This window comes from Monodelphis domestica, chromosome 2, assembly GCF_027887165.1.
Source record: "Monodelphis domestica isolate mMonDom1 chromosome 2, mMonDom1.pri, whole genome shotgun sequence".
Taxonomy (NCBI): Eukaryota; Metazoa; Chordata; class Mammalia; order Didelphimorphia; family Didelphidae; genus Monodelphis; species Monodelphis domestica.
Genome location: NC_077228.1, coordinates 76,412,253 through 76,535,822, shown reverse-complemented (window position 1 = coordinate 76,535,822; position 123,570 = coordinate 76,412,253). Strand labels below are relative to the sequence as shown.

The 123,570-nt window shown below is 37.9% G+C and overlaps 3 protein-coding genes and 1 non-coding gene across 11 annotated transcripts in view; 3 read left to right on the top strand and 1 right to left on the bottom strand.

Annotated features, from left to right (window-relative positions):
* Positions 1 to 9,679: 9,679 nt before the first annotated feature.
* On the bottom strand, positions 9,680 to 45,300 carry TOR1AIP1 (torsin 1A interacting protein 1). Of its 2 annotated transcripts, none has more exons than XM_007480890.3 (11): positions 44,056 to 45,300; positions 38,837 to 38,914; positions 34,356 to 34,421; positions 33,731 to 33,778; positions 27,716 to 27,754; positions 26,427 to 26,519; positions 19,641 to 19,682; positions 18,039 to 18,107; positions 15,467 to 15,514; positions 13,517 to 13,573; positions 9,680 to 12,070 (listed from the first exon to the last, which is right to left on the bottom strand). In XM_007480890.3, exons 1-11 carry the CDS (start codon positions 44,522 to 44,524, stop codon positions 11,289 to 11,291), a joined length of 1,791 nt encoding a protein of 596 aa, XP_007480952.2. In that variant the 5' UTR covers positions 44,525 to 45,300; the 3' UTR covers positions 9,680 to 11,288. The 2 variants fall into 2 exon arrangements, with proteins under 2 accessions (XP_007480952.2, XP_007480953.2); XM_007480891.3 differs by having other exon boundaries at positions 34,356 to 34,394.
* Positions 44,074 to 66,906, top strand: TOR1AIP2 (torsin 1A interacting protein 2). Of its 7 annotated transcripts, XM_016429984.2 has the most exons (7): positions 44,074 to 44,212; positions 52,020 to 52,256; positions 55,443 to 55,534; positions 59,363 to 59,552; positions 61,322 to 61,849; positions 63,555 to 63,665; positions 64,098 to 66,906. In XM_016429984.2, exons 4-7 carry the CDS (start codon positions 59,519 to 59,521, stop codon positions 64,850 to 64,852), a joined length of 1,428 nt encoding a protein of 475 aa, XP_016285470.2. In that variant the 5' UTR covers positions 44,074 to 44,212; positions 52,020 to 52,256; positions 55,443 to 55,534; positions 59,363 to 59,518; the 3' UTR covers positions 64,853 to 66,906. The 7 variants fall into 7 exon arrangements, with proteins under 7 accessions (XP_016285470.2, XP_007480955.2, XP_056671574.1 ...); XM_007480893.3 differs by lacking the exon at positions 55,443 to 55,534 and having other exon boundaries at positions 44,076 to 44,212; XM_056815596.1 differs by lacking the exons at positions 44,074 to 44,212; positions 55,443 to 55,534 and adding an exon at positions 49,479 to 49,607.
* Positions 53,951 to 54,054, top strand: LOC130457711 (U6 spliceosomal RNA). Its single transcript, XR_008916997.1, has one exon. It is a non-coding gene; the product is annotated as a U6 spliceosomal RNA (small nuclear RNA).
* A 27,504-nt stretch (positions 66,907 to 94,410) lies between the features above and the next one.
* LOC100022437 (uncharacterized) overlaps positions 94,411 to 123,570 on the top strand; it is a 39,599-nt gene continuing 10,439 nt past the window's right edge. Inside the window, 13 exon segments of the mRNA XM_001374249.4 lie at positions 94,411 to 94,886; positions 103,459 to 103,601; positions 108,988 to 109,063; positions 110,576 to 110,678; positions 111,760 to 111,905; positions 115,326 to 115,449; positions 116,652 to 116,732; positions 117,242 to 117,417; positions 118,681 to 119,035; positions 119,038 to 119,094; positions 119,928 to 120,366; positions 121,386 to 121,492; positions 121,855 to 121,981. Of these exon segments, the coding sequence (XP_001374286.2) occupies positions 94,773 to 94,886; positions 103,459 to 103,601; positions 108,988 to 109,063; positions 110,576 to 110,678; positions 111,760 to 111,905; positions 115,326 to 115,449; positions 116,652 to 116,732; positions 117,242 to 117,417; positions 118,681 to 119,035; positions 119,038 to 119,094; positions 119,928 to 120,366; positions 121,386 to 121,492; positions 121,855 to 121,981 (2,048 nt within the window). The 5' untranslated portion in view covers positions 94,411 to 94,772.

Below are 123,570 nucleotides of genomic sequence, written 5' to 3'. Positions count from 1 at the left end.
GACAATTGTTTTCTGATATTTTTGTGCTCCAGATTCTCTCTCTGTCTCCCACCTCCCCTTCCCACTTCCCAAGATGGCAAATAATCTGATATAGGTTATACCAGTGCCTCAGTCTCCTCATCTGTAAAACAAGGAAATTAGACTATGATTTTTAAGGTTCTTCCCAAATCTAAATATAATTCTGAGATTCCCTGCCGGCATTTTCTTTAGATCACATAAACAATAAATATGATGGTTCACCAAACTATAAACTGAGTAAATGTTTTATAGAAAATGAGTTCATGAACGTTTCAGGGCTGCCTACATAAACCAGTGGTAAAAATGTAATATGCTATGGAAAATCTTTTAGCAAAGACAGCTGCAATTCTAAAGAAACAAAACGTTTAATGATATGAAACTGCCAGGGGCCATGTGTAACGAGACCAGGCCATATTTTGCAGGATGATCTTTCTCCACTTCAACAGGCAGTGGGAAGTTAGTTGTCCACTCTTGGCAGGCGATCTATGTTACCCTTCTAAAAATAGAAAGAGGCAGCTGGGTGCCAGTCCTGAAAGAAGACCCACAGGTTTTAATGAGGCGTATCAGTCACTGAAAATGCTCCTGGAATTCTGAGACTGGTTGCCTCCACCTGTCCAGTGAGAACACTTGAGCATCTAGTTGCAAATCCAACTCCATTATCTAACAGAAATTCTGGGAAACATAACAAGGGAGCAGAGGAGCCCCAGATCAGACCAAGAATGGGGTGGTAATGCAGCAAGAGTGCAATTTTTTTAATGTATGTATGGTTTTATGTATGAGCTAGATCATGAATTGAGGTCTGCACAAAATAAATACTATTTTATTCTAACAAGACACTATTCTAACAAGCCAGATGATTCAAATAACAACTAAAAGAGGCAACTGTGATGTAATGAATAGGGAGCCTTCCTCAGAGTAGGTTAGACCTCTGGCTGTAGGACTCTGGCTAAATCACTTAAACTCTCAGAGCCTGAGGCAACTCTCTAAAATTATAAATTTGTTAATTTGCATTATTAAAGGAGTTCCCTCACCAGGAGCTACCACATCAATGAAATCCCAGATCTATAAAATATATATATATTTTAAGTGACTGCTCTGAGAGCAGTGAGGTGGCTCAATAGATAGAACACCAGCCTGGAATCAGGAGGACCTGGGTTCAAATGGGACCTCAGACCTAAACTATGTGACCCTGGGCAAGTCACTTAACCCCATTTTCCTAGTCCTTGCCCTTCTGTCATTGTAGTTCTTAATAAGACAGAAAGTAAGGATTTAAAAAGAAAAGACAAGTACTCTAACTTCAATTCTCTGTACTATGAGGGAGTCAGAATAGGTGATCTCTAAGGTGCCTTCCAACCTAAACTCTCTTAAGAGGATCAGCATTTTATAGTGGAAAGATGAAAGGTCTGAGAATCATAAGACCTGAATTTAAATTCCTACTCCTACTAGAAACCCATGCCCCCCTGTACCAATTATTCAATTTCTCTAAGCTTCAGCCTCTGCATTTGTAAAACAAGATGGTTAGGTGATGGTGGCTGGATGGCAGGAGCTCTCTCTATCTCTCAGAAAAGAGAGGCAATTTAAATATAGGGCTGGACTTGGAGTCAGGAAGATGTGAATTAAAGGCAGGTTACAATCTGCTTTGTATTCTCAAACTGACAAAAGCATAGCTTATTAATGTTTGAACACTCAAGGCATTTTGCATCATGTACTTAAACATTTTTATTGATTTATTTTGTTTTTACATTACTTGTACTTCCAAATATATCCTCCTTTCCCTCCTCAGCAAGCACTATCACATATAGCAAAGAATAAAAATCAGAAAAAAAGAGTAATTAGGACTAAGGCAAAAATTTGGATACATACATCTGTTTATATATATTTTCTTACTAGATTGTAAGATCCTTGATGTCAGAAACTATGTTTTGATATCTCATAATGATATCTGATATTTATGTAGTGCTTTAAAGTTTTCAAAGTTTTGCCAACTGTTTAAAGTCTGCAAGATGTTATGTTGCCTCATTTGCCTCTAGCCAATGGCAGAAGTCCTAAAATATTTCAAATCGATTGAAGACTTATCATATATTATGTGAAAATTCCTTACCTTTTATTTTATATTTTGTGATACGAAATCATATCATCGCTCCCTTACATTTACCATTTGGTATTACATTTTCGATTTAATTACTGTAACAGGGTAGGGTAGAACACTTTCCCTTACACACACATTATCTTACTTAAATCTCATTGTATTACTATGCTAGACCGTTTAATCCATGTTAAATTGAATTGGAACGGTATGTGCACAATTTCATCATCACATATACAGCATTGATCCATGCCAGAGTGTTTTAGGTCCAAAATGTTTGAGGGCAGCATGTATGTGGATTTCACTGCTAATAAGCAGTGACCAGAAAAAGATGCCAGTTATTGGGATGCTGTGGTGTTGGAAGAAAAGCCTTTCTGTTTATTGAGCTTCTTCCCTTGCTGTCTATCCATCTGCTAATCTCTTTGTACACGAGAGGGAAAAATAAAAGACCACAATATTAGAAATGACTGTACAAAGAAAACATCTGGAAATCAGTATTTCTATACGTGTACATCCAGAGTTAAGAATGCCGCATTTAGATTGCTTACCCTCTCAGGAAGAGGAGGAGGGGAGAGAGGAAGAGAATTTGGAACTCGAAATTAAAAAAAAACACACAAATGTAAAAAATTGTTTTTACATGTAATTGTGGGAAATTGTTTTTAAATGTTGCATTTACTCCCTAATAACACCAAAGATTTGAAAAGGGTAATTAAGTGTGCTGAAAAGGATTTGGATCATTTATCCAGAGACGTGAATATATAATTCCTTGCATTGGTTTAGGACCTGTTGCTGTCAGTGGCTGCTAAAAAAGAAACCTTTAATCCTCTCTCCTCAGGCCTTAGCAAAGAAGGAATTCATTTTTGGATTCTCCATCTAAAAATACACTTAGAGTTCACATTTAATTACATATGATACCACAAGTACTTCATTTTTATCCTGTTTTTCCAGTTTAACATTAGCCCAAGAATTTGGTACAAAGATCACTTAAACTATATGTCTGCTCATGATTTTTTTTTTTCCACAAAGCAGTATTAGTAAGTGAATATGGAAACTTTTTTCCAAGACAATGAAAAAACACCTATAGTAAATTCCTTACTAAAGAGAGATGATGAATAGACTTTTTGAAGCAGTAACAAGTAAGGGTTTTTCCTCCTAACCTCTGCCAGGACAGAATATGAGTGCCTCTTAGTTTCACGACACTTGTAGGATCCAGTCAGAATTTGGAAAGGATGCTAAGTATTGGACAATTTCTAGGTATTTTTCTCCCAGAAAATAGTATTGGAAACATTGAAGATAAAAAAACAACCTTATGTAGGAGATTCCATCATCAATAATGAATTCCTCTAATGATCTCCTTCTCACAAGGAGCAACTAAGACTGGCAAAAGGTGTGCTAAATTTAATTACAGTAGAATGTATTGGGTTTTTTTAATCAGGTTTTTTTAAATTAATGTAAATAATTTTTTTTCTATTTTGAGAGTTTGGGAAAGTGACCCTAGTGATTACATCATAGATGAAAGAACCTGAAATCCTGGATGACATTATATCCAGCTTGACTACTGACTCATTCTATCTTCTTAGGCAAGTCTTTTAATCTCCTGGTATCTCAGCTTATCCACCTATAAAATGTGAGTAATAACATTTGCTAAGAGATAATGTCAGTGAAGTGCCTAGAAATCCTTAGATGAACGGCGCCAGAAGTATTTTGTTATCTGAAGTATGACTTCACATTGCATGAGAAATGGAATATGCAGGGCTTCCCAATTTACCCAATACTTTACTTAATAAACACTCTTTCTTGTTAAGGATGGAAGATTACGTTTTTTTTTTTTCCGCATACTTCTCAACTTCACTCATGTCTATTTGCACACTTGGTAATGTTTTTGCAGAGTGGATTGCTTTGGGAAAAACTTGAAAAACAACTTTTTGCATTTTTCTTTTTGTAGAAGTCACATTCTGGAATTTAAGGTTTCTAAACAGCTTTCAAATAAGAGGAAATGGCTTTCTAGAAGAGTTATAATCAGATTTATCAATCAAAGAATTACATAATTTTTAAGGTAAAAAGAACCACAGAATATAATCCTACCAATTTTTCTAATTTAGTTATTTTTGCTGTGTTTAACTATCTGTAGGATATGCTTTGGAGTTACTCTCCTAATGCCCACTCACACTGAATTGTTGCGTCCCTCTAGTATGGATATTACAACCCATGAAGGATCTTAGAACTTGGGAAACATTTTCCTGGAACTCAAGGGATGACTTCGGTACAGAGACCCCTGGAGGGAAACCAGGTATGCCTGGTTATTGAAAGGGATACCTAGAAATGTTTTCTGAACTGAGAAACCTAAAGAAAAGAGAGTGTCAAGAAGGGAAAGAACAGTATCAAAAGTTGTACAGAAGTCAGGAAAATTGAGAAAAGGTCATTAATTTGACAATTAAGAGTTCACTAATTTTGGAGACCAGTTTCAATTGAATGTTGAGATCAGAAGTCAATCTAGGGCAAACAAGTGAAAGAATATCAATTGCAGATGGTTTTTGCAGTTTTAACCACAAAAGGGAGCAGAGATATGGGATGATACCGTAGTAGGGATGAATCAAATGAGGGAAGACCTTGGCATGTTTGTAAGCAACAGGGAAAAAGCCAATAGAGATGAAGAAAAAGGAGAGAATGTGGCCTGAGAGAGGGGACAATTTGATAGAGAAAATGCAATGAAATGAGATCACTTGTGCAGGTAGAGAGACCTTAGCAAGAGAAGGGATATCTCTTCATTTGAGACAAAGCTGAAGGAGATCCTGGCGAGGGCTCTGAGTAAGAGAGCAGACCCAGAATGGGGGCTTAACTTTATAATTTGAAGAATATGAAGATATTTAAAAGAATGAAAGCTTTGAAAAGACAAGTTAATGGATTGCACACAGTAATATTTAACCTTTAAATTGTAGTCTACTATGCAAAGTGTTACTATCTAAAAACTGGAATTTGAGGTGAGAAATTGAAAACCTTTTAGAAATAGAAAGTGGGGGGGTTGTTTTTTTTTTCTTATTAACAATGGTACAGAGTATAAGATTCAAGCAAAGTTAGAGATGAGTGAGGAGTTGAATTTTCCTGTAACTAAAGCACTTCACACCTTCTCTTGGGTTTAAAGAGATTTGACAATTACAAACTGGTTTATCCTGAGAGAGAAGAAGTATTTCACAGGGAACAAAACTTTGGCCTTTGGAACACACCAATTTATGACACACGGCATCTTTTTGGAAATCTCATCATTGTGTGCTATTTCTGCCACCTAGATTTTCTTACAAATCCAGCTCTTCCAGATTATCAAATTCAAACACTATGAATCATCAATGAAATCACAAAGCCACAGGGTGTGAAGGGTCATGAAGTTGCCAGAGGGGCCTTTCAAGTGAGCTAGTTAGTTACCCACAGACCAAATACTTCCTGACTCATGGATTTCCCAGACTGGATAGCCCCACCTGGTTCCCAACTCAGGAAACAACACTCACTTCTCTTAAATTTCCAGCCTTTTTTTTGCTGCCAGTGGATTTATAGGCACCCAAATAATTATTGAACTGTTATTCCTGCTCTTGGCTTTTTTCCACTGATTGTTACATTTCTGACACAGAAGTCAGCTAAATGTTTACCAGGAAGTTAATTCTATTTTGATGTTTTTGCTCTTTGAGAAGTTGAAACTATTGTGTTAATAGTGATGGTGATGATACATATTTTCCTTAGGTTTGCAGATGACACCAAGATTTTTCTAAAGGCCTTTGCAAATGTGTCCTTTTATTTTTAGTGGAGAAAGCTTAGAGACAAGGAAAATGGAAATCCTAATTCTAGTTGAGTTGTGATAAGTTATACTTCTTAAACTTCTGGTCTTTGGTTGTTGAGTTTGAATATTTTGGTTCTAATTATTGTTCTATTACCTATTTGAAATACCATTATATACACACACACACACACACACATACATATATATACATACAATGCCATGAGCAGATTTTATCAAGCATTTATCCTGTTCAAGTCCTGCCCCTGCCATTAGCTGCTGTGTGACCCCAAGCAAGTCACTTAATCTTGTCTTTGAAAAAAGCAGGGGCAGCTAGGTATCTCAGTGGACTTGGAGACTGTAGATCCTGGGTTCAAATCTACCCTTAGTCACTTCCTTGCTGTGTCACATTGGGCAAGTCACTTCACCCCAATTGCTCAACTCTTGCCACTCTTCTGTATCAATTCTAAGACAGAAGGTTAAGAATAAAAAAAAAGAAAAAGGAAGTCTAAAACAACATCTAAGAATGTAAGTTGCTGATGAGTTTACTGATCTGTATCATCCATGAAGGGAATTTCCAGTGTTCCTAATTGCTAATGAAAACACAGGTCTCTATAAAATGTGTGTTTGTAGATACTTACATAAAAGGCCCTGTTGAGAGGCAACATGATTAGTGAATAGTAGGTTTAACACTGGATTAAGGGATACAACACTCGAAATTCAAGTCCTGTTTTAGGATTGTGTGATTCTAAGTCATCTAACCTTTCAAGTGGCTTTCTCTTCTGTAAAATGGGAATAATAGCATCTACTTTATCTCATAGGACTGTGAGGATTAAATATTAAAGAACTTTGTAAACCTGAAGTGCCACATAAATGCTAGTGATTACTGACTGTCCAGATATTCTCTTTGAAAACTGGGAATTTCACTTTATTTCTCTGTATTCCTAGTGCCTACCACATGGTAGATTCTCAATACACTGTCCTTTTCACATTATATCTTACATTAAAATGTATCTTTGCTCACTGCTTTGACTTTAAGCTTTTAAAAATATGCATTTCTCGAGCTCAGAACTTTGCACATAGCAGGGACATAATATTTAACAATTTTATTTTCTAGAGCCTTCCTTGTTAGCAAACATAATTATTGGAATTTTTCTGCAATAGTATGAACTGAGATTGATTTTTAAATACATATACCAGACCGCTATCTAGATAAATGCTTATCAGATCAAACTTCAGATTTGCCACCAATGGAGAGATCTAAAAGAATGCAAGATATTTTCTACCCTTTGATCCAGCCATAGCACTGCTGGGTCTGTACCCCAAAGAGATAATGGACACAAAGACTTGTACAAAAATATTCATAGCTGCGCTCTTTGTGGTGGCCCAAAACTGGAAAACGAGGGGATGCCCATCAATTGGGGAATGGCTGAACAAACTGTGGTATATGTTGGTGATGGAATACTATTGTGCTCAAAGGAATAATAAAGTGGAGGAATTCCATGGAGACTGGAACAACCTCCAGGAAGTGATGCAGAGCGAGAGGAGCAGAACCAGGAGAACATTGTACACAGAGACTAATACACTGTGGTATAATCGAACGTAATGGACGTCTCCCTTAATGGCGGTGTAATGTCCCTGAACAATTTGCAGGGATCCAGGAGAAAAAAACACTATTCATAAGCAAAGGATAAACTATGGGAGTGGAAACACCGAGGAAAAGCAACTGCCTGAATACAGCGGTTGAGGGGACATGACAGAGGAGAGACTCTAAATGAACACTCTAATGCAAATACTATCAACAAAGCAATGGGTTCAAATCAAGAAAACATCTAACGCCCAGTGGACTTACGCGTCGGCTATGGGGGGTTGGGGGGGGGAGGAAAAGAAAATGATCTATGTCTTTAACGAATAATGCTTGGAAATGATCAAATAAAATATATTTAAAAAAAAAAGAATGCAAGATATTTTGTAAGAACATTTTGTAACATTTTATAAGATATCTAAAAGATTGCAGGCTTTGAAAAGCCAAGTTAAATGTCTTGAGTATAGAGCAGGTATATTTCCTCCCTAAAGTCACCAATATGAATAACTCAAAATCTCTGCATTCCTAGCAAAGAGCATTGCACATAGTATTATTTAATGTTTTGCTAAATTGAAAATCTTCATTAAGATGCAAGTTTTGGTATGTTCACTATTAAAAATCAAGTCTGTTTTACTGCCATATCTCCTTTTAAGCACACATACTAGAACACATCACTGATAAATTCTAATTTACTTTGCCTTTATTTAAATTCCAGTCTTGGAACTATGATCATCCTCATAATAATCATAACCAACACTATGAAGCCCATTTTTTTTTTTAAAAACCCTTACCTTCCGTCTTGGAGTCAATACTGTGTATTGGCTCCAAGGCAGAAGAGTGGTAAGGGCTAGGCAATGGGGGTCAAGTGACTTGCCCAGGGTCACACAGCTAGGAAGTGGCTGAGGCCAGATTTGAACCTAGGACCTCCCGTCTATGAAGCCCATTTTTGAGAAAGTAAGAATCCTAGGCTGTAGCTCTCACTTCTACTGATGGACTATACAAGTTTTTTTACTTGTCCCAGCTATACTTTTTTTTCTGATTAAAGGGACCAAAACTTACCTCTCCTTTGTTTGAAGATTAGAGGTCTTTTAAACTCACAAAGAGATATCAAATTCAGAAATTATGTAAACAAAGGAAGAATTGGTAGTATCTGACAATTCTTAAGTTGTAAATCAATTGTCTTGTTTTCCTCGATGAAAATTATTCAACTTATTTTCTGGATTTAGAACTTTAGAACTGATTGTTTAAGGGGATGTTCTTTAGCTTCTTTTTCCTGAAGAGGACTATGAGAGGATAATCATTGCTCTAAAGAATCAGCTAAACTAGTGTTTTAATCTTTATCTTCAACTTCATATGAACAAGATTCTTTTAAATTTCTTTGCCTATTTAAAATTTAGTCCTATATTCACCATCAAACATGAAGACTTCTACATGGACTTGGGTCTAGTTGACTAAGACAAGTTGAAAACATCTTGGATATTAATAGGAAACTCATATCTACCTTTATTATGTCAATATGCCTTCTAAAATCTTTGCCTACAGATATCTTCCTTTTAGGATCTAGCTCTGGTGCCAACACTTTCCATGAAGCCTCCCCAGCTCCATCCAGTTCAAAGGGATCACACTATATTTCCAAATCTCTCGTCCTCATACATAGGTAGGCAACTTAATATTTGTTGAATTGAATGATTTCTGAAGGACACCCAACTTCTTTAGCTTTAGTGTCTCTCAGCAAGTCACTAAAATAAATTACTCCAAATATGAACACATTCATTCAAGAACTATTTAATTCAATTCAACATATATTTATACTTATACCTACTATGTGCAAGGCAACTGCTGGGTGCTAGGAATACAAAGACAAAAACGAAACAGTCCTGTTATCAAGGAACTCACATTCTACTACGGAAATAATACAGATACACAGATTAGTAAATACATAATTATACAAAGCAATTTCAAGAGGGAGAGATGTCTAATGAATTTGGATATTAAGAAAAATTTTCCTATAGAAGGTGGCACCTGAGCTATGTTTTGAAGGAAACTAGAAACTTCAAGAAACTATTATGAGGAGAGAGTGCCTTTCAGACATAGAGAACTATGTACATATGGAAGGAGGCAGGAGATGGAATATGAAGGGACAGTGAAACATTAGTAGGGCCAGGAGGTCTACAATAAGAAATGTATTAAATGCTTATCATTAAATTCACACAATACTCTTTAATAAAAACCAAAGAAAGTAAATTTATTTGTACTAAAATAGTATTGAAAGTCATTTACAAATCAGCTGCTACAATTAATGTTTCCAAAAGGTACAATAAGTAGCATATTAATCACTTAAAATTACTTGGTCAGCAAAATTATTTAATAAAAACATTTACTTCCCCACCTAATAATTTTTGTACATATAAAACAATACTTCTTTAAGTTTCCTGTTGGTTTGGGAATTTTTTTGGTAAAATGATTCAAATAACATAACTTTAGATTGCTAGAAAAACATTTTAATAGGGATGTGATTTATGAATGTAGGTGGCCTCACCAAAAAAGAATCAAACCACCTATCTATTTACTCTCAAATGTAGGTCACTCAAAGGCAATTATGAAACTAATGTCTAGCTCTAATTTTGAAAAAAAAATTAAATATAAGAATAAGAAATAAAAATTTACCAAGTTTCAAGAACAAAAAAAAAAACTAGGTCACTCCATAATTATAAGAATCTAAGAAAAACTATAGCAACTTAAGAAGACAAGAATACTACAAATTAGAGACTGAAAAGTTACAACAAATATATAACTACATTAATATACATTTTAAAATTCTTCATCTGTGGTACTTTATTTTCTTTTTGGCATGAGGCACTCAAAATAAACATATGCATAGTACATCTTCATATTCTTCACGAATTTCAATAAATGACTTAGAATAAAACATATATACAGAAGTGGTTAATTTTTACTGATCCTAAATTTTAGATTCTGATTAGAATCAAAAGCTTTAAAATATATGTTCAGAAGAAACTACCCAGAATTTACCCACCCCTTTTCAAGAGTTGGATTGAGTTTAGGTCTCATGATATAAATTGCCTTCCCAAATCTTAGTGCAGGATTAGAAATTCCTTATGGGGAAAAAACTATTGAGATGGCTATATGACTGAATTATTAACTGTGATAAGGATGCTATAAAAATTCTAAGTCATCCAAGTCTCAGTTAGCTAATTATTAAATTTAATTTTGTACAAGATTTTCTTCCCCATTCTCCAATCTTTGAAAACATTCAGTGCTTCTGTTATTCTAAGAAATAGTTAATAGGATAAATTCAAACCTAAAATGTGTTAAAGGAAAGGGAAGAGGAAAGCCCATAGATATGAGTGAAGACTTGCTACCCATTAGAGGTCAATCAATAAACATGTGGGGAGGAGAGTGGAGTAAGTCTTAGAAGAAATACATTAACTAAAAAATTGGAAAAGTTGATGCTAAAGGAATCTATCAATTCATTAATGAGACCAAATCTATAACGATTCTGCCTCAGGTTCTTCAAAGAGAACTCTTTGAGGAATCTGCAAACAAATTGCAACAAAAAAGTTACCCCCTTCATTGTTCTGGATGTAAAAAAGAAAAGATCCTTCTTCAAGATCACAGACAAAATATTAAGATGACTAAGAAATGAGAAGCATTTGCACTACTTTGCATTCACTAAGTCCTATGTTTACAACAGAACTTTAATTTCCTTTAAAAAGAAAATAGTTCTTGCAAAAAGAGCTCTGATTCTTATTACTGGTTAGAGGGCTTGAGCAGTTCTTGTGATGTGAAGCATCTTTCCTTTTCTCCTATAGTTATAAGCACACCCCACTTTTCAGGGAATTTTCAGGCTGGACAGGTAATACTAGGTGGGAGATACGACTCCACAGTCCACTTAATTTGTCTGAATCCATGTGATTATAGGAGTTTGGGGTATCCGAACTGGTAAACTTGGCCTTCAGGAAATCCCTCACTTTCTCTTCAACCTCCTTTAGGCCTAAATCAGTCCCCAGGGTCTTTTCTTCCAGGAGGACTGTAAGAATCAGGGCCACATCTTTGAAGGCAGCATTTTCATGATCACAGTACTTGTAGAAGATGAGAGTGGAACCTGCTGGAAGTGATTCAAAACGATGAACCACAGCTGCATTCTGGCCATTCTTGAACCCACTGCTCAGTTTCTGGTCGACCTCCAGCTTGACATAGTCACTATCTTGGGTGGATGTGCCAGTCCCATTAATCCGGATTGCACGAACACTATAGAAGGAGGAGTAGGCATCTGCAATCTGTTCACTCAGACACCTGAGTGTTTCTTCAGCATCCTGGGCAGCAGTCAGCAATAAGATGGCGGGCTGAGGCCGTGGGTGGGAGCTATTCAGATGTTTCTCCAGGAACGTCTGGCTCCTTTTCCATAACTTTTCATCCTGACTTTGGTACTTTTTCATAAGTTTTTTCATCTGATTCTGGAATTCCTTCACAGCAGTGGTTTTTACGTTTGTGGCGAAAGGCCAGTTCATGTACAAAAAACCAGGGACAACACCACTTATCAACATTAGAAGCAGCCAAAACTTGACAGAAGACTTCTTTTTGGATTGATCTCCTTAGGAATAACAGAAGTGACAAACATGAAAATCATTTTCCTAGCACATCAAAGAATGACTTGTTGAAATTTTACATTAAATTTTGTAACATCATTCTGTTTTTAGAAATACTTAGAAAATAAGGGGAAGATAGGAAGAAAAAAAGGATTGATGAAACATAATGTAGTTTCTCCAAATATAGACAACAAAATTATTACATTTTTTTAAAAGAGCAAGAGCAACATATTAAAATATAGTTACACAGATGCAAAAATATTCAAGACTGTATACATATGTAGACACTGTCATGGGTAATGGGAAATTATTTATAAGGTTCATTCTAGCTCTAAAATTGCAGAAATGGTTTAAAAAAGTACCGTTAAAGTAATAGAGAAAAATGCTGTAAGAAGTTCAGAAACAGCAGCACAAAGCATACCTAAATGTAATTTATTTCTGCTGTAATCACAGGGCAATATGAAATGGGGAAAAGAACAATATTAGACCAAATTTATGAAATGATTCTTATTAACAGGAATTTTAGATTAAATGTTATTTAATATTATAATTGTAATGAGAACAAAAAAGGATAATTCAAATTAATCTCCCATGTACCACTAATAAAGCTATGATTTTGCTTTTATATTTAATATTCTATAATGTTTCCCCAGTTGCTGGTGCTTTTCCCTCTCCTCAAATTATTTTGCATCTTTTGTATATACCTATTATGCCCATATGGGCCCCTAGTATATGTACTAGGTTAGTGCTCCTCAAAGGGAATGACTGTTTTCATGTTGGTCGTTTAACATACGCTGGGTCTTAGTACTATCTACACAGTGCTCCACACATTAGAAGATATATATAATATATACTTGGTTTTGGAACCACAAGCTGATTCTATTTTTTTTCTGTGATATAAGCATCTTAACAGTAGTAAAACTGAGTTTGGAATTTTCTCATCTTTGATTACAAACTAATGAGGAAGGTGCTGCTTTTATGTGTTCTGCAACTTTATACAATATTGTAAGATGCTACATTCTGAAAGGTCCAGCATAAATGGTCATTAGTGTTAAAAGTATCACAAAACCTATTCCAGTAATTTTCTACATCCTTTTGATTGTGAGGACCAATTAGAGTTAAAGGAAGAGTCCAACGTTTAGCTTTTCTTATATTAAATATTTAACAGACCTTAAAATCAATGGTGGTTTTTTTTCCCCTGAAGAGCTTAAGCCATGTTTCTTCAAAAGCAGTAAAGTTAACTGTCCTACTACCAAAAATGAAATAGAAAACCTAATTGTGGAATAACCAGAAAGCTGTTTTGGTCAGGTAGAAAGTTAAAGGTTGGAGGTAAGTGATCTTTAAGGTTCATTTCAATGCTGAGATTTTAAACTTCTGTGAATAACTTTTATCATCAATATAGTTTCATTGAAGAATAAGGTCAAGTATAGAAATTAAGGGAAAGTACTTACTTAGGTTGACAGATAATAACGATCTGTTTCTAAGCTCTGACTTATGGCAGTTATCATCTGTTGAAAGGATCGAGAAAGACAATAGTCTTGTCAATTTAGATTTTAAAATTTTGGTATTTTCATCTAATCAAGATAAGAAAAAGAAACTTTAACAAGAAACTAAGAATGTATGGTTATAGCTTTTAATTCTGGAGCTTGTTTCTATTCATTTTTCCTTCTTCCTTTTCATCTAAAACTGCTTCCCATTCATGTATGCCTTTGATTATCAGTGCCTCCCACCTCCTTTCTCTTTTGACCCCATTCTCTATTAGAGCTAATTTCACTAACTGACAAACATTTAAAAAGAATGGTTATCTACTGCCTCTATTTCTTTGCCACCCAATTCATTCTCAGTATCTTACAACATGGATTCTAGTCTTGCTCCCTATGCCTATTTCAAATTATTTTCTCAAAAGTTACCAGACCCTTTAAACTCAAGGGTTTCACCTTCCTCAATCCTAAATCCCCTCTGACAGCTCAGCAGCATATCTCATTATGATGACCACCTTCACCTTCATATAAACAGAACAAACATTTAAGCCAGAGATTCTTAGGGGGCTCATGAATTTCTTTTAAAAACATTTTGGTTAATAATCTCAATATAACTGGCTTCCTTTGTAATCTAATATATTTTATGCACTTAAAAGCATGATTCTGAGAAGAGATCCACAAATGCTCACCAGACTACCCAAGGGATCTAAAGCATAAAGAATGGTTTAAGTCTTTACCAAAATAAGCTATGCTGGGGAACGTTGCTGCCTCTTTGGTAATTAATATGGTGCTCTGTATATTTACCAGGCATTTAATAAATATTTCCTGAACTGAATTTGAACTCTATTCAAAACTGAGCTCATCATCATTCTTCCAAATCTTGTTCATCCTTTTACCTTCCTTATTTCCATTAATAAGCCTTACCATGCTCCAACTTTCCACTGCTAAAAACTCTAGGGCTATTGGCACAACATCCTCTATAGAAAGTCCCAGGGTAAAGGAACCAAGCAAACATCCCCAATCAACTACAGACTACAAAAATAAGCCCCAGAGAAAGAAGGCTGCACGACTAGGTACTCCAAGTATGGGATGAGGATGATATGTGGGCAGAGTTAGCTGCATCCTAGTGGAAAGAGTTCTGGATCTGAAGTCAGGAGACCTTTTCAAGTATGAAGCCTAGCTCTTTTGCTTATTACCTCTATGACCCCTTGGCTAAATCACTTCAATTCCTTTGGGCTTCAGTTTCCTCATCTGCTAAATGAGGGGGTAGAACTAGATGGCTGTTGTTCCTAAAGATGAGGACAGGTATTGGGTTTGAGAAGTGAAACAAGGCCAGATAATGAATGATTGGGTTCAAATCTCCTTTTGTGAATAGAAGGCAAGTGATTTTCCACCTCTGGACCTCAGTTTTCTCAACTGTAAAATGAAGAGGGTTGTGGACCAGATGTACTTTTAAAGTTCCTTCCAGCTCTAAATCTCAGACTTTATGATCTAACTTCTTTTCTCCATTACCATACATCCAAACTAGAAAAAATAAGCTATTTATCTTCTTATTTCTCTCTTAATTTAACATTTTGTATAATTTAGCTTTGTATGTTTTTCAAGGCCTAGAATAATGCTTTATACACATTTATACACAGCAGATACTTAACACATGTTTGCCAAATGGAAGATTAAACTGCTCATTAAATTATAAATCCTTATAAAACCAGATCCTCACATTATCTGTACAAAGTGGCTAAAAATAAAATTTGAAGATCCAATACTGAATGTTGTGATAAGGTCTTTAAAAGTCAATTAAAGTATCACTATCCTATCTTATTCAATTATTTAAAAGGAGTAGAGAATGTTCTGGGACAAGTCAAGGGAAAAAAGAAAACAGGTCAAGCACGTGATAAAATTTAATATGTATCATCATACCATCTGAAAAATGATCATGAATCAAGTTCTTCTTGCTTAATGTAGATGCTGCAAGGAAAAAGAAAATTGAACATAGGCTACTTAAAGATTTTTTCAAATAAACCTTGATGCCTAGTGTCTCCTCACATAATTCTTGAACACTTTCAATCTTTTGCTTTAAAATATTGGATTTTTTCCCCCAAATAAAAGGATAGTAGTTTAAGCCCAGTGGTTTTCCAAATCTTCCTCAATCCCATACAATATGCAGGTTAAGACCCTCTGGAATAGGCAGTTAAATTTTTTACCTCAAGACCAAAAAAACAAAGACAAAAATACTCCAACTAAAAAAATTCTCCCAAAGTCTCAAAGCAATTATGAACTTGAGAGTTATCAAAGTAAGTCTACAAAATAAGGGATCACTCATCATCTATAATAGCTCTATCCTGGTATAGCATAGCTTAAACTATAATTTAAATTTAGATGCTGTTGGGACTCTTAATTTTTTAAAAGTTCCTCATCATGATGAGGTGTCCATAATAGGGATTATCTAACACACCTAGGATTTACCTAACTAAAAAACCAGAACTGACATATGTATTTATAGTTACCACTCCCAAACTATCAATATACAAAATACCATTGGCAAGGCAGGACAAGCTCTAAAATCAGTAAATGAAACACTGTCCATTCTTAATAACATAATTAAAATATTGAAAGTAGCACAAATTTCCAAAATGAAACTTTTATGAGGTGGGGCTCAAACTCTTCCTACATAGAGGATAGAGTGATAATTACTCACTACTTACACAGTATGTATCATGTATGCTATTCCACAGTAATTTCATTTTCTATAATGTTGAACTGCAACAAGCCTGGTATAGTATTAAAATAGATTTTTTTTTAACGAGGGAAAGGAGATAACTTTAGGCTCACTATATTATTATGGTGAGCACAATGTCTTTTAGGCAACTGATACTAGGCTAACACTGTTCTTAGAAAATAGTTGCTATAGAAATGAGAGCTATGAGTAGCAGAGAGGAAAAGGGAATGAGAATGGCTTGAGCCAAAAGGGAAGGTTAAAGTCTCACTGAGTCTGTTTCCAAGTCTAATTAGCAGCATCAAATAATAGGAGTGTAAAATAAGGAGAAAGCTAGAGAGACCACACTTGTACTGAATAGAAGAGAAAGGACAATGTATGTATATTCAAGGAGTTAACAGACTGTAATATTAATAAGCACATAAATATGCAAATACAAGTGGGCAGGAGAATTTAATAGCAATTAGCATGATTTAACAATGATAGTGATTCTTATGTTACATACTCAAGTCCAATTATAATAAAATACAGGTAAGAATTATGATAAGAGTTTATGAGAAGGGCCAACTTTGTTCCAAAGTCCAACTCCTACTTTGTGGGAAAACATGGGAAGAAACTGTGCCTTCTCTGCATGTTCTACGTTCCTTTCACTCATCTAGCTTCAGGAGACTCTCCTTGTCACAGATCTCTATGAAATCCAAGGAGGGTGGTGGTGAAGCACAGCAGTTGGGTGGCTCAGTGGATAGAGTGCTAGGCCAAGAGAAGGGAGATCAAGGGTTCAAATCTGGCCTCAGAAACTTCTAGCTGTGTGTCCCTGGGCAAATCACTTAATTTCACTTAACTAACCCTTACCACTCTCATGCCTTGGAATTGATACTTAGCATTGATTCTAAGACAGAAGGTAAGGGTTAAAAAAAAAAAGAAATCCAAGGGATCCCACTTGGCCTAGATGAATGAAGAGCAGACAGTTTGAATGTCACTTCAAATTTAAGTACTATGTATTTTCTTATAATGTTAAGATACTACTTTTAACACATTTCTGCTGAAAGTATTATGCACATTGAGTTTTTAATATCACTCTGGTCCCATGATGTCAAATTAAAGCACTTCTTAAGTTCTTTAAAAATAGATCAAATAACTTATCATGCACATATAACTACAAACAAAATCCAAAGGCTATTATATAGTCATTATTTCATCTAACTGTGGTAAATGAAGCTTCCCCAAATAATGACATTATGTCCTAGAAAATAAACTAGAATGTCTTTTTGGAGAGGTAACTTACAGAAAAAGGTATCCTTAGTAAAGAAATGGCAGTACAATAGGGGAACAATGTCCCATTGGAACTGTTACTGTCAGTTTAAAAAGAGTCAAGGCACCTTATATGCCTTAAAGTCTTTATATAAAGCAAGTCAGATCCCAACTTTGGAGGTTGGAGCAAGCAAATTCTTATATCATCACTAATCTACTAACAACTAAACACTGGCATACAGAACTAAATATTCTTTTAAAAAATTTTTTTAATATATATTAAATTTAACAAGGTACAAACAGAATTGCTGTTTGTAACCTTCTACCCTTTTTGTTTTCTTCTTTGTATTTAAAAAAAAGTAACTATTCCCCTTGTAAGAACTAGTCAAAATAATATTTTTAAAAGCTTTTTTATCCTCAACTTAGCCAAAAAATAACATTTCCATGTACAAAGTAGAACTTTAAGAAGATTTATCTCTTAAGTAGTCTTGAGAATATGTAACAAGCAGAGATTTGACCACTTACTTGGTAATTTTGTCCGTAGTCTTGCATTCTGTCCAGACCATTCTGGAAGTTTTGCTGGAACCTGGGAAGCTGGAAATTACAACATCAACATTTCAATGCACAGATTTTAGAAACAATTACATACACATTAAGCATTAAGAGGTTAATAAGTCTAAGAAGGCCAAAAACATGACTACAGTAGTAGCCAGAAAACTAGCAGCATTAAGCTCAAAAATAAAGGGAAAAGACATGATAATAGGATGGGCCAGGGTCACTGATATATCAGGCAGGATACCAAGATAAGGTTTGACATGATCCTTATAACCCAAGAGTTTACTTTACCCTTATTCTTAATTTAATGGCTCTAGTTAGGCAGAAAATAAATATTTTATCAGAGAGGGACTATTTCTTAATTCAGAATGAATGATATAAGTAAAATTCTATTTCATCTTTCTATGTAATGATTTATAAATAAATTGTGCATGAATTATGGAACCTTCTCATTTCTCTACCCTGATGTCTTCATCATGGCATTGATGTCAAAAAAGGTAAAAAACAAAAACAAAAAATCCAATAGTAATCTGGTGTGAATCTTAAAATTTCTCAGACTCTAACCTTAGAAGATTTGATTAGGTTATTCCCCATTTAAACAATGAAGGTACTTAGTCAGGAATGTATTGGGAACTTTAATTACTCCACCCATACTTAGGCATACTTTAGGGGAAGATAAAGTTGTAAAACTCCTTACAGAACAATGAAAAAGTCCCCAACCCATACTTATAGTGAGGCCAAGCCCTTAAGCTAGGTCTATTTTTAGATCTAATACAAAAGGGTGCTAAGTACCTCTGAAGGTCAAATTAATCACTAAAAGGACAAACTTAGCAAAGAGATGTGAAATACTCAGAAGTTTTAGTCTACCCAGAGAAGGTGATAATAAGATGTGAATTAAGAAGGTGATAACAAGATGTGAATTAAGAATGGTCAGTCTACTGTGTTTGGTAGATGTGAAAACTTAGGGGAGGTGACATAGGAGAAAATTCTCTTTAAAAGGAGCTGTCTGAACCAGTTCAGGAGGAGTTCGGATCAGTTGAGCTCAGGAACTGAACTGGAGGGGACAAAATCTTGTGGTGAGAGATTAAGGACTGACTAGTCTCTCTTAAAGCTCAGGCCTAGGCCGCCTAGGCCCTTTTCTACTATTTCCTCTGCCCCCCCCCCTCTCCCTTTCTTTAATTCCTTCATTTGTATTAGTTAAAATCTCCATAAAACCCAGCTGACTTGGGTATTTCATATTTGGGAATTTTTCCCATGGCGACCACTTATTTTTGATTTAAATCAAGACACTAAAAATTATCTTTATGCTTTTGGCAATTCACAGTCTTGAACCCACATTTTTATGGTCACAGTTAATGGCAACCACTCTTTTGTCTGTAACACTGGATGATATATAATACACTCACACTATAAAAGCAACCACTACATACACTATATCTCTGGTGTACTTGTGATTTAAAAGGAAAAAAGAACCCAAATTGTTTAAGGTCCCACCATAGTACTTTTTAGGGAAAGAAAGCAAGGTTTAGGCTCCCTATCAGAAAGAAAAATAGCAAACATTTGTGTACTTACTTAGCAATGGTGACTGCTGATTAGGAAGTTTGATTTCTTGACCTGCATCAGAAAATAAGAGGCAGAAAAAATACAAGATCCTTAAGAAGGCTAAAACAAAAATTTTCTTAAAGACCAGAATCTAATATTTGTTGTTTTGTGTTTTTTTTAATCTTAAAAATCAGAAAAATAACTCTTCCCAAAATTTTCAGGCCTTTTCAAAGAAATTTACCATGGCTTATTCATACATACTCTTATTTTGGGGATCTCAATTTTTTATTTTATTTATCTGTGTAAGGAAACTTGTATGGTAACCCCCCCCCCCTCTTCTAATATAGATTCATCTGAACCTTACAGTTTAAAAGAACAGGCACTAAGGAGAGTAACTGGCCCCATTGGTAACAGGCCCCAGAATGTGTCAAAAACCTAAATTAAGGTATTTCTGACTCCAAGACTGGTCTTTTTTTCTCTAGGAAGGTGAGACTTTGGGGTTTTTCAATATTCCACTTGTCTAACACTAAGAACATTTCTTCAATATAGTTTGGTACCTTAGCACATACATGGATTACATAAAGCTTTGTCAAACACACTCCCTAAATTTTTCCTATAAGCAATTATGTGGTCATTACAGAGGTGGTCACAAAGTAAGAGTCATATACTCTATCACTGAAGCCTGAAGGTAACAATTAAGAACCAAAAAACTTGTACAACCAAGTATAAAAATCTTGATAATACCAAGAAAGATATGATTTATTATAACAAGTTCCCCCCAAAAGTACTTATATTGGTAATGCTTGGAAATTTGGTATAAAGATAGCCTAAATTTTAAAATCTTTTAAGCAGCAAAAGGCACAAAATCCTAAGGCCACTATCAACATTTAATCAATGCTATAAAGTCAAAGTGATGTTTTTTCTTAATTTCAGATTCGAACCTGGGTATGGACACAGTGAATTCAAGAAATTCAGACACTTAAAGATACATGCTTTTATCTCTCCCTTTTATCACTAATTTCTTTTTATCTTTTGCTATACTTTAATCAAACTAAGGAAAGATGACTTGAAAAAAATAAGAACACCTACCCATAAACAGAAAAAGTAAGAAGGAAGAAGGAAACATGCCTTAAAAATCTATAATAGCTGTCAATGAGATTCTGGACACTGAACTAGGAGATCTAAAGATTTAATCTAAAAATAAAGAACATACTGAATAAAAAGACATTTCATGTTTTAAAAGCATAATTTACACAGGTTCTATTTTTAAGTTCTTCAATTTAAAAAGTTGTATCACAAGGCCATGATTGTATCTATCACACAGCATCTGAAGATATTTGCTAAAACTGTATAATTAATGTACAATAATATTTGTGAAGCTGTGAGTTAGTCCAACCATTCTGGTAAGCAATAATTTGAAGTTACACTATTAAAAGTCACTGAAATATTATACCTGTAATTATACCTGTAAATACTATACCTATAAGTCTAACCCGGTGATATTAGGCATAATTGTGACCAAGAAGATCACAGATGGCATGAAGATCCCATATTTTAAAAAAAGTTTGATATAGTACCTAGGGAAAAAAAGGGTGCCCCCATCCATGGGGTGTAGACTGAACAAACTCATAAATGAATTTGATGGAAAATCATTTTCCCCTAAGCAATGATCACGATGAAGAACTCAGAAAAGTTTGAGAAGGCTTGTCTGAACTGATGCAGAACAAAGGGAGCAGAATAATGAGATTGATTTATACAATGAAGCACACTAACAACACTTAAAGTCCTCAGAACACTGATAGATGGAGTGAGCAGGAGCAACTTTTGAGGACTGATTAGAAAGCAAGCCATCTTTTGTCAAAAGAGTGATAAGCTATAGGTGTAGAAGGAGGTACATGTTTTCAGGCCCAGCTGACATACTAACTTGTTTCACTTTTAAGCAGTTTATAAGGATGGATATATGATGGTAGTAGAAGAGGTCATGGAGAAGTCTCAATTATGTTTAAAAAAAAAAAAGATAACATTGAAAAGAGGCAAGACCTGATTTTTGCCTTTTTTTCTAGAATATTCTTTGGTGACAATTACAAGACACAGAATATAGTCTAGAAGATTAAAAATCTTTTAGTTGTGGAAAACCCTAATGATTCAAAATGACAGGGCTGCAGCAGAATATAAGAAGATTAGAGCAATTAGAGCAGGAAGGGACCTTGGAGGTCCTCTTAGTACACATAACCCACTCATTGCATAAATGAGAAAATCTGGCCTCAGACACTTCCCAACTGTGTGACCCTGGGCTAGTCACTTAACCCCCATTGCCTAGCCCTTATCACTCTTCTGCCTTGGAACCAATACACAGTATTGATTCCAAGACAGAAAGAAGGTAAGGGTTAAAAAAAAAAAGTATATTCAGGTAAACAAAGAAAGATATTGACTTAAAAATGAAGTTATCAAACGGTTGCAGGGGCAATTCATACTAATACATTATATAGAAGAGTGAATTCTGAATAAAAAATTTCATGTTGATGAAGAAACAGATCAGGAAGTAAAGTCACAGCTGGCAGTATCTTTGGTTCTACCACCTCAAATGGACATGCTATTTGAGCAACTGCTTCATTATATCGAAGACTCTGGGATCATAGACTTCAAATAACCTTTAGTTGGTAATCATGTTCTGTGAGACCTCGGCTGATTCATGATGGAGATCAAGCAACCACTATGTGATTTTTGGATCCTTGAACTTCAGAGAAATCACAAATTCCTTGAGTCCCAAGGTCAGAGAAAGTTGTGATTTTAATCTTGAGTTCTTCTATTTCACAGTAAGACTGTGAACATTCATAAAGTAATAAATAAAAGTAATATATTACTTTCCTACATGCTTGAGGATTTTTCATGTTTGTGATATATTATGCTACAATAGTCCATTATGGTTTTTAATTTTAAAATTCTTTAATTTTACTTGTTAATTGCCACTATATAATCTCCCTTTAGAGTATGTTCCTGAATTAACTTGAAAGCAACAAAACTCCAATTCAGGATTTTTTTAAGGTAATAAAAGATTCATAATTATATAATACAGATTTGCAAACTATTCTAACTTCAATCTAAGTCAGGCAATTTGTAATTCACTATTTTTTTTTAAACCCTAATCTATTTTAGAATCAATTCTAAGGCAAAAAAAGTGGAAAGGGCTAGGCAATGGGAACTAAGTGACTTGGCCCAGGGTCACACAGTTCTAATCCACTATAACAAAAAAGGCAAATCCTAAATAATCCAGAGATCATTAACATTAAGTTCTTGTAGAAAATTCTAAAGCTGGTTCCATTTGGTTCAAGAAAAAGTTCTTATCAAGCCATTCCCCAATTGACAAATGGTCAAAGGATATGAATAAGCAGTTTTCAGATGAAGAAATAAAAATTATCAATAATCACATGAAAGAGTTCTAAATCCCTCCTGATTAGAGAAATGCAAATCAAAACAATTGAGGTACCACCTCATACCTAGCAGATTGGTCAATATGACAGTAAAGGAAAATAATAAATGTTGGAGGAGATGGGGCAAAATTGGGACACTTACACACTGTTGGTGGAGTTGTGAATTGATCCAACTATTCTAGAAAGCAATTTGTAATTATGTCCAAAAGGCTTTTAAAAAATGCCTGCCCTATTTGGAACTATGCCCAAAGGGCGATAAAAGACTGTCTGCCCTTTGATCCAGCCATAGCACTACTGGGCTTGTACCCCAAAGAGATAATAAGGAAAAAGACTTCATAGCTGCACTCTTTGTGGTGGCCAAAAACTGGAAAATGAGGGGATGCCCATCAATTGGGGAATGGCTGAACAAACTGTGGTATATGTTGGTGATGGAATACTATTGTGCTAAAAGGAATAATAAAGTGGAGGAATTCCATGGAGACTGGAACAACCTCCAGGAAGTGATGCAGAGCGAAAGGAGCAGAACCAGGAAATCATTATACACAGAGACTGATACACGGTGGTACAACTGAATGTAATGGAATTCTCCATTGGTGTCAATGCAATGTCCCTGAACAATCTGCAGGGATCTAAAAAACACCATCCACAAGCAGAAGATAAAACTGTGGGAGTAAAAACACCGATGAAAAGAAACTGCTTGACTACAGGAGCTGAGAGGAAATGACTGAGGAGAGACTCTAAATGAACACTCTAATGCAAATACCAACAACATGGAAATGGGTTTAAATCAAGAACACATGTGATACCCAGTGGAATTGTGTGTCAGCTGTGGGAGGGGTGGTGTGAGGGAGGGGAGGGAAGAAAAGAAAATGATCTTTGTTTCCAAGGAATAATGTTTGGAAATGACCAAATAAAAATTAAAAAAAAAAATGCCTGCCCTTTGATCTAGCAATACCACTAATAGGTTTGTACCCTAAAGAGATAATGAAAAATGTTTGTACAAAAATATTCATAGCTGCACTCTTTGTGGTGGCAAAAAACTGGAAAATGGGGGGGTGTCTCTTGATTGGGGAATGGCTGAACAAATTGTGGTATCCTGTTGGTGATGGAATACTATTGTGCAATAAGGAACGATAAACTGCTTGATTCCATACAAACTGGAAAGACCTCCATGAACTGATGCAAAGTGAAATGAGTAGAACCAGAAGAACACTATATAGAGTAGCTGAAACATTGTGGGATGATCAAATGTAACCGACTTTGCTACTAACAGCAATGCAATGATTCAGGACAATCCCAAGGGACTTATGAGAAAGAATATTATCTGCATCAAAAGAAAGAACTGTGGGAGTAGAAACACAGAAGAAAAAAACATTTATCACTTATTTAAATGGGTATAGGTTGTGGGGTTTTGGATTTTAAAAGATTACTTTATTACAAAAATGAATATGGAAATAGGTACTGAGTGATAATACATGTATGACCCAGTGGAATTGCTTGTTGGCTTTGGGGGGTGGGGGGGAAGAGGGAGAGAAAGAACATGGAATCTTATAACCATGGAAAAATATTTTAAAAAGAAAAAGTTCTGAATAACTCAGCACTGCTTGTTAATAATAACTAGCACTTATAGATGAAGAAATTGGGCAGAAAGGGATTTTAAGTGACTTGCCTAGGGTCACATAGCCAGTAAGTGTCTGAGGCCGAATTCGAACCGTGACTTTCCTGACTTGTAGTCAGTCCAGTTGCTCTATTCACACTGCACCACTCAGCTGCCCAATTACTGTTACCATTGCTAGAAAATGAAGCAGTTTTGTCACTTTCAAGGTGATACCATTAAACATACCTAGAAAATGCAGCAGTATCTCTCCTCTGCCAATATGGCCCTCATCTCTCTTCTATAGCAATATTCTTCCTATCTACCTTAAGAGTAGGAGATTCACTTCAATTTAACAAGCATTTTTAAAGCCCTTAGACACTGTGCTAGGAGTTAGGGATACAAAAACAAAGGCAACCTTTTCAAGGAGCCCGAGTTCTACTGGGAGAAGAGGAGGAAAGGACAACATATGGGTGGATAAAAAGCAATGTCCATAAGGCACACCGTCATTATCAATTGGAGAAGGCCTTCTTTAGGCTAGAGTAGGGGATAATTAACCCAAGGAAAGTCCTGAGAATTCTCCCTATTCCCCCCTGGATAAGCAAAGGCATATAAAGCTATTAACTGCCAGTTGCTTCCCTCAGTCTTCTAGAGTTTCTTTCTCTGGGTTCTTTATCTTAGTTATTGAGACCTGTCTTGATATTAAGAGGAATGATAGAAATAAAGAACACTGACTTATTGTCATTTAATGGTAATACTTACAAGGTGAAACTAGGGGCTTTCAATTGAGGGCCAGAAGAGACTGCAATGATTGTCAAGGGGTTCAGGGAGGAAAATCTAAGATTCAAGGTCTTAGGGGAACTAAAGCATAAGACTACTGGTTTTGTTTAGAGTTAAAATTTTTATTTTACTTTTGTTTTTGAGCATTTTGTTAATATCATTTAGTACTTTTCTTTCTCTGGATAAATTCTCCCTGGACTAGGACACTAAACACTTGGAAAAAAAAAACAATATGATATGGTGAAAAGAGCATGCAGCTTTGGAATCAAATCCTGAATTAAAATCTTTCTTTTTGTCATTTAACCCAAGTGACCCTAGACAGATTATTTTCTTTTTCTTGGCCTCAATTTTCTTACAGGAGCTGGATTTGATGATCTGTGAGGCACTTGCCAACTCTAGACTCATGAGACCATACTATTATTACATGCAATTGCTGATGTGGGGTTGAATTTAGACTAGAACTAGGGATTGACTTAAGCTAAACTATTATTAATTTCTTAAAAGTCAGGCAAAATCTTGAGAAAACAGAGATCCAATGTCAACATAATTTCTCTGACTTTTAAAAAGCTAACATAATGGTAAAATAATTTTTCACACACATTTAAGACAGTTATTTTTGCCAATTCTTGAAAGTAATGTGAGAGAGGGGAAAGACTGTCATAGCTGTGGTGACAAGACCTGGATTCAAAGCCTAGTTTTACTTCCTTACTGTTTTTGTGGGACTCTCCCTTGGGTAACTCATAAGTACCTGTTTGATAAAATAAGGGAAGAACAGAAGGTCCACTCAGCAATACGATTCTGTGATCAAAGCAGGCAAAAATTGGTTTAACTTGCTCAAACATTGTAATTCATCTCATCAAGTTACTCTTCAGAATAGAAATGGACTAAAAACTTTTAATGAGAGCTCATTTCAAATGCAAAACTCACAAACTGTTTTTCATACCAATTTGCCAAATACTGATAGGCTCTCTACTGAAAAACTTGACAAGATAATTAGATTCCATCATTTACCTCTTGACTTAGTAGAATCCTCATCGCTAGGGCTGGGAGGATTCGCATCACTGTCAGAGATGTTTTGTTGTTCTACCTCCTCTTCTTCAGGGTCTATTGGAATGATATAATTTGTGTAAAGAATTATAGAGGGAGAGAGCTTTAGCCCAATGGGTCAAAAGCCTTGGTTTTTCATGTTTCCAGGACATAGACACATTTATTAATCTAGACAAACCCTATTTTTTCATCACAAAAAAAATAGAAACATCCCTTCATTTATTAAGCTTTTTTGAGGTTGCAGTTTATAGATCAACTATTTTTTTTTTCATCAAAAGGATATCCCAATGCTTTAAACGTGTTAGTCATACCTTATAATTAAACAAGAACACATTTGAGACATAGTATACAAAAATGCTGTCTGTGCCCCAGCCATTTTTTTTTAAACCCTTACTTTCTGTCTTGGAATTGCCAGAAGGGTGGTAAGGGCTGGGCAATGGGGGTCAAGTGACTTGCCCAGGGTCACACAGCTGGGACAAGTATCTGAGGCCAGACTTAAACCTCCCATCTCTGGACCTGGCTCTCAATTCACTGAGCCACCTAGTTGCCCTGCAGCCATCTATTTAACCATCTAACCACACATGGCCAGTGACATCCATTTCATGGTCCTTAAGGCATCTATTACCTGAACAAAAATTTGAGACAAATCTGAAAGATTAAAACGTCATAAACCTTATCATGGAAACCACAGAGAGAGTAAATGGCCAGTAGGTGTTAGAAATGTGAGCTAATCTATCAAGAAAAACAAAAAAAATCTACAGTTTAATATATAACTGAGATTCTGACAGAACCAGGAAATGTGCCATTTACGGACTAATCAATCCAAATTACAGTTTAAAACAAGGATTCAAAAGACTACATCTAACTTGTGACCTATTCAAAAACAGAATATGAAACCTTGGAACATGTGATTTTCAAAATTACAATAATGGAATCTAGAAGCTCCCAGGAGCTTCTGGTTTTGAAAATTAATTCATTTTGAGAAAGAAAATACACATACACACACAGAAGTACCTATCAATTGCTAAAAATTATTTAATTATCCACCCATTAGCACCTTGTGAAAATATGTGGGGGAAAAAATGGTATGCAAGCACATGTACACACTCTATTTCTTTTCTATGAATTTTGACTCCAAAAGACATTTTGTTTTCTGTCTCAGCCCAGTTTTGGGTGTTCCATTACTTATAACCAGTATTTAATTACTTGTGAGATAACAAATGCTGAATTAGACAAATTCATTAAGACAGTACCTTCTTCAGAGAAATCAACATTCTCCATTCTAGTGACTCCTAGGGGAAGAAAAGAAAGGTCACATTTAAGTTTTAAGTAGCTTCAGTGGCAAAAAAAACTAAAACAGTTAAGTTGTACTTATACCTAGATTTGTAACAACTCTTCAAAGTGATACTGAAGAAATGAATCTATTCACTCCCAATATTTTCAGTGGGATAAACTGAAGAGTGTTAACATTCTCCAGAACTGTTCCAAGACTCAACCAGTTATCTTTTGTTGAGTGACAAAGTGGTTAGAGTACTGGGCACCTGGAATCAGAAAAATCTGAATTCAAATTTGGCCTCAGATGCCTATAGCCATATGACCTTGGACAAAGTCACTCAAGCACTGGTGGCCTAGGTTTTCCCATCTGTAAAATGGGGATAATGATAGCACTTACCTCCTAGGATTGTTGTGAAGATCAAATTAGATATTTGTAAAGTATGCTGGACACACAGGAGGCTTTCTATAAAAGTTGGCTATTATTATTAGAAGTACATTTGGCTGATTTAGAAATCACTGGAGGATATTTGTGATGACACATTGACAGAAATTCTTACCACTACAGCATGACAGTGACAACAATTCTCCCTGACACATTAAATCTCTTATTATAAATAAGAAACTGAAAGACTAAAAGGAAAAAAACAATTAGCATAAAATATTAGGAATAAGAATAAGTGCTGTTAGATAGACTGCTGGCCCCCAGAATCAGGAGGCCCCCAAGTTAAAAATCTTTCTTCAGCCTAAGCACATATTTATGCCTGGTGCTTCTCTCTAGATCACCAATAGATGGCTTTATTTGACCAAGGACAACGAGCTCACCTAATGTGCAAAAAATACAACAACTACAAATGAACTGCCTTCTTTTTAGTTGCAAGAAAAGCTTTTACATCAATATATTTTATTTTTACATCACATTCATTACTGAATATTCCTTCCCCTCTCCTACATTTAATGAGCTTTTTCCTGTAGTAATTATACTAGAAAGTTAATTAAAAATAAGATGATCATTGATAGAAAATTTTCAAGTCTTCCAAGAGGAAACATTTTGTTACTCTATTTCCATATTTTATTACATATACCTGAAAATAACAGTCATCTTTTTTTTAACATAGGCTTTTAATTTTATTTTTTTAAACCCTTACCTTCCATCTTGGAATCAACACTATGCATTGGTTCCAAGGCAGAAGAGCAGTAAGGGCTAGACAATGGGGGTTAAGTGACTTGCCCAGGGTCACACAGCTGGGAAGTGTCTGAGGCCACATTTGAATCTAGGACCTCCCATCTCTAGGTCTGGATCTCAACCACTGAGCTACCCAGCTGCCCCCAACATAGTCTTTTTAAAAGACATATACTTCAGTTTTCCTTACTTAAGACAATTAAGTATTTACAAAGCACCTATGTGCTAGGTGCTGGTTTTTCTTATTTCATAACCCTGAAAGGTCTTCAAGAAGTATTTCTAGAACTGGTATGAGAAAGCTCACTTTATAATTTTAAGGATCCCGGACACAGCAACTCAAGGATACAGTTTGGTCATTTGCCATAAAAAGCCATGTTCCAAATAGTGTAAGAAAAGGTAAGTTTTGTCTGTATTTTAAGAATCTTAAGAATCTTTTACAACAGGAGGCAGTGGCCAGAAAATTGAGAAAAACATCATTCATTGGGTCTAAGGCAGGTTTTTTTTCAGGGCTCAGGTTTCATGCAAGTGTAAATACAATATCTGATTTAATGACATTTACAAAAAGGATCAACAAATTATAAATATTTAAAAGCAAATCAGATCCATGAATTGGCAGCTTCTCAATCTAATCAAGTTTCAATTTCATTTCCCTAATAGTTGTTGCAATTTCCTGTTTTTTTATTTTTTATTTTATTTTTTTTTAATTCCAAGTTTCCTTGCTTCCCTAATCTAAGAGTTAAAAATTGTTCCTCCCTATGATTATTCAGAAGCTTTGTGAAATAAAAATCCCATTCGGGGACAAGAAAATGTTCTTTAAAAAAGGAATTACAGTTGTCTTAAAATAAGAAATTCAGTTAGAATAGGCAGCTAAAGAGATTTCTAGGCTCTTTTAGTATCCTTATGATGACTGATTTAAAACAGTTAAGGACTTTAGGAAATGACAGTTTTGCTGATATAATAATTATAGCTAGTATTAACATATTGCTTTAAGGACTATGAAATACTTTATATTCACTCATTTTATCTTCACAACAACTTTGGGAGGTAGATAGCATTATTATTTTCCTATTAGAGATGAGAGGAAACAGGGGCAAAGAGAGACTAAGTGACTTGCCCAAGGTCACACAGCTAAGTTTCTGAGGCAAAGTCTGAGTTCCAAGGCCAGCATCCTATTCATTGTGTCCCACTTTAGCTATGTCTAAACTCATGAGTCTATCTCATAACTATCTTTTCCAGTGATATCTATTTTGATTCACCCTTAATGATCCTAGTCATAGTAATTAACAAGATAGCAATGAATGACTATAGTACCATGTTGGCAAAGGTGGGGCACAGGCCCCTAGTGTGCCAGAGGGGGGCTGCTCTCCTCCCCCTTCTCCACAGCACCTTCACACACCCCGCCCCTCTGCCCAGTCACCCAATGCCCTCCCCCTCTGCTCTCAGGGATGACTGTGGGGGAGGGGGGGAGCGGGGGAGAGGGTGACTCACAGGCAGTTTTGAAGATGCAATTTGGGCACATGATCCCTAAAAGGTTCGCCAGCACAGCTATAGAATATTCACAAGTATTGAAAAAAATCTAAATAGATCATCTGTTTGAGAAGGAATGGCTAAAAATTTGTAACCCCAACAAATTCCTCAAAATTGCTTTCAAGTGTCCCAAATTTCATCATAAAAGACATTCTTTATTACCTAGTGACTTATTAGCTCCATTGGAATTTGGAGAGAGCACTGAAGAGGGAGAAAGAAAGGGAAAATAAAAGTTTTACTTGCAAAGACCAGATGGCTTATCTGGTTTCTGTAATGTCTAGTGGTCAAGCATATGAGAATGCTATCATAAAGGAAATCATCAGGTTTCTCACAAAGAATCATTATCAAGGACACTTCCAAATCTGATGGACCTCCCAGGATTTAGTAGTTGTGTCATAACAATAAGAGTTATCCAAAAACTGGAATGGAATGCTTCCCAAGAGATGGCTTCTTAACCTCCCCACCCCAAACTTCAAGCCTGCTGGGCTGACTGGCCTTATGCAATTGCCCTACTATAGAGGAAATGCTTTGTTCAGGTAAGGGATGCACTAGGTGACTTCTGAGGTACTTTCCTACTCAGGTTTTATGATGCATTTAATTGCATTTTAATATATTTTTATCATTCATTCAATTGAATTTTTGCTTACTGACCATGTGGATATCTACTGTCCTTATTCTATGAGAACAGATAATCCAAATTCACAATCAACATATCCTAAATACCGAATAGGTAAATAAGGTACAGTGTTAGGTACTGGGGTTTAAAGATTTTTAAAATGACACAGTGCTTGCCCTCAAGGAAATTACAATCTCTTCAATGTAGCAGGGGAAATGAGTTATAAAGATAAGTAGATCAGGATGTGGTATGAGCAAAAAGAATACTCAGATAAAAAAGTTCTCTAAGAAAAAGGAGGAAGAGATAATTTTCATACTGGGGGATAAAATCAGAGAAGATGTCACAGAGCCTTAAAGGAAGATGAGAAACCTGAAGAGTAGAGATAAAGTATAAAAACATTCAGAACCCTCAGGGTAGCCTAAACAAATATAAGAAGACAAAAGAAAGCAGGCCCACTGAAGTCCAGGACTATTATCAGTCCAGTCTGGTTAAATGGTCAAGTATATGAAGGGAAGTAACATGAAATACAAGTGATGGTTCATTGAAAGGGAGAGTGTTGGGTGGGGAAGGGGGAGGGAGCTGGTTGGATTGAGAACCAGGCTTAAGAGACAAGCGAGGTCCTAGATTCAAATTTGGCCTTGGCCACTTCCCAGCTGTGTGACCCTGGGCAAGCCACTTGACCCCCATTGCCTAGCCCTTACCACTCTTCTGCCTTGGAGCCAATACACAGTACTGATTCCAAGATGGAGGGTGAGGGTTTTAAAAAAAGGGGGGAGTGTTAAAAGATATGTTCAGGGGGGTATAGGCTAGGTAGCTCAGTGGAAAGTCAGGTCTGGAGATGGAAGATGCTGGGTTCAGATCTAGCCTGATACTTCCTAGATGTATGACTTTGACAAAAGTTATTTAACCACTATTGCCTAGCCCTTATTAGCTCTTCTACCTTGGAAACAATATATAGTATTAATTCTAAGATGAAAGGTTAGGTTAAAAAAAGATGTCAAAAGTGAAAAGGAGGGAAGGGGGAGAATACAAGTTTGCAGAATTATTTTCACTGAAGTTTAATGTTCTAATCATATATTACTAGCTGTATTGAAACTGGGGCACAATTAATAAGGAGGCACCACTGCTATGATAACTGGACAAAAATTTTTCTTTCATATCTTAAAAAGTAATTTACATATTTGTTTGGGTTGCAAAGGATAGTTTAAAAAATTATAAATTCTCATCTGCAAAATAAGGGCACTGAAATGGATGATCTGAGATCTTTCCAACTTTATTCCAAACAAATTGGTTTGATGATAGTATTTGAGAAGGGGCCACTTTTAATGCTCAATGGCCACAAGAGGACAATTTTGAAAGAAAGTAACACTTTTAGCTGGGCTTCATTCCAAAGAAAAGTTTCTGAAAGAAAAAAAATCAATCCTTTCCTTTTGTGACTCATTATGAAATTAAGCCGTTACATGATAAGAACTGAAACTAATGTGCCTAGTATGTTTACCCAATGAAAGCAAGCTTTTAAACCTCATTGCAAGTTAGTTTGGCAAGATACAAAGAATCATAGACTTAGAACTGGGAAGAGACTAAAGAGGTCAGCTAATCCAACTCTTGCTCAAAGCATGAAATTTATCTTTGAAATCACAAACAAGGTAGTCTATCATCCAACATCTTTTTGAAGCTAAAAGGAAACTCATTTACTTTCTAAGGGAGCACTATAAAAAAGTCAAATTGGATTAATTCCTGGGAAATTTTTGTGAGGAAGTAATTGTGATTTCTACTCATTAAATCCAAGTTCTCTTTTTCCAAGGCACCTGGATGACTAAGCATAGCCCTTCTTCGAAATGCCAGTCTATCAAATATTTGAAAATTCTCTTGTGGGGCACTGTGATCTACTATAGTGAGAGGACCTGGATTTTCATCTGAGCTCTGCCAGGTACCATCCCTAATGGACCCCATACAGATTACTTCACTTCTTTGGGTCCCAGTTTCTTCATCTGTAAAACAAGGAAGTTGGACTAGATGCCCTTTTAAGTCCAAACCCCTAAATCTAAGACTCCCTCTCCCCTTTATCCCTGTACCTCTCTCTTCCAGATCTTTTCTTCAGGCTAAATATGTTCTAAACTAATCCTAAAAGCAGTTTTTCCTAGTCTCTTAAGCCTGCTTGTTCTCTTCATCTCTGGATGTATCTCAGTCTGTCAAAAAGCCCTCCCCTAAGATATATTCTAGAACTGGCCAGTAAACTCCAAATGGAGTCTAACTATGAAAAGATCAGCAGGCAGAGACCACCCTTGCTCTGGACATTAAGCTTCTTTTATAATGTGGCATTAAATCATATTGGCTTATTTGCTCACCTTTCAGGATCACCCTAGGACTTTTTCATATTAACTATTTTCTAGTCATGTAATTTACCCTCCTCAAAATTGTGAATTTGAAAAAAGCTAAAATAAATGAAAATTTTATGAATGACCACCAATGAGTTGGAACAATAACAAATTAATTCACTATCTCATACTTGTCTGTTTTGTAAAGTTGAAACCAAAACTTTCAAGTCAGGATGCTGAAATGATCAGGAATATAGTATTCATGATAAAGTAAAGGCCCCAAATCTCATTTACATCACTATAGCCATAAATCAGGACTTTCACAAAGAACAAATTAAAGGCAGTCACCAACCTGTTTCCTTCATTTTACTATTTCCATTTGTCCCAAATGAAGAGTAATCTGTGACAAAGGAAAAAAAAATGATTATAGTCCAGAATAAAACAAAGTGCACAGTTCCACAAAGGAAGTAAGGACATTTCAAGTAGTGTCCATCCCCAAACCAAAAAATGGTAGAGTTTATACACAATTTAAAAAGAGAAAAAAAAAAGGGGGTGAGGGGCATGGAGGCAGAAAGTCCCAGAAAAAGAGAGTAAGGAAGACTTTTCAAGTCATCTGACATTATTATCATCACAGCACATGGCCAACACATCTTTTAGGTACCAGTCAAAATACAGATACTAAGAAGTTATATGTTTACAAGGAAAATTTTAGGCTTTCACCCCCACTCAGATAGGAGAGCAATTCACAGCAAATACAATTATTTAAAAAGTTTTCATCATAAAATACATGTGTAAGCAAAGGCATATATCTGATTATTCTTTATGAGATAATGGTATGCTTCTAAGACAATATAGTCTTCAGCCTTTTGTTTTCCATTACTAAGATAATTAGCAGAAATGAAATGTTTTTCCCTTAGTTTTAAAATCACCAGGTTAATAAATGGAACTATAGAAACACATAGAAAACAAGCTCTTACCAAATCCTGAACTTTTTATAGGTGGTCTACGAAGGTCACCTATAATTGTAGAATCTTCATTAGCTACTAGTATGGGAAGAAAATATATTTTAAGATATTAGAAATAGTAAATATACTACATACATATTAACTTTCTCTTACTTCTGACCAACTTTTAAGTCACCACATATCAATGTATTAATAAGATGTTTTAATTTAAACCTTGCTGTATAGGGTCCTCATCACACCCTACCTCTTCTCCCCGACCCCAAAAAATCAATCTGCAGGCCAAGCCTTCTGGAGATGGGTTTCCCTGCCCTTTTATAGGCCAATCCTTAAGATAACAAGTCTTTACTGTCTTGTGCTTTGTCAAAGCCTTCTTAAACTTCCCAGGACTTGCACTTGACATTTGACATTCTACACTATGATGAAAAATCAAAATAGGGTCAAAAGAGAAGGAGCAATTCTACACTGATAAGAAACAATGAATACAAAAAGTTCCTAACTTTCTTCAACTCAAAATTTTTTTAAAAATCCAACTAAATATAAAACTTATCCCACATATTCATCACAATCTAATTTATTATCTATGGAAATTTTATATTCAGGTTTGGCTTCTAACTTCCCAGTACATTCTTTTTCCACTTCTTCACAGCAGGCAAAGATATGAAGGGAGTGAAGTCATGAAAGCAATGTGGGCAACAAATGCATAAAGGTAGAAGGATGTAGGAAAAGACTGAGGAAGAGCTTGTAAGGCATCATTAGGCTGTGTTGGAGTGTCATGTAAAATGTACTTTTGTGGAGGACCCATGGATTCACTTATTGTCTATGCTGATTAATTCTCAAATTTACTTTTTTGGCCCTAACCTCTCTGCTGACCTCTAGTCTTGTATCTCCAACTTCATACTGAGCAAGTAGATATCCTGAAACATCTTTAATTCAATATGTCCAAAACGGAACTATCTTTCTTCCATGAGCTCTCTTACTCCTAGACTTCCCTATTACTGTTGAAGGTACGAAGGTACCCTTCTCCTTCCTAGGCTTGAAACCTAGGTATCAAGCCTTAATTTCTTACTCTCTCATACTGCCTCTCCCTGTCACCACATTAAATCCATTGTCAAGAGGTCCTGCCATTTCTGCTTGTGTAATCTCTCTCACATATGCCCCTCCTCTCATCTTTCTTCTGACCTTGCTACCTTGCTGGTACTTATCATCTCCTTATGCCTGAACTACTGAAACAGTCTATGGCAGTGATGGTGAACCTTTTAGAGATGGAGTGCCAGTGCTCCCATTGGGCTGCTAAGTGCTAGTCTACTCTCCCTCCAGCTCTGCCACCTTCTCTCCCCCCACCTCCATGCTCCCACATTGGGCTGCTGGGCAGAGGGGTAGGGGACTGTCAGGTGTGGTGGAGAGGGGGAGGAGAGAAGCTCTATCTGAGTCCCTCTGCCTTTCTAGTAATGAACTGGGGAAAGGGAGGGGAGAATGCAGGCAGCTCAGCTATGAGCCCATAGAGAGTGCTCTGTGTGCCACCTTTAGCACCTGTGCCATAGGTTTGCCATCACTGGCCTATTTGTTGGTCTTCGCTGCTATAAGCCTCTCCCCAATCCAACTGATACTCTACTTCATTGTCAAACTGATCTTCCTTAAAAAGTAGGTCTGTCCAGGTCCCACCTTTGCTCAGGAAATGGCCTTCAGGATCAATGATAAAATACTGTCTTTCCCAAGCCCTATATCAGGACCTGGTCTTTCCCCTACCTTTCTCATCCTCTTCTTACTCCCCTTCATGTAATCTTTGATCCAGTGACACTGGCCTTCCTTGCCTGTTCTTCACACCAGTCACTATATTCTGACTCCAGTTATTTTTTTTTTCAGGCTCCCCCCCATGCCCAGAATGCTCCCCTTTCCTTATCTCCACTGCTTGGATTGCCCAACTCCCCACAGGCAGCCTTTCTAGCTCTCTCTCAATTTTAATAAAGAGTGTTCTCTCTGTGCAGTTGTTTCTCCCACTAGATTCTGATCTCCTCAACCTTCACGAAGATGTTTTTTATCTTTTATTCATCCCCAGGCACATCTTGGGCGTTTAATGTCTACTGAGTGTCTAGAGTTTGCACTGTGCTCTACTGGCAATAGAGTGCATCACTGAGGTCAAAGGTGTGATGTGGTTAGATTTGTGCATTAGAAAGATATTGAAATTTTTCAATTAGAAAAAAAGGTATTGGCAGCTGTGTTAAGGATGGATGGAAGAGAAGAACTGGAGGCTAGAGAGGCTTTTGGAGGCTATTATAACAGCCCAACAGAGGTGAATGATGGCTTGAATTGGACTGAGTTGTGGCAATGTGAATGGAGGGGGAGGCACAAATCAATAGGACAAAAATGGATTTAACTTTGCTCTTGAAAGGCCTTTTAACCCAGCATCTGAATTCTGTTTCAATTCTTTCAACCCTCCACGTTTCAATGTGAGCAGGAAGTATAGAAGTAATTCTAATGGAAACCTACACACATGAAGACATGAATGGAAGTTGATTTAGGGTTATTCCCAGTGATCACTCTTCTATCTTACTACTCAGTTTTCACTAATAATACATACATCCACTTTCAGGTTCTGTTAAATGCAATCTTCGAGGGGGGCAGCTGGGTAGCTTGGTGGATTGAGGCTTAGAGATAGGAGGTCCTAGGTTCAAATCTGGCCTCAACCACTTCCCAGCTGTGTGACCCTGGGCAAGTCACTTAACCCCCATTGCCTAGCCCATATCACTCTCCTGCCTTGGAGCCAATACACAGTATTGATTCCAAGACAGAAGGTAAAGGGTTTAAAAATAAATGCAATCTTCGAAAAGGTATGTCTGTTCTGCTCTCTTTCTTTCAGAGCCAAGTGACTGCTTTAAAAAGTACTTTTCAAATAGATTACTTCCAATCCACAGCTTTCAATTCAACAAATACTTAAATGAGTGGCTACTATATATATATATATATATGGTTATTGTATATAGTGTTGAAGTAATGAATTACAGAAGCAATGTAAAGTATACTTCTCTCTCCTGTGGAGGTGGTATGAGGATGGAGTATATAGATTGGGAAAAACAGCATTAGCAAAACCCTCACAAAGACCTTAGGAAAAGAGGACAAGTGAAGAGATTAGACTGGCTTTGACTGAAGCAGAAGATCTAGTTAAGGGAGTTGGGAGGTCAAACTCTGGAATGCTCAAGAAAGCTGGGGGTAGGGGATGGGAAGAGGGAAGAAGTGGGTCTTGGGCTGGATTTCAGTCAGTCTTTAAGGTGATCTGACTATGAAGACAATTTGTAGTATAAAGCCTCATTTCCATAGTATGGGGATGCTCTTATCTTTCCTGTTGATCCTTTTTTACAAGTCTGATTAAAAGAGAAAGAGAAAATTGAACATTTTAAGGCCAAGTTGATAGGAAGGCAGCATGGTACAGCAGAAAGGACTCTGAGGATGAGTTCAAATGCTATCTCCTATGCTTATTCCCTTTGTGATATTAGGCAAATTACTTAACCTTCCTGGATCTCAGTTTTTTTATACGACCTAAGATTTCCAGGGTACTTCAGGAAATGGGTTCACAGCCTTTGTCCCTTATTCATTCTGAACTCATCTTCTGGACAAGGCACCATCAATTGAACTTTTGTATTTGTATATCCCTAGCAGTTAGCCATGTGCCTAGATCCTATTATTATTTACTCATTTGTTCATTCCTCTAAGGCAGAAGTCAGTAACTTTTTTTGTGGCATGGCCTCCTCAGAATAATATTTTAAAATGCATAATATAAACAGATAATATAAACAGATGTATGTATCATTTTGGATTAAGTCCCTCTACTAATCTAGGAAGGCTTTAAATATAAGATGCAATGAATTATGGCTACTGCCCAGAAGACTAACAATTAGATGATGAATTTTTCTGGCCACAGCTAGTCATGGCTAGTCACAGCTAGTAACAGTCGATATTAAGGCAGAGAGGGACTGTAATATCTGCATAGGGGATAGAGGTCCCAAACTGAAAAAAATTTCTGAAGTACAAGTTACAAGTATGTATATTAACTCTGAAGAATTCTCCAAATTATTTTGTAACTATGAAATTTTCCCATGTTGAATAAATGGGTCATATATGCTAGGAATCGAAATTCTAAAGATATCTCTACTGCTATAATATAGGCAACTAGATGTTGCCCCACTGGATAGAGCTAAGGCCTAGGAGACCTGAGTTTGACTCCAGACTGACACATACTACTTGTGTGACTTTGGGCAAGTCACTTGACCTCCACCTCAGTTTCCTTATCTGTAAAATGGGGATAATGATGGCAATTACCTCCCACTGTTATTGAAGTGATACTTATAAAGCCTTCTGCAAATCTTTTAAAACAGTATATAAATGTTACCTGTTTGCTATTATTATTCTGAAAAACCTACTTTTAGAGACTTGATGTAATTCAGATGGCAAAGAATATAGCAAACAAGGAAAAGAAAAGAAAAGTAGACCTTTCTTACCTGGTATCTCTTGTGCTCTTTTGATAGATTTCTTTGAGACTGTTTGGCTTATGATGGTTTGGGAAGATGGTTCATCTTCTAAAAAATAAAACATGTGAACAGTTAAAACTGAATGGGGGGGGGACGGACGAAATACCTATTCAATTCTCGTGCTACCTCTTTAATGATGCCTAATCCTTGCATTGAAAGCATTAATCTCTCTTCAAAATTTTTGTTTTTAAGACAAATTTCATCTCTACCTTGGTCCAATCACATTCACCTAGTAGCATGCTTATTATATATTTTATCCTCCCCCTCCTTGAGAATGGTATAATTTTTCATGTATTCCTAGCCTTTAAGTACCTTGGCACATAGTAGGTTGAATAAATAACTGTCAAATGTAATATCTTCTGTAATTATCTTTTAACTTTTAAAAGATATTTAAACATTAATGTTTTAAATCTATTTCTCTAAGTCCTATAAGACTACAAACTAGAAGGCTTTATTTACCTATATTCTCTTTAGTACTCTAGCATAGTACTTTGTACATGATATATTTTCATTGTATTAAGGTTTAAAAAAAGCTTGGAAATTATAAAGTCAGAAATATTCCAAGCAGTAGTGAAGACATATGAAAGTGCTCAGAAAGAGAAAATATTTCAACACATTCAGGTTACTGGAAAAATATGCTGAAGTGATACTAAAGAAGTGAAACTGAGATTTCCCTCTGGGGGCTCTATATGCACAAAATAGAAATGAAGGGATGGGCTGCAATCTGCCCTGATGGATGAGATGAAAGAGTCACTTAAAAATACTGAGTAATTTATCCTTTTACTTTTCTCTATTATTAATTTATCAAATGAACATCATTATGTACATAGATGTTCGGGTGGGGTAATGGAGAAGAGATCCAGAAAAAATGAAGGGACCTCCTTGTACTAAATATCCACACAAAATACTTTAAAGAAAATCTACAAAATGTTTAATAATGCAAACTTGGGTGAATATGAACTCTTTATGATCAACAAGCTTTCAAATACAAGTAAAGAATAATATAGTTCACATGTATAATGAACTTTACTAACAACACTTTGATAAGACTAGAGAATGGGTTTGGGGTTTTGGTGGTTATCAGGGAACTAGGGGAAAGGGGTACTGAAGGACTGATTTCCAAAGTCACAAAGGCAGCATATGTCTCTGGCAGGTCTTGAACTTGGGTTTTCCTGGCTTCAAGGCCAAGTTGGATATCTATTATCTCTTTGCCTGCCACAATGTAGATAATGCCTATACTTATTTTAAATTCTTACTTTCTGTTTTGGAATCAATACTAAGTATCCATTTTAAGGCAGAAAAACTGTAAAGGCTAGGCAAGTTGGGGTTAAATGACTTGACCAGGGTTTACAGCTAGTCTGAGGCCAGATTTGAACCTAGAAATTCCTGGCTCCAGGCCTGGCTCTCTATCCACTAAGCCACCTAACTGCCCCAATATGCCCATAATTCTTTCTTTCTTTTATTTTTTAAAGTTTATTTAATTATTAGTTTAGAATATTTTTCCATGGTTACATGATTCATGTTCTTTCCCTCCCCACCTCTCACCGCCTCCTATAGCCAATGAACAATTCTGAACAATTCCACTGGGTTTTACATGTATCACTGATCAAGACCTATTTCCATATTATTAATATTTGCAATAGAGTGATCGTTTAATGTCTACATTCCCAATCATATCCCCTTCGAACTAACTATGTGATTCTTCTGTGTTTCTGCTCCCGCAGTTCTTTCTTCTAAGTCCCTCAGAATTGTCCTGGATCATTACATAACTGCTAGTAGAAAAGTCCATTACATTTGATTGTGCCACAGTGTATCAGTCTCAGTGTACAATATTCTCTTGGTTCTGCTCCTTTCACTCTGCATCAATTCCTGGAGGTCTTTCCAGTTCACATGGAATTCCTCCAATTGATTATTCCTTTTAGCATAATAGTATTCCATCACCAACAGATACCACAATTTGTTCAGCCATTCCCCAATCGAAGGGCATGCTCCCATTTTTCCAATTTTTTGCTACCACAGAGTATGGCTATAAATGGTTTTGTACACCTATTTTTCACTATTATCTTTTTGGGATACAACCCTAGCAGTGCTATGGCTGGATCAAAGGGCAGGCAGTCTTTTAAAGCCCTTTGGGCATAATTCCAAATTGCCTTCCAGAATAGTTGGATCAATTCCACCAGCAATGCATTATTAGTGTCCCAATTTTGCCACATCCCCTCCAACTATTACTTTCCTTTGCTGTCATATTAGCCAATCTGCTAGGTGTGACGTGGTACCATATTTGTTTCTATCTTACTTGTAATGAAATTGAAATTGAGGGCCCAAAGATTCCTTTAGATTGTGAACTGCTTAAGGACAAGGATTATCTGTTGCCTTTTTTTTTTTTGCTTAAGGCAGTGTCTGACATAGAGGAGGTGCTAAATAAATATTTAATGACTAAGTGATAGAGAAGTTAAATGATTTTTCAATGTGATCTTCATAAAGCATAAGTCATTCCTCCATTGGATAAACTTCAGTGTCTCCCTATTACCTCCAGGATCAAATATAAAATGTTTTGACTTTTAAAGCCCTTTTACAACCAGGTCACTTCCCACCTTTCAAGTCCTATACTTTACTCTTCTGATACAAGATCTAGCAAAACATTAGCCTTGCTATTATTCCTAGAACACAATTTCCTCCTCTGTGCTGTGAAGAGTGAATCAAACTTTTTGTCTATCAATCAGGAATTTTTAAATTAATCAACTTAAATACCTCCCCCTACCTGACACTAAGTAGAGGAATTCCCAAGTCACTTACTAAAGTGAGTGAGAATTCCCAAGGCCATGGACCACCCCTTGGGCAGTGCTAAGCAAATTGAAAGACTGAAATTGGTTCCCTTAAAGTGGAGGAAGGGACAAGAAGTGACATGGAAAAAGGACTATAAAAAGTCCTGAACATTCTGTTGGGGAAACTTCAGCTGGTAACTTGGCTTTTGGAGGTGGCTTTGGATTGGACCTTCAGCTAGGACCTTGACTTTGGCTCCAGTACTGCTTCTTGGAGGACTGCTCCTGGATCACTTCGTCTTGGGTGAGTGAGTAGCTGGCCTTCCTTTCCTGGAGGAAGCTGCTTGGGTGGAACCCTAGCATAAGACACCACCAGGTCCTCTGGCTGAGGGTTGGTTAATGAACCCTGCCAGGGCTGAGCCTGACACCAGAGCAACATTTAGTGATAGGCTAGACATTTTCTCTACCCTCTTCTTACATTTCTCTATTTTCAATCCTTCCTTCCACACCTCTTTGTAAATAAATGCTACTAAAAGTCATTTTGACTTGAACTATATTTTAAAATTGGTGGCCATATTACCTTAGAATTCTCATATTTAGTCAAACCCTAAATTTAATTTCTTACTGTGCCTTCTGCACATTCACTGTTCCACATAACTTGAAATGCTATTTTCTCTTTTCTGCCTCCTGGATTCCTTCAGGACTCAAGGTTGAAATCCTACTTTCTTGTAAATTGTCTCTGCTGCCTCCTCTCCTCAATGGAGTAACCTCACTCTGAAATGCCCTCCCATTTACCCCACATACATGCTTACATATATTAATGTACATGTTTTCTCTGGAAAATTATCTCACCAATGAAAATGTGAGACATCTTTATTTGTACCTCCTGGCATTCTGCACAACAAGCTAGCAAAATAGTAATGAAAAGGCACTCTTCTTCTTGGTCACAAAGAAAAGTACTAGAAGCCAAAACTGAAACCAGATCTTCCAAACTGGGAGTTTAGCATGCTTTCCATTATACCAACCTACTTCTGCTTATAGAGAATAAAAGACTGTGCTTAGTTAAAGATACATATTTCTTCTCTATCACCATCAATAGGCTTACCATAATACCTTGTAATTCAAACCACTGTCTTGTCAGATCTCACTAATGACTCACATCCTTTGCATGACATTTTGCCTAAGTCAGTTTCAACCACCCCACACACAACTTCAGCCATAGCTGGTATATTACAAGGCTGAGAGTTACTCTTCCCTTCACACAGTGTCTCAAACATAGCAGGCACTTAATAGAGAATTTCTGACTATGGTTTACCTTGATGAACTTGTGCCAGATTTCTCCATTACTATAGTAGATTCTCATTTCTCCTTCTCTCTCTTAGCCATGGGAAACCATTATTATTCTCTGCCCCCTTCTCTACTCGTTCAGAGGAAAAGATCTCAGAAAGAGGATAAGAAAAGTTAACTTAAGTTTACTGAGTGGAAAAGAGAAACTAATTTAAGTTTATTGAGTCCAGTGACACTGGCCTCTTTGCTGTACCTAGGACACTGCATCTCCACACTCTAGCATTTTCATTGGCTTATTCTCATGCCTAGAATAATCCTCCCTCCTCATCTCAGCCTCCTGGGCTTACTTCAAGCCTCTGCTAAAAATTTCACCTTCTACTAGAAGCATTTCCTGATCCCCCCTTAAAGTTCCTACCTTTACTCTAACGATTAGTTCCAATTTATCCCGCTCTTGTTTGTACAAAGTTGTTTGCAGGTTGTCCACCCCATCAGACTGTGAGCTCCTTGAGAGTAGTGGTTGTCTTGATTTTTTTTTCTTTTGATTCTCCAAAAGTCTACTGACTGGGACTCTCAATAACTAAGACCAAAGTCAAAATTCTCACTAAGAATTGGAGGACCAATCCCTCCATTAGATTAGAACACCGGCGCAAGTGTTGCCCTTACTCTCCCACTCTCACTCTCGGGAGGTTGCTACCTCCTGCCCCTCTCCTCTCTTTCGTCCTCTGAGAAGTGTGGAGAAGGATGACAGTTGGGGGTGGGGACACTGACACCCCGGCCCCCCCCCTCCCCAGAGGAAATGCGCCGGGGAGCGACGCTGGGTGCTGCTAAATGCTTCGGCTACGCCATCCTTGTCCCTCCTGTCTCTGACTACCCGGACGTCTGGGGCTACCGGCAAGCGTCCACACCTTTGGGACCGTAGTGCCTATAATACTGCCCCCCCACCAAACCCGTATCAATTTCTTTCTCTTCTCTCGGGTCTCCTCACAGGAGTCCATCCCTCTCGAGAGGCCGAGGTGGAACCTAGAAGGTCCTCCTCCCCACCCCGCGGGGCTCGAGGCGGGAATCCTCCCTCCCTTCGCGGGCGCGCGCGCAGCTCCTGCCCGTTACCTCGGCGGCGACTACCGCCTCCGCCGTCCTCACCTTCCGGGGACTTGGGCTCCCGCAGCCCTCTCCTCGTAGTGGCCGGCGAAGGCTGCGCCGGTGGCTTAGCCTCCTGCTGCTGCAGCCGGGTAGTCCTCCTCGTATTCATTTCCACAGATCCCAGGCGCGAGAGGTGCGTGCCTTGCTGTGACCTAAGGTAAGCCTCCACGACTTCCTCTTTCCCGGGCGAAAGGCGGAACTCTTGTTTTGGGCTCTGCTTTTCCACTGGGGCACTTCCTCCGGACGCAAGCGGCTCGAAATCGCCGTACACTTGGGGCGGGAGCTCGGAGAACCTCACTTCCCGCCGGCGACGGCGCTGACCCGAGGGGCTTCCGTACGCGAGTGCGTTGCTGCCGCCGCCATCTTGAGGGGCGAGCGGAGGTTTTTCTTGTCGCAAAGGGGCTCTGGGTGTGACGTTCGCTGCCCACCCCTCGAGCTCTGGCCCGGCTCGCCACCTTTCGCCTGCCATGGTCCGCGTCCCTGGCCTACTGCCAGCCCGACTGACCAGCCAGGTCGTCTTTCTAGAGAAAGAGCGGCGGCAGGGTCTTCGCGTCCGTCAAGGAGGCAGCTGGGAGTCGCCAGGGCCGCCGCCGCCGCTGTCCTTGTCGCTGTCACCACCGCGGTATTCAGCCTCCTCTGGGCCCATGGTGGCTCACGAGGGCAGTGAGGCTGTCAGTGACTGGGCTTGGTCAGCTGCTGCTGCCGTCTGTGTGTGTCACTCCCACCCTTCTGGCTGCAGGCCCGAAAGAGGAGGAGAAGGGAGAGCCTGGCCCTTCTGCTCTGGGGGTAGGGAGGGGCCCGGCTTGGACCAGAGGCGGCGAGCAGGGAACGGTACGGCCCTGGCCCTTCAGCCTGTCTAAAAGCACGTCACGGGGGTGGAGGAGAAAGGAAAATCCGTCACGGGTATAAACAAGCCCTGGTGCTGGATTCCTGAGCCCGGCCCCTACAACCGTGCCCTCCCCAAGGCACTCCTCCCTGGGACACTGTGCCCAACAGGCTCTGGAGAAAATGTTTTATGATAGGCTCTCTAAAGACGCACCACACCCTTTAAAAAGTCTAATCATCATTATTATTTCTCCAACATTTTGTCAAATCTGGGCAATCAGAACAACTGGTTTTGTAGCTTAATTTAGTAATGTAGTAAATTTACACACTGAAAATGGAAAATTTAACAACCATCTGGGGCTGGCTCAGTTACTTCTATCTTGCCCACTGTTCCAATCACTTTCCCCTTGTCTATGTTGCCCAACTCATAAATCTGATCAAGGATCAAAATGCGGGACATTTTTAGACCTGGATAACGGTAGGGGGATTTGGTTTTGCTTGATTGCCTATATGTTGAAAGGATTATTTTCCCCTTGTAAATTAGGTGTGGGAGAAGAAAATCAAATGCTTGTTAATTGAAAAATAAAACTTAAGTGGCCGTGTGAGTGTGCCCCATCATAGGGAAATGTTTGTAGTTTCACTCAGGAAAAGGCAAAATCTACTCAGTTTTTTATTTCGAAATCAAGATGGGAAATATTCCTCTACAAGCAGAAGGACTTCGTCATTTGCCTAACGCAATATTTGAATAGAGCAAGGAATAAAAAGAAAGCTTACCTGACAAATCATATGATACTCAAATTCAGAAGAAGCTTGCTCCCTTCTTCCAAATTTATCAGCAAATTGCAAAATATTTGTAAAATTACTTGCTGCAGTACAGTGGAAAGTACTGGATTGAACTACTTCTTTTGCAACTTGACTATTTTTGGAACCTTCAGTCACTTAGCCTTGTGCTTCAGTTCCTTATCTTTAAAATGAGATTGTTTTAAGTCCCTTAGACCTCAAAATCTAAACTTAAGGAAATTGACATTCCTCAACTGTGAAAGTAAGGTGTGTTTTCCGCTTCATTAGGAATTTAATAAATTCAGCTGTTTGGGTTTTTTTGGTAATCTGCATTAGGAATTTCAAGCATAAATTTATTCTAGATTTCATTGTACAATTCCCAAATTTAATTTACTATCAATCTAGCATTTATTAAGTATCCACTCTGTGCCAGGGACTAGAATATAAAATGTTAAAAACTAAGTAAAATCAAGATAGGAAATAATCAACAGAGCACTACTATGCTCATATATAACAATTGATTTGGAATACTGAGGAGGGGAAAAACCTGATTTTTTAAAAAATTCTATTTCATGTAAACAGTAAATAGCACAATTCTAATAGTATTATCTCTTCAAGGCCAGGAAGATGATTTAATAAATATATAAAAAAGATTTATGTTTAGGTTATCAATTTTCTGTAAAAAGTATGCTTTCAAAGGGGTTTAAGCAATTTAAATAAAATTCTTACTATCTTATTTAAACTACTAAACTTCAAATCACAACTCTTGTTCACATAATCACAAATAGCATTATTATATACAACTTTGCTATTCCATGGGTTTTGTTAAAAATAAAATATAGACTCTAGTTATAACATTGGCAAAGGTTTGATTAACATTACACAGGGACATAATAGTGATACAAGCTTTTAAAAAGTAGTAACTTGGGAACAGGTTGGTGGTGCAATGGATTGAGAGCCAGGTCCAGAGATGGGAGGTCCTGCATTCAAATCTGGTTACAGACATTTCCATGTGGCCTTGTGCAAGTCACTTAACCCCTATTGCCTAGTCTTTACCAATCTTCTGCCTTGGAACCACTACATAGTATTGATTCTAAGATGAAAATAAGGGTTTGGGGAAAAAAAGTCACTTTTTACATGTTTGGTATAAACACTGGTTTACAGTAAAATAACATAAAAGAAAAAAAGGAAGAAACTAAAGAATAACTCTGTTACTTTTGCTTTTTTACTGCCTTCAGGGAAGGGAAAGCATAAGGACTTTACTTTTAACCTATGTGATAGATACATGAGACCACCAGGTTTTTTTGCTGTTTTTAAAAATGTTGAAAAGTATTGAAAAGTACTTAATTAGTATTTGGTATTTTAGAAATCTCTTCTGAAAAGTACATTAGCATAATTAAAAACCCACTAAAAGTATTACTGTTAGATGACAAATATTATTAAATTATATTGCTTATAATAAAGTCAAATGCTATACTGAATTGTCATTGTCAAAGGAGCGCTAAAGGGCCTCATATTTTAAAGGGTAGATTAATACAAGCATAGAGTCATGAAAAACTTACCTTTCAGCCCTTTATACTGAGAATATTTGCTTGATTCCTTTTGTGTGTGGTCGAGAAAGGAAGGGGTTCATCTACTATTATACTTACTGGTACACTGCCAAAAATAGCTCAAGAATGGCTTCCCCAAAGAATTGAAATCTTTTATAAAAGCAAAGGCATAGGCAATTATAGACAGAAGTTTGCTTGTTTGTGGCCTTGGTCTACCTGGGAGGGCCACTTATATCCTGGCCCTCCTCTGTGAGGTGGCAGCAGAAGCTACAGGTGCCTAACAATATGCCTGTTTCACCAAGCAACCTCTCAAAAGCTCACCCTAAAGGAGAGTTTTATGACTGAGCTGTCCAACAGTGGAATTCACTCTCTTCAGGATTGAGATATTGGTTGATGAGATCATATATTTAGATTGGATAGAACCTCAGCAGCTATATAGTCCAACCCCTTATTTGACAAATGAGGAAACTGGCCCAGAGAGATGAAGTGACTTCAAGGTTTACATTAATCAGAGGTGAGATTTGAGCCAGAAACCTCTGATTCCAGAACCAATGTAATTTGTGAACCCTAGCAGAATATTTATCTCAAGATCATAGAAGGGATTCTTGCATATTTGATGTTAGCTTAAGACAAAAATAAACTGACATTTCTGTTACTAATCCCTGAAAATTACTTTTAATTACCCCTAAGAAGGGATTGACCTGGATCTGTAGTTCTTTGGAAAAGATTGCCACTGGTTTCTTCTTAAATTAGGAAGAACTACAGATCCCAGTGGATTTTATGGCCAGCCAATCCCTTGCCAGGAGTCATTTCATTACAGTTTTGAAAAAAAATTTTTAAACCTTCCTCCCATCTTACAATCAATATTGTGTATTGTTTCCAAGACAGAAGAATGGTAAAGGCTAGGCAATGGGGGTTAAGTGACTTGCCCAGGATCACACAGATAGGAAGTGTTTGAGGCTATACTTGAATCCTAGGCCTGGCTCTCAAGCCACTGAACTCCCCAACTGCTCCCTTGAAATGTCTCTTAATTAAATGCCTGGTATGTCCTGGAGAAAAATTTTGTCTTTTAAAAAAATTTTAATAACAAATTTCCACCGTTTTCCAAAGTTATGTGATACATATTGTCTCCTTCCTCCCCCCACCCTCACCCCAGATGACAAAGCAATTCAGGCTGGATTATACATGTATTATCCTATAAAACACTTCTATATTATTCATTTTTGTAAGTGAATATCTTATAAAGCCCAAACTCCAAAACATATACCTAAATAAACAAGTGATAAATCATGTTTTCATCTGCATTTCTACTCCAACATTTCTCTAGAGGTGGATAGCATTCTTTTTCATTCCTCAGTCAGAATTGTCCTGGATCATTGTATTGCTGTTAGTAGCAAAGTCTATCACATTTGATTGTTCCACAATGTTGCAATTACTGTGTATAATATTCTCCTGCTTCTGCTTATTTCATCCTTCAGTTCATTTAGATCTTTCCAGTTCTTTCTGAAATCATTATGTTCATAATTTCTTATAGCACAATAATATTCCATTACCATCACATACCTCAAGTTGTTCAGCCATTCCCCAATTGAGGGACATCCTTTTAGTTCCCATTTCTTTACCACCACAAAAAGAACCGCTATATATAAAAATTTTTATCTTTTAAAGCACTAAATTAAATTTGGTTCTGAACTTCTGTTACTGTGTTGGGGCAATTCCCTCTCCCAAGTCATTTTAAAACCTTGTTGTCCTGGTCATTCTATAGTCCTCACTCTCAACCCTCATATCCAATCTGTTGTTAAATCTCATCTTTTCTATTTTTATGACATCTCTCATGTACTATCCATTCCTTCTACTCATACTGCTAGGACCCCAGTTCAAACCCTTATTGCTCCTGACTACACAATACTCTTTTAACTTATTTCCCTGTCTTGAATCTTTCCCTTTTTTCCTACTCCAGTCCACCCCCCACTCAGCTACTGGAATAGTTTTTTCTAAAGTATGTTTTTTCTAAAGTATTTTTCTAAATATATTTATATATATATATATATATATATATATATATACATACATATATATATATATACTTTCTAAAGTATATTTCTAAAATATTTTTTCTAAAGTATTCTGTAGCTTTCCCAACTTTGAGTTCCCATGGCTTACTATTCCAAGATCAAATTAAGGACTTCAGTTTGACTTTTAAAATTCTTCACAATTCTGTCCTTTCCCCTTTAAAACCTTGACTCACTTCCACCCACACTGTGGTCTAGCACAATGACCTTGCAGTTCTCTTGTTGCCATGCCAGGATGTCTTCATTCTTAGAATGTTCTTTCCTCTCATTTTTGTCTTAGTTTTTCTGGCTTTCTTCAAGATTGAGTTCAAAGTCCACCTTCTATGTAAGGCTTCCCTCCTCCCTCACCCTTAAGCTGGTAATATATTTCCCCGTCATATTACCTCCCCTTGACTTTGTATAAATCATGCCTGTGCCTAGTTATTTGTATGCTGTCTTCCTTGCACTCCCTAGGAATTCAGGCTTCTTCAGGGCAAACCCCCCACCCCCTTTGTATACCTAATGCTTAGCACAGAGGGGCACACAGTAACCACTTAAGTGCTTGTTGGTTGACTAATTTGAAGTACATCTAGCACTGAAGAATCTGAATAATGATGCAGGATCTTCTGAAGTTGGAAGCAAAGTTTTTATTGAGTTCAAGAAGTTAGAAAGACGAAGAGGAAGTCATCTAAGAGGAAGCAAAGTTTATCAACAATAGATCTGGGTTCTGGAGAGCATAAGGAAAGGAGAAAATAGAGTACCAGGATTGCAGAAAGAGTAAAGCTGAGGTTAATAGGGATAAGAATAGAAAGTGGCATGGAAGATTTTCAACTTGGCAGATGGTGACTGAAATCACAAATATCCTTAGGTCTCTCCAATAATTAAAAACAATACCAGTAATAGCATTCATCTGACTCCTTACAGTTTACAAACACTTTACAGAATGTTATCTCATTTTATCTTCACAACAACCCTAGGAGATAGGTGTTATTAGTATCCTTATTTTACAGATGAAGGAAACTGAGGCAAGACCATAGTCAAGTGCCTTGTCCAGGATTACATAGTTAGTATCTTAAGGTTGGATTGGACTCAGCTAGCTATTCCACAACAGATAGTCCAATATTCTATCTACTGTCTAGCAACAGCATTAAATGACTTCTTTTTAGCTATTCCACAACAGATAGTCCAATATTCTATCTACTGTCTAGCAACAGCATTAAATGACTTTTTTTTTTAATAACCCTTACCTTCCGTCTTGGAATCAATACTGTGTATTGGTTCCAAAGCATAAGAGTGGTAAGGGCTAGGCAATGGGGGTCAAGTGACTTGCCCAGGGCCACACAGCTGGGAAGTGTCTGAGGCTAGATTTGAACCTTGGACCTCCCATCTCTAGGTTTGGCTCTCAATTCACTGAGCCACCCAGCTGGCCCCCTAAAGACTTTTAATCCCTTTGCTCCTTTCAGTTACTATTATTCCATCTGTGTATAATTGATATAATTTAAAACTATTTGATAAAATCATTGGTTTCAGTTGTAAACATTAGCATATGTAATTGTATATAAAGCTAGTTTAGTAACTCAGCACTTTCAAGTGAAAGATAAACTGATCTTCTATAGAAGGTCTTAGTCTTCCCATCTTAGTAATTTATGGACATTTCTTGAAAAAGCTCATTATTCTCATTAATGTTATATTTTTGTCATTTGGATTTCTGACTCAATTAACCTGACTGGACTTGCTGTCTCAAAAAATTCTGGTGACCACTAAATTGCCTAATCAAACTTTTTATTCCAGTGCTAATTACTTATCTAATTGCCCATACCTCTATGAAGGATCTAGACACTTTTGACTGCCTTTGTCTTCTATATACTTTCACTTTCTTCATGAATGCTATATTTTCTTGGTGGTTATTATTTTGGTTTATAAAGGACTTTTTCCACAATACTGATATGAGTTCAAGGCAGGTGTTATTGTCCCCATTCTGTGGATTCGGAGACTAAGGCTCTCAAGAAAAAGTGACTTGAGTGGCTGTTCGATGGTAGTAAGTTAGATAATCAGTTGAAGATTTGTTTAACCTGGAGAAGAATATTGTAAAACTGTGTTCAAGTATTTAAAAGGTTGTTACACGGAAAAAACCTATATAACTGTTGCTTACTTCCAGGGGAAGAAATAAGAACAATGGTTAAAAAATGTAAACAGAAAAATTGGGTCTTTTTCTAAGGAAATTTTTCCTAATAATTCATGGTATCCAAAAAGTAGAATGAACTTTTTTCAGGACATAATGGGTTCTCCCTCCAGTGTAGGTTTTTAAGGGATCCCTTTTCATATTTGGATTGGGCAAGGTCTCTCTCTTCCAGCTCTGGAATTCTGTGATTCCCAAATAGTGGCCTATTTTATTAGTTGGAAGGTGGTTACATAATTAATAATAATAATAGATAGCACCTATGTAAGGCTTTAAGATTTTCCAAGCACTTTACATATGTTATACATGTTAACTCTCTTGATCTTCACCCCTGTGAGGTTAGGGCTATTATTTTAGAGATGAGGAAACAGGCTGAGAGAAGTGATGGGACTTGTCCAGTATTGCCCAGTTAATAAATGGATTTATGACAATTATCTGATGTCAGCATAATGTGGGAACCTGTCTTTAGAACTTTCAGAAATGTCAAGAATTTTGAAGTGCTGCTTACTAAACAGAATATATGTAGCAAATATGTGATGTTAATAGTCCTAACTTACAGTAATTGAAGCTTCCTTTTAGGAACAGTAGAAAAAACTACTACTCCCAGCATTCCACTGGAGGCTCTTTCCTTGGGGCAAAGTTCACTGTCACATTGACCGAGGAAGGATTTGTGGCTATGGGTGTGTGTAGCCGCCTGTTTTTCCAGTCCAGGTTGAAAACTGAAAAGTTTCATGCCTTTGGAATTTGATTATTGAAGTGGGCCTTGATTCAAAATCCACTTTACGGGTCACTTTCCACATCATCAAGAATCTACAAGTAAGTAAACTCAGTTTCTTTATCTGGAACAAAAACGGGTTAGATCTTTTTTAAGTCCTAGCTCTAACAATTCTGTAATTAGAATTAATACTCAACTTTACATTGTTTCAGTTTCCAGACCAACCTCCTTCTCTCTCTCCCCTCAAAAAAAAAAGCCACCAAAGTATAAGGAATACATAATTTTGTGTTTTAATGTAAAGATGGAAAAAAGGGAATTTTTACCAGGTTTAGAGAATGAAATGGAATTTCTCTAAAGCCTTTAAGAATTGGGAAAGGGCAAAATTTGAAGCATCTGAACACATAAGTTCTCCTATGTATCTAACATTTTGGTTATGTATTTGCTTTGTGTCAATCAATCAACAAGCATTAGCTACCTTCTATGTGCCTGTGCAAAGCAATAGAAATACAGACAAAAATGAAACCAGGCCTGCCCTATTACTAGTACAGTATGTTAGTTGAACTAAATTTATTTGAATTATTTAAAACTCAGCTATACCCAGGAAGGCTTGTTCATTTATTTCTGTTACCAAAAATACTGAATTGTGTGAAACAATTTTTTTTTTTACCCAGACCTGAGATGTCACCTATATCTGAAGTTCTCAGTAAGGAACTCTTCCTACCAAAGCAGATCAGGTCTGCTGTATATCTTATGACAACTTAAAGGGTTGATTAAGTGACTTGCCTGGAGTCATACCTCCTCTGTGTGTAAGAGGCAGGGCTTGAATGCAATTATTGAAGCCCAGTACTCTCTGTTGCTTCTCAAAACTTTATATTTATTTAAATTGCTAACAAAAATGGATATCCCTGTACCTGGTCTGACATTTTATTTTGTTTCAATTCTTTTTTTTTTTTAACTCTTACCTTCTAGGGTCACATAGCTAGGAAGTATCTGAGGTCACATTTGAACCCAAGACCTCCTATCTCTGGGTCTGCTCTCAATCCACTGAGCCATTTAGCTGCCCCCTGTTTCAATTCTTATATTAATAACAAAATAATAACAGCAATATTGCTTTAATTTCTTTTCCCTCTTCTCTAAACATTAAATACAAAGCCTCTAGCCTAAATTCTTTTATGACCTTATTAGTACATAAATTACCCCATTGGGATAATAAAAATTAAGTTATCTAATAGTGAGAGATTAAAAAAAATTTTTTTAAACCTCACTAACCAATTCTTTGAGGCTTTTGAGTGTATTCTAAAAACTTGAGGAAACAATATTACCAGACAGTGTAAAATTTTATAGTGAAGCACACGCTTTGGCATGGTAATAGGCAGATCTGAATCCAATGATCAGTTATGCTATGAATTTGTCGTGTAACCTTTGGTTTTGTATGTCACTGATATTTTATTTACTTGACCTTGTAATGAAGAGATAATAGCACAATCCTGAAGAGCTTTGCTCTGTAATTGGTAGCAGGGTAGAAGGAGCAGTGGCCTTTGGAGTAAGAACCCAGGGTACAAGTTGCCACATAGGTAATAACATAGTAGAGTCAGGATTTGAACCCAAGTTTGATTTTAAATGCAATGCTGTTTTCTATTATTCTACACTGCCTTGGAATAGTTCAGATAGGAGTACAGTCAAAATAAGGGCTCTTCTGAGCTTGTAATAATCAAAACTTAACAGGATAACTCTCTTTCCTAAAAGAGAAATGAAATACTATGGACTAGGAAAGCCTTGGAAATTAAATATACCTATGCTCACTTTTGCAGCACACATACTAAAATTGGAATGATAAAGAAATTAACATGGCCCCTGCACAAGGATGACATGCAAATTTATGAAGTCTTCAAAAAAAAAAAAAGAAAATACAATATACCATATAGGAATATGTATTGTGAAGATGAGATTAACTCTCCCCTGCCTACTTTTGAATTTATCTAAGCTCTCTAGCTGGTGAGCTCCCCCACCTAGTGCTAAATAGGGGTGTTCAAGCTTTTGGTGATTAATTCAAAAGATGAGAGTTAATCCCATCTTCACTGTATATACATTCATTTAAAAATTTTGAAGTCCAAATTCTCTGTCCTCTTTCCTATCGAGAAGGCAAGCACCATGATACTTATTATGTGTGTGAAGTCATGTTGTGAAAAAAGAAAGTAAAAAAAATGCTTCCATTTGCACTCAGAATTCATCAGTTCCCTCCCTGGAAGTGGAGAGCATTTTTCATCATGAATGCTTTGGAATCATCATGGATCATTATATTGATCAGAGTAGCTTAATTTTTCACCATCAATTAGCATTACAGATTTGCTGTTACTATATAGTGTTCTGGTTTTGCTCATTTTACTTTGCATCCAAATGTTCATATAAACCTTCCTTTTTTTTTTTTAAACCCTTCCCTTCCCTCTTAGAATCAATACTGGCCCCTAGGCAAAAGAAGGTAAGGGCGAGGCATTGGGGTTTAAGTGACTTGCCCAGAGTCACACAGCTAGGAAGAAACCTTCCTTTTTTTCTTCTGAAACCATCCTCATTGTCATTTCTTGCAGCACAATAGTATTCCATCACAATCATATAATACAGCTTGTTTAACCATTCCTAATTGGTGAGCATCTCCTCAATTTCCAATTCTTTGCCACCACATAAAGAGCTGCTGTGTATACTTTTGTTCATAGATCCTTTTCCTTTTTCTTTTATCTCTTTGGGGTATAGACCTAGTATGGTATTACTGTGAGAAGTCTTTTAAATAAGAACTTCAAGGTTTTACAGAAGGTATTTTATGTGCTTCTGTTCTGGTTTTGTGTATCCGATGAAAATCTAGCTGATTGACATTGCCCAGGAAAAGTTCTTTTTGTCTCTTGACAGTCAGAAACTGTAAATTAGAACTCTCAATATCAAGGTAATTTTTCATTTAAATTAATTGTCTCATTTCTATTTAGAAAACTGTAGATGATGAAGAAAGGAACTAATGTAAGCAAAATATACAGAAGACTAATCTCTGGCCTCTGAGAGTTTGTATTCTAACCTAATTAAAGTTTAAGCATTAGAAGAAACTACATTTTTCTATTCTGGTGTCAAAGTACTCTCCACTTTTGAGATGCACTTCATTTGTAATATAGATTTAGGAGAGACTTTAAAAAAATTATTTTCTTTTTTTTTTTAACCCTCACCTTCCATCTTGGAATCAATATTGTTTATTGGTTCTAAGTGTTGGTAGAGCTTTTCTTAATCTCTCCCTTTTTCTCTTTAAGAGGCAGAAGAGCAAAAAGATTTCTGCAGAAGAGCCCCCTGCTGTGCAGGCGGTCCGTTGGTGACAGTTAGGAGGGTGTGGCCGAGTTGGGAGGTGAGTTGGAGGCAGTTGAGAGGGGCTTTTGTCTCTGGCTTCCCTGGAGAGCTGGAGGGTCTGTCTGTGTCTCCCAGACAAACTGGCTGTTGGAAAAGTAACTGACCACAGGGAAAGAGAAACGGACTTAAGGAGGTGAAAGGTGATTAATGCTGATTGATTAAAGCTTATTGATTAACTTAGCTAGATCCTTAGGTGGTGGGTAGATTCTTAGACAGAGGAGGTAGATAGGCTGGGTATGGCCTGGCAGAAGGCACTGTCCTCGAAGGTGGATAGATTTAGGGTGTTTTTTAGAAAATTTTAGCTAGGATTGGGATGTTGGGTATAGTTATAAGCTATTATAAGATTACTCTCACTTCCTCTTTTCTGTTTCCTATCCAAACTTTCTTAAAAATAAACTAAGTGTTTGCATTTACCAGACTGCTCTCCTGATCTTTGTTCAAACTCCTATCAAAAATTTTTAACCTTTCACAGAAGGCAGAAGAGTGGAAAGGGCTAGGCAGTGGGGGTCAGGTGATTTGTCCAGGGTCATATAGCTAGGAATTATCTGAAGTCAAATTTGAACCCAGGATCTCCTGTCTCTGGGCCTGGCTCAATCCACTGAGCCACCCCACTGTCCCTTAGGAGAGACTGTGAAAAAGCATAGGCTTTTCTCATGTAAAATATTGAAGAATAGATTTGTGTGGCAATGTCAGTACAGCTTCTTTTCTGTGGTTGCCTCTGAGCTAGAGATCAATTAGAAATAATGATTCTTGGTACTAGTTTTAGTCTAAATTGACTCAACAACTATAGATATTTTTAAAAATTTTAATGACTTCCATTTTTATGTCACATTTTCAAATAAGCATCTCTCTCCTACCCCAACTCTTATTATAACAAGAAAAACAGTTAAAGTAAATCAGTTTATACAATGAGCACATTTAACAGTACATACAACATTTTAAATTAGTCTCACATCTTTCCTGAAAGGAGAGAGGTCCAGTTCATTATCTCATTATCTCTTTTCTGATTAAATTACATTTAATAGGAGTTTGACTTCTTTTTAGCATTTTTCCACTTATATTACTATGATATGGTTCTCCATATTCTGCTTACTACATTTTGCTTCAATTCATATCAGATTTCCCATAGTTCTCTGAATTCCTCATATTAATGGTTTTTCATAGCTCTAGAAAAATTTTATTACATTCTTTTATAAAATGACATGTTCAACCATTGCAAATAGATTGGCACCCACTTGTGTTTCTAGCTTTTTGCTACCAGAATTAAGCACTGCTATGAATAGCTTGGTGTATATATATATATATCTTCTCCTTAGGGTACATAGTAGTGTAACTACTGAGTCATAGCCTCAGTCATAGACATAGTCATGTAGACAATGCAGTGATTTTTCTTGCATAATTGTAAACTATTTTCTCAAATGGTTGGATCCATTCATAGCTCTACCAGTAATATATTGTGCCCATCTTTCCACAGTATTTCTAACGTCAAATATTTCTATTGTTGATTTGAAGAATGTGAGGTAAAATTTTACAGTTTTAATTTACATTTCACTTATTAGTGACGAGCATCATTTTTCATATATTTGTTGATAGTTTGCAATTCTTTAGAAAACTTGTTAACTTTTAACTACTTGTCTATTAGGGAATGATTCTTTACTGTTATATTTGTATCAATTCCCTATGCTTATTGGTTAATGGACTTTTATCAGATACATTTGATGCCGTTTTAAAAAATTTGACCTTTTCTTGTTTTAGCTAGCTATACTGATTTTGTTCATTCAAAAGTTTTAAAATTTTATGTAATTAAAATTGTCTATTTTATTTTTATGATCTACTTTTATTCCTTTAGTTAAGTATTCCTTTAAAACCATAGATGTAAAAAAACATCTTCTTTGGTTTTTTTCCTGATCTTATTATTAGGTCCTGTATCTGATTTTTTAACTTATAGTGTCATATGTTGTAAAATGCTTTTCTAAACCTAATTTCTATCATCAAATGGTTTTCTAGTTTTCCAGTAGTACTTGTAAAATAGAGAATATCCCCAGCTTCTGTCCTTAGTTTTATTGATTACTGAGCTTGTATAACTTGGTGATTTTTAGGTTTTGCTTATCTACACTGTTCCATGAATGGACTTTTTCATTTTTTTAACCTATATTAAATAGTTTTAGTGATTATTCTCTCAATGACTGTATATTTAAACATTTTATTTATATCTTTTGTTTTTATATCTCCTTAATTTTGAAATGTATTCCTCCTACCCATTTCCAGAGATCCATCACTTATAACAAAAAATATTTTTAAAAATCATAAAATTTTAGGGCGAGAGAGCATCCAAAGAGGGGCAACAAGGAAATTGAAGGGACTTAAGTTTCTATCAGCTGGAATCAGTTGAAGGAATTGAGGATAGTTAGTCTGGATTAGAGAAGACTCAGGGGATATGTGACAATTGTCTTCAAATTTTTCAAAGGTCAGTCATGTGGAATTGGGGGTTTGACTTGGCTTTTTTGGCTTTAGAGGACAGAACCAGTAACAGTAGAAGTTTCAAAGGGGCAAATTTAGGCTTGATGGAAGAGAAATTTTCTTATGGTTCAGAGGCTTAAGTGGAATGGTAGATTCATGTTCCATTGAAAGTTTCTAAGTGGAGATTGGATTACCCCTTCTTAGGTATGTTATAGAAAAGGTTCCTTTTTGGGTATGAGTTAGAGTACTCTATGGTTGTTGAGATACCTTCCAAATATGTTTGGAAATTTTGTGATTATGGTAAATTGTAGTTTCAGCTTAGCAGTGAAGATTGTATCTATTCACGTGAATTATGGGAAGGGCAATGAAGTCTCATGAAGAATCTGTTTAGTATTGAATACAAATAATAACTTAGTAGTGCTTTTTAAATTTTATTTAAATTCCAGCACTTTGAATTCATTAACAAATTTTATAGTTGGCATAACTGCTCTGAAATATAGGCTTACAAAATGTTCATACTCCATCATCTTTGGCACAGGAAGGTAATAGAGCCTAACATTTAGAATAGCTGGCAATGATGTGGTTATTTCTAATTATGTTTATGATCTGAGGATCTTGAGTTTCATACCCATGATAATTGGATAATGTTTATTTTCCCCAGAAAATGTTTCATAGTGGAAAGAATCTTTTAAAGAAGTAAAGACTTAATGATTAACTAATTATTTTCACATTATGCCTATTAAACATTGTACAAGATACAGGGGTAACCAGGTGATACAGTGGATAGAGTGCTGACCCTAGAGTTTGGAAGGCTCATCTTCCTGAATTCAAATCTGGCCTCAGACACTTATTAGCTATGTGATCCTCGGCAAATCACTTTATCCTGTTTGTGTCAACTTCCTCATCTGTAAAAGGAGCTGGAGAAGGAAATGGCAAACCACTCCAGTATCTTTGCCAAGAAAATCCCTAATGAGATCACAAATAGTCACACATGACTGAAATGTCTGAACAACAAAAGCATAAGATACAGAAGGAAGTATAGAGATAAATGCATTAGCTCTGCCTACAAGGTGTTTCTAATCTAGTAGAGGAGATGAAACATATTTGCAATTAACTAATACAGATCAATAGGTCAGAGTGCTAGGAAACTTCAAAAGTAGGGGAAATTACTTTGGAGAATAGGAAGGATCAGTTTTCATGCAAGTGATGATATTTGAGCAGGGCTTTTAAGGATAAGTATTATTTCAAAAGGAAGTAAAACAGTTTTTATTACAATTGATCATTTTTACCCTCCAGTGCATAGAAATTCATTCATTAAATTATTTCAGTGTTTGCATTAATTAACTATATTTTTGTTTGCTTTAAGTTACTCTGAGCCCTGGCCACTGCAGGGTCCAGGGAGGGATGAACTTATTGAGATTGAGAGAACTATTTCTGAATAAAATAGAAGAAAACACAATATCATCATAAGGAAAACCAGGGTGCAAAACCAGCTACATCAGATCCAAGAGATACCACAAAAATGACGGACAATGGATATGTAAATCCTCAAGAGGGTATGTTCAGTCTTTGCAGTATAGAAATCTGAATATCATGGTCTGTATTCTAGGAAACAAAATGCATCAAGACGGAAAATCACTGATCATTAAGCACTTATTTAAAAATAAAAATAATTGGACTAGTTTTTCCAGTTTGGTACAGATTAATTAGCTATGACTTATTGTTTAACTTTCTCTGAACATTAACATGAGAATAAGTATAATATTGATTATAGTGTGGTATAGCAGATAGAAGGGCATCCTTGGAGTCATGAAGATTTAGGTTGAGGTTGTTATGATTAAAATGATTTCAAGAGACTGGTTTATGAGTGAGAATATTAATTATAACCAATAGATTGGTTAGTGGTCCCTTTGAAGACCAAAGACCCCAAGGCTATCCAGGCAGATCTTTAAACTCTATAAATAAAATTTTAGGAGCTCATTCAGCCCCTCCTTGAATATCCCAAGACATCTCTAATTGGTAAATAGCTAATTAGGAGGTGGTCCATAAAATTCAACCTTTCTCCACATTATAAGTGATAGAGGTCACATAATTAGGAAGAGAATCATTGTCTTCTCTTTTAACCAAATTTTGTTCAAAGGAGGATATTTCTCAGAATTTCAAAGGACAAAGAACTTGTAAAAAGCAGTAGACAGGAGGGAGTCCCTCTAATCCAGGGCCCTAAGAGAAATTATTACAATAGATGAAAAATAAATTCTCATAGACACATATTAGTTGTGTGTGACCATATAACCAGTCACTCTCTGTGCTTCAGGCAACTCTCTAATATTATACTTTACAGAAGATGTACATATTCCTTGGTGGAGAAAGTGTCTACATAAGGAGGTCCCTATATTGATAAAATTTCAGGCCTGGGAAAATAAAACATAAAGATAAAAATAAAGCTAAACATTTAATCAGAATATATGTTATAGAGCTATAAAGATATATACATATATAGAGATATCTATGTATGCAAATATAGATATATCATATATAATATATCTATAGGTAGATTATGTTTATATGTAGACATAAATATCTATATCTGCTTTTGTTTCCTAAGACAAAGAAGAAATATCCAAATTGATATCGTATAATTTTGGATAACGATGATGAAATTTAGGAATGATGGATACATTAAAAGGAGTGATAGAGTCTAATAGAACAAAAGTTGTAAAGTCTAAATTCATTGAGATTTCATGCATTTAGTGGGCTTCTGATCATTTTAACAGCAGAATAAGAGCTCTACTCAAATATTCTAGCCTGCTAATGATTATATAAAAAAAAGGTGAAGAATTTTCCCAGGATAAAAATGTGTTTGATAACTAGAACTTATTAAATGCTTTCTGTGTGCCAGGCACTGCCAAGACTGTGGATAAAAAGTCTCTGCCCTTGTGGAGTTTACATTCTAATGGGAGAAGACAATACATTAACGGGAGCAAGAACTGGTTGGGAAGGACCAGGGGCACAATCCAGGTTACCAATGGGGAGGAGGTAGAGATAAAAGATCAAGAAGAGAAGGCACGGTATAGACTAGGCCAGTGAAGGCTCTGCATGCCAAAGCCCTGACAAGATAAAGTGAAAGTTCACCTAATTACTGGTGATCTAAAGAAAATATGGCTTTGCCAGTCTAAAGTAAAATGACACTAATGTAAATATAGTATTTAGATAAAAGAAAATATCTTTGGTGGAAGGGGAACTGGGAATGATTTTTAAAAGTCAGAGGGACATTTTCAGTAATTTTCCCAAAACTACACTAAATTATGATTTTTTATCTAAACAGAATGTCAGATGAAAGAGAATCTTGAAAAAGACCCAACAGTGACTCCTCAGACTCTTGAGGCTATAAAGGCATCAGAGGTCACTGAAGAAACCCAGATTCAATGTCCTGTTTCTGGCCTTAAGGATACCCCTATAGAGGCAGAAACAATAGGGTCACAAAGCCTGGATGCAGAAAATAAATCTGCAAGTACTTGTGAAATAGATGAAGGGAACTCTCCAGAAACAGAACAAGAGAAGGAAGAGAGCCAGAATGATTCCATCAGTAAACAAGGGTATTCTCACAACACAGAAGGACTGTGTGAAAGACCCGTGGATCAAAACATCAGCATTTCTTTAAAGGAAAAGGAAAGTCCAACCCCTCTTCAGGAGAAAAGTTCTGCAGTTCTCACAGAAGATAATGAGAAATCCACTATTCCACAGAAGCCTAATGCTGATGAAAAGGTTCCAGACTCTGTGGGAACTCAAAACTCAGTTACTGCTAAAGAAGAACTAGAAAACCAGGTTATGGTGAGGAAACGTTTCATACAAGGTAAGAAAACAATAATTCAATCAAATAAAATAGTTAATCTACCTTTAAAAAAAAAAACCATACTGTTCCCATTCCTGTTGATATAATATGAGGTAATACCCAAGCTATTTCAAAAGCCCAAGTGTTGGTGCTGAACCTGTACTGCATTTCTTTCAGTCACTGACTACTTAATTCTCCCTCATCCAGATCATTCCATCACCTATGCTTTTGGATAAGCTGACCTCCATGTCTGGAATGTATTCTTTCTTTACCTTTGCCTTTTGAAGTCCCTAATTAGTTTTATTCAAAGTTTGGTTCAGATACTATCTCTGTATGAAGTCTTTCCTAGTCCTTCTACCTGCTAGTAAACCCCAATTATTTTTGTCTTTTTTTCTCACATATGGGAAAAACTCGCAAAAATATTGCAAAAATAGTATTTTTGCAGTCAGCCAGAAAAAGGAAAAATTCAATATAATACTCAATTTATCCCCAAAGTTTAGTGGATTTCTTTCTTGATGCTTGTCTCATCAAAGAGCGGTCTGTCAATTTTGTCTCCTAAATGTCCATGCAAATTAAAGTATTTAGCTGTATCTCTATTTTCTTTCTAGAGGAAATAGTCTGATAAGACAGCATCCAGATCTCCCAGTAAGCAGAAAAAATTATTTTGCCACCGTGGTTAAAAACCAATTTCTATTTTATCTTGTACTTGGAAACTCCTTATTAGTGTGAGTTATTGGATACACAGATTTTCTGTTTGCCAGAAACTAAGTTTTTCTTACAATATAATGTAGTGGCAAAAGCACTGGAGGAAGAATGAGGATATCTGGATTCTAGGATCAACTCTACAGCAACTGAGTATATGACTTAAAATAATTTTTTCACTTCTCTGGACCCCAGCTACCTGATCTGCAAGATAGAAGATTGAACTGTCACCTTTTAAAGTGATAGGATGCAGTTGGGTGGCTCAATGGACCGAGAGCTAGGCCTGGAGATTGCAAGGTCCTAGGTTCAAATGTGGCCTCAAACACTCCTAGCTGTGTGACCCTGGGCAAGTCACTTAACCCTAATTGCCCAGCCCTTACTGCTCTTCTGTCTTGATACCAATACATTAGTATTGGTATTGATTCTAAGATGGATTCTAAGATTCTAAGATGGAAGGTAAGGGTTTAAAAAACAAACAAATAAATAAATTCTAATTCAAGATTAATTCAGTCATTCAGTAAACATTTATGTAGGTCTTTTTGGTTGTCAAGTACTGTGCTAGATACTGGAGAAACAGACAAAAACGAAACAGTTTGTACCCTCAGGGAGATTATATTCTCTCAGAAGAGGTAATATATATATATATATACCCATCTATATACAAAATAATACATTTATTTGAAGAAGAGGCCAAGGGGTTGGAGGATCAGGAAGAATCTTAGGCAGGAAATGGCATTTGAGCTGCTAAACTTTTAAACTAAACTAGATTTTATAGGAGGCAGTATTATGGAGGAGAAATATCCAATCTGTCCATTTTACAATAAAAACTGCAAAAGCAGAGCTCTGGGCCAATAACCATTTATTAATTATTAATAGGAGAAAACTTAGCTTTGCATTTTAAATCCCTACTATTACCAAGTAGAGAAAACCTTTGAGGAAACTAATCCTTTATAAACTTCAGTGATGATTAGGTAACTAAGTAGAACCATTGTAGTGATTTGTTGTATGCTTCTTTTATTTCCAGAGGTTAGAAGTCATCAGCAGGAGTCAGTGGAAACTCGGAGACCTGAAGAAAACAAAGAGAGGGCCCAGGATGTGGGAAAGAGCCCTGAAAAGACTCTGTGGAGCAAATTAGGTATTTATTATAAAGTTTAAAAAAGTAAATCAAAATATACTTTTTCAGGTTAAAAAAAATTGGCCCATTAGATAATTGTGAGAAGGGGCATTACTTTGGGAGCTGACAAGCAGCATATTGCTGTGGAAGTTGCCAAAATAGGAAGGAAATGTCACAAGATTTAAACTGAAAAGTGATATCTTGTTAGTCATTTTAGAATTCTATCAGGCATTTTCCTCAACTGGCCCTTGTAATGAATAGATCTTAGAGCAGAGAATGGGGGTCTAAGAGACTTTGGATAGAGGAAAGATCAAAGGAATTATAAAAAAGCCACCATCACCAGTAAAAATGGATACTTTGATAGTACTGTTTCTATTGGCTCCTCTATGTTTGTCCCAAGATTTGTGCATGATTCATGCTTGGTCTAATTTTCCTTCCTTTACCTTTTTGCAGGACATACCATTGGTTTTTTGGCTGTGTTAATTTTTGTGGTAGCCTTCATTTCCAGCTTCTCCTCCCAGGCCCAACAAGTGCCAAAAAACCCTGCTTTGGAAGCCTTCTTGGATCAGTTCAGCCAACTGAAGGACAAATTCCCAGGCCAGAGCTCTTACCTCTGGCAGCGAGGACGCAAGTTCCTCCAGAAGCACCTAAATGCTTCCAGCCCTGTAGAGCCAGCCACTATCATCTTTACAGCTGCTCAGGAGGGGAAAGAGACTTTAAAGTGCTTGAGTCACCACATTGCTGATGCCTACACGTTCTTCCAAAATGTCTCTGCCATTAAAATTGATGGTGCTCATCGGACCTCTCAAGACAGTGACACTGTCAAGCTCTTGGTGGATATCGAGCTAAGTACTGGATTTGAAGTTGGCCGAAAAGCAGCTGTGGTCCATCGCTTTGAGTCCCTTCCTGCCGGCTCCACTTTGATCTTCTACAAGTATTGTGACCATGAGAATGCAGCCTTCAAGGATGTTGCCCTGGTGCTGACAGTTTTACTGGAAGAGGAGACACTAGAAAAAAGTGTGGGTCCAAGGGAAACTGAAGAAAAAGTGAGAGATTTGCTTTGGGCTAGGTTCACTAACTCAGACACCCCCAGCTCCTTCAATCACATGGATTCAGATAAACTGAGTGGCCTGTGGAGTCGAATCTCCCACCTGGTCTTGCCAGTCCAGCCAGTTGAGAAGATAGAAGAAAAGGGCTGCTTTCTATAAAGCTAAGCACAGAATTACATCAAGTAAAGGCTTCCACTAAAGACAACATAGCTATGACTGGTGTTTGAAAACTTTTGAGAGAACCACTCTGAAAAGTGGCCTATTAATTTTAGAACAGATTTGCACTTTGGTATCTTTTTACCTCTTATGATAGCTTTCTAAGTGAAAACTGATAAAAACCAATCAGATTTGAAATGCAGCACAATAGTTTTTTTTTCAATTGTTATTTTTACATATGAAAGATAACATCACAGATCACTCACTGCATTAGGAGAATTTTCTTACCTCCAGCAGTTAGCTACAGTCTTCATTACTGACTTGGGTGAGATCATAAGAAGGCATCTTTTCACCAGGTAGTTAATGTTCTCACTCAGAGAACTAGCAAAAGAGATTGCAAAGTCTTGTAGATTTGCCAAGCTTTAAGTGATAATGTCATTGAAAATGAGACTGACCAAGAACCAGGTTTCCAGATAGTTGAGTTGTTGCAATCATTATTGTGACTGCACTATCTGGTGAGCTGGCTATGATGTGTGTGATCTCATGATGGGACTAGAATGCCTTTTCCTTTTTTGTTTCCCCCAGGCATCTCATTTCTGTGTGTTCATAAAGACACTAAAGAAGGAATGGAGAACATTAGTTGAATGAATCAAAGGGGTGGAAAGATCTGGAATTTGTTGAGAAAATAAAATGCTGGGGTGAACTAAAGGGTATTATTGATACATAAAAAAGAGATCATAAGGATTTAGAAAAGTGTTTTTGGAAATAAGAATAGCTGGAAAATGGGCTTTTATAATCAAGCCTTTTTTTATTTTTTACAGTTAGGCTCAATTTGGTGGGAAGTGGCCAAGCTCTAGTTGGTTTGTTTTATAATTTTTTTGACTTAACAATGAAATTTCATAATAGTTGAGGTAAGATATGAATAGAAGCTTAAAACATTATTGGAATTGATATCCTTGTAGCTGTACTGAAAAAGCAGAAAGAAAAAAGTGAGAAAAATTGATATGTTTTGGTTCTCCCAGTATTTACATATCACAGACAGCCTCAATATAAATAAAACCATTAGTGCCTTGAAGAACAATTTTATCAGACCACAGAAATGAGCTACCTCAAGTCTTGTCTAAGGAGAGAACCAGGCTGGAGCATGCATTTCTGTTATGTTAGATGTTGAACCTTGCTGTTAGCTCAGCACTTGAAATTGGGATTAGTTCTTTTTATCTTTATCAGTTTAACATTTTTTATCATCTCTACTTCAAGAGGTAACCCAGAAATGTAATATTCTTGGTGATTTATTAATTCCTTTTGCTAAAACACACTTTTCCTTCCATTTGAAGATCAAAGTTAATTCTCTCAAGACATCAAGTTCACGTATTTAGCTTCAAAGATCATTTGAATAAGAGCACTATATTAAGAAAACTTGCATCTTCTTAAATGAGTAATATATTTATTTTTTAAAGCTCAAAACCATATTTTTAAAAACAAAAACTGACCAAAGCCTATAATTTTTTATAATCTCTTAAATTATTCTCCACAGATCTTTTAAATGCTATTCAGATTTTTAAGCCTGTTATTCTTGCTGCTTTCTTGTTTCATTACTTAAAATTGTTACTTGCTTGACTTACAAAATTGTTTCTTGAACATAATACATGACCTGTAACTTTAAATTTTTTCACGTGTATCTTGAAATATTTCCAGATAACAATGAGTTAAGAAAAATAAACATACCTATAAACCAATCCTTTAATATTAAGATTGCAAAAGAAAGCAGGAGTCAAGAATTTCATCTATTGACTAAATGACTTCCTTTATTTTGAACTCCTTCCTAAGTATATTTGGTGATTGTTAATACATTTGCAAAAAAAGAAGCAACTAGATGCATCTAGTAGAAGTTCCTTGAGTTAACATCACTCAGATGACTTTGCAAATGTGCCTTTTCTCTGGTTTATACTAAATTCTAGATCTCAAATTGTAACATAGCTTATTATAAGGTCCCAAATTCCCCGAGCCCTGATTGAAGATGACTTCAATAAATTCATTTCCAGTTTTACTCCCCTTTATTTCTGACTGTAGTGTCTCAAGCTTTTTTAATTTTTTCAAAATAAAGAAAACTAAATGTACTAAATTAAGCCAGATTCTGGCATTTGAAATGGAAGAATAATTTGTATTTGAAGTACAATTAACAAAGAACTATATAACACTCATCCTTTCCTTTCTCAAATTGGCCTCTTCCCCAGTTATTTCCAGTGTGTTTTTTCAGCTTGAATTTATTTTATTTTTTAATTTTTTTTAAACCCTTACCTTCCATCTTGGAATCAATACTATGTATTGGTTACAAGGCAGAAGAGTGGTATGGGCTAGGCAATGGGGGTCAAGTGACTTGCCCAGGGTCACACAGCTAGGAAGTGTCTGAGGCTAGATTTGAACCTAGGACCTCCCATCTTTAGGCCTGGCTCTCAATCACTGAGCTTCCCAGCTGCCCCCTTGTATTTATTTTCTGAAAAACCTATATATGAGTTACTGTAAGCCAGGAAACATTTTTATACTCTTTCCCTTATTTGTCCTTTACAAAGATTATTTTTCTGATTAAAAAGAGGACCTAATTCTCCTGAAGCAGTAGTTTGGGAAGCACTGACAAGGAGAAAGGTCAGGCTATATTGACCTGCAAATTTAAGTGCATTCTGTGATGTAAGCTAAAAGAGTAAGAACCATACTAATATCCATATTAATATAATATCCATATATGTCATTAACATCAAAATTCCTGTTATTCCCTGGGTCTTTCCACAATTTTACTATTATATAAGAGTGGCTTTTTCATTTTTCTCTCTTGGATGATAAAGAATGTGCCTTATTCATTACAGTTTGTCATAACCAAAAATAAATCTCAGTAATTTATTCTAATTGGCCTACTCTTGGCTTAAATTCCAGCAGCATCACATTCAGGTGAGGCTGAAGAAACCAATATATTGCACCTTTCAAATTATCATGTTGTATTTTTTTGTTTGGCAACAATTTACTCTAAAAAAGATGAGAAAAAGACTGGTAAATGTATCAAGTGACTGTAATAATCAGCTCTGGAAAGACATCTATGTCAAAAATATACTCTATTTAGAGGTCTTGCTCTCTTCATTTAGCATTCTTCAGAGTAATAACTTTTACCTGATGTTGATCACATTAAATTTAATATGAAATAGTTTGTCCCTAGTAAGGGTAGATGATATTTGCTAGTAGTAAGGGGGAAATAAGCTGATATTTAGTGGTCTGTATTGTAGCTAAAAGAAGATGTTGAAGAGACAAGCCAGTTGGAAGCTCAAAGGAAGCTTCATACATCCAGGGACTAGGCTTCAACTTTTCAGCTCCAGAACCTCAACTTTATCAGTTCGTCCAGTAGGTATATAAGTTTCTAGGACACTAGATTACACTAACCAGATTCTCAAGAGACTCATTAATAAATTAGGGTATCAATATATTACTTTACAGTTGGGATATACCATTCTAATGAATGGAATACTCATCTGCTACGCAGAGCTGGTTTTTCTTTTCATAATATTTAGGTGACTAAATTACTAATACTAGTACAGTAACTTGAAGTTTAAGAAGCACTTTACATACATTATTTCTTTTGTTCCTCACCATGCCGAGGAAAATTAATTTTAATGCTGTATCATTTGATTTTTAATATTAACCTGTAACATTGCATTTCCTGTCTAAACTCAAAAGAGATTTCTCTGACAACCCTAGAAGAATCTTTGTTCTTTGGCATCTGCTAAATTGGGATGGGGCCAACTGGGAATTTGAGTTCTATTTTCTCTGTAAACAGAGTCTCACCTAAACTAGATACTCCCAGGGGGTGCCCTTGGTTCTCCTCCCCCAACATCTCAATGTGGGGAGGGGCATTGTGTTCTTGAAGGTGAAAGCATAACCAGACCAAAGTGGATCTTTTTGCTTGGATTGCCATTGGTTATTAGAATCTCATGACTCCTGTGATTCCCCCCAAAGGCAAAGTAATTCAAGATGGGCTAGGAGCTATTATCCCGCCTCCTCATTAAGTGTCCACCAATTAGATCTGTCTTGATATTTTCAGGGAGAGCTGAATAGAGCTGTCAGACAGGAACTGTATTTAAGGTGATCCAGGACCCTGCATCTTTGTCTTTGATTATCAAGAGAATATTGATCATTCATTTATTGATTATTGCTAGCCTTGTCAATAAGTTGATTTTTCTCACTCAGAACCTCATCTCAGAATTTTATTTCTCACAATGCTATGAGGCGGATACTACAAGTATCAATATTGTCCCACTTACAATTAAGACAGACTCAGGGAAAATAAATGACTTGCCTCGGTCACATAGCTAGTAAATGTGAGTCAAAAGCCAATTCTTTTCCTTCCAGGTCTCATCCTCCTTCCACCATACCATTTTTGATTATTTATCCAGGCTATGAAATTTTCCCCATTTTTACTCTGAAATATATTTTCTTAGTTACTAGAATACTGGGATTCATTGGAGAGTGTATAGTCTTTTTTTTTAAACAATATTTTATTTGATCATTTCCAAGCATTATTCATTAGAGACAAAGATCATTTTCTTTTCCTCTCCCCCCACCCCCCACCTCTCCCATAGCCGACAAGTGATTCCACTGGGTATCACATGTGTTCTTGATTCAAACCCATTTCCATGTTGTTAGTATTTGCATTAGAGTGTTCATTAAGAGTCTCTCCTCAGACATGTCCCCTCAACCACTGTAGTCAAGTAGTTGCTTTTCCTCGGTGTTTTTACTCCTACAATGTGTCCTTTGCTTGTGGATAGTGTTTTTCTCCTAGATCCCTACAGATTGTTCAGGGACATTGTATTGCCACTAATGGAGAAGTCCATTACATTCAATTGTACCACACTGTATCAGTCTCTGTGTACAATGTTCTCCTGGTTCTGCTCCTTTCTGCTCTGCATCACTTCCTGGAGGTTGTTCCAGTCTCCATGGAATTCCTCCAATTTATTATTCCTTATAGCACAATAGTATTCCATCACCAACATATACCACAATTTGTTCAGCCATTCCCCAATTGAAAGGAATCCCCTTGTTTTCCAATTTTTGGCCACCACAAAGAGCGCAGCTATGAATATTTTTGTACAAGTCTTTTTGTCCATTATCTCTTTGGGGTACAGACCCAGCAGTGCTATGGTTGGATCAAAGGGCAGACATTCTTTTGTAGCCCTTTGGGCATAGTTCCAAATTGCCCTCCAGAATGGCTGGATCAATTCACAACTCCACCAGCAATGAATTAGTGTCCCCACTTTGCCACATCCCCTCCAGCATTCACTGCTTTCCTCTGCTGTCATGTTAGTCAATCTGCTATGTGTGAGGTGGTACCTCAGAGTTGTTTTGATTTGCATCTCTCTGATTATCAGAGATTTAGAACACTTTTTCATGTGCTTATTAATAGTTTTGATTTCTTTATCTGAAAGCTGCCTATTCATGTCCCTTGCCCATTTATCATTTGGAGAATGGTTTGATTTTTTTGTACAATTGATTTAGCTCTTTGTAAATTTGAGTAATTAAACCTTTGTCAGAGGTTTTTATGAAGATTGTTTCCCAATTTGTTGCTTCCCTTCTGATTTTAGAAAGTGTGTAGTCTTTAGCAGTGTCACATAAATTCTTTGTATCCAATTCATTTTCAACATTCCTTATTAAGAATGAAAAACGTATCATTCCATTGTTGCTTTGTAGTAGATGTGTTACAGCTTTCAAGATAACCAACTATTAACTTATGTTAGCTATGTTTTAAAATTGATGCTTTTGTAAAGGCTGGTCCTTTGATGAGTTATGAGTTTCAGGAAGCATTTCAGTCTTACCAGCTACATCTCTTAGAGTGGGATAATTCTGTAAAGGTCCAATTTCATTTCGTTTATGTTGATTCTTCAAATCAATTTCAAAGGGTGAAACTTGTCCCTGAATTTTGGAAATATATCTCATTTGAAGATTATCATTCTCCTATTTACTGACTTTAGTATATATATATATATATATATATATATATATATATATATATATATATATATATAGACTTCAGTATCTAGGAAATTTCATATTTGTGTATTTTGCTTTAATGATTATTTGGGTGAAAAAAAACCCAGCTATATCCTTAGAAATATGACAGCAATGCTGGAGGGGATGTGGCAAAGTAGGGATATTAATTCATTGCTGGTGGAGTTGTGAACTGATCCAACCATTCTGGAGGGCAATTTGGAACTATGCCCAAAGGGCTACAAAAGAATGTCTACCCTTTGATCCAGTCATAGCACTGCTGGGTCTGTACCCCAAAGAGATAATGGACAAAAAGACTTGTACAAAAATATTCATAGCTGCGCTCTTTGTGGTGGCCCCAAACTGGAAAACGAGGGGATGCCCATCAACTGGGGAATGGCTGAGCAAATTGTGGTATATGTTGGCGATGGAATACTATTGTGCTAAAAGGAATAATAAAGTGGAGGAATTCCATGGAGACTGGAACAACCTCCAGGAAGTGATGCAGAGCGAGAGGAGCAGAACCAGGAGAACATTGTACACAGAGACTAATACACTGTGGTATAATCGAATGTAATGGACTTCTCCATTAGTGGCGGTGTTAATGTCCCTGAACAATTTGCAGGGATCTAGGAGAAAAAAACACTATTCATAAGCAAAGGATAAACTATGGGAGTAGAAACACCGAGGAAAAGCAACTGCCTGAATACAGCGATTTAGGGGACATGACAGAGGAGAGACTCTAAATGAACACTCTAATGCAAATATTATCAACATAGCAATGGGTTCAAATCAAGAAAACATCTAATGCCCAGTGGATTTACTCGTCGGCTATGGGGGGTGGGGGAGAGGAAAAGAAAATGATCTATGTCTTTAATGAATAATGCTTGGAAATGATAAAAAAAAAAGAAATATGACAGCAACAACACTGTCCAGCTATTAACTAAATGCATTGAGAATCCAGTAAACCTGACCTTTAGACAACAATTTATGGAATTTAAATGAAAGGGAGACCTCTACAGTCAAAGCCACAAACCTTTCATAATATAATGCAACATGAGTCTGAGGCATTATTTCCTTGTTCTTGATAGCCAGCCTGTAAAGAAACAACCCCCCAAAAAAGAGAAATTACATGAAAATTTCCTCTCTGGTAGACTGTAATCCTCAACTTTGAAGTCAATAGCCCCTGGCTGGTATTGCTTCTTTACATGTTTCCACATGGCATCTAGAAGCCCCCAAACTTGTAGCCTAGAAAGATTTAATCACCCCCAAAGCCCCTAATTTGACCTTGTCACTTGTCACAGGAGAGTTTCTCCCTGAGGGAAAGTCCAACCTCTATGAGTCTCCAACCAACAATAGACTTTAAAGTAGTTTAAATGAGGATGGTTAATCCCATCAGGGGTTAAGTATCTCTTTTGTCCCAGTGGTTTCTCCCCTTAGGCCAAAGTCCTTTAACTAGTAGCCCAGCCCTTGGATGGATCCTTCCCTTTTGTTTCCATTGTAAAGCCAATCAACTGTCCCTCCCATCCTCAGTCCCAGTGTTCCCCTAGAATGGTATTTAAAAAAAAAAACAAAAAAACTTTACCTTCTGTCTTGGAGTCAAAACTGTGTATTGGCTCCAAGGCAGAAGAGTGGTAAGGGCTAGGCAATGGGGTCAAGTGGCTTGCCCGGGGTCACACAGCTAGGAAGTGTCTGAGGCCAGATTTGGTCTCTAGACCTGGCTCTCAATCCACTGAGCTACCCAGCTGCCCCCCCAACAGTATTTAAGGTTCCCACTGTAATCTAGCAGGGTGGTACTTCCAGGATTTTGGTAACTCTGCATGGATTGATAGTGCACAGCTCTGTGAGGAGGCCTAAATTTTAGCAATAAACTCCTTTCCTAATTTAAGAGTGGCTTTTTCTGACTATTTAATAGTTGTGTTTTTTCCCAGTTAACACATGCAATGGCAGTAGGTACAGGTACCTCTCTCTCCAGTTCTGAAGTGAGCAAATTACAGAGAAAGTTGTCCAAACCAGCACTAGTTTGCATGATCACTAAGAACCACTTTAGTCCCGGCTCCTTCCTTCAGCCAATCCCAGAATGAAAAACCAATTTAGCTTTACTGGCCAATTCGCATTGCTAAATATCACATGGAGATTTTAAGTGTTTTATATATAGCTATGGGTATCACAGCCTTTGTTAGGGTCCCGGTTGTCGCCCACCACCACGGAAGACCAATAGACAGTGCAATCAGGCAAAGGGTCTTTAGAAAGGCTGCTATCCCCTTACTTTTTAATGAAGGGACTTTAGTCAGGAATGTAGGTGGGAACTCTAACATTACTCCACCCATACTTAGGCAGACTTTAGGGGAAGATAAAGTTGTAAACTCCTGATTGAACAATGAAAAGTCCCCAACCCATACTTAAAGTGAATCAAAAACCCTTAAGCTAGGCCTTTTTAGATATAATACAAAAGGGTTCTAAGTACCTATGAAGATCAAATTAATCAGGCAACTTGCAAAGGACAAGATTAGTCTACTCAGGTGTGAATTACTCAAAAGTTTTAGTCTACTCAGGTGTGAATTAAGAATGGTCAGTCCTTTGGAAAACGTCTACGTGATTGGTAGATGTGAAAACTCAGGGGAGGTGACATAGGAGAAAATTCTCTTTAAAAGGTCAGAAAGGCCTCTGAAGAAAATTCAGCTGTGGAGCCTGAATTGGAGGCTGGTCTCTGAGAGAACTCTCTCTGAGGAGGGATTCAGCTTTGGAAGCTGGAGTGGAGCTCAGGAGCTGAACTGGTGGGTCTCTCTGAACACTAGAATCTTGCTTGGGACAAATCTTGTGGTGAGTGATTAAAGACTGATCTCTCTCTTAGGGCTTGGGCCTAGGCTGGCCTGGGCCGGCCTAGGCCCTTTCTCATTGTTTCCTCTTACTCTCTCTTTTTCATTAATTCCTTAATTTATATAATTAAAATCTCCATAAAAACCCAGCTGACTTAGGTATATTTCATATTTGGGAATTTTTCCCTGGCGACCACTTTATATTTGATTTAACTCAAGACAATATCTTGAAACCATATTTCCGCGGTCACAGTTTATGACAACCACTCTTTTAACTGTAACACCCCCCAGCATGTATGGCCCTCAAGTCCTTATCTGGTACGTACTATTGCTGGAACCTTGACATGTTTATGTTTTCTGCCGGGGGTCTGCTTGGCCCCTAAGTTCTTATCTGGTACATACTGCTATTGGGACCTTGATATGTTTATGTTTGCTTATGGATGTTCTGAACTTCCATGGCTGGGCAGTTTCCTGCTCAGGCCTCCCTCATTGAATTTGCAGCCTTGATTTACCACAGTTGAAGTTTGGTTCTTGAGCTTGGGAATATAGCTTAATGCTTTCTTGAATTTCCCCAGCCTCTGGGATAAGGAAATTCATCTGTTAAATATTGTTACTCCAGTGTTTATAGATGTTATAGTTAATGTGTACTTTGCAGAGGGGTATTCTTTTTTTTTTTAATTTTGAACATTATTTTATTTGGTCATTTCCAAACATTATTCACTGGAAACAAAGATCATTTTCTTTTCCTCCCCGCCCCCCCTCCCCCCACCTTTCCCTCTCCCATAGCCAATGCAGTATTCCACTGGTTATCACATGTGTTCTTGACTCAAACCCATTTCCCTGTTGTTGGTATTTGCATTAGAGTGTTCATTTAGAGTCTCTCCTCAGTCATATTCCCTCAACCCCTGTAGTCAGGCAGTTGCTTTTCATCGGTGTTTTTACTCCCACAGTTTATCCTCTGCTTGTGGATAGTATTTTTTAGATCCCTGCAGATTGTTCAGGGACATTGCATTGTCACTAATGGAGAAGTCCACCACCTTCGATTGTACCACAGTGTATCGGTCTCTGTGTACAATGTTTTCCTGGTTCTGCTCCTTTCGCTCTGCATCACTTCCTGGAGGTTGTTCCAGTCTCCATGGAATTCCTCTACTTTATTATTCCTTATAGCACAATAGTATTCCATCACCAACATATACCACAGTTTGTTCAGCCATTCCCCAATTGATGGGCATCCCCTTGTTTTCCAACTTTTGGCCACCACAAAGAGAGCAGCTATGAATATTCTTGAACAAGTCTTTTTCCTTATTATCTCTTTGGGGTACAAACCCAGCAGTGCTATAGCTGGATCAAAGGGGCAGACAGTCTTTTATCACCCTTTGGGCATAGTTCCAAATTGCCCTCCAGAATGGCTGGATCAGTTCACAACTCCACCAGCAATGAATTAGTGTCCCAACTTTGCCACATCCCCTCCAGCATTCATTACTTTCCATAGCTGTCATGTTAGCCAATCTGCTAGGTGTGAGGTGATACCTCAGAGTTGTTTTGATTTGCATCTCTCTGATTATAAGAGATATAGAGCACTTTTTCATGTGCTTATTAATAGTTTTGATTTCTTTGGCTGAGAACTGCCTGTTCATGTCCCTTGCCCATTTGTCAATTGGAGAATGGCTTGATTTTTTGTACAATTGATTTAGTTCTTTATAAATTTGAATAATTAAACCTTTGTCAGAGGTTTTTATGAAGATTGTTTCCCAATTTGTTGCTACCCTTCTGATTTTGGTTACATTGGTTTTGTTTGTACAAAAACTTTTTAATTTGATGTATTCCAGATTATTTATTTTGCATTTTGTAACTCTTTCTAATTCTTGCTTGGTTTTGAAGTCTTTCCCTTCCCAAAGGTCTGACATGTATACTATTCTGTGTTTGCCTAATTTTCTTATAGTTTCCTTCTTTATGTTCAAGTCATTCACCCATTTTGAATTTATCTTGGTGTAGGGTGTGAGGTGTTGATCTAAACCTAATCTTTCCCACACTGTCCTCCAATTTTCCCAGCAGTTTTTATGAAATAGTGGATTTTTGTCCCAAAAGCTGGGATCTTTGGGTTTGTCATATACTATCTTGCTGAGGTTGCTTGCCCCCAGGCAAAGGGGTATTCTTTAACAGAAACATCACATACCAACTCTGCAAACAATTCAGGAATCCGATTTCCTAAAGGGATCTGTTCCTGTCAGAAGATGATTTCTGAAGATGAAGTCTGTTGGCTAAGATACCCAAATGCAAATGTGTAATGCCAATTACTATTGTACTAATGTTCTCTTTCTATCTGCTGATCTAGTATTTGCCCCAGTCCTGGTTTTTTTTTACACTTCTATCTTAGGGGCTGACTCACCCCCTTGTGAGCTGTCTGCCAATCAGGGGAAGCAGTGGCTGGACACCCTTCAGATCTCCAAGCAGGTCTCTACCGACCTGGGACCCTGGCATTCACTAAGGACATGCCCCTAAAGACCTTGTGTCTGCAGCCTTTCCCTCCTCCTCTCTATTCCCCTCCCCCTTTCTCCTGACCATAGGCAGGGACAGCTCTACACCCATTCTCAGGTCTGAAGAAGCTACAGAAGTCTTGGACCTTCGCCCTTTTCCCCTTAGATACTTGGAGAGGGGAGGGGATAGGACCGCAGGGGGCACTGAACCAGGAGGGGTTCCTCACTGCTAGTGCAAAGATATCCAGGTGGGGCCTGAGATTCTGGCCCTCCTGAAGGCTGTGTGGTTCTCCTATGGATAGCTGGGCCTGCCAGATGGCAGGACTCACTTACCAGAAGCAGTGGGGAGACAGCTAGCAAAAAGAATACATGACACCACACATAGGAGAGAGAAACTGCTAACCCCTGGTACACCCACCTTTTCTCACTACCCTAGTCATGTCCCTTATAGGGCCCCTTATAATCTTAATCCTACTCTTAACATTTGGCCCCTGCATTTTCAACTGCCTTGTTCAGTTCGTGAAAGACCACCTGGATGCCATCCAGGTGTTGGCCCTCCGACAATAGTAAGTATCAACCCCTAGCCATCATGGAGCCCTCGGTGTGGGCAGACCTTCCCTCTGCCCCTTAAGAGAAAAAGAAGTGGGAAATGAGGGAGGCCTGAGCAGGAAACTGCCCGGCCATGGAAATTCAGAACATCTGTAAGCAGACATAAACATATCAAGGTCCCAATAGCAGTATGTACCAGATAAGAACGTAGGGGCCAAGCAGACCCCCGGCAGAAAACATAAACATGTCAAGGTTCCAGCAATAGTACGTACCAGATAAGGACTTGAGGGCCATACATGCGGGGGGGTAGTAGGGATATAAACCTCTACATTCACAAGCTACAGGGGGAACTCTGTGCTGAGTCCCCTGGGGGGAACTCTGTACTGAGTCCCCTGGTATGTACCAGACTAATAAATGATCCTTTGCCTGATTGCACTGTCTATTGGTCTTCTGTGGTGGTGGGCGACAACCTGGACCCTAACACCTTCATAACAAAGAAATTAATTTTATGTAGTCACTTTTGGATATGAGAACAGGAAAAAATCAAATAAAAATATATTTTAAAACTATAAACTTTAAATCAAATTTGTATAGGCTCAGTCACTGTCCTCAAAGGTGGACTAAGGTTATATTGTTGACTGTTTAGTCTTAAAGTCTAAGCAATTACTATCACTTAGTCCATACCTAGACTCACAATATATCTATACAGCTATAGAGAATAGTTTTTATTTTTTATTTTTACTTTTTTTCTTCAGAATATTTCCCATGGTTACATAATTCATGATTCCCCCACCCCAATTTCCTTCCCCCTCCCAAATCTGACAAGCAGTTCCACTGGGTTATTCATGTATCATTGTTCAAAACGTATTTCCATGTTGTTAATATTTGCAATGGAGTGATCATTTAAAGTCAAAATCCCTAATCATATGCCCATTGAACCAATTGATCAATCATATATTTTTTTTCTGTGTTTCTGCTCCCACAGTTCTTTCTCTGGATGTGGATGGTGTTCTTTCTCATAAGTTCCTCTGAATTGTCCTGGGTCATTGCATTGCTGCTAGTAGAGAAGTCCATTACATTCAATTGTGCCATAGTGTATCTGTCTCTGTGTACAATGTTGCTTGTTTTGCTCCTTTTGCTCTGCATCAGTTCCTGGACATCATTCCAGTTCACATGGAAGAATAGCTTTTATTTTATTTTTATTTATTTATTTTTTAATTTATTTTTTTTAAACCCTTACCTTCCGTCTTGGAGTCAATACTGTGTATTGGCTCCAAGGCAGAAGAGTGGTAAGGGCTAGGCAATGGGGGTCAAGTGACTTGCCCAGGGTCATACAGCTGGGAAGTGTCTGAGGTCAGATTTGAACCTAGGACTTCCCTTTTCTAGGCCTGGTTCTCAATCCACTGAGCTACCCAGCTGCCCCCAGCTTTTATTTTTATAAAAACTATCCATCTCATCTGAGAGCTATCACTAGTTAGATGTGACACCATATGGAAAGGATCAGGTCCATTTAGTGTCAAATCTAGTGATAACTCACAATTTAATAGGGGATATAACACAAACAATTATATATGATGAGCTATATTCAGGATAAATAGGAAATAATGAACAAAGAGAGGACGCTAGAATTAAGAAGGGTTAGTAAATGCTCCTTGTAAAAAAAAGGGGATTTGAGTTAGGACTTAAAAGATTCTGTGAAAGTCAATATGCAGAGCTAAGGAGGGAAAGCATCCTATAAAAAAGGGGGGGAAAATGCCCATACCTAAGAAATTTAGTGTCTTGTTCATGGAATAAGAAGGCCCCTGGCACAGGACTGAAGAGTACATGGTAGGGAGTAAGAAGATTAGAAAGGTTGGGGGCCAATATGAAGGGCTTTGAATGCCAAACTTTGTATTTCATCTTGGAGGCAATAGAAACCATTGGAGTTTATTAAGTAGATGGGTTGGGGGGGGGTGACAGACTTGCACTTTAGGAAAATCATTTTGGTGACTGGAGGATAGATTAGAGTGGAGAGAGACTTGAGGCAGGCAGACGCAGCAGCAGGCTGTTGCAATAATCCAGGTGATGAGGGAAAAAAAACATGATACACATGGGTGAATGGGAAGGGTCTCAACCAGTCCCACAGCCACAGTGGGGTCAGGTTAGACCACTCTTCTGATGAGCCAAGGCTCTCCACTGCCCAGGTAGTGCTGGGAAGGAACCCTTAGTCTGGGATTTGCAGAAGCTTCTCCATTTCTGTTCGCTTGGCTGGGCTCTGAAGAATCCCCAACTTCTAGGAAACAGATGGTAGAGCAGAGAAGTACTGCTGCTGTAGCATGCAACTCGAGTTTCCCATAGACCAAACTTCCCAGTTCAGAGTTACACATTCCTCCTTTTCCATCTTGACTCTTTGGTGAACCAGTTCCTCTCCACATTGTTCTCTTGAATCTTTTATTCCCATATCTTCTTGTCAAAGATTTTGCCTTGTTAAACCTCTGCCTTCACTCTTGTTCTCCTGCTGTTGAACAGAGCTGGAGAAAAAAACATAAACAGTTCTATTCCTTTGTCCAGCAATGCCCCCTCTGGCATCCTTATTCTCAAAGAACGTTGTCCAAACTAGCGCCTTTTTTTTTGTTAGATATAGATAGATAGGTAGGTAGATAGATAGATGGATAGATGGATGATGGATGGATACATAGATAGATAGATAGATAGATAGATAGATAGATAGATAGATAGATAGATAGATAGATATAGATATAGATATTTTGTTTCTACATAGTGTTTTCATGTTTGGTAACTCCTTGAAAGAGACTGTTTTTTGCCTTTCTTGGTCTTTCCAGAACTTAAAAGAGTGCCTTCTACATAGTAGGTGCTTAATCAGTGTTTACTTGACTTGCTTGCTTTCAGGTAAGCTGACACAATTTCTCTGGAAAAGACTCAAATTTGGGCTAAATTTGAAATGTTCCCCAACAGAAAGATAAAAAGACCTTGTATATGAGGGGCAAAACATGAGCCATACTTATTAGAGAAGAGTCATAGTCAATCCCAGTTTACTGGCACAGAATTCCAATTCTGTTGTAAGCACTTGGATTTTAGCAATGTAAACTATTAGTGATTGCCCTCCATATACTTGAAGATAATTCAAATTATTATGTCGCACTGTGGCTCTTCTTCAGTCTCTTGTTCATTATGACATGGTTTTTAGTTCCTTTAACAGTCTGATTATACTCTGAGTTAATCTCCAGCTAATTTCCACAGGGTACATAAGGATTAATTTATATTTTATTTATTTAATACTTTATTTTTACTTATATTTTTAAATTTATCACATACTTTATTATTACCAGGTTCCATTGCAGCATGAAATTCAATGAACCATTTTGCCTATTATGTTTCATTCAACTCATACTACTAAGTTTGCAGTCTACTAAAACCTCTAGACCCAATTCATCCTCCATATTGTCTTCTATTCCTTACTGTATCATTGAATTTTGAACCTAAGTACATGCCTACTTAATTTCAGCTCATTAGATCTGGCCCATTTTTCTAGTCTTTCAAGGTCTTTTTTGAGTCCCAGCCCCATCATGTAATGCATTAGTGGTCCCTCTTATTTTTTGTGTCTTCAGATTTTATAAGCATGCCCTCTCTCAGTAAGCAGATGACCCTGTGGCTGCAATGATTATGGTCCACCTTAGCTATGCCAGTCTTTAGATGACAGACATGTAGTCCATAAATGCTTTTTAATTCATGCATTCATCCTTGAATTCATTTATTGCCAAGTCTGTACACAAAACTTTCATGTTATGTGGGACCTGCTAGAGCTTGCTCCCTACCTGCACAACCTTTATTTATTTATTTACATTAACATGTATTTATTATTTTAAAAACTCTTACCTTCTGTCTTAGAATTAATACTGTGTATTGGTTCCAAGGCAGAAGAGTGATAAGGGCTAGGCAATAGGAATTAAGTGACTTGCCCAGGGTCACATAGCTACAAAGTATCTGAGGCCAGATTTGAACCTAGGCTCTCCCATCTCCAGGTCTAGCCCTCTAGCCACTCAATCATCTAGCTACCCCTAATAATTTGTTCTAGAATTTTGTCAGGAGATGAAGTCAAGCTTATTACTCTCTATTTTAAAGGATCCTCCTTTATAAATGATACTTACAAAAAAGGGGGTAGGCAGCAGCTGGGTGGCTCAGGGGATTGAGAGTTGGGTCCAGAATTGGGAGGTGTTGAGTTCAAATCTGGCCTCAGATACTTCCTAGCTGTGTGACCCTGGGTAAGTCACTTAATTCTTATTGCCTAGCCCTTACCACTCTTCTGCCTTGGAACCAATACACAGTATTGATTCCAAGACAGAAGGTAAGGATTTAAGGGGGGGAAATGGTGCTTACAGGAATAAGAATTTAAGCTAATGCAACCATAACTGGGGAATGTTTTCACATTGTCTCCTGAGTCTATACAGCTTTATAATCTCTCCTCATGGCCTGCCTTTCCTTGCTATTTGATTGGGGGGGGGGGGCAGAAAATGTCCAGAGGACACAGAAAAATCTCAAGTGATTCTGGGAAATATTCTGCAACTGAAGTGCATTTGGGTAGTCCTGAACTTGTAGAAGGAAGAGGCTCCTTTCATTCTCTATGAGAAACAGGATCAAGGGGCCCTGCATCTGTGCAATATGCTCCTTTCTTCTGTCTGTGCTTTGCAGCCTAGACACTGAGAAAGGGGGCAGATGTAAATCCCAAAGCTACAGGTTTCAGGGACTTGCCTTCCAGAGGACACCGATAGTGTCTGGGCTTGGCTTGCATTATGGATGATTTCCTGGACCACACATGTTGAACTCATCAAGCCCTCCAGGTCAGTTCTCTAAATAGCTAATGGTTTTTCCAGCTGTGGCTTGGGGGTGTAAGTGACCTGAGGAGATTTCATTTAAAACGCCCAGGCACATCCCCACCAAAGGGAATGATGGACTGGCCTCTGACAGATCTGAGCTGGCAAGCCTTGAAGGCTGCTCTTCAACCAGATGCTCTTCAGAAAGGTCCTCTATACAGGGAGATGTCATACGGATCATGCCATGAATGAGAAAAAATGCAGGAATCCCATGAGTTCTGTTTAAGTAGTACCAAGTGCCACTATTTAGTTCCTACATGCAATGGTCCAATAATAGCTATTCCCATCCGTAGATGGGGACCATAAAAGAGTGATTGACATTTATACTACACTTTGAGGTTTGCGGAGCATTTTACAAGCATTCTTCATTTATTCCTCACAATGACCCTCGGAGGTTGCAATGCAAGGATGCTTACCCAAATTTTATAGATGAAGAGATGGAGAAGTTAAATGGCTTAACCAGGATCCTCCAGCAACCAGATCTTCCTGACATGAACTCCATTGCTCCATCTCCTTCCTTACAGTGAGGTAATTTGGCACGCAGGAAGTCTTTTTTTTTTTTGATGGTGATTATCCCATTCCATTAGACAAATGCCTACTATGTGCAAAGCACCTAAAAGAGGCACGCGTTTCAAGACACTTAAGTTTCTCGTGTATTGTCTCATTTCCCATTTCTTTTTTCTTCAGCCAAGGATTTTTTCTTTTATTATTTTTCACAAATTCAAGCCAAATCTTAAGTAAATTTCTGTTGAAAAGCTTTTAACTTAGTGGATTAAATTCAGGTGAAATTATTTCTTGTTTGTTAATTACAGATTTCTGAATCTGAAAAAGCCATTTGGTACTGTTTATTCCAGTCCCCTCAATTTACAGATGAGAAAACTAATCTTAGATAAATAAAGGGACTTTTCAAAGATTATATAGCTAGTCAGTGAGAGGGCCAGGACTAGAACCCAGGCCAATAGACGTACAATGCTACTTAAAGGTAGTTGATTTAATTTTGATTTTGGCAACCGACTATGAATATTGTTCTGGTTGACTGATGTTGCATACATTAAAATATTATCTTTTAACTTGGAAATTGAATAAGCAATTCATAGTGCTCATAGATTAGCTTTAATTGCATGTTATAACAGAATCTATTATTTTGTCTCTTTGTCCCTTACTGAAAAATGATGTTTGTTTTTTAAACCCTTACCTTCTGTCTTAGAATCAATACTGTGTATTGGTTCTAAGGCAAAAGAACAGTAAGGCAATGGGGGTTAAGTGACTTGCCCAGGGTCATACAACATGGACATATCTGAGGCCACATTTGAACACAGGACCTCTGGTCTCACGGCCTGGCTCTCAATCCACTCAGCCACCTAACTGCAACCAAAAATGATGTTTTCTAAGGAGTTTACTTATATCCTAGAGACTATACATTATTGTATTTCATTAATGTTTTTTTAGTATTTTTCCCCAGCTAAATACATGAGTTTAAATAGCATGTATTTATTCTTTTATTTCTGCATTTTCCTAGGCAGCTAAGTGCATAAAACACTGGATCCAGAATGAGGAAGACCTGAATTCAAATCCAACCTCAGATTCTTACTAGATGTGTGACCCTGGGCAAGTCACTTTATCGCTGCTTCCCTCAGTTTCCTCATCTGTAAAATGCAGATAATAATAGCATCTGCCTCCCAGAGTTGTTGTGAGGATCAAATGAGATAAATTTGTAAAGTGCTTGTGAGCTGTCCTGTTTGGATTCTCCTTTCACACATAGGTTCTCTGTTTGCCTGGGGCACAACCTCTACCTCAGGAATTTTGAAAACCTGGGGAGAAATACAAGAAATTAAGTGGGGAGGGGGAGACTATTTTGCTCTGAGAAGCTGCTTTCTGATACTTTTCAAGTAAGCATAAACAGTTCTAGTTTGACTATATTAAATCTTTTGGGTGCTATGTTCATTGGCCACCTAAGATCGAATGTTCATGAAGTTTAACCACCAGCTTTTCAGTAGATTGTAACAGCAGTTGTAAATTGAGTCACTGAGTTCTAGTTAAACAATTCCATCAATGCATACTGTGATTCTACCCCTCTTCCCCAAGTATAGCATTTCTTTCTGGGTAGGAATGAATCAACCATCCTGCATCTGACTTACATTCATCGTGTATCTGATTCACGTTTGCATGTTAAGTCTCTCTTTAGGAGCTCCAGACTTGAGTCTTAGCTTGATGCCAGCATGGGAGGGAGACTTAATGAGGTGAAGAGTGTGAAAATGGGGAGGGGCTTAATCCCCATCATTAGAGGTCAGATTTCCCCAGAACTGAACCCCAGATCATTCACAACGCTTGGGCAAGATGCTGGTCCTTGGAGGACTAGCCAAGCCAGTAGATGCTTAGAGGAGCATCCTTTCCTGTGAAGAAGCCGATGTGTATTTGTTCAAAACTTGTTCTGTCCAGGTTAATAGTTTTACATTTTGTTGTTAAGTCATTTTTCAGTCTCATCTGACTCTTCTTTACCCCATTTGGGATTTTCTTGGCAAAGATCCTGGAGTGGCTTGCCATTTCCTTCTCCAGGTCATTTTACACATGAGGAAACTGAGGCAAACAGGGATAAATGACTTGCCCAGGGTTACACAGCTAGTAAAAGTCTGAGGTCACATTTGAATTCAGGAAGACAAATGTTACAAGTACAGTTACTCTAGCTGGCCAGTTTAAAAATAGTTAAGGAGAAAATGAGTGATATGTAAACTGCTTTATTTCAAGTCAAATCAGGGCAGCTAGGTGGCTCAGTGGACTGAAAGCTAGGTCCAGAAATGGGAGGTCTTGAGTTCAAATGTGACCTCAGACACTTCCTAGCTGTGTGACTCTGGGCAAGTCACTTAATTCCTATTGCCTAATCCTTACCACCCTTCTGCCTTAGAATCAATACAATATACAGTATTGATTTTAAGACAGAAGGTAAGGGTTTCTTAAAAAATCAAATAAAGTATTCATTATTTATTAAGTTATTATACACACCTACTATGTGCAAATTGATGTGTTCCAAATAAAACTTTTCCTGCCTTCAAAAAACCTATATTTGTTCAATTATTTTTATTTTTTAAGTTTTTGAAATTTTTATTTAATTAGTTAATTTAGAATATTTTCCCATGATTACAAGATTCATGTTCTTTCCCTCCCCACCTCCCTCCCATAGCCAACACACAGTTCCTCTAGGTTTTACATGTGTCATGTCCAATTATTTTTTTAAAAATTCTTATTTTTATATTACCTTCGTTTTGAAATACATTCATATTCATACATATATATATTTGTATATATATATATATATAGTTCCTTTTTTTACCCCATCAGTGAGCCATCTATGATAACAACAATTTTTCAAAAAGAAAAAAGAATTCAGAAATACCAGACAAAACCCCAAACCATTGGCAATATTGTTCTGCCTTTGCAGTGAGGGGTGGAGGGGGGGGCATTTTTTCAACTCTTCTCCAGGGCAAAATTGTTCCTTATTAATTACATAGTGTTCCATTTTAGGTATTTATTTTTCTTTCGGTTGGTGTACCTACCTTCCAGGGTTGTTGTGAGGATCAAATGAGTTACTTGTCAAGCACTTAGCACAGTACCTGGCACATAGTAGGTGCTACAAAAGTATTAGTTGTCAAAGGTTTATACCTCCATGTTTCACTTTCAATCAATGCCAGTAAATGAAGTAAAACTGACTGAATGAAGCTGTAGCTATTAGGGAAAGTAAAATCTCAGTACATACATCGTTGGCTTGGTTTGATTGTTTCTGACATTGGAGCTAAACTGTCACTATGAGCCATAATTAGGAGGGCTGAAGTCAAATTCTATCACTTACACAATTTCCTGTGGGGCTATCTCTAACCTAGAGATGATGGTGTCAGAGTTTTGGACATGATTATTAATTAGTTGTTTTGATTCTAGAGTTTGTTTCTCTGCTTTCCTTGTAGAATTATAAATACATAATAAATTTCTGGTTTTCTGCTGTGTTTCTTCCTTCCTGCTATGGCCACTTTGGCAAATCTAAACCAATCAAATCCAGAAATGTTTTGGATCATTACATTGCTGATAGTAGAGAAGTCCATTACATTTGATTGTACCACAGTGTATCAGTCTCTGTGTACAATGTTCTCCTGATTTTGCTCCTTTCACCCTGCATCAATTCCTGGAGGTCGTTCCAGTTCACATGGAATTCTAGAGGAAGATTTTTAAAAAATTAATTTATTTAGTCAATAGAGGAATTTTTTTAGTTGTTTAGGCATCATGATCTCACAATCTAGCAAAAGAAGGGAAATTTCTTGGGCAGCACCAGTTTTAGGAATTTCCTTGAGGATGACCCTTAGTCCAAGAATCTAAGAGTGAGGTCAATGAACCTTCTATTTCCTTATGCAAGGTGAACCTGGGAGAAAGGAGAGTATAGATCAAATGGTCCTTTAAGACCCTTCCAACTCTAAGATGCTCTTGATATCTTTACATTCTCTCTACTTTCTCCTTTTAATTTTTCCCATTCTTTTCAAGTCCCAAGCAGCTAAGTGATTCACTGGATAGAATGCTGGGTCCTGGATCATGAAGACCTGAATTAAAATCCAACCTCAGATCCTTATTAGCTGTGTGATCCTGGGCAAGTTGCTTAACCTCTGTTTGCCTTAATTTGCTAGAGAAGGAAGTGGCAAACCATTCCAGTATCTTTGCCACAAATAATATGATCTACAGAGTCATGAACAGTTGGACATGACTAAACAACATCAATATCCCCCTTGCTCTCTCTTCTCAGTTCCTTCTTCCCCTCTTTGTGTCTCTCTGACAACTCCCTTAGGCTTTCTATTTCATCTTTGATAAGGGTTAGTACATCCTTTTTTCATCTCTGGTCATCTTTGACCGCATTCCAGTCCATCCTTAATTTCAACAAACTTCTTTGATCAGTGCCTTCCAGCTTCTCCCTCTCTCAGAGATTCCTCTTCTTTCTACCCTGAGGCCAGAACTGAAGAGAAATGCTGATCAAATTTCTATACAAATTATGCCACATCTGGCATTCAGATCCATCTTCAACTGAATCCCCCAACTGGAGGGCTGAACACCTGATTCCATTTTTCACTTTCTAAATCCTTAATATGCATCTGGAGTCCTCATAAAAGAACAATTGAATAGATCATGATAATTATAAAAGAGCCAATTCATTGGCCATGTTAAAATCATCATCATCATCTCTTGCCCCTCCCAGCCCCACCCCCTAAGCTCCACTCCTAGGAATTTCTAGCTGGGCAACACACACACACACACACACACACACACACACACACTGACACTACAGTGTAAATATTTCACAAGTTGTAAAGAGTTGATCTTGGTGACAGCACAACCGAGTTTTCTAATTAAAAATGTTGTCTCCCAGAATAAAATGTAAGCTCTTTTAGGCCAGGTATGGCTTAATTTTTTTCTTTGTATCCTCCTTGCCTCAGAGTGCCTCACACTATTGAGTATTTAATAAATGCTTGTTAATTGATTCTAATTCCAAATCAAGAGCTTTTCTCATAATGCCATGTACTCAGGAACTAGTTTCACATCTTGGTTCTGTTGAATTCATGGGCATCTAAGTTTAATTATCCCATATGCAAAATTAATAGAGTATTGTTGACTCATCTATCCAAATTAATTAAAATATTTTAAAATATTAAATTGTTCATAAATTCTTCCTTTCTCCTTTCTCCCTGCCCCTTCTTCCTCTCTCCCTCCCTCCTTTCCTTTTTTCCTCCCCTTCGTTCATTCATTCATTCGTTCGTTTGTTCGTTTGTTCGTTCCTTCCTTCCTTCCTTCTTTCCTTCCTATATCTGAGTATCTACTGGGTACAAAACACTGTGCTAGGAGCTCTAGGGGGTACAAAGGCAGAAAAAGTTTTGGGCCTTGAAAAATATATAAATATGGTAGCAAAAGTATATATCAGATGCAGCAAAACAATGGCAAATCCCATGATGATGAATACTGCAACAACAGAAGTTGATAGAAGAAAAAGAATTAATAAGTCCCAGACAAAGCCTTATTTACCACAATAGTTTATATTAGAAAATTTTTATATGACTGAAAAACACAAGATGTCCTTTGTTTTTGTTCTTTAGAATATGTTACGGGTAAATTTTTGGATTGAGACTGAATATATTATTTAGTGGTCTCCAGGGATTTAAATTCTAAATTCCAATGAAATACTAAAGTCAGAATGGAATTTTATGGTGTTTTATTTACAATAGAAGGAAGAAATTAAGAAGAAGGAGAAAGAGGGAAAGGGGTAAAGATCTACTCCAGCCTGACCTGAGCCAGGGGGAGTTCAGAGGCCTCTCAGCCAAGGGGCCTTCTCAGAAGATTAAATCTACCTCAGCTTCCAGTTAGGAGGCTCCTCCAAGATGAGGGGCCTCCTTGGAGGCTGGAGCCTTTAGAAGGGTCAAGGGAAAGGGAAGTCAGCCTTGACACTCACCACTTGATCGCCTAAGGGAAGCAGTCTCAGGACCCATGCTTCAGAGCTCTTCCAAGTCAAGTTTTATTATTCATATGTTATTCATATTTTCAGTAGAGTGATCATTTAACATCAAAACATCAATCATATCCCTATCAAATTTTGTGGTCAATCATATGTTTTTCTTTTGCATTTCTGTTCCCACAGTTCTTTCTTTGGATACGGATAGTATTCTTTCTCATAAATTCTTCTGGATTGCCTCTGTCTTTGCATTGCTACTACTGGAGAAGTCCATTACATTAGAAAAATGTCTTTTGTAATCTATTATTTGCTGGGTACAAAGTAGCCTATAAGCAAGCAAAGGCAAGACAGAACAGAATCTATGCAAAAGTACTCAGGCATAAAAGAAGAGGTAGAGATGCAGAGACAAAATTAAGTGGCACAATAGATTTGGGGAAGAGATGAGTTTGGTTTAGTTTTTAAAAGAAGGCAATAGATGGGGGAGGGTAGGACAACTAAATAAGAGGAGTAGCATAAACAAAGGTTTGGAAGTGGGAATTCTAAGAATGAGGAAGTTGTATAGCAAAGAGGGGCTATGTTGAGGGGTAATCCAGAGTTGAGATTGAAGATATTTTTCTTTAAAAAAAAAACCCAAATACTTTATTAGAAACAACATCAAATATCAACTTGCTTAGTAACTAGTCATATTAAAAAAAAACCTGTTCATATAACTACATAAGTAATTAAAACATAGTTCCTCCAAGTCCCAGTCAAGGTTCTTTGTCTATTCATCCTCATTCATTTTTCCTCCTATAATTGTAGTTAGTCTTTACTCCATTCTTCCAGTTCTCCTTTGTTTGCTATGAAAATCCTTGAACTAAGAGCCTTTTGTAAGGCCAGGAGTGTGAGAATGATACTGTCAAGGAATATCCAAAGAATGGAATTATTAAGTCAAAGGATATTGTTGTGGGAAAAACACTCCAAAATTTGCAGCACTATCTCCCCTCAAGAATGGGGGGCTCAAAACTCCATTCTTGTCCAGAGGTATGAAAATCTAAAGAAAGGGTTTAGATTTACTAGAAGATCATTGGATTTGGGTCTTGATCAATAGGAGTATAATATTTATAGCCAAAGATAACTATAAAAATGTCATGGTTCAAAATGTTCTAGATATATATCTACTTGTATAACTTATAGACTTATAAGTGTGGCAATATGATATGGTATAAAAAAGCTCAAGGCTGAATATTAGAATACCTGGGTTCTAATCCTGGCTCTGCTTTATTTTAGGCACATCAGTAACCGCTTTGTGCCTCAGTTTCTTTATCTGTAAATTTAGAGAATTGAGCCATTTTATTTTCAAAGCTTCTTTGAACTAGGAAATATCTATGCATTATTAAGCAGGACTACAGTCCTTGAGCTGGGCACAAGGGCAGCACACAAAAGCATAGAAATAGAGGTCAAGTAAAGAAGAAAATAGTTCAATTTATTTGAAACAAAGAGAGTGTGAAGGGGAGCATTGTGGGGGAAAAAAGTCTGGAAAAATAGGCTGGGCATAGATGATGGAAGTCTTTAAATATTAGGCATAAATCTGAAATTTTCCCTATAGACAAACAGGTAAACATAGGGAGCCACCAATGGATCTTACTCAGAAGAAGGACATTCCAGTTTGTAAAGACAGACTTGCACTTTAGGAAAATGATTTTGGAGATTGGAAGAAAGAAACTTCGGAAGCAAAGAATTCATTTAGAAGTCTATTGCACTGTGCATAGCAAGAAGGGGATTAATGTGAGAGATGAAATGGAGATAGAATTGGTGAGACTTGACAAATGATTGTACCTGGGAGGTTTGGGAGAGGAAAAGTCAGGAATGGTTCTAAGAGTCATCCAGGAAGGCAGGGGCTGAAGGAAAGAGGATTTGTATTGAGGGAAGGGAGCAGTGAACAAAGAACATGATGTTTGGATTTCTAAAGGGATGGCATATTGAGCAATGGGTACAGTAGACCAGCTCCATATTCTGCCCCAGCCAAATGGGAAGTAATCCGTCTATTTCAAAATGTTCTCTTTCTACAAAAAATACCCAGTGCTCTCATTATTTCTCCCAAACTCTATGGTATACTCTCTTCTTTTCTCCATCTGGGCCTGTCCTCCCAGAGGAGTACCCCACAGCCCAAGCCTTTCTTTATTCTCCTTACGTCAAAACACTTTTCAGTGTGGCATCTTTCAGTAGGTGGCAATATGACTTAGAGGGGAGGCACTGTGACCAAATGATTTCTCACTGCTTATGATGGTATTTGAAATTTTGCCATCAAATGTTCATTCCATTAGCTTTGGGAAGTTTCAAGAGTCTTTTGTTAAAATGGGAGTATTGTTGGAAGAAGTAACATCTTAGTGGTGGCAACAGGGTTAAACAGGAGTTATTTATGAGTTGACAGTTAATTAACAGAAGGGCAGCCAGGCCTGGAGTCAGGAGGAAATCTGGCCTCAGATACTAGTTTTGTGATACTGGGCGTCACCTAACCCTGCTTGCTTTAGTTTTCTCATCTGTAAAATAACCTGGAGAAGGAAATGGCAAACCACTTTAGTATGTCTGCCAGGAAAACCCAAATGGGGTCAACAAAGAGTCAGACATGACTGAAACTACTGAACAAATTGAAAGGGAGGGGCAGGATAGTACTGAAAGTAGATATTTTCAAAGTGGTTCTATGGCCTTGAAGTCAACAGTAGTCAACATTATTTGGTTTTGTTGTTATTTTATTAATAATAATTATCCCCAAGTTCTCTCTGAAGAATGAGTTGTGGGAAAGGAGAATCAGTATTTCTTCTCTTCCCTTGCATGATAATAATGCACATCTGCAAAGATAAGAAAATGCTTTTTTGTCCCAACCTTGGCAGTTGAGTGGTATAAGCATTATTACTTCTATTTTAAGGATGAGAAAACAGATTTAGAGAAGCTAAGGAACTTTTCAGAGATCAGACAAGAATTAAATATTAGAGATAGGACTCAAATTCTAAGTCCCCAATTTTTTTCATTCCATCACCTTATTTCCTACTAGTCCATCCACAACCCCAGATCTTTATCCTCATGCCCACTATTTCATTTTTATGAAGTTTCACTCTTTCTTCTAAGACAAGATTTGAACCCAAGTCCTCTGACTCCAAATGTCTTCTTCCTCTTCCTCTTCTTCTTCCTTCTTCTTCTTCCTCTTCCTCTTCTTCTCTTCCTCCTCCTCCTCCTCCTCCTCCTCTTCTTCTTCTTCTTCTTCTTCTTCTTCTTTTTCTCCTCCTCCTCCTCCTCAACCTCCTTCTCCTCTTCTTTCATCACATTATATTTTTATTACTATCAATAGAAAAAATGTACCTTGTTAGAACAATTTTTTCATTGTTGCTCATTAGTCAGTTTACATTTTGCCTCTATTGAAAACTGCTTAATATCTGATAAAATGCCAACCTTGATCTTTTCTCTACTGGTCTCTTTCTCTTTGATTCCAACTCTCCTTTTGTTTAGGAACTTTTCCCTGGTAGTTCAATGGCTTTTTCCAGGAGATTCTACTTACTGTTAACCTACACTTTAAGAACTATTAAGAATGGTTACCTTGGTGGCCTTGCAGTCCCAGATCTCAAACTATACTATAAAGCAGTGGTCATCAAAACAATTTGGTACTGGCTAAGAGACAGAAATGAGGATCATGGAATAGACTTGAGGTAAGTGACCTCAGCAAGACAGTCTATGATAAACCCAAAGACCCCAGCTTTTGGGACAAAAATCCACTATTTGATAAAAACTGCTGGGAAAATTGGAAGACAGTGTGGGAAAGATTAGGTTTGGATCAACACCTCACACCCTACACCAAGATAAACTCAGAATGGGTGAAGGAACGACTTGAATGTAAAGAAGGAAACTAAGTAAATTAGGTGAACACAGAAAATAGTATACAGGTCAGACCTTTGGGAAGGGAAAGATTTTAAAACCAAGCAAGACTTAGAAAGAATCACAAAATATAAACTAAATAATTTTGACTACATCAAATTAAAAAGGTTTTGTACAAACAAAACCAATATAACTAAAATCAGAAGGGAAGCAACAAATTGGGAAACAGTCTTCATAACAACAACCTCTGACAAAGGTTTAATTATTCAAATTTACAAAGAGCTAAATCAATTGTACAAAAAAATCAAGCCATTCTCCAGTTGATAAATGGGCAAGGGACATGAATAGGCAGTTTTCAGTTAAAGAAATCAAAACTATTAATAAGCATATGAAAAAGTGCTCTACATCTCTTATAATCAGAGAGATGCAAATCAAAACAACTCTGAGATACCACCTCACACCTAGCAGATTGGCTAACATGACAGCAAAGGAAAGTAATGAATGCTGGAGGGGATGTGGCAAAGTTGGGACATTAATGCATTGCTGGTGGAGTTGTGAATTGATCCAACCATTCTGGAGGGCAATTTGGAACTATGCCCAAAGGGTGATAAAAGACTGTCTACCCTTTGATCCAGCCATAGCACTGCTGGGTTTGTACCCCAAAGAGATAATAAGGAAAAAGACTTGTACAAGAATATTCATAGCTGCTCTCTTTGTGGTGGCCAAAAACTGGAAAATGAGGGGATGCCCATCAATTGGGGAATGGCTGAACAAACTGTGGTATATGTTGGTAATGGAATACCATTGTGCTCAAAGGAATAATAAAGTGGAGGAATTCCTTGGGGACTGGAACAACCTCCAGGAAGTGATGCAGAGCGAGAGGAGCAGAACCAGGAGAACATTGTACACAGAGACTGAGACCCTGTGGTACAATCAAACGTAATGGACTTCTCCATTAGTGTCAATGCAGTGATCCTGAACAATCTGCAGGGATCTATGAGAAAAAACACTATCCACAAGCAGAGGACAAATTGTGGGAACAAAAATACTGAAGAAAGGCAACTGCTTGACTACAGGGGCCGAGGAGATATGATTGGGGATGTAGACTCTAAATGAACATCCTAGCACAAATACCAACAACATGGAAATGGGTTTGGATCAAGGACACATGTGATACCCAGTGGAATCATGTGTTGGCTAAGGGAAGGGTGGTGGGAGGGGAGGGAGGAAAAGAAAATGATTTTTTTATTCAATGAATAATGTTTTAAGTTGACCAAATAAAAATAATGTTAAAAAAAAAAGACTGGTTACCTTGGGGAAGGTGGAGGTGGCTCAGTAGATAGAAAGCCAGGCATGGAGATGCGAGAGTTAGATTCAAATCTGGCCTTAGACATTTCCTAGCTGTTACTTAACTTTCTAACACTTTCTAAGCAAGTTACTTAATTAACCCCATCTGCCTGGCACTTACCAGTCTTCAGCCTTGGACCCAATATTTAGTATCCATTCCAAGTAAAAAAAAAAAGGAATGATAATCTAGCATGTTCTAAAAAAGGTTGAATGCTATCTACATCCTGAGAAAGAACTGTGGGAATAGAAAAACATATGACTGATCATGTGGTTGAATGGGGATATGATTGGGGTTTGGGGCTTTAAAAGATCACTATTGCAGATATGAATAATTCAAAGAGGTTTTCTGGGAGGAGGGAGAGAAGAAGGGTGGGAAAAATCATGAATTGCGTAACCATGGAAAAATATTCTAAATAAATAAATAAATTCAAAAAGAAAAAAAATATTTTATACCTTAAAATTCAAAAAAATAAAAAGGTGGAATGGGGTGTGCCAGGCATTTTCTAAAGATGGTGTTCCCAGCACTTAACACAGAGCTTTTAGAACTCCCAGTACAAAATATCCCTTATGCTTATGCAGATCAGCAAATAACTCTCCAAGTACATATTAGAAAATAACCCATGGCATTGGGGGGATGTCATTCATCAATGGAGCTACTACATAAAGGAGACCAGACCTGAATGTTAATTTTTCTGATTCAGTAATCCTACCTCAGTTTCTTCCCTCTATTCGCAGTTAATAAATGCTTCTCTGGGTCTGTCTTTCCAGTCCTTACAACCATCGACCTTACATTTTTGTCTCTTTCTCTCTCTCTTCTTTCTCTCTCTCTCTCTCTTTCTCTCTCTCTCTCTCTTTCTTTCTTTCTTTCTTTCTTTCTTTCTTTCTTTCTTTCTTTCTTTCTTTCTTTCTTTCTTTCTTTCTTTCTTTCTTTCTTTCTTTCTTTCTTTCTTTCTTTCTTTCTTTCTTTCTTTCTTTCTTTCTTTCTTTCTTTCTTTCTTTCTTCCTTCCTTCCTTCCTTCCTTCCTTCCATCCGTTTTGGGGCATTTTCTTCTTTTAAAGATCTGCTTGTCCAAATTTTTTTTGACTATTTCATTCGTTGGGAAATGGCTCTTATTATTTTTTGGTCTCAGTTGCCTTAGGTACCCCTACCCACCGACCCCCACCCCCGGTTTCCCTGGAATTCTAATTCTAACTTTATCGATTTTATTTCTGCCAAAGTGTTTTCGTTTGTACTTATTGTTCTGGGCATTTCCACAGCCCCACTTCTCTGGCTTCCTTTCGCTATTCCCTCCCCCCTAGGTGCCTAGTCACCCCAGCTCAGTCCTTCCCCCTTCTCTCCGGCTGCGGGCCTGGGTGTCTCAGGGTTGCTTGTCAATCAGAGCTGGTCGCGGGCCGCCCTGGCTCCCAGGAGCCGAGCAGGTTGTAAAGTCATTAATTACTCAGCCATGCAGGTTTGCATTGAAGCCACTGCCAGGCTGCCGCCTCGCCTCACAGCTCCGGGAGCTGTAGTCCAGGATGGCCGCCCGCCTTCCTCTTGCCAATTTCCACCGCCGTCTTCTCCTTCTCTTCCTCGTGGTGCTGTCCGGTATTGGGCTTTCTCCGGCCGCCGCCACAGCCCTCAGAGCTAAGGTAAGAGCAAAACGAGCTAAGGCTCCCTCCAGCCGAATCACACAATCACAACGCCAGCAAGTGTGTGTGTACGTTTGGTGGAGGTGGGGTGGTGGAACTCTCACTTGAACTTCCTCGAACCCAGGTCATCTGACTCCTTTCCACCTCACCTGGTTACCTTGCGTGGCCCCCGCGTGTCTGGAGGGGCCAGAGTTGGGAGAAGACGGGACATTATTCCCTTTTCTGTTGGTTCCTCCTCCTTACCTTTGAGCTCTAGCCTGACCACAAAGGTAGCTTTGTCTCTTCCCTCCCTTCTCCATCTTTCGGATTTTCATTCCTGACCCTGCCTGCATTGTCCTCCACCCACCTCTTCTTTTTCTCCTTTCCAAAACCTAGTGAATGTGGTTTAGTTACCAGGTCTGAGAAATTCTTAGTGCTTTCTAGCCTTTTCCCCCGGCATAAATGATGAGGATTCTTCTTCTTTCTCATCTTTTAAAATTAAATTTTGTCTTTTTAAACGAGCAAGCCGCTATTTTCCTCTCCCACCTTCCTCCCCCCTTGTCTTAAAGAAGAAGAAAAGAAAAAAACGAAACTTGTAACCAAAATAGAGAGTGGAACAAAACAAAGTCACACATTTGCCATCCAAAAATGTGGCTCACTCTGTATCTTGAGTCTATCTCCTCTGTCGGGAAGTGGGGAGCAAAGGTTTCATCCAGGTCGTGAAATCATGGCTGGTCACTGTGGATCAGCTTTTTAAGTCATTCAAAATTGATTGTCTTTATAATATTGTTATTCTATAAATTTTTCTGCATATGCTCACTTCATTCTTCATCGTTTGCTACAAGTCTTGATCCCCTTCATCATTTCTTAGGCACAGCAATATTCCATTACATTCATAGACTGTAATTTGTTCAGCTATCTCCCAACTGAATATTGGAATTAATTGTTCTTTAAATGTTTGATAGAATTTGCCCATAAGTCCACCTGGTCTATGTCCCCCCCTCCCCTTTGGAACTCATTTATGACTTCAATTTCTTTTTCTAAGATTTGTCTATTTAAATTCTTTAATTCTCGTTCAGGTAATCTGGACACTATTTTTGTAAATAATAGTTCACTGTTTCAATTCTTAAGTCTTCTCAAAGGTCTCTGAAATTGTCATTTCTTACAGCACAAATAATATTCCATTCCATTAATATTATATAATTTGTTCATTGGGCTCTATTCTAGTTGAGTTTTCCTATCCAAGGATCATCTTTTTAATGCCCCATCTGAAAAATTCATTGACTCTTCTGGTTTTTCCTGAGTTCCCTTTGATTCTCCTTGGCAAGGGGCTACAAGCAGGGTGAGGAGACTTTGAAAAGTTGAAGGGAGAAGGTCCAGGCTTCGAAGTCAGCCCTTGAAGGTTTCACATCACCTGAAGTGAGATTTCCTCGCTTGTAGGTTTCTGTTTGGTTGCTCCCTTTCTTTCTCATCTTTGTTTCATAAAAGCTGTCTGTGTAAGATCAATATTTGGGAGCCCTTCTGGGGTCAGAGGCCTGGGGCAAATTTGGTCTTCTAATGCAGACACAGCTTAGCTCTCTCTAAGTCAGGCCAGGTGTTGGGGAAGAGAAACTATGCAATTGCGAGTGTAATTACTATTTGCGTTGAATCCCCTGCTATTAGTGGTGGATTCCTCAAAATTGGTCTTCTTTCAGTAAGATGCTTTAAGTAAACCTGAGCTGGGAGATTAGGAGGGCAAAGCAGACAGGAACTCCCCTGCCCCACCTCCCCAAGCAAACAAACCTTCCTTCACAGACCCTCACCCAACACTGAGAGAATTATCCTGGGAAAGAAGGTGGAAGGGTCATTCATCATCTTCCAGTTCCAAGGTTTTTTCCCCTTTACAAATGCATCTGCTGCCAAAGGAGATCTAATCTCTGACCAGTTTGCTTTTAACTAATTCCTAGGGAACAAAATCAGTTTGTTTATGAAAGGATGATCTAAGCCCCACTGTTTGTTTGTTTTTTTAAACCCTTACCTTCCCTCTTAGAATCAATACTGTGTATTGGTTCTAAGGCAGAAGAGTGGTAAGGGCTAGGCAATGGGGGGTCAAGTGACTTGCCTAGGGTCACACAGCTGGGAAGTGTCTGAGGTCAAATTTGAACTCAGGACCTCCCATCTCTGGGTCTGACTCTCAATCCACTGAGCCACCCAGCTACCCCAGCCCCACTGTTTTTGAGACACTGCCCTTTCCAATGATAGGAATTTTTTGATATGGCAATTTATCATGTCTACTTGGGCTTTATTTTTTAATTCATTAATTAAGAATATTTTTCCATTGTTACACAATTCATGATTTTTCCCACCTTTCTTCCCTCCCCCATCCCTGAACTGATGAGCAATTCCACTGGGTTTTACATGTATCATTGTTCAAAGCCTGTTTCCATATTATCAATATTTGCAATAGAGTGATCAATTAAGGTCAAAATCCCCAATCATATATCTACTTGGGCTTTAAATGAACCTATAAGTTATAATATGGTCAATTCTTTATTATCTTTGGATTATCTGCAGCCATCCCTCCATTCTCCATCTGTTCCCAGAGCTATCTTCTCCTTGCCCAGCATGACTTTGGGCCAGTTTTACATTCAGCAGCTCTATTACAGGTAGAACACAATCCACTCTCTTCTGTTTCAAATTCTCCACAACCTTGGTCACCATCCAGTAGTGCATATTTCTAGAGTTGACTGTATGTATTGTGTAACCAAGGAATGCAATATAGAAGTTGGAGAATTTATGCACAGAAAAGCTAAGTAACTTTTGAAGTGGGATAGCCTAGTTCCCCCCCTTTTTATACCCAGAATCTAGCCCATTTTACTTGAGACTATATGATATTTTAATTTATTATTCGTTTATTTATTTTCCTGTTTCATATCCAGAATCTAACCTATTTTGCTTATTTGTTAAGGAGACTATATGATATTTTAATTTATTATTCATTTATTTATTTTCCCTTTTCATATTCAGAATCTAACCTATTTTGCTTATTTATTAAGGAGACTATATGATATTTTAATTTATTGTTTAATTTATTTATTTTCCTTTTTAAAAACCCAGAATCTAGTCAATTTTACTTATTTATTAAGGACACTATATTATATTTTTATTTATTAATTTCATTTATTTATTTTCCCTTTTTAAACCTAGCATCTATCCCATTTTATTAAGGGGGTTATATTTTATTTGAGTCCCTTTATCTTGTTTGTGTATTTCTATACATGTACAAGTTTATCAGAGTCCTTCCTGAAATGTGGTATCCAGACCTGAGCACAATATTCCCGATGTGGTTTGATAATAGCATTATAGAACTATCCTGTCTCTAAGTCTGGTGCCATGTTTTTCATAATGTAGTCAAAGATCACATTCACTTTTTTTTTAAAACCCTCACTTTCTGTCTTGGAATCAATACTGTTTGTTGGTTCCAAGGCAAAAGAGTGATAAGGGCTAGGCAATAGGGTCAAGTGACTTATCCAGGGTCATACAGCTGGGAAGTGTCTGAGGTCAGATTTGAACCTAGGACCTTCCGTCTCTAGGCTTGACTCTCAATCCACTGAGCCACCCAGCTACGCCCAACATTCACTTTTTTGTTTGTTATTTTGTATTGTTCATTGACTAAATTTTCAGTCTTTTAATGTACTAGATCTTTATTACCAGGAATTCTTTTTTTTTTTAACCCTTCCCCCTTAGAATCAATACTGTATATTAGTTCTAAGGCAGAAGGGCAGTAAGGGCTAGGAAATGGAGGTTAAGTGATTTGCCCACGGTCACACAGCTAGGAAGTGTCTGAGGTCAAATTTAAACTCAGGCTCCCACTACTCCAGGTCTGCTGCTCTATCCATTGTACTACCTAGCTGTCCCTCTCTAAGTAACTATTGAAGTGGTACATCCTGGTTCCCTGCAAGGTGTTCCTTCCCCTCCACCTCAAGCTCCCAATCCCAATTATTAAGATTTGTCTAGAAGAGGAAAATTCCCTTCAACCATTCTCCTTTTTTTATATGGATTCGTTTTTCCTGTGGTCCCATGTTAATGCAATTAGAAAGGAAAAATACTTGATTCAGTTCAGTCCAATTCAAAGAAATTCAATTCAACAAATAATATCTTCTTTTTCTCCCACTAGGAAAAAAAAAAGGAAAAGTAAAACTCTTGTGGCAGATATGCAGTTATCAACAGACATTTATTAAGTATCTACCCTGTGGAAGGCATTGCGTTGGACATTAAAGCTACAAAGGCAAAATGAATGAAACAGCCCTTGCCTGCAAAGAACTACTGAGGGGATCTACTTGGTCCCTCCCTGCTACAGCCTCTTGCGGACTCTGCTCCCCTCTCACCCCAGTGCCCCAGATGTCCTCTGCTTACCTTTAGGGTTTTTCTTTTCTTAAAAATTGTTTCACTCTGTCTCCTTATTGGTTCTTTCACTCCTGTATTCATTTTGTGACTCTATCTAAATATTGGTTGGAGAGGATTCTCATGGTGACTCTGGAGCACCTCTGGTTCACTCCACCATCTTGATCTACTCATTCCCAAGCCTCTCTGCCTGGGGTGGAGAATAAAGCAGACTTCTGATACCCAAGCCCCATTTTTCTCTCTGTCTCTGTCTCTCTCTGTCTCTCTGTTTCTGTCTTTGTCTCTCTCTGTCTCTGTCTCTATATCTCTCTGTCTCTATGTCTCTCTTTCTCTCTCTGTCTCTGTCTCTTTCTCTTTCTCTCTCTGTCTTTCTCTGTTTCTCTCTCCTTACTCTTTCTCTGTCTCTGTTTCTCTCTCTCTGTCTCTCTGTCTCTCTCTCTCTCTCTCTTACACACACACACACACCACACAGACACACACAGTGTACTTTGTAAGAGTGATAGAGTCTAGCCTGACTTGCTTCTGATTGAGGCCCTGTTGACTTCTTAATGATCACAGCTTCCTATTCTGGATGTTAAGTAAGCATCCTTTTCATATAATGTTGTAAAAAATTTCCAGGAATTGAAATCAAATTCATTGGTGAACTGAAGACTTTGCCTTTGCCTCTTTCTGGAAACTAAGCTAATAAATTATAGGAAATGGGATAATTTTTGTAAAGTGCTTATCACAATGCCTGGCACATAGGAGATGCTTAATAGTCAGTTAATAAGTCCCTCTCCTGATGGCCATGATATCTACTTCCCCTCCCAAGTCTTTACTTTCATTATAGGTCAATTAGCAGTTAATAGGTTTATATACCATTTAATTGCTATCTTAATTTTAGAAACAGAGTATTAATTTAAGCCCATGATTCCTTGGTTCACTAAGTTCAGCAGGAACCTGTGGGTTTCTGGGGAAACATTAGTGATACCAATGGCTGTCCTGCTGCCCTTTTTATATTCGAGGTTTCAGCCTTTGAAGTTGAATAGACTGAAAAACTGAATAGAATTATGCTCCAATTCCTTATGGAAAGTACAGACTGTTTCAAGAATGCAACCTGTATTCTTGGTATATTTTGGAAAGTGATTTTTTTTTTTGGTACAATTGGATGAGAATTAGGATCCTTGATTCTGCTATGGAGATGCTAGTTCCTGTTCTCATGATAAACAATCATTAAAGTTTAATAGACCAGCAGTCCTAGACCAATCAGCATTTTCCCTTTATATTGCTCCTTCTCCAATTTATCCTTTGGAAAGTTGGGAAATTATTTTTCTAATTCATGAGTCTAAATATGTTCTTGACTGGTTTCAATGGTTCACCACTGATAAAAGGAAAATTCCTTAACCTGCACTTTAGATTCTCTTTTTTCTGATCTCAATCTACCTTTCCAGTCTTATTTCACTCAATTCTCTTTTATTTAACTCGCCTTCCAGCCTAACAAGACTACGACTTGTTTGCCTCTCTCATCCTACCCTTTCCCATCTCCTTGCATTCATGAAGATAAAAAGACAACAGAATCTCAGTTTCAGAAAGAAACAGATATTACTTGGCCCTATCCACACCAAACTAGGAATCATTTCTATATAATTTGCAACAAATGGTTATTCCTTTCCCATTTGAAAATGTCTAGCCTGGGTAGGGGTTGGGGATTAGTTCTTTTTACTTTCCTAAAACCCTTACCTACTGTCTTATAAGTAATACTAAGTATTGGTTCCAAGGCAAATGAGTGGTAAGGGTTAGGTGATGGAGTTTAAGTGACTTGCCCAAGGTTACACAGCAAAAAAGTTTCTGAGTCCAGATTTGAATCCAGAACCTCCTGTCTCTAGGCTTGACTCTATCCACTGAGTCATCTAGCTTCCCCTGGAGGGGTGGAGTTAGTTCTTGAGGTAACCCATGGTACATTTATTTGAACAGCATTAATTATTAGAAAGTGTTACTTTATGTTGAATCTAAATGTTCTTTGCAACTTCCAACCAGTTTTGGACTCTGAACCTAGGGCGATCTAGTCTAATCCACCTACTGTAGGATAGCCCCTCAAATTCTTAAATGTATATATTATGCCCCTTCTAAATGTTCTCTTCTTCAGACAAAATTTCCTCAGTTACTTCCAACAATCCTCATATACAGCTTAGCAAGCATGTATTAAGTGCTTGTTGTTTGCAAGTACTGAACTAGATTCTGGATATAAAAAGGCAATAAAACAAAATGCCAAGATAACGCCTGCCCTCAAGGAGATGATGACAATGAAAAATCAATGTGGTCTTTGAGCACATTATGAAACTGATTGGCGCTTACTAAAGGAACAGTGCCAATCAGGATCTAGCCAACATCTCTCCAACTTTCTCCTAAAGAAAACATGAGAGACTTTGTCAAATTCTTTGCTGATATTCACTTGAATTACCACTTGAGTAACTATGACAGAAAAAGAAATGAGCTTCATCTGGTATGATGTATTTCATTCTTTTTTTTCTTAAATTCTTATTTTTTTCTTAAATTTTCTTCTTAAATTCAATTTTATTTGCTTTCAGCTCTAAATTCCATCTCTTCCTCTGCTTCCCGTATGTCTTGAGAAAACAAGAAAAATAAAAGTCATTACAAATATGTATAGGCATACAAAATGAATTTCTGCTTTAATCATGTTCCAAGGAAAAACAAGGAAGAAAATATGGCTTGATCTGTTTCTGATGAAGCCATGTTGGCTTCTTAGTGATCACAGTTTCCTTTTCTAGACGTTAACTTTAGAGTTCATTTAATAATGTGTTGTAAAATTCAAGTTCATTGGTAAATTGTTTAAAGACTTTGCTTTTGTCCTTTTTTGGAAACTAAACTGAACAAATGATTCTATATGAATGTAAATGAGATAATTTTTGTAAAGTGCTTAGCATAATTCCTGGCATATAATAGAGACTTAATACCTCCTCCTTTCCTCATCCCTAATGGAATACTGTTTTGACTTAAGAAATGATGAAATATGGGAGTAGCTAAGTGGCTTAGTGGATAGAGAACCAGCCCTAGAGACAGGAGGCCCTGGGTTAACATCTGGCCTCAGACATTTCCTTAGCTGTATGACCTTGGACAAGTCACTTAACCCTCATTGCCTACCCTTACCACTCATCTGACTTAGAATCAATACTTGGAATTGATTCTAGAATGGAAGATAAGAGTTAAAAAAAAAAGAAATGATGAAAGAGTTAGTTTTAGAGAAGCTTAGGAAGACTTTAATGAATTAATATAGAATTAAATGAGCAGAACCAGGAAAACAATTTATGCAATAACTATAACATTTTAAAAAGACTTTGAAAGATGTAAGCCCTCTAATCAACTCAATGACCAACAATGATTCTAGAGGATCAGTGATGAAGATTGTTACTTTCTGACAGAGATAATGAACTCAGTGTGCAGAATAAGACATATCTTTGGACATGGCCAATATGGGAGTTTGTTTTAGTTAATTATACATATTTGTTACAAGAGTTTTTTTGTTTTTATTTTTCAGTAGGAAGAGCGCGAAATTATTTTTTGCTGAAAGAAAAGTTTAAAAAGAAGAAAAATCAAGATCGCATTTGCTGATTACTACCACTGTAACATGTCTAGAAAAAAACATGGTTTTTCTAGTTAGCCAGTCAAGTCAACAAGCCATTATTAAATGCTTACTTTGCTCCAGGCATTGTCTAAGCACTTGGAATCCAAATATAAGCAAAAAAAAAAAAGATAGTTCCTGCTCTCAAGAGTGTCAGAGATAGGACTTGAATTCTTCTTGAATTCTTCTTGAAAAAAGGTCTTCTCCCTTCAAGGTTTGCTCTTCTTTATCCACCATGCCACATTGCCTTTCATGTTCCACATAATAAGAGCTTTAAAAATCTTTTTGTTGAATTGGACACATATTGAACAAGGGACATCTAGAGGAATATCTGGAAGGACCTACTGGGAATTTGGCTGTGCCTGTGATACTCTGGGATCTGGGTGGCAGAAGTTAACAACTAGATAACAGTAACCCAGAAGGACAGGGTAAAATACTCTCTGGTTCTTCCAAAGTGAGCACCAGATTTGGTAAACCATTTCCTCTTTTGTCATTATGGCAGCTTAGTCACTAAAGGGACTAGATTCCTCCCTGAGAGAAAGCCTCTTCCTATATGGAGTTCTCCAGCTAACTATGTTTTGTTTTGGTCAGGATAGTAGTGAGGTGTCTGAAGGCACCATTGCCTGGAATGAAGACATCCTGAAATGGTGGGGGGAATGGAGCTCCTGGTCCACTTGCTCACGTACCTGTGGAGGAGGTGTAATGTCTCGGGAGAGACACTGTCTTCAACAGAGGTAAGTCTTTGGAGATGTGTGTGTGTGTGTGTGTGTGTGTGTGTGTGAGAGAGAGAGAGAAAGAGAGAGAGAGAGAGAGAGAGAGAGAGAGAGAGAGAGAGAGAGAGAGAGAGAGAGAGAGAGAGAGAGTTTAGTACCAATGGAATTCTAAGAAGGGAGAAGGGGGATGAGTCACTTTCTGAAAAGAGGGTTCTGGTCTATAGAGGGACCACCTCAGAAGAAGAAAAAGAACTTCTAGTTAAAAAGAACTTCTTTGCTAGCATTTTTGCTAGTTTTAAGGTCATTCTTAATCCTGGGTGTCTTAGCCTGAAGCCTCATTTTATATAGTAAGCATTTTTAGATCACTTTACTGTAAAGTGTCCCCTTTGATCTTCACAACAACTCTTGTGTGGCTTTTGACCAGATAAAGATATTGTCTAAGACATCTTCTCTGCTTGCAGATCACTTCAAGATTTAGCCCATCTCCCATATCCTTGGTTAAGTCTTCCCTGACCATCCCAGCCTGAATCTTCCTCCTCTGAACTCTTAACACTTCTGGGCAATGAATGTTTTATTAATCTTGTGTCATTTTTGTTGTTACCTTGAATTATTTTTTAAGTTTTTCCTAGATTACTCTCATCTTTCCAGCTGAACTGAAAATGCCTTGAGGTTTTAATAGTTTCTTGTTTGTCATTTTTGTCCTCCCCAACACCTAATAATAATGATAATAACCATCACAGAGTGCTTTTCTCACAATTCTGTTTCATAAGGAGTACAATTGTTATCCGTATTTTATGGTTGAGGTAACTGAGGCTCATAAGAGAAAATGATTTTCTGATAGTCAGGACCAGAAAGTGGACTCAAGTCCTTTCTTATTATAATGCTTTACTGCCCTTCCTTGAGGAGTTGCTTATTTGTTTGTTTTTTCAAAGTACCAGCTTCTAGTCTTATTTATTAGTTTGATAGTTCTATCACTTTTGATTTTATTAATTTCTCCCTTAATTTTTAGGGATCTCTAATTTGGTTTTCTTCTGGGGGGTTTTAACTTGTTTGCTTTCAAGTTTTTTTTTTTTATTTTCATGTTCAATTCATTCATCTCTGCCCTCCCTAATTTGGGAGTTGCTTATTTATTAAGTACCTGCTTTTGTTGAATAAATGATTTTAAAGGGCAATCTGGGACTGGCTTTTGAGAAGCAGGAAGCTATGATAGACTCACAGTAAAGTTCCAGAGATGAATCAATAGGTCATTCTTCTGGGGGCAGCTGGGTTGCTCAGTGGATTGAGAGCCAGTTCCAGAGACAGGAGGTCCTGGGTTCAAATTTGGCTTCAGAGACTTCCTAGCTATATGACCTTGGGCAAGTCACTTAACCCCCATTGCCTAGTCCTTACCACTCTTCTGCCTTAGAACCAATACACAGTATTGATTCTAAGACAGAAGGTGAGGGTTAAAAAAAAAAAAGACCATTCTTCTCATTGTCATAGCCTCTGTGGTCAAAGATCATAGGATCACATCTTTAGAATTATTATTATTTAGCCATTTTTTAATCACTTCTGACCCTTTGTAAGCCCATTTTGGGTTTTCTTGGTGAAGATATTGCAATGGTTTGTCATTTCCTTCTCCAGCTCACTTGACAGATGAGGAAACTGAGGTAAATAAGGGTAAGTGACTTGCCCAAGGTCACATAGCTAATAAGTGTCCAAGCCTGGATTTGAACTTCTGGGCTTGGTATTTTATCAGCTATGTACCTTGTTGCCCTTGCCTTTATATTAGAGTCATTTTAAAAAAATTATGAATTAACTTTATTTTATTTCTCTTTAAATCAGAAGCAAAAAATAAATACATTTTAATTGATATTTTCTTTTTTTTACGTCACTATAGTTATCCCAAGTACGCCTCCCCCCCCCACCTCAGAGTCATTTTAATCCTTTTCTTATTCTAGACTGAACCCTCCATTGTGATAAAAAATAATTAAGCAAGAACATCTGATATAGCGATCTCATCTGACAGTGGATCCAATAACCTCTGCCACTGGCCCCTGTCTCTCTTTGGCAGGAGTCGGATTAGGCTCATTATCTATTCTTTAGGACCGTCACTGGTTTTTCAGTTATTTAGATCAGGATTTCGCTTTTCATTGACATTGTTGTTATAGTAATTGTGCATATTATCTTTTTGGTTCTGCTTTATGTTGCTCCGCATTAGTTTGCACAAATCTAAGCATTTGTCAGAATACCTTATATTTGTAATTTCTGTCTGCAAAATAATATTCCATTATATTACTATGCCATTCTCCAACAAATTAGAACAGTCTTCCAATTGTTTGTTGTTACAAAGAATGCTTCCGTGGGTATTTGGGTATACGTTGGACCTTTTTTCCCCTATTTTTGATTTTCTTAGAATATATATGCATCCAAACACACACACACACACACACACATGAGGGAAGTAGATACCTACTGGCTTGGGATGAATTTTACCTGTGAACATCTTGCTTAAATTAAGTGGGTTTTCCTTTTGCCCAAGTCTGTGACATTCTTTCCCAAATCCTCTTACCTGACTCCTATTATCGTTACCATATTCTTAATTAGTATTAATAACAATGATCAAAATTATATAGTAGTTTAAAGTTTGCATTCTGCTTTACGTGTGTTATTTCATTTGATTTCTTCTTACTATGATAAAAGGTTGATGCATCAGCAGAGCTAAAAGTCTCAGTGATCAAAACTCGCTGTAGCTGTTGGGGATGACTACTTGATTCAGAAAGGAAGTAATAGTAATGCTAGTAATTATTATTAAGTTTAATTTCTAAGCAATTAAGACTATTGGTGGCTTTATGCAACAGACTGGATCCTGAAAATCATGTACAAATTGAAGTTTTTTATAAATAGAGTTGTTTTTCCATTGAATTTTATCATAGCTCTAGATCTGGGCTGGCCAACCTTTAATAAATTGGAGTGCCCAGAGGGCAAATTCAATCTGTCTATGAGCCCCCAGTTACTGGAGAGAGCTGAGGGAGGAAGTGTTTGCTTTGGGTGACTGGGCAGAGGGGTAGGGCATGCAAAAAATGCCCTTGGGTGCTGGGAAGAGGGGGAACTGAGCAGCTCCCCAAGTGCCAACTCTGCACTGTGCCACGTCTTTGCCAACAAGGCTCTAGATGATAAAAGAGATGTTTTACATTTTTATTGCTTGTTGTTCTTATTGTCAATAGTTGCTGAACAATTTGTCTCTAAGTGTCATTCCAGGGAAGCCTCTTTCTCTCTCTTATCAAGGAATTAATAGTCAAGAAAATGTTTACTATGCCAGAGGAGCTGGATCATTTAAAAAATCCAGTGAATCTTTTTGAAATAATCACGCATCAATTCTACCTTCATATCATCTCTCAAAGTGTCCGTATTACTGCTCTTCATCCAGAGCACTTTATTTCCTATCTCAATGACTTTGTCCTGGCTGGGTCCAATGCCCAGAACACACTCCCTCCTTACTGATGTCTCTTAGAAATGCTATTCTCTTCCAAGATTTAGTTACAAGGCTACCATCTTGCAGCTGTCCCTTCTTGAAGTTTCCTAGCCTTTAGTGCCCTCCTTCCTAAAATGCATTATCTATTATGCATACATGCCTAGATAGGTAGGTATTGTTTACCTGGATTAAATGTAAGTTTTTTGAGGACAGAAATGAATTCACTTTTGCCGTAGTATCTCCAGTGTCTAGAACATTTGTTTTTCAGTTGTGTCTGACTCTTTGTGACACCTTTTGGGGTTTTCTTGACAAAGATACTGGAGTAGTCTGCCGTTTCCTTCTCCAGTTCATTTTACAGATGAGAAAACAGAGGCACACAAGGTGAATGACTTACCCAGAGGCACACAACTAGTAACTATCGGAGGTCAAATTTGAACTCAAGAAAATAAGTCTTCCTGACTCCTGCTGGGGCTCTCTATCCACTTTATCACCTAGTTGCCCTGGTTGATAGGCTCTTAATAAAGCAATCTTTTAGCCTCCATCTGCCTGTTTCCTCAACTGTAAACTAGTAATAAGAGCATTTACCTTTAAGGGTGTGGTGAGGAACCAATGAGATAAGGTTTGTAAAGGCCATATTGACCAGTCTTAATTCTGTCCCTTCTTCTCTTCTCACCTGACCATCATTCAAATCTTCACTTCTCCTGACTATTACAGTTGTCCCCTTTTTATTCTTTCTGCCCCCAAATTCTTTCCTCTCTCATTTGTCCTCCATGTAGCCATCAAATTGATATTATTGAAGCATAGATCTGACTATCATTTTTCTGCTCAGTACGTTTCAGTGGCTCCCTATTGCCTCTAGAATAAAATATAGACTCCATCTTAGCATTTAAAACTCTGTCTCTAGCCTACTTTTCATTCTTATTTTATATGATTTCCCTTCAGGTTCTATTTTCCATCCAAACTAATCTAGTTATTTTTCCTTAAGCTTTGTATTCCATCTACTGCCTTTATAACTTCATAACAAGCTGCCTCCTTCCCTGCAAATCATTCCCTCCTTAATCCTGTGGTTTTAGAATTCTTAGTTTCAGAGGCAGCTAAATGACTCAGTGGATTGAGAGCCAGAGCTAGAGATGAAAGGTCTTGGGTTAGAATCTGGTCCTAGATTCTGGCTGTGTGACCCTGGGCAAGTCACTTGACCCCCATTGCCTAGCCCTTACCATTCTTCTGCCCTGGAACCAATACATAGTATTGATTCTAAGATGGATGGTAAGGGTTTTTTATAAATTTTTTCTAATTTTATAAAAAAAGTTTTTTGGTAGTTTGATAGGTTTAGCACTGAATAAGTAAATTAATTTGGGTAGGGTTGTCATTTTTATTATGTTAGCTCATCCTACCCATGAGCAATTAATGTTTTTCCAATTATTTAAATCTAGTTTTAATTGTGTGGAAAGTTTTTTTTTTTTTAAGGAACCTTTAGTTTAAGTCTCAGTTTATGGGACTTCCTCTGCTTCATTGCATCCCCTAGTTGTTTTTATATGCTTCCTCATGAAATTACTTTGCACTGGTTTGCAGTGTGTACACACTGTGTTCTTTCAATAGAATGTAAGCTCCTTGAAGGCAGGGGCTGTTCCCTTTTTTGTCTTTGTATCCCCAGTACCTAGCATAGTGCTTAATAAATACTTACTGAAATGAAAACTTGTAAGCACATTGAACTTCTGTCTCACAACACACACATAAATATATAATCACCCCATCCCCACCCCCACCCCACACACCCACTTTTACCTTTAGTTTGAGCTGATTGATGACCGAGTCACAGAAGACCGGAGAGACACTGCTTGGTTCTGTCCTTTAGGGGTGTCCTCACTTGTTTTGTTGGCACCTTCTACCCACAGGAAATGAGGGTGTCCTTCCCTTTCTTCTGTTTTTCTCTGGTTCTTTTGTGTCTTCCAGGCTACTTACATCTCAGGGGACAAGCAGCATCATGTGCACAGGCCAGTCCAAGGACTATCACCTTTGCCACCAACAGGTAAGAGCTGATAGCAGGATTTAGCCTTTCATTACCCACTCTGAGTCCTTGCTGAGATCAGCATCTGAGTAGGAGCTAGGCTGCAGGTGGGTAAAAGTACTGATAACTATCAGCAATGGTACCTGATAGTGAGATGATACGGTAGATAGAACCATGGATTTGGATGTGGGAAGACCCAGACACTTACTAGCTATGTGACCCTGGCCAGTTTCTCTGTCTGTCTGTCTGTCTGTCTGTCTGTCTGTCTGTCTGTCTGTCTGTCTGTCTGTCTCTGTCTCTCTGACTCTCTGTCTGTCTGTCTCTCCCTGTCATTTAATCCACTGAGCCACCTAACTGCTTTTTGGGTAAGTCTATTAACTTCTATTTGCCTCAGTTTCCTTAGTTGTAAAATAAGGATAATAATAGCACCCACCTTCCAAGGTTGTGATGAGGATCAAATGAGAATATTTGTAAAGCACCAAGCACAGTGTATAGTGTATATAATTGGCACTAAATAAATGCTCATCTCCTTTCCTTCCATGGAAGGAGGAGAAACTTTCCCATTGTTAATTAGGCTAGGATGTCTGGTCCACCCAATTGATATTATCAATCAAATCACATCCTTCCTATTCCTCCCCACATGGATTATGGATTTCACAGCATCATAGGTTTATAGCTAGAAGGGACCTTAGAGGCCATTGAGTCTGACATCCTCTTTCTACAGATGAGGAAACTGAGGCTGGGGTTAAGTGACTTGCGCAAGGTCACCTAGCTAGTTAGTATTGTAAAATTTAAAAATTAATATTCAATACTTCAAGTATTATATTTAATAATATTTATTAATATTTAACTTGAAGCAAAGAGAAAGTAAAAGGCTAGGGAAACTGAGAGAGCTCACCAGCCTTCCACGGGGAACTGAGAGAGAGGGGCTGAGAGAACCCAAACTAAAATACCAATGATGTAAAGACAAACATACATGAAAGGGAAAAGGGAATTGTGGGAAATGTAATCTAAGGGTTCAAGATTCTAATTAATACAGTATCATGTAGAATTTGAACTCAGGTCTTTCTGCTGCCAAGCCTTTGTTGCCTTTCCCATGCCATTCTTTGAAAATCAGAAAAGAGCCTTTCTTTTTTATCTTCTGTACTCCCTGGGGAAAAATACCCCACTTAGGTATGAGGGCGTTCATTCCTGTCTGCTCAGAGGACTGGAATGTGTCTGCTCTGTCCTGTAGCTAGCTGCCTTCTCTCTCTGTCAAGGTTTAAGTGATGTAATGCATACAGTATTGGGCTTGGAGTCAGGAAGACCTGAGTATTCAAATCTTGCCTCAGATTTGAGGCTTTGTGACCTTGGGCAAGTCACTTAACCTCGGTGAGCCTCAATTTCCTCCTCAGTAAAATGGGTTAATCGTAGCATCTACTTCACATTTATATTTATATTTATAACATATGTAAAGAGCTTTGTGAACTTTAAAGTGTGATTGTAATGCCATTATTAGCTATCACAGTTATTCTCATTTTCATTGCTTTATAGCCTTGTCCAGCCAACTCAGACAGCTTTAAACAACAGCAGTGTGCCATCTTCAATGGCAAAGCCTTTGGCAAACACTACTACCACTGGATCCCTCTTTACCCAGGTAACCCCCTAACTTTGGATATCTCTCATCTAAAAACTGTTGACTTCTGGGCCACCGGACCGAGTCCACCCTTGCTCTATTGGGTGCACAAGATGGTGAATGAGCTGGTGGGATTTTGTTTGAAGGAAACTTCACTGGGGCCAAACCCTGAATAAAGTGCCCTTCCTTTGTAGAGAGAGGGAATTCAGAGAGGGGACAACGGGAAGGACAGACTTGTGACTTTCCCTCTTCAGGAAAGGGAGAGATCAAAGATTAGAATGTGGGGCTCATAGTAGGAACAATCTTCTAGAGAAGACCGAAGAAGATAGAGTCAAGAGTGTATCTAGGCAGGGGGCAGCTGGGTAGCTCAGTGGATTGAGAACCAGGTCTGGAGATGAGATATCCTGCCCTTAGATATTTTCTAGCTGTATGACCCTGGGCAAGTCACTTAATCCCCATTGTCTAGGTGTTGCTGCTCTTCTGTGTTAGAATTGATACTAAGACAGAAGGTAAAGATTTGAGAGAAGGAGAAGAAGAAGGAGGAGGAGGAGGAGGAGGAGGGGGTAGTGATAATCATCTGGGGATAGGAATGGAGATAGAGAAGAGAGGAAGGTTATGAAGGTAGAAGAAGGTCTCTGCTTATCATGTCTCTCACACAAAGCCTCCTTACTTGTTTGCAAGAGGGAAAGGCAGACCATTTCCTCTTAACAGTCTTGTTAGGTCAGTAGTTGAAATATTCTTTGTTATCCCCATTTTATAGAAGGGAGAATTGAGTTTTAGAATGATATTCCCAGGGTCACACAGGCACTGGAGCCAGGTTTTATAACTTTATGACCAATACTCTCTTTCTACCATCTTCCCCTTATATCACTGGGTCATAGATTTAGACCCGGAAGGAAACTAATACAACTCTCTACATTTTTAGATGAGCAACTGAGGCTCAGGGTGGTTAAATGAATTGTCCATGGCCATGTAGTAACAGGGTCAGAATTTGAACCCAGGACTTCAGATTCCCAATCCAGCACTCTTTCCATTACACTATGTATGCTGCCTTTCCTGAAAAGTCTGCCTTTTCTTCTTTCCTACTGTTGCCCGATTCTAGATGATTACATTAGCATCTCCAACAGACCATGTGACCTCCAGTGTACCACCAAGGGTGGGGAGAGGCAGCTGATGGTCCAAGCACAAGATGGGACCTCCTGCAAGGACCGGATGTACCAAGGTGTCTGCATCAATGGCCAGTGTGAGGTACAGTCTGCTAAGAGGAGGGTCCTGGGTTTCCAGTTTGAAAATGTACACAATGTCTGAGTAATCACCATCTCATTTGCTCTTGGTAGCTACTTGCTACAAAAGTGAGCACTTTCAATCTCTTGTCTGGCGTTCCTAAGAGCATCATATTTTTCTAATAGCATCATTATCTAATATCTACTAGCGTTATCTAATAGTGTCATCTTCCACTAAAAGTGGAAAGGACCTCAGAGGCTATCTGATTCAAACCCCTCATTTTACATGTGAGGAAACTGAGGTCCAGGCAGGTGAGTGGGGCCAAATTCTAGCTTAGCTAGGAGAGCAGATTAGGAATTTGCCCACCATCAGAAAGGGGATTAGGGAATCTGATAACCATCCTTGAAGGCCTAACTCTCACTGACCAGAGTAAAACTAGGGTGGAAAAGGGGACTCACATAAGGAGAAAATATAACCAGAAGGGGAAACTCATACCTTTCTGCTCCCTCATGTAGAATGTTGACTATTTCTGACATCACATCAGTGATCATTTCTATCCATGGAGTACATGGGAGACAACATGCAAACACGTATATACAAAGCAAGTTCTATATAGGATATGGAGGAAATAACTAAATGAGGGAAAGCCCCAGAAATAAGAGGGGTTAGAGAAGGTTTCCTATAGGAGGTAGGATTTTGGTTGGTACTTAAAGTAAGTCAGGGAGGTTAATAGTTGGAGTGAAAAAACTAGAAAGGTCCTAAAAGACTTTGCTGCTCAATTTCCTCATTTTTCAGATGAAGAAACTGAGGCTCAGAGAGACTGTGACTTGTTCAGGTTTACAAAATCAATCAACAAGCATTTCTTCAATGTTTGTTGTGTGCCAGGTGCCACACTGGGCACTGGGGATACATATATAATAAATGAAATAATCCTTAGAAGGAATTTACATTCTGGAAACAACGGGGGGGGGGTATATATTAGCATGTACAGAATAAATATAAATAAATACAGTATAGCAAGTTATATATAATGTAGGCTGAGGAGGGAACTAGTGGTTGAGAGGATCAGGTAAATCTTTTTTAAAATTCTTAATTATATATATATTTTTTTATATTTAAAAATTTTAAATTTTATTTAATTGATTAATTTAGAGCATTTTTTTTTAAACCCTTACCTTCCGTCTTGGAGTCAATACTATGTATTGGCTCCAAGGCAGAAGAGTGGTAAGGGCTAGGCAATGGGGGTCAAGTGACTTGCCCAGGGTCACACAGTATAGCATTTTTTAGGATTACAAAAGTCATGTTCTTTCCCTCCCCTTCCCCCAACTCCCCTCCCATATCCGATGCATGATTCCACTGTGTTTTACATGTGTCTTTGGTCAAGACCTATTTTTGGGTGAATCTTCAAGTAGAAGATGGTGCCTGAGTGATATTGAAGGAAGAGAGGGCTTCTCTGAGACTTCGGTGAGGACTGTTAAGGGTAAAATTAGGGTTGTTGACTGAATATTTTATACTAGTGGTCACCAGGGATTAAAATTCAATCCCAATAGAATACTCAAGTCAGTTTGGGATTTTTATGGTGGTTTAATTACAATAGAGGGAAGAAATTAAGAAGAAGAGAAAGAGAAAAGGGAATTTAGACTGCTCTGGCAAACCAAATAGGAGTTGGAGGTCAAGGAAAGAGGAAAGGAGGAATTAGTCACCTCAACAAGGTCTCTAAAGGAAGACACCTCACCTAACCCACGCTACAGAGCTTCTCCCAGTCATCTCACCAGCAAGCCGCAAATGCCAAACCTCCAAGAGGCCAAGAAGAGGAGCCAGAGCCACCTCTCTGCGGAAAGAGAGTGAAGGGAGGAAGTGACGTGAAATATATAGATCATTTTTTACATCACTTCCTGCATCTCACATGTACCAATGGTAGCTTAAGCTTGACTTAAGACAGCCCAGGGGGTCTGTCAGTTGTTTCTGATTTGTCATTTGCTAGCACATGTCTGTCATAGGCCATCCTTCTCAACACTTAATCGTTAAGTAGGGGTATAGACATTCCGGTTTCTTAGACTAAGCAGGGTGGTGTACATCTAAAATTCACAGGAAGAAGAGGGTCCTAGCTAGTGAGAACAGCCAGTGTAATGGCAAAGAAAAGGGAGATGTCATGCATGAGGAATAGAGAAAAGGCCAGTTTGACTGGATCACAAGGATGTGAGAGCAGGAGGAATATACGAGACTAGAAAATCAGTTGAGGATGAGGTCGTGAAGGGCTTTAAGCGGTAAGAAGCATTTATTTTTAATTTCTAGGGGCAGTAGGAAGCCACCCAACTTTATTAACTAGGTAAGATATGTACTGAAGAAAAATAACTTTCCACCACAGTGTGTAGAAGAACTGGTGAGAGGCTTGAAGCAGGGAGGCCAATTCAGAAGCCAATGTAACAATCTAAGATAGATATGATGAAGGCTTGAATTAAGGTGCTGGGTAGGAATCCAGGGACAGATGTAGTGGATGTAGAAATGGTAAGATTTGGCAACTGATTGGCTATATGAGATAAAGGAGAATAAGGAGTCGAGGATAACAGTGAAATTATAAACCTGGAAAGACTGGAAAGATGGCATTATCTTCAAAAGAAATAGGCAAGTTTGGAAGAGGAAAAGATAATGAGTTCTATTTTGGATATATTGAGTTTGAGATGTCTCTGGGACATGCATTTTGAAATGTCCAATAGACAATTTGGTGACATGGGACTGATGCTCAAGGGAAAAACTGGGATTGGATATATAGAAATGGGAATAACTGACATAGATATGATAATTAAACCCATAAGAGTGGAGGAGGTCACAAAAAGAAATTAGAGAAAGAGAAGAATAGGGGACCTAGGATAGAGCCTTGGGGAATACCCACACTGATAGTATGTGATTTAGATAATGAACCATTAAAAGAGACTGAGGAGAAACTAGACAATACCAAATGTCAGAGGTGAGATTTGAATCCAGATCTTCCTAGCTCTGTTTCCATCATTCTCTACAATGATATGTTTCCTTCTTTGGAGTGAGCATCACTGGAGGGAAACAGTCATTCTGGGAATAATCTACTGGAAGGGAGAAGAAGCCTTATATTACATCTTAGAGAAAAGATATTGTGGGGGAAAAAAAAAAAGCTTTACTAAGAATTGTGTGAGGGGCATCTAGGTGGTTCAGGGGCTTGAGAACCAAGTCTAGAGATGGGAGGTCCTGAATTCAGGTCTGACCTCAGATATTTCCTATCTGTGTGATCCTGGACAAGTCACTCAACTTACCACTCTTCTGCCTTGGAACCAATACATGGTGTTGATTCTAAGATGGAAGGTAAAGGTTTAAAAAAATAAGAATTATACTAGTGTAAATATGCATGTTTGAGTGATCCTATGTCAAGATAAGATGAATCCTAGGCATCCTATCTTTCTTCTTTTGCAGCCAGTCGGGTGTGACGGTAGCCTCCACTCCTTCCAGATGATGGACAGGTGCCGGGTTTGTGGCGGGAATGGCAGCACATGTCACCGAGTTTCAGGGAGCTTCCGAAAAGGGATCTCACAGTTAGGTACACTCCACTGATGACACACCAGAATTCCTTAAAGGGGTGTGGAGAGGACAGGAGGAGATACCGTATCAGCCTGGGAAGGGAGTAGACCCCATAAACCCTGTCTTCAGGCTCTGGGTCTGGAAACATTACAGAAGAGGTGACATCCATTGTGATTGTCTTCCCCTATTTCCAGTCTCCTCTTAGGTCTTATGTATAGGTGGTCAATTCCCTTATACGTAACTCCGACCCACCTGGGTCACTGAAGAGGGCCACTTTGGTAGAGAGGAAAGAGTAAAGTCTTTGGAGATGGGAGTCCTGCCTCTGCCACTAACCAGCTATATTACTTTTGGAAAGTCCCTTTACTTTTTCTTGGTCTCAGATTCTTCATCTGTAATATAACAAGATGGGACTAGAGGACCTTTATGACACTGTCCAGGGCTGGCATTTCCCAGGCAGCTAAATGACCTACTGGATAGAACTCTGGACTTAGAGTTAGGAAATGAGTTCAAATCCAGCCGTATACAATGTTTAGCCATGTCACCCTGGGTAATTCATTGAACTTCCCTCTGCCTCATCTGTAAAGTGGGTATAACGAAGCTCCCAGGGCTGCTGTGAAGATCAAATGAGATAATATTTGTAAAGTATTTTGCAAATCTTAAAATGCTACATGAATGCTAACAGCTACTAAGTACTACTACTAGTAGTATTTCTACTATCCCTACTATTAGTACTAACACTACTATCACTACTACTATCCCTACTTCTACTATTTTCACTACTACTATTACTATTACCACTACTACCATCACTATTACTACTATCACTATTACTATACTATTACTCCTAGTACTGGTACTAACATCACTACTATTAGTTCTACTACTTTGATAGAGGTCATCGAGTCCAACTCTCTCATTTTATAGCCTTCATTGGAAGCCCACAGCAGTTTAATGACTTGTCCAAGGTCATACAGATCAAAAATGACAGAGGAAGGACCTGAATTTAGTTCCTTTGACTAAATCCAAGGTTCTTCCCATTGATGCACCCAATGCCTTTCAAGGCTTTCCTTTTCCTCTTTACTTGGTGCCCTTCTGTCTGAGGCTGATCCTTTCAACTGGCCTTTCTTTGAGCCCTTGGCTCCTTCCCTCACATCAGCTCAGTCCTCTTAAGCTGGGTGTGGGACTCTTCTTTTCCCAACACGTAATTTCTCATCTTTCCAGGTTATGTATTAGTCACCAATATTCCTGTTGGTGCCATCGATATCCTTATCATCGAGCGCAGGAAGACGGAAAACATCCTTGGTAAAGGAGCGGGGGTCATAGACATACCTGCCTTTCCTTAGACTACTGAGCCCCCTTGGTACAACCCCTTCTATCCACTGCAATCCTGCTCTGGTTGGGTAGTAGCCTTCCTTTTAATTCAGATCCTTGGGCTTTTGCTACCTATTTGTAAAATGAGTGTTGGAGTAGGATGTCTTTTTTCAACTCAAATCCTGTGATTCCATGACCCTTGTTAGCCCCTCCTCTTAATGGGCAGGTTCCTTAGCGCAAATATCCAAGTACAATCCTGCTGACATTGCTGTAGGGGCTAAGTGGACTTGGAATAAGCTCAAGTTTGGAGCCACTTGTTTCCTTTGATAGACTCAAAAGCCAATTTCTCTTGTTATCACAGCCTGGCTCTGGGCATTTGGTTAGGCATCTCTGAGAATCCTCTTAAGACCCCATTGAGAGACCTTCTGCCCTACCTGGCTGCCCATGTGCTTGTTTGGTTTCTTTCTCCATTCTTGTGCCCCTCTTTTTTTTTTTTGTAGCACTGGCAGATGAAGCTGGGCACTTCTTCTTCAATGGGAACTCTATTGTGGACCCTCCTCAGAACTTCCGAGTGGCTGGAACAGTGTTTAAGTACCGGCGTCCACCTAACCTGCACTCTGAAGGGCTAGAGTATATTATTGCCCAGGGTCCCACCAATCAGTCCTTGAATGCCATGGTATGTAAGGGAGATGTTGACAGGGGTGGAAAGAGGAGAAATGTACAGTGAGTGATTGGGCTGTCTATGGTTGGCTCTATAGCCTGAGAAGAGTTTGGAGAATGGATTAGTAAGAAAAATCCCTCTTTACCTAGAGGGATCTGGGTGGCACAGGGGATGGAGCATTAGGTCTGGGGTCAGGGACCCCTGTGTTCAAATCTAGCCTCAGACACTTAACTGTGTGACTCTGGGCAAGTTACTAAACCTCTATCTGTCTCAGTTTCTGCAATTATAAAGTGGAGATAATAATAACCCTTACTTTATAGAGCTGTTGTGAAAATAATATTTATAAAGATTTTAGCATAGTTTTGGCATGTATGCAGTAATTAATAAATGCTTATTTTTTTCTCCCCTTCCCCTTTTTAAAATGATGGATTTGGAATTGATGATGACTCTGGTCCTTTCTGATCCTAAATCTATGATTTCACCTATAAGAGTTCATTTTTTCCCCTACTGCTTTAAGGATCACAAAGCACTTTCCTTATAGCCATCTCATGATAGTATTGTCATTATTCCTACTTAATAAGTGAGGAATCTGAGACTGAGAATTTAAACTTAATATGACATTGAACAGAGGATCTCAAATTTAGGTCCTTTGATTCCAAGAACATCCATGCATGTATGTGTTCCTTTAGATGATTTCATGCATTGCTATGATTAAAACAAAAAAACTCAACATGAGAGCAATGGATTGAGTGCCAGGCCTAAAGATGGGAGCTTCTGGGTTCAAATCTGATCTCAGGCACTTCCTAGTTGTGTGACCCTGGGCAAGTCACTTAATAATCATTATGTAGCCCTTACCACTCTTCTGCCTTAGATTGGTTCTAAGATGGAAGGAATATTTTTAAAAAGAAAACAAACCAACCCAATATTTCCTAGTGTCCAGACTTTTGGAAATGAGCCTCTTCAGCTTAGATAGTGGTCTAATTTTAGAGTCAAGGAGATCATAGTTCAAGTTCTGTTTCTTATACAAACCCTGAAATCTTAGACAAGTCACTGCCTTATCAGTGCCCCCCTGTAATTCTCTTAGACTGTTAATTGCAGTTGAATTGCTAAGCTGAGAACTTTTACACCAAGAATTCTCTGCATTGATGAAACCATGAGCCCATATATAAATATAACAAATATTTTCACATCTCAAGTGAGAAGGATGAATTGGTGTATAATTTCTCTCAGGCCATAGCTAACTTTATTAAAAACTTGCTTTTTTGCTTTTCCTTTCAGTATTATAATTTCAATGGGAAGGTATCTCACATATCTTACGACTTTACGGTGCCTCGGGATCAGGTGCTAGCTCTCTACACAGCCACTCCAGCTTCAGAGTCTCCCCTCTCTGTCCATGGCTCAGATTCCTATGGCCACCAGAGCCAGGATTTGGATTCACCTGAGCCTGGACCAACTGCTGACTTCAATACCACTTGGGTGTCTGCCAATTCCCCAAAGGAGGTGGATGGCCATATCTCACTGGGAGGAGACACTGGGAAGCATCACAGAAGCTTTGTCGACAGAATTGGTGCTAATCAGACTGGAGATTTGGGCCAGTCTATGGCCCCAGAAGAAGAGGAGAAACTTCATTTCATCCTACCATCAGGGAAAGAAAAACGGAGATGACGGTTGTTGGTGGAGAATTAGACTTCAGTATGTGAATTTCTTGGACCTCTTTTAGGGTGGAAAGAAGTATGAGGGCTCTTATTGAGATCCTTTTTGGGATTATGTATTAATATTTATATTTAGGTTTCTGCTCTTTACATCATCTTGTTCTGGAACTAGTAAAGAGTTAATATAGGGATAACTTGGTGGCTTGAGCTGAAGACAAGAGATCTTGGGTTCAAATATGGCCTTAGACACTACTTAGCTCTGACCCTGGGCAAGACACTTGACCTCCATTGTATATCTGTTCTTCCTTAGTGATTCTAAGAGAGAAGGTAAAGGTTTAAAAAGGTAAAAAAGAGAGTTAATGTATAATTGAAGGAGTATTTGGAGAGAAGACCAGAGTTCATTCCAATGTCCCACCCTCCAAAGGTTTGGGTAAGTAAAAGCATGAGTAAGGGAAATGTACATGAAGAGAAACAAAGTGGAGAGACAGGAATGAGTATGATGTAGAGGGTAAGGGACCTGCCCAAAGTCCCATAATGAGTCTGGATCAGAGGTGGGATTTGGCTCTGAGTCTTTCTTATTTCAAGCCTGATACTCTATCCACCATGCCCCATTGCCTTGATTAAATTATAGGCCAATACAATTATTTCTAATGGACTCCTAAAGTGCCAGTGAGAGCAAGGGTAGGATTTCTTTGCCCAGGGAGGAGTGGTTTTGATACTTTTTCCTCTTAATATCCCATCTTGTTATAGAGTTACATTGGAATATGATATGATATGCAACTCCTGATCCCTGGAGGTCTGAGTGTTCTCCAGTTTGGGAAGTGGAGGGTCCTTCTTCTGATGTTTATGATCTGTCTTATTTTTGCCTTCTAGCCCTCCAATGGAGCCAGGTTTCCACCAGCACTGCCATTCCGTACTCTATGAGTGGTCGGGGTATCCTGGAGAGGGGACAGGCTGGGATGACCCAATTGCATGTCTTTCGGAAGTTGTGTCACCGGGATTCCTGGAGGTCTTCCTTCTGCCGAAAACTGCAGCAACTTACCCCTCCAGGGGTTAGGAGGAACTCAGCCCTAGAGCCAGAGATCCAGTCAACCAGAGGCTGGCAGAAAGGATTACCCCCAATTCCCACCGCCAAGACCTTTCTAGAAGACTTGCTAAAGGCTGAGGCAGGAAGCAAACAAAAGGAGGAGATGGTTTCTACAAGCCCTACCTTGGTAGCTGCTGAACAGAGCCCTCCATCTGATGTGAGCGTCCAGTTCGGCTTGGGCCTTGACCTTCAGGCACAGCCCCTCCAGTCTCCTGGCATGGAGAGGTGAGGGGCATTGTTGGAATCTATTGTGTGCGGGAATGCCAGAGGCCAAGCGTTTCATGGGAAGGGGTACTAGAAAACACTTCCCTCCTTATTTGGGAATCAGCCTTACTTTGCCACTTCAAATAGCTAGCTTTTATATATTCTAACATTCTATTATAAATATAAGAGCACAGACACAACACAGCACAATATATAACAACACAACACAACAGCATAATGTAATATATAGTGTAATACAATATAACAATATTACATGCTATAATATAGCATGAAAGGATATGCTATAACAGAGTAATATAATAGCATTTTGAGGGTTTGCAGAATTCTTGATATATTTTATCTTCTCTGAGACTCACAACAAGCCTGGGAGGCAAGGGCTATTTATAATGCTATACAGATAAGGAAACTGAGACTGAGAAAGATGAAGTGACTCGATCAGGGTCACACAGTACATGACATGTCTCAGTAAGGATTCAAACACAAGACTTCCTCATTCCAAGACCAGCATTATCCACTGTGCCACCTAGCTGTCACTTAATAAAGAGTGGCAAAATGGGAATTAGTACACCAGATAATCATATTAGGGAAATCTTTTCTGAATATTCGACTACGGGGTCCCTGAATTGAAACTGAGCTCTGTAGTGAGAGGGGAATGATAAGGCAGACCTGGATTGCTCACTAATCAGTCAAAAGCTTTTCCATGGCTTCATTCTTCTTTTAGTCAAGGTACACGCGGACTCTAGTTTTCCACGAAAGGCAAAAATTCCTTTTCTTGATTAAGAAAGAGGGAAAGAAATAAGAAAAGAGAAAAGCTAATCATTCATGTGGAAATCCTAGCTTTTGCCGGATTAGGAAGGGAGACAGTGGAACAAGCAAGCCAGGAGGCTCACAAGAGACCTAAGAGAGGGGCCGCCAGGACACGGGGATTTCTGAAGAAGCTATGTTTGGTTCCATTCCTAGCCTTACAGTGGTCTTAAGCTCCTCCTCTCCTGGTGCCTCACCTTGGCCTCTCTCCTCAGCAATGATTTTAACGTGAGTCCTCTCGGGCATGATGACATCAGCCGGGCTGATATGTATCGCTGGAAGGTCTCTGCCCAGGCGCCCTGCAGCTCCACCTGTACTTCAGGTAGGTCCAACTGAACAATCTAGTGATGAGTTCTGAGCAGGGAGTGAGGGGCAGCTTCCTGGGATGGTGGAGTGGGCATAGGGAAAGAGACCCTTCAAGAGAGACCTTTCCTAGTGTGTAAAGGGAGACGTCTGCCTGGTTCCTTACTGGTTTTTCAACATGAAGAGGTGGCATTCTTCTTCAAGCACCATCTGTAACAGATTCTTTAGCCTGGGGATGACCACTTATGAGCTGTTGGGATCTGGAGCCTCTTTGGCAGCTATTCTGGTTCTGACTCTGTATGGGAAGAAGCTAGAACTTTGGTTTTGCAGTGGGATTTAACAGGCATTGCCTGGCTAAGGGCCATCTCGATTGTCCAGCAGGTATCAGTGCCTCCTATGCCATGTGTGTACGTTATGATGGAGTAGAAGTGGAAGAGGCTTACTGTGATGCGTTGACCCGACCAGAGCCTGCCTATGAGCTCTGCACAGGGAGGGATTGCCAGCCCAGGTGAGTTACCCAAGGAGACAAATACTAGGAGGGGTAGTGTTGTAGGGAAGGGGGCGTCACTCATGTCCGAAGAACTGGGATGCAGGTGGGAGGTGAGAAAGAATTGACTGATTTAATCTTCTTACTGTTTAAGAGACTTTCAAAAGTCTTCTTCATCACCACAATTCTAAAGCGTCAATTTTGTGCAATCAGCTTCCCTTATAGTCCAGCTCTCGTATATATTACTGGAAAAAACTTAACTTTTTAGGATGTCTTTGCTTTTTAGTGTTCAATCCAGATTTGCCATGGCTTTCCTTCCAAGGACCAAATGTCTCTTCATTTCATGGTTACAGTTACTGTTTGCAGGGATCTTTGAACCCAAGAATAAAAAAATCTGACACTGCTTCACTTATTTGCCAGGAAGTGCTGAGACCAGCTGCTATGATATTAATTTTTCAATGTTAACATCTTATTCACTTTTCTGCCATCAGAGTAGTATCATCTATAAATATGTGATTGTTGATATTTCTCCTAGCAGTCTTAATCCCAGCTTTTGATTTGTCCATCCTGGCATTGTATAAATAAATTTTTTCTTTCTCTTTCTTTCTTTCTTTCTTTCTTTCTTTCTTTCTTTCTTTCTTTCTTTCTTTCTTTCTTTCTTTCTTTCTTTCTTTCTTTCTTTCTTTCTTTCTTTCTTTCTTTCTTTCTTTCTTTCTTTCTTTCTTTCTTTCTTTCTTTCTTTCTTTCTTTCTTTCTTTCTTCCTTCCTTCCTTCCTTCCTTCCTTCCTTCCTTCCTTCCTTCCTTCCTTCCTTCCTTCCTTCCTTCCTTCCTTCCTTCCTTCCTTCCTTCCTTCCTTCCTTCCTTCCTTTCTTTCTTTCTTTCTTTCTTTCTTTCTTTCTTTCTTTCTTTCTTTCTTTCTTTCTTTCTTTCTTTCTTTCTTTCTTTCTTTCTTTCTTTCTTTCTTTCTTTCTTTCTTTCTTTCTTTCTTTCTTTCTTTCTTTCTTTCTTTCTTTCTTTCTTTCTTTCTTTCTCTCTCTTCCATCCATATCATCTGATATTCCCTGGTTTTTCCAGAGTTATGGACCAAATAAACTAGTTCTAGAATTAAAACTGAATGGGCTTATATTATTAAAATACTAGTTCAGTCATTTTCAGTCATGTCTAACTCTTCGTGATCCTATTTTGGGGTTTTCTTGGCAAAGATACTGGAGTGGTTTGCCATTGCCTTCTCCAGCTCATTTTACAGATAAGGAAACTGAAGCAAACAGAGTTTAAGTGATTTACTCAGGATTGCATAGCTAGGAAGTGTCTGGGACTGTATTTGAACTTTTGTCTTCCTGACACCACATCTAACACTATCCACTGCACCACCTACCTGCCCCAGAAATAATAACAACTAACATTTACATAATGTTTAATATGTGTCAGGAATTATACTAAGCACTTTATACTTATTATCTCATTTAATCCTCATAACAGCCTTGGGAAGTAGGTGTTATTGTTGTGGGAAAACATACCCAAGTTTATAGCAGGATTTTGCCCCAAGAATGGGAGATTCAAAACTCTTTTCAATACAGAAGTATGAAAGAAATTGATTTCAAGAAGAGGT

Excerpts from the sequence above, each read along its gene's own strand:
- TOR1AIP2 (XM_016429984.2), top strand. The coding sequence starts at position 59,519 with ATGACGGACAATGGATATGTAAATCCTCAAGAGG. Across the intron at positions 61,850-63,554 it reads GAGGAAACGTTTCATACAAG|AGGTTAGAAGTCATCAGCAG; the intron begins GTAAGAAAACAA and ends TTTTATTTCCAG. Across the intron at positions 63,666-64,097 it reads GACTCTGTGGAGCAAATTAG|GACATACCATTGGTTTTTTG; the intron begins GTATTTATTATA and ends ACCTTTTTGCAG.
- TOR1AIP1 (XM_007480890.3), bottom strand. The coding sequence starts at position 44,524 with ATGGCAGGCGAAAGGTGGCGAGCCGGGCCAGAGCTCGAGGGGTGGGCA. Across the intron at positions 15,515-18,038 it reads ACTACGGACAAAATTACCAA|CATCTACATTAAGCAAGAAG; the intron begins GTAAGTGGTCAA and ends TTTTCCTTGCAG. Across the intron at positions 13,574-15,466 it reads TCATGATCATTTTTCAGATG|ATGATAACTGCCATAAGTCA; the intron begins GTATGATGATAC and ends TCCTTTCAACAG.